At 47.7% G+C, this 140852-nt stretch overlaps 10 protein-coding genes, 1 long non-coding RNA gene and 1 pseudogene across 14 annotated transcripts; 7 read left to right on the forward strand and 5 right to left on the reverse strand.

Moving 5' to 3' along the window:
• The first annotated feature begins 19511 nt into the window (after nt 1-19511).
• LOC136538129 (uncharacterized) lies at nt 19512-19813 on the forward strand. The gene is made up of 2 exons (XR_010779208.1): nt 19512-19641; nt 19757-19813. It is a non-coding gene; the product is annotated as an uncharacterized lncRNA (long non-coding RNA).
• Nucleotides 19814-21291: 1478 nt separating this feature from the next.
• On the forward strand, nt 21292-25045 carry LOC136538130 (uncharacterized). Of its 4 annotated transcripts, none has more exons than XR_010779209.1 (6): nt 21293-21711; nt 21812-21939; nt 22038-22150; nt 23266-23451; nt 24207-24310; nt 24812-25045. XR_010779209.1 is itself a non-coding variant. In XM_066530107.1 (6 exons), exons 1-5 carry the CDS (start codon nt 21368-21370, stop codon nt 24234-24236), a joined length of 801 nt encoding a protein of 266 aa, XP_066386204.1. In that variant the 5' UTR covers nt 21293-21367; the 3' UTR covers nt 24237-24252; nt 24812-25044. The 4 variants fall into 4 exon arrangements, 3 of the variants coding, with proteins under 3 accessions (XP_066386205.1, XP_066386204.1, XP_066386203.1); XM_066530107.1 differs by having other exon boundaries at nt 24207-24252; nt 24812-25044; XM_066530108.1 differs by lacking the exons at nt 24207-24310; nt 24812-25045 and adding an exon at nt 23895-23988 and having other exon boundaries at nt 21292-21711.
• Nucleotides 25046-26381: 1336 nt separating this feature from the next.
• Nucleotides 26382-28737, forward strand: LOC136538131 (probable zinc metalloprotease EGY3, chloroplastic). The gene is made up of 4 exons (XM_066530109.1): nt 26382-27072; nt 27172-27594; nt 27699-27937; nt 28024-28737. The coding sequence occupies exons 1-4, from the start codon at nt 26473-26475 to the stop codon at nt 28532-28534; spliced, it is 1773 nt and encodes a 590-aa protein (XP_066386206.1). The 5' UTR covers nt 26382-26472; the 3' UTR covers nt 28535-28737.
• A 17813-nt stretch (nt 28738-46550) lies between these two features.
• LOC136538133 (transcription factor bHLH49-like) lies at nt 46551-49588 on the forward strand. Its single transcript, XM_066530110.1, has 7 exons — nt 46551-47860; nt 47946-48036; nt 48145-48337; nt 48424-48618; nt 48715-48786; nt 48870-49040; nt 49127-49588. Exons 2-7 carry the CDS (start codon nt 47969-47971, stop codon nt 49346-49348), a joined length of 921 nt encoding a protein of 306 aa, XP_066386207.1. The 5' UTR covers nt 46551-47860; nt 47946-47968; the 3' UTR covers nt 49349-49588.
• Nucleotides 49589-53627: 4039 nt separating this feature from the next.
• On the forward strand, nt 53628-54134 carry LOC136536181 (uncharacterized). The gene has a single exon (XM_066528560.1). It carries the CDS (start codon nt 53628-53630, stop codon nt 54132-54134), a length of 507 nt encoding a protein of 168 aa, XP_066384657.1.
• A 3604-nt stretch (nt 54135-57738) lies between these two features.
• LOC136536182 (uncharacterized) lies at nt 57739-60308 on the reverse strand. The gene is made up of 4 exons (XM_066528561.1): nt 59935-60308; nt 59426-59852; nt 58668-58839; nt 57739-57962 (listed from the first exon to the last, which is right to left on the reverse strand). Exons 1-4 carry the CDS (start codon nt 60306-60308, stop codon nt 57739-57741), a joined length of 1197 nt encoding a protein of 398 aa, XP_066384658.1.
• Nucleotides 60309-65479: 5171 nt separating this feature from the next.
• Nucleotides 65480-70611, reverse strand: LOC136538134 (ER membrane protein complex subunit 8/9 homolog). The gene is made up of 4 exons (XM_066530111.1): nt 70138-70611; nt 69987-70046; nt 66462-66628; nt 65480-65835 (listed from the first exon to the last, which is right to left on the reverse strand). Exons 1-4 carry the CDS (start codon nt 70510-70512, stop codon nt 65805-65807), a joined length of 633 nt encoding a protein of 210 aa, XP_066386208.1. The 5' UTR covers nt 70513-70611; the 3' UTR covers nt 65480-65804.
• A 433-nt stretch (nt 70612-71044) lies between these two features.
• Nucleotides 71045-80279, reverse strand: LOC136519179 (DEAD-box ATP-dependent RNA helicase 16-like). Its single transcript, XM_066512787.1, has 15 exons — nt 79934-80279; nt 79235-79399; nt 78612-78701; nt 78371-78499; nt 76997-77097; nt 76492-76606; nt 76077-76208; nt 75264-75329; nt 74469-74702; nt 73924-74019; nt 73663-73800; nt 72883-72965; nt 72542-72579; nt 72232-72452; nt 71045-71915 (listed from the first exon to the last, which is right to left on the reverse strand). The coding sequence occupies exons 1-15, from the start codon at nt 80156-80158 to the stop codon at nt 71838-71840; spliced, it is 1911 nt and encodes a 636-aa protein (XP_066368884.1). The 5' UTR covers nt 80159-80279; the 3' UTR covers nt 71045-71837.
• Nucleotides 80280-80449: 170 nt separating this feature from the next.
• LOC136538135 (uncharacterized) lies at nt 80450-83091 on the forward strand. The gene is made up of 4 exons (XM_066530112.1): nt 80450-80829; nt 80984-81179; nt 81258-81344; nt 82680-83091. The coding sequence occupies exons 1-4, from the start codon at nt 80600-80602 to the stop codon at nt 82815-82817; spliced, it is 651 nt and encodes a 216-aa protein (XP_066386209.1). The 5' UTR covers nt 80450-80599; the 3' UTR covers nt 82818-83091.
• A 17472-nt stretch (nt 83092-100563) lies between these two features.
• LOC136519211 (pentatricopeptide repeat-containing protein At3g49730-like) lies at nt 100564-103293 on the reverse strand (annotated as a pseudogene).
• Nucleotides 103294-103831: 538 nt separating this feature from the next.
• LOC136538136 (uncharacterized) lies at nt 103832-107846 on the reverse strand. Its single transcript, XM_066530114.1, has 7 exons — nt 107386-107846; nt 106892-106933; nt 106216-106350; nt 105787-106022; nt 105104-105140; nt 104365-104422; nt 103832-104257 (listed from the first exon to the last, which is right to left on the reverse strand). Exons 1-7 carry the CDS (start codon nt 107530-107532, stop codon nt 104184-104186), a joined length of 729 nt encoding a protein of 242 aa, XP_066386211.1. The 5' UTR covers nt 107533-107846; the 3' UTR covers nt 103832-104183.
• A 1486-nt stretch (nt 107847-109332) lies between these two features.
• Nucleotides 109333-111138, forward strand: LOC136538137 (F-box protein SKIP23-like). The gene has a single exon (XM_066530115.1). The coding sequence runs from the start codon at nt 109447-109449 to the stop codon at nt 110836-110838; it is 1392 nt and encodes a 463-aa protein (XP_066386212.1). The 5' UTR covers nt 109333-109446; the 3' UTR covers nt 110839-111138.
• The last annotated feature ends 29714 nt before the right edge of the window (nt 111139-140852 follow it).

Consider the following 140852-nt stretch of genomic DNA (forward strand, 5'->3'; position numbering starts at 1 on the left):
CGAGTAGCACAACCTTGTGTGCACACCCATAGGAGGCTCTCGGTTTCGTCACGGCACCGTAGATCGCTAATTATGGCACCATTACTGAACATACAACCCATAAGAAATCTCACGTGGCACTAATTGGGTTGCATAGGAGCAAGCACTATGCGAAGGAGGGATAGCAACAAAGGTAGTCACAAGGTTAGGAGTCAACAAGCAGGGGATCCGAAGATCAAAACACAACGCAAGAGAGCATAGCTTAATTGCCAAGACAACTGAGCAGGGGACTTCTTGTCGGATTTCCATATACGTCTTGTGTCCACCCAAGTGATTATCAGATAAAGATTAACATGAGATTTGGTCTTGTCGAGTAGCAACATGAGATCAAGACTGATAAATATTCAGAGACTTGAAAAGGATGGAGACAAAACAAATGAGATTCAAGGGATAGAGCCATTGCACTGACTAGGGATTCAGTTGATAAAACAACGATAGGATCTGCGAGGATAAAGTTCCAAAGCCAGGGTAGATAGCGATTAGCGTTGCACCAGATCATCTGTAGGAGAAGGAGCAATGAAGTCCGACAAGGATTTCGGAGCAAGGTCCTTCCACACAAGAGTGGGACAACCACGACACATGCAAGCATTCAAGGGAACTAAACTTGGGCCTAAGGTTAAGCAAAGGCATGGATAAAGGTCTTCATAGCACAACGTTCAATGGCTAGCAACCACATGTACAGGCTCAGGCTGCTAAGAGAGAACTTAATTAAAAACGATAACCATGAGATTACCAAAACTTAGACGTTGTTCCAGGATAGCGCTCTTCCACACTCATATGCTTTCCGAGGACAAAAGGAGTGACAGCTACGGCACTACCTAGATTACGAGCATCCACACCTATGTCATGGTCTTAAGCAAGCACTTCAAAACACTCAATCTAATTAGCTTAAGCGACTATTACTAAGCACAAAGCTCGCACCTAACAAGTAGTCACCTACAACAACATTGCTACACATAAACATGCGAACCTGGTGGTAAGGTACTGTTATCTTTTATTTCCTTTTTACCGAGTAGGTGGATATCTCTACAAAACAAGTCTTATATTTAGCAATTTAGTCTTCGAAGGGGTGAAGTTTTGCTAATTAATAACTTGTCATCTATTTCCTTTGGACGCAGACATACAAGACGAGCTAATCACACACTATCTTCAAGCATAGCTATTCAAGCAGCATGGGACAAGACATTTTGTCTAGCTTCACACAAGGAAGATAGTAGCATCACATTGATCACAAGTTACTTAGTATTAGAACAAGGTGAGGGAAGTATATTTATGCACAAGCACAATCATGATGCATGCTCGTCCTATTCGTCCTCATGAAATTGCCAGCCTAAGGTGGCAATCACGTTTTATGTCGGTGGCATAACACGTACTCTCTCGATATATAGCTAGTCGTCAGCTACATTCAATCTACGCATTCATGGTTAGCGTACCTGCAAGCAAATTCATTGCAGCCCATTCCCACAAGAGATAAATAAGCACACAATGAAAGCAGTAAACTAAGATACTTTCCATATATACATCCCTAGATATATATACTTCGGTATCCATAGCTACTCGACAGATATACCCACAATTAAGTACCTTCATATATACATGTGTGTAACATGTAAATATTCCAGCAACCACAGCTAACTCTCCCCTAGACCGATAGTTGGATAGTCATGCTCTCACAACTCACACTTACCTGGGTGTAGAGGCAATTGATCCATACATTACCATTCAAGTGAACGGCTTCCATACAATAGCACGCCATATGGACGACGAAAGTAAAAATTGCAAGAAGTAAACCCCCACAGTTAGTACTTAGATAGCCACCTAATGGTCCTTAACTAGGCATAAAAGAGGATGTCGCTAGCATAGTTTTGCAAATAAGTTTTGACAAATTTGCCTGTAGCTAAAGTTTTAGTTAAAATAAACTTTTTAAAACCAAAACTTCGCTTTTAAAACTATGTACCTGACAGTATTATGCTTAATCTCGCTCTGATACCAGCTGTGACAGAACCACCCAATTTATACAAGATCAAGTACGGCTGTCCCCGCTTAACACGTTGACCCGCGCATACTCTCACTTATATAAACCCGGTAGTCCACCGAGTGTCACGCAGGACCTCGGTAAATCAACATCACAACCAAGATCGCGTGATTAAGCAAATACACATCACATACATAGAGTTGCAGCGGAAATAATATTACAATGAGTTCACAATTAATAGTACAAGTTTGGGGTTTCAAAATCGATTGGTGAAAACAAGATAGCTTTCAAATGATTACATTAATATAAGTTCCAAATACATTGCTAGCATAAGTGACATCCTCAGATAAAAGCATGTAGATGAGAAGTGAATATAGAGTCACCGAGCCCACCGGTGGTTAGCCACCATCTTCAGCAGGCCAAAACCTCACCTGCAACATGGTGGGATAAACCCTGAGTATTCGAATGTACTCAGCTAGACTTACCCGTCATAAACCAGAAATAAAACTGACTCCAAGGAGTATGCAAGGCTTTATAAGTGGAGGTAGCTTGACAACATTTTGCATAAAAAGCGATTAACTCAATTATACAATTATAATTCTGTCATCAAGTTAATTAGAACTATCCATCTCTAGATTAGCAACTATCATGTGCCAAACATGTGGTATATCATTTTAGAGCATACAATAGTAACCATAGCAGGTATTGTAATTCCATATTCATTCGAACCATCATATTCCATAACAAAGTTACTACGATGTTGGAGCTAGCCAAGTTTCTCACTATCTGGGAGAGACGGCAATTCGAATCGATTTCAACCAGCTGGGAATTTATTCCTAACACAAACCCAGGCAGACCAGATCAACGGTCACCTTAGGTCACCTTTGGTACAACTTAGGTACACATTTCACGGGTCCGTACCACGCCGCATAGTCTAGGACACCAGATGCTAGGACGTTCAGGCCTAGCCTGCCCTTGGGCTCAGTCTGATCGCCCCCCGTAAGGAGCGCACAACAGAACGGGTCCCGGCCTGAGTTGAGCTACTCGGCTTCGCGGTCGAAACGAGTTATCCAGCCAGCTAAGTGATAGGCATGCGTTCAATCTTGTCAGAAGTTCCAACAACGGTATGGTCCTTGATCGGCACAGACGGAATCACATGAGTCATCCTACGCATAGACTCCGCCCAGCCTCGATTTTCTTTTACCCCATGGTTCTATTCCACGATAGCAAATATAGCCAACCGTGCTCCGGTATCGACCTATATCTCACAGGTGACAGGATATCACCCGACTTCTACCGGTCTAAGCATGGCTAAGCATATATTCGATCTTGGACCTATATCGGTTAAAGGTGTAATATCTGGACAAGGAATTTATATGCATCAAGTGGTTCCATTCAACTCTTATAACCTAATGCATCAATCATAAGTACTTAAGTAATCATTTGTAAAATACTGGGAGACTTAAAATGCTCCAAGGCTTGCCTGGGATCCGACATAAGTCAGTTCAGTTAGCTTGCACCGACTTGGTGACATCTCCGATCCTAGCACTTGCTTAGTCCTTCCATCTTTGGGATAGATCCACCAAACCCAATCTTCGAGTTTGGCACCACATCACATCCTTCACGTGGTTCATCTAGCGTACCTAAATGAGATGCAAGATGCATGTGTATGAATGTGATGAATGGTAACACAAGATGCCTCACATAAGCATTCAAGACCAACACAAGATTATGCAAGACATAGACACCAAAAGCTATTTAACTAACATCACACAACTAACCATAGAGAGCAAGCACATCAAGCATGACACAAGTTTAACAAGGTCACAAGTATCATAACTTGACCATCAACAAGGGCATAAGCCAAACTTAGCAACACATGGAGTAAACAACCACAACTAGCATATGTCTATTTCTGGACTGGAAACAACAGCTTCATGTTTGGATCATAACTAGAGTTATACAAATCCAATAGCCATGCAACAAGACATTCTAGAAAGATTATGAAATTTTATACAATTCATCTTTAATCATCTTAGCATGATTCTCAAGTTAACTAAGTCAAATATACCTATTTACAGAAACTGGTCTAAACAAGACAGAGAGTAATCAATTCTATAACCCAACTTTAAACAGGCATAACTCACAAACTACTTGGCCAAATAACACCAAATTTTAACAGCCGATAGATACATGAATTATATACAACTTTCTTATTATCATCTAGGTGTGATTCAAATCCTAACTAGATCAAACACTAGCATCTTTCAGATCTGCTCTGAATACAATCAAAACTTGACCGAAGACTTAAAAGTCATGTAACTCCTAAACTATCAGGCCTATGGTCTTACAATTTGAACACAAGCAAGATTATGAAATTTTCTACAACTTTTGTATTCACTACAACCATAGCAAACATCATTTACACCACGAAAATGATTGCACAAGCAAAACTGCAAATGCAACCCAACAGCAGTGGTACAGAAAACTGATAGAAACTTCAGAGAAGCATAACTGGAGTTCTAGACCTCCAACAAATATGAACCATAACTTTTTGAAAAGATTAGGAAGTTACCTACAACTTTCTTATTCTCATATTAAGATGATTCTATAGTTAGAAGGGTCAATTAACCCAATAATTGCATCTCTGTCCAAAACATAGACAGAAACTGACATGCCACTTTAAACAGCTATAAATGGAGTTATGCATGTCCAATAAATGTGGTTCTAGACTTTTTAGAAAGCTTAGCAAATTGTAAACAACTTTGTTGTAAACACCTAAAGCTAATTCTACTACTAAGAAGGCCCCACAATAAGAACAAGGAAACCCTCTCTGGTTTTGGGCAGAAACAGCCACAGAGATCTAAGCAAGTATAACTCAAGATCTACTTAACCAAAAATCATGATATTTAGCTTTTTGAAAAGCTTAATAAAAGTACTACAACTCATGTATTTTCATAAAGTCATGATTCATAACTTAACTAAGTCAATTAATTCAAACATGCAGTCCTATTCAGAATAGGAGCAAATCAAAACAGGGCATTTGTTATTTTTATAACTCTTAAACTATCAAGCCTAAAATATTGAATTTTTTTACCAGACATCAAGAATAACCTTAGTAGCACTCCACAAAAATTTCACAATTATTTGAGCACAACAACTGCAGTTATAAAAAAACAAATAAGACTAGCATTCAAACCCTAACTGCACAAATCCATTTTTATAGCTAAAACTTTAAACTAAAACCTGACATATTATAGATCTAGTGCATATAGAATTTCACAAGGATTCCAAAAAGTCCTCATTTACTATTTTATGAATTTTCTACGATTTACTATGAATTTCCAAAGTTCCTACAAAATAATTATAAACCAGTCCTTACGGCACTATTCACATGAGTCACAGGTTCTGCAGAAAGGCCCTCTCCTTTTGTCGAATTGCTGCGCGAGGTCCTTGACGGGATTTGGAGCAGAGGATGCGCCGGAGCTTGTCGTCGCCGGCCGGAGAAGGCACGTCGTCGGCGTAGGAATGGCGGGGGAGAACCAGGGGGTCCACGCACACCCGCTGGTCTGTCCAACTTGGCCCGAGGCGGCTTGTGGCGGCACGGCCACTGCAGCAAGCGGCGACGATGGCAGCAGCTCCGATGGCCGGGCTGTTCCGGCGGTTCCCGGCTCAGACGAGGGGCGCCGGTCGTAGAGGAGGAAGAGGCGGAGGCGATGGTTCATACGGTGGGTCGCGAGAGGGCTCGGAGGCAGCAGGGATGCAGCGGGGGCAAGCTTGGCCCGCCGGCCATGGTGGACGCGGCCGCGCTCGGCGTTACAGAGGGGCAGAGCGAGAAGGGGCGAGTGAGGGAGAGTGCTGAGCGAGCATGGAGGGCGTCGGGCTTCACCAAATGTGAGAGGGAGCGGCAGGGACGCATGGCGCGGAGTTCGGACGCATGTCGGCCATGGGGGGGCGAGCTCTGGTGCATGGCAGCCACGTAGGCAAAACGTCGAGCATGTGGCGAGCGTCGGTGAGGGCAAGGTGGGGAGCCAATTTGGGCCACTTCCAGGCCGAATCAGTCCTTGGGCCAAAAATGAAGTTTGTTCACCTCAGTCTGCTCTACATTTTTCATTAAGGCACTCCAATCATTTGAGCAACATAACATTGGGTAATTTAATCTCCAAAGTGGCATTGTCAATGCATTGACGGCGATTAACAAACTCCAAAAATCGATGGTCAAGACAAGGTCCAACGAGTGCCATCTTTATACATGCTCTTCGCCATCATGTACACTCCAACTTTTATCTTTGGACCAAATCGAGTTGCTTAACAAAATTTGGAGAACGCGAGACGTCAATGCCGATGTCGATGAATTTCTAGACTTAGAATATTTCTAAGTGCTGAAATCAGCAGCAGGTTCCAACTTTGAGCCACTGCTAGACTTGGTTCCGAGCCGATCCATGGTATACTCCAAAAACAAAGTTTCTTCTACATAACATGAGCTTCAACTTTTATTTAATGTCCAACTTTAAAACAGGTGCAGAAGCTATAGTTCTACTTTGACCAAAGTAGGATCACGATAAAGCTTAAATTATCCTTGGTGATCCATTGGAGCATTTTCTTGGCATTTGCTCAACATGAACCTTTTATGACTTTTGTTGTAGAGTTCATCTAGAGTCATTTGGGCATGGTTGCAAGATTTGGTTGACGATCGAGAATTCCATTCACTTTATAAAATAATTTAAGCAATGACATAACTCGTCATTTCATGTGACTTCTTGATTCCAAACTTCACGAAACTTTTCCATGGATCAATATAGATGGGTATTTATGTGAGACACATGAAGGTATTCCAATAACACCAGCCAAGCATATATCTCGAAAAGGGCCTATATGTAAAGCAAGGGTGCAATATCCAAGTTTAGGTTGGGGCTCATTTCCATAGGTTTGACCTTGACATCTTCATCATCACTTAATATGCCATGTTTGAGCTCAAACCCATTGCTTAACTGGTGGCAAACACCTGGGGTGTTACAGCCCTCCCCCCTTAAAAGAATCGCGTCCCGAGATTCAGGACGAAAGACTTTTATGGAAGAGAGACATGCTACCAGTTTCCAATATCAGCGATAGCTTTAGGCTACATAGCTTCAAGCATAAGAGAGGCTAATTTGGTCAAGACACTTTCTGATACTTGTCCTTTGTAGTATGTTTTGTCTGAAGAATTTCCTTCATTGGCCTTCATGAAGTATTGTTACTTTGGGAGAAATCCAAGATAGCAATGTCCTACGTACTTCATCCTCGATGTACGAAGAGTGATACAAGTGTATACTAAATACTTGTAACATCTACTTCCCTAGTGGATATAGCACGGACCTTATGGACTTTGCACTAGACCGCAGTCTGTTGACTGATATTCCTTGCAACGGTGCTATATTTGTTCCCAAGGTTTGAAAAGCAGTTCTCTACAAAAGTGGCTTGAGCACAATTTTTCGTAAAGGATGTGATCATAGACAGGGTAAACATCCTTTGAGGGTATGAGAAGCTAGTTAACCAATATCCAAACTGGATGTGTAACGTCCCGCCTCTACGAGGCCGGGCCCGCTTGCATTTGACAGCTTCTCTAGGATATAGACTGCCCTCACAGACCAACACAGGTCTTTTCTGCGCACTTTGTCCTCACTCGTGCGCACCCAGGAAGAACTTCCCGGTCGGTCACCCATCGCTCCAGGCCAAGCACGCTTAACCTCGGAGTTATTTGCAGATGGGCTTCCAGAAAAGAAGTTACAACTTATTGGTATGAGTATCCTATTAATCCTGTTAAGCCCTGGGCCAGGATGTTACATCCTCACCCCCTTAAGAGATCGACGTCCTCGTCGATCAATCCCAAGTCAGGAGCGTCCTCTCTTGGCCACGTCCATGTGTCCAGAGCCAGCGCATGTGCCATGCTGTGTGACCACGCCGGATCCACACCAGCCACGCGCACCATGCCTGCGCAACTGCGACACACGCGCCCGTGAAACCGCGAGAGTCGGCTCTGATACCATTCTGTAACGTCCCGCCTCTCCGAGGCCGGGCCCGCTTGCATTTGACAGCTTCTCTAGGATATAGACTGCCCTCACAGACCAACACAGGTCTTTTCTGCGCACTTTGTCCTCACTCGTGCGCACCCGGGAAGAACTTCCCGGTCGGTCACCCATCGCTCCAGGCCAAGCACGCTTAACCTTGGAGTTATTTGCAGATGGGCTTCCAGAAAAGAAGTTACAACTTATTGGTATGAGTATCCTATTAATCCAGTTAAGCCCTGGGCCAGGATGTTACAGGATGTAGCGGTGCAATCACTCAGGTGTCAACTGATGGAAAGCTACATAATGTTCCATGTGTGCAGTGCTCTTTCTCTGATAACAATATTGTATGGTCTGAGTCTGCTGAGTGAGTGGTAAACGTAGTAGCTGACTCTATCGGCTCAACGTCCTCGATGATCATTCCTTAGGGAGCCTTTGGATCCAAGTTGCAATAGTGATCTGGGTTGAATCTGATGCAACCTCTTGGGTAAAAACACATATAAGGTACCAAAGGCATGTCAGCATTGGAGAACCATTGACGTAGAAGGATGTTAGCGAGGCTTGGAGGACAACACAAGTTGTAAGTAATCACAAAACTAGGGACTAGTTCACTACTAAGCAGGTTGAGCACAATTTGCCTTCGTGGTGCAGTTGCACAGCAAGTTGGGTTGACTTGCATCGTAGCAAAACCAGCTTTCTTGAACTATATTTGACATCGAGGCTTCCATTCTTAGGCCAATCAATATCTTGAAAACCATAATCCAAGAAAAATATATGGTTAGACACCTTTCCAATTGCTTTTGAATTGCGAGGGCACAATTTTGACTTCTAGAACACCTTGACTGCGTTGCTAATCTTGACGTCAATTGCAAACACAACTTTCTAAAGTAAAGGATGATCACAGTCAACAGAGAAATTGTAGATTCTATACCCTTTTGTTTGCTGTTCATAACTCACAATCTACAGCTCCATTATGCATGAATTTTGGTAGGCATACAGATCCATGAGTCTTCTAAATACTCACCAAAATTCAACTCAAACGGACACCGTTTGACCATCCAAACAATTCATCTACCAAAACTGTTGTGTTCTGAAATGGCAGCAAACCGAGCCGACAAGATATCTCTCAAATCCAATGTTTTACTCAACCAATACTCCAACAAACTTGAGGCATCGACCTATCCTAAGTGAGGAATGAGGTCACCAAAATTTGAGGCCATTCCAACCACGTTTGAGTCACTAATTGCCTGGATTGAAGAAAACCGGTTTAGTGCCACCAAATCTGGACAGATTTCTTGTTCTTCCTTTATAACCGCGGTAGCTTTCTCGCTGAGGATGGAGGCTAGAGTTTTCCTTACATGCCTCTTAGGAAACAACCTCAACCGTTGATTTAGATACCAACTCGACGATGCACAAACATTGGACTTGTGGGCTATTTTCATAGGGCACAAAGCATTACTCCACATGGAGGGCATCCCTATATAGATAAGGAAACATTGGACGACTTCAAAAGGAAGTCCTATTGCATCTAATTCGACATATAGATCTCTTGACATGATAAGGAGAGATAACCAAGGAAGAGCTCACGTGAAAATAACACATCGGTGCAGTTTTGCAATAGATCATGACTAGAAACCTCGATACCAGCGCGTGCCGAGTAGCACAACCTTGTGTGCACACCCATAGGAGGCTCTCGGTTTCGTCACGGCACCGTAGATCGCTAATTATGGCACCATTACTGAACATACAACCCATAAGAAATCTCACGTGGCACTAATTGGGTTGCATAGGAGCAAGCACTATGCGAAGGAGGGATAGCAACAAAGGTAGTCACAAGGTTAGGAGTCAACAAGCAGGGGATCCGAAGATCAAAACACAACGCAAGAGAGCATAGCTTAATTGCCAAGACAACTGAGCAGGGGACTTCTTGTCGGATTTCCATATACGTCTTGTGTCCACCCAAGTGATTATCAGATAAAGATTAACATGAGATTTGGTCTTGTCGAGTAGCAACATGAGATCAAGACTGATAAATATTCAGAGACTTGAAAAGGATGGAGACAAAACAAATGAGATTCAAGGGATAGAGCCATTGCACTGACTAGGGATTCAGTTGATAAAACAACGATAGGATCTGCGAGGATAAAGTTCCAAAGCCAGGGTAGATAGCGATTAGCGTTGCACCAGATCATCTGTAGGAGAAGGAGCAATGAAGTCCGACAAGGATTTCGGAGCAAGGTCCTTCCACACAAGAGTGGGACAACCACGACACATGCAAGCATTCAAGGGAACTAAACTTGGGCCTAAGGTTAAGCAAAGGCATGGATAAAGGTCTTCATAGCACAACGTTCAATGGCTAGCAACCACATGTACAGGCTCAGGCTGCTAAGAGAGAACTTAATTAAAAACGATAACCATGAGATTACCAAAACTTAGACGTTGTTCCAGGATAGCGCTCTTCCACACTCATATGCTTTCCGAGGACAAAAGGAGTGACAGCTACGGCACTACCTAGATTACGAGCATCCACACCTATGTCATGGTCTTAAGCAAGCACTTCAAAACACTCAATCTAATTAGCTTAAGTGACTATTACTAAGCACAAAGCTCGCACCTAACAAGTAGTCACCTACAACAACATTGCTACACATAAACATGCGAACCTGGTGGTAAGGTACTATTATCTTTTATTTCCTTTTTACCGAGTAGGTGGATATCTCTACAAAACAAGTCTTATATTTAGCAATTTAGTCTTCGAAGGGGTGAAGTTTTGCTAATTAATAACTTGTCATCTATTTCCTTTGGACGCAGACATACAAGACGAGCTAATCACACACTATCTTCAAGCATAGCTATTCAAGCAGCATGGGACAAGACATTTTGTCTAGCTTCACACAAGGAAGATAGTAGCATCACATTGATCACAAGTTACTTAGTATTAGAACAAGGTGAGGGAAGTATATTTATGCACAAGCACAATCATGATGCATGCTTGTCCTATTCGTCCTCATGAAATTGCCAGCCTAAGGTGGCAATCACGTTCTATGTCGGTGGCATAACACGTACTCTCTCGATATATAGCTAGTCGTCAGCTACATTCAATCTACGCATTCGTGGTTAGCGTACCTGCAGGCAAATTCATTGCAGCCCATTCCCACAAGAGATAAATAAGCACACAATGAAAGCAGTAAACTAAGATACTTTCCATATATACATCCCTAGATATATATACTTCGGTATCCATAGCTACTCGACAGATATACCCACAATTAAGTACCTTCATATGTACATGTGTGTAACATGTAAATATTCCAGCAACCACAGCTAACTCTCCCCTAGACCGATAGTTGGATGGTCATGCTCTCACAACTCACACTTACCTGGGTGTAGAGGCAATTGATCCATACATTACCATTCAAGTGAACGGCTTCCATACAATAGCACGCCGTATGGACGATGAAAGTAAAAATTGCAAGAAGTAAACCCCCACAGTTAGTACTTAGATAGCCACCTAATGGTCCTTAACTAGGCATAAAAGAGGATGTCGCTAGCATAGTTTTGCAAATAAGTTTTGACAAATTTGCCTGTAGCTAAAGTTTTAGTTAAAATAAACTTTTTAAAACCAAAACTTAGAAGGGTCAATTAACCCAATAATTGCATCTCTGTCCAAAACATAGACAGAAACTGACATGCCACTTTAAACAGCTATAAATGGAGTTATGCATGTCCAATAAATGTGGTTCTAGACTTTTTAGAAAGCTTAGCAAATTGTAAACAACTTTATTGTAAACACCTAAAGCTAATTCTACTACTAAGAAGGCCCCACAATAAGAACAAGGAAACCCTCTCTGGTTTTGGGCAGAAACAGCCACAGAGATCTAAGCAAGTATAACTCAAGATCTACTTAACCAAAAATCATGATATTTAGCTTTTTGAAAAGCTTAATAAAAGTACTACAACTCATGTATTTTCATAAAGTCATGATTCATAACTTAACTAAGTCAATTAATTCAAACATGCAGTCCTATTCAGAATAGGAGCAAATCAAAACAGGGCATTTGTTATTTTTATAACTCTTAAACTATCAAGCCTAAAATATTGAATTTTTTTACCAGACATCAAGAATAACCTTAGTAGCACTCCACAAAAATTTCACAATTATTTGAGCACAACAACTGCAGTTATAAAAAAACAAATAAGACTAGCATTCAAACCCTAACTGCACAAATCCATTTTTACAGCTAAAACTTTAAACTAAAACCTAACATATTATAGATCTAGTGCATATAGAATTTCACAAGGATTCTAAAAAGTCCTCATTTACTATTTTACGAATTTTCTACGATTTACTATGAATTTCCAAAGTTCCTACAAAATAATTATAAACCAGTCCTTACGGCACTATTCACATGAGTCACAGGTTCTGCAGAAAGGCCCTCTCCTTTTGTCGAATTGCTGCGTGAGGTCCTTGACGGGATTTGGAGCAGAGGATGCGCCGGAGCTTGTCGTCGCCGGCCGGAGAAGGCACGTCGTCGGCGTAGGAATGGCGGGGGAGAACCAGGGGGTCCACGCGCACCCGCTGGTCTATCCAGCTTGGCCCGAGGCGGCTTGTGGCGGCACGGCCACTGCAGCAAGCGGCGGCGATGGCAGCGGCTCCGATGGCCGGGCTGTTCCGGCGGTTCCCGGCTCAGACGAGGGGCGCCGGTCGTAGAGGAGGAAGAGGCAGAGGCGATGGTTCATGCGGTGGGTCGCGAGAGGGCTCGGAGGCAGCAGGGATGCAGCGGGGGCAAGCTCGGCCCGCCGGCCATGGTGGACGCGGCCGCGCTCGGCGTTACAGAGGGGCAGAGCGAGAAGGGGCGAGTGAGGGAGAGTGCTGAGCGAGCATGGAGGGCGCCGGGCTTCACCAAATGTGAGAGGGAGCGGCAGGGATGCATGGCGCAGAGTTCGGACGCGCGTCGGCCATGGGGGGCGAGCTCTAGTGCATGGCAGCCACGCAGGCAAAACGTCGAGCACGTGGCGAGCGTCGGTGAGGGCAAGGTGGGGAGCCGATTTGGGCCACTTCCAGGCCGAATCAGTCCTTGGGCCAAAAATGAAGTTTGTTCACCTCAGCCTGCTCTACATTTTTCATTAAGGCACTCCAGTCATTTGAGCAACATAACATTGGGTAATTTAATCTCCAAAGTGGCATTGTCAATGCATTGACGGCGATTAACAAACTCCAAAAATCGATGGTCAAGACAAGGTCCAACGAGTGCCATCTTTATACATGCTCTTCGCCATCATGTACACTCCAACTTTTATCTTTGGACCAAATCGAGTTGCTTAACAAAATTTGGAGAACACGAGACGTCAATGCCGATGTCGATGAATTTCTAGACTTAGAATATTTCTAAGTGCTGAAATTAGCAGCAGGTTCCAACTTTGAGCCACTGCTAGACTTGGTTCCGAGCCAATCCATGGTATACTCCAAAAACAAAGTTTCTTCTACATAACATGAGCTTCAACTTTTATTTAATGTCCAACTTTAAAACAGGTGCAGAAGCTATAGTTCTACTTTGACCAAAGTAGGATCACGATAAAGCTTAAATTATCCTTGGTGATCCATTGGAGCATTTTCTTGGCATTTGCTCAACATGAACCTTTCATGACTTTTGTTGTAGAGTTCATCTAGAGTCATTTGGGCATGGTTGCAAGATTTGGTTGACGATCGAGAATTCCATTCACTTTATAAAATAATTTAAGCAAGGACATAACTCGTCATTTCATGTGACTTCTTGATTCCAAACTTCACGAAACTTTTCCATGGATCAATATAGATGGGTATTGATGTGAGACACATGAAGGTATTCTAATAACACCAGCCAAGCATATATCTTGAAAAGGGCCTATATGTAAAGCAAGGGTGCAATATCCAAGTTTAGGTTGAGGCTCATTTTCATAGGTTTGACCTTGACATCTTCATCATCACTTAATATGCCATGTTTGAGCTCAAACCCATTGCTTAACTGGTGGCAAACACCTGAGGTGTTACAGTGGAGTTTGACACTCATGGGCAAAGTGGCCTTCTTGTCCACACTCAAAACACCTCTTTGGCTTTGGCTTTGACTTATGTTGTTGTTGTTGTTGAGCTTGAGCCTTCTTCTCTTGGTTTGCCAAATACCCAATGCCACTTCTATCCATCTTCATGACGATGTTCATTAGTAGCTCACTTTGAAGATGCTTGCCTCTTGTGAACTTGCTCAATCCAATCTTGAGATGCTCTTTCTCCAACTTGAGCTTCTTGTTCTCTTTCTTGAGTGCATCATTATTTTCTCTTCCTTGATTTTTTTGTTTTCTTCTTTAAGTTTCTCATTCTCAAGAATCAAATCACCATCAAGATCAAGAGTTTTTAGCACTATAGTGTTGGTGGTTTTGAGCCCTTCAAGATCTTTCTTGAGCTTTTTATTATCATGCTTGAGCTTGACATACTCATCATAGTTGTCGGTTTCAACCACTTACTTGCCTTTGCTACTAGATCCTTGCTCAATGCTCTCAACAATTAAATCATCACATGATATAGCTATATCAATCTTAACAACATCGTTAGTAGCATCATGTGGCTCATTGGATAAAATTTCTTGAGCAATAACAAGATTATCATGATTTATCTTGAGAGTTGTATATTCATCTTTTAGCATATTATGGCTAGTGATGAGCTTATTATGTATCATCTCAATTTTATCATGTTTTTCTTTAAGCTCTTTCTTAGAAGATTTGAGCTCCTTGAGTTTGGAAGACATAGCATCATTTGATTCTCTAAGCTCAACACTAGCCTTTTCCGCTATGTCACATTTAACTAAAACAGAATCATTCTTAGCTTCTAGCTTGTCATTCTTAGCTCTAGTCTTTCTAATGATCTTAGTGTATTGATTTAACAATTTAACAAGATCATCATAAGAAGGTGTTTCATATTCATCATCATCACTATCACTATCACTATCATCATCATTAGCATGATCATCACCACTACTATCATCATCATTTGATACCTTTCGTTCACCCTTGGTCATAAGGCATAGGTGTGTAGAGGATGATGGAGGTGGTGTCGGTGAAGATGATGAAGAGTCAATCACAATGGTGGCCACCTTCTCATTATCACTATCATCATCGGATGAGCAACTTGATGAATCAATATCTGTGAGCCAATCACCGACGATGTATGCCTTCCCATTTTTCTTCTTCTTGTGGAAGTCCTTCTTCTTGCCATCTTTCTTCTCATATGGCTTGTTTTTCTTCTTTTCATCTTCATCACTTGAGTCATCTTTCTTGCCCTTGTTCTTATTCTTATACTTTTCTTTCTTGGGCTTTGTGCATTGATATGCTAGATGACCAAGTTCTCCATAATTGTAGCAATCCATCTCCAAGATTGGCTTCCTTCTAGAGCTAGTGAAGAACTTTTTCTTGCCATTGAACATGATGCCACTCTTGTTGAGCTTCTTTAGCATCTTGGCGGTTCTTCTCACCATGAGAGCAAGACTTGCATCATCAATTTCATCATCACTTGAGCTCTCATACTCAAGTCTTGCTTTGCCCTTCTCTTGGCTAGCCTTGAATGTCAAGTCTTTGTCTTTCTTCTTGTTAGAGGATGAGCCATCTTGTGGTGTGATGTGCATGTACATCTCATGAACATTGATCTTTCCTAAGATTTATGTTGGTGTAGCGGTGGAAAGATCACCTTGATGAAGCACGGTCACATATGCCCATATTTGTCAATGGGGAGGACACTCAACATTTTTCTTACAACATCGGATAGTTGCATTTGAGTAAGTCCAAGCCTATTGACTTCCTCTACAAGAATATTCAAGCGTGAGTACATTTCATTAGCACTCTCTTTAGGAAGCATCTCAAATGAATTTAGCTTTTTCATGACAAGATGATAGCGTTCCTCATGCTCGCTCTTTGTTCCCTCATGGAGTGCACCAATATCCGACCATAGTGCATGGGCGTCTTTATGGTTCCTCACCCGATTAAACACATCTTTGCAAAGGCCTCTAAAGATGGCGTTTCTAGCCTTTGCATTCCATTTTTTGTAGTTGACCTCATCGCCTTGTAGGTGTGTGGCATCCTAAGGTTTTAGGAAACCTTGTGAGGCGGCTCTAAGTATTTCAACATCTAGAGCTTCTAAATACGCCTCCATTCGGATTTTCCAATATGGAAAATCATCCCTCTCAAAGATAGGAGGAGGACCATCCCCGTGAGACATCTTTTTCTAGATGGTTAAGTCTAAATACATGAGCACGAGGCTCTGATACCAATTGAAAGGATCAAGATGCCCAAAAGGGGAGGATGAATTGGGCTAATTCTAGATTTCTTTGCAATAATTAAAACCCTACGATTAGCCCACTTCACCCCTTGTGCCTAAAAAGTGTTTCTATTGTTCTAACGCACAAAAGTTTAGCAACCTATGTCCCAATCCTACTCCAGCATGGCAATCTATGAATGTAAAGACAAGAATTGAATTGCTCAAAGTAAATACTTGAAGTAAAGAGAGAAGGAGGAACGCGGCGATGTTTTGCCGAGGTATCGGAGAGTCGTCACTCCCCACTAGTCCTCGTTGGAGCACCCGTGCAAGGGTGTATCTCCCCCTTGATCCGCGCAAGGATCAAGTGCTCTCTACGGGTTGATTTTTTGACACTCCGTCATGGTGAATCACCCACAACCGCTCACAACATGAGTTGGGTCATCCATAAGCTCCGCTGGATGATCACCAAGCTCCCAATCACCACCAAGCCATCTAGGTGATGGCGATCACTAAGAGTAACAAGCATGAACTCTCACTTGACCACGATAAGCCTAATGAGAAGGGTGGATGCACACTTTGCTACTCTTGCTTTCACTAATGAGGCCTCTCTTCTCAAATCTCAATCACCTCACTAAGACCTTGCTCTTCTTGGCACTCTCAAGGGTGTTTCTCAGCTATTAGAATGAGCAAAAGTAATCCCTTGAGTGAATAGAGGAATTATTTATAACCCCTCATTCAAAACGAACCATTATGTGCCTCTATGGGGTGACCGGACGCTCCGGTCAGTGCTGACCGAACGCTGGCCAGTGAGCGTTCGGTCACAAAAACTACCCTCTGGAACCTTACTGATGTTGATCGGACTCTAGCACCCAGCGTTCGGTCACTTTGCTGCTCAGTGTCTGGTCAGTAGCTGGAACCTGACCAGCGTCTGGTCAGCACTGACTGAACACGTCCGATCAGGATTCTCCCTCTCTGGAACCTTACTGGAGTTGATCAGACTCTGGCACCTAGCGTCCGGTCACTCACCTCTCAGCGTTCGGTCGCATCCAGACAATTTCACCTTGATCAAATGAACTGACCGGACTCTGCGCCAGTGTCCGGTCACACCGGAACCAATGTCCGGTCAGCATTTGACCCTCCATTCACTTCAAACTCGCAATCATATGTAAATGAAGTTTGCTCCAATTGATCTAAGGGCTTTTTAGGAGCTACCTAGTGCTAGATTTGACAAGTGTGCACCACACCTAACCCACTAGACTTACCTAGGTCAAGCTACCCATCCATACCCCCCTTAATAGTACGGCCAAAGGAAAAACAAAGTCATAAACTACTCTAAGTGTCTCCTCAACACCAAACAACACTTAGAACTAGTCTATCCTTAACCTTGTCGTCCATCCTTTGAAAACCAAAATGATTTCCATCATAGGGCATGACAACCATGATTGCCCAATCAATTGTCATTACCGTGACCTAACTTAATTGCCTATGCAAAACACACGTTAGCCACAGTAATCTCGTATTGTCATTAATCACCGAAACCCAACTATGGGCCTAGATGCTTTCAATGGTGTCAACAATAAGCAGGCTCAACCTCAACTCAACAATGAAGAAAGAAGTGAAGACAACCCTCTAATCGATCATGACCATGATGACGAAGATGATGGCCCCATTCAAAGATCAACTCAAGTGCCACATCCTAGAGTGCATCAATCCATTCAACGGGATCATCCAGTTGATAACATATTGGGGATCATCCGACGAGGGGAAAGACACATTCTCGTTTAGCAAGTTTTTGTGAACATTACTCGTTTGTTTCTCCTTTAGAATCTCATAGGGTGGAAGAGGCATTTGATGATCTGGATTGGATGATAGCCACCGCAAGAGGAGTTGAACAACTTCACTCGGAATGAAGTCTGGTCCTTAGTGGAAAGGCCCAAGCAAAATATGATTTGAACCAAGTGAGTATTTCGCAACAAGTAAGATGAGCATGGCGTGGTGACAAGGAACAAGGCAAGGTTGGTGGCTCAAGGATTCACTCAAATTGAAGGCTTGGATTTTGGGAAGACCTATGCACCGGTGGCTAGGCTAGAATCAATTCATATTCTACTTGCCTACGCCGCTTATCATGATTTCAAGCTATATCAGGACATAGGAGACTTCGACCTTGGTCGTCACCTTAACAACAAGGATGTAGGAGCTCCTTTGTGGAGTTGCCGAACCTCAGGATAAATTCTTGTGTCCCACGTGCTTGTTGTTGTTGAAATTTGTGCTATCATATTTGTTCTTGTTGGTTTGTCTTCCTCCCTAACTCTTCTCTTAGGGTTTGGACTCAATCTACGAAGTGATGACCTTCCGGCGTCAAATAAGCAACCCCAACACTTCACCTTACCACTAGAGAGTGGGGTTGTAAAATATCTTTCACTCAAAGTTCGTTCTACACTTGTAGTGCAATTCTCGTAGGTGCCGGAACTCTCGGTTGTTTGCGTCGGAACTTTCGGGTGCCGAAAGTCCCGGCTTAAACTGTCGGGACTTTCGACTATCACTGATATTTGATTTTGAGATTACGTAAAAAATTTTAGATATGCCTATTCACCCCGCATTGTTTAGATCCTTTCAACAGATCGAACTACGGCCTAGAGCGCTCGCGGCGTTCACGACGGCGATGGCGAACAGGGGCGCGCACGCGACGGTACGTGACCACGGCCGCTAGGCGTAGGACGATGCTCTGTCGTGGATCTTTCTGCGTAAATTCTCAAGGCCTGTGTTGCATGGTACTGTGTTCCTTCATCTGCTGCTAGCTCGTGTTGAGGGCCGGCGGCCAGCAGCTTTGTTTGTATTGGTGTGCTTGCCTGCTGCATGGTACTATGCAGTGCCTGGTGGTCGGCTGGGATGTACCTGCGGGGAGAAGGGAGCCGGCCGTGGCTGGCTGCCACCGGTTACTGTGGGCTGGTGATCGGCAGGACCGAGAAGGGAAGCGGCGGCGACTCGCGACGGAAAAAATAGAAACCTCATAGAAAAAAGAGTGTGGGGCCACAATCTTAATATTTTGAAAGTCAAATATGGGATACTCTAGGAGATGACCTCTTTTTTTCCTCTCTATACTTATTATGAGAGTTGGCAAACACCTGGTTTGGGAAACAAAATATGGAGAACCTTGGAGATGCTCTTATGAGTTACTTCTGTACAGTTGGAAAGCATTTTCGGTGTCTTTGATTCCCGAACTTGCAAGATTGTCTGCTGCAAGTGTCTTCTCCATCAATATGCACCTGTGAGATACTATTGTGCCAAGCTTCATGTATACTGTATGTTGAGATGTTTGGCTTACTTTGATATCTTGATGGTTATCGATTGTGAATTGTTGCATTGTGAATCGTGCATTGTAAGTATCCAAGTTGATGGTTTACTTTGGTTGTGTAGTTCTTGAGGTACGCTGCACATCTGGATATTATACAGCTAGTACAATTTGAAAGCAAAGTTCGAAGTCCTGGCTCTTCCTTCGAAATGGAAGTTTGGAACTTCCAGAAATATCGGTAACATAAAATCCATGCTATCTTTTGTGCCTTTCAAAATTTGGATCATTGGTCCCAACGTTATTCAGGAAATCTGCTCGAGTTTTATTGGCATCAGAATTCAGAAATCGTATTGCCTGTTATTCAGCTTCTGAGTGGAGCTATAAATTTTGTATTATCATTGATGGTGTGTTTTATTGTGTCATATTGCAGTACAGCAATTAAAAATAGTTCAAATTCAGATGTCAAATTCCTGCAGAATCCAAGCAGCAAATGGTATAGCCTTTCTATAGTGTTAGCTGGCTCCCTTTCCATCCTAAATAAAAAAACAGCTATTTTGTATTGGATCCAGATCTACACAAACCAATGGCATGAACAAATGTGGGCCCTGTTCGCTTGAACTTATCAGTCATGTAATAATATTTTTCTCTCACAATAAAATCAACTTTAGACGGCTTATCAGCTGCACAAACCATCAGCCGAACAGCTAGATTATTTCATTTAGAAGGTACCTAGCCTTTTCCGCTAAAGCTCATCTTCGCCGAAGCCAAAGAAAAATTAGAAGAAAACTGATTAGAGTCAAATTATTTTGGAAATCTGTCCTGAGATGAAAGAATAATAAAACAACATGGCCACCTACCAAAGGTTTCCAAGAGAGGAGGTGGGGATGAAACCGGATCGGATGCAGATGGATATCCTGTATTTCCCATATATCCCGTGTTATCTCATAGTTTTTCTCGGATGTTAGAACCGGATACATCATTCGGATATTGATATCTATCTCGTATACGTATCAGAAATCCGATTTTGAGTATCCAGATTTCGATACGGTTGGACATTAAATATTCAGATTGAGATATGGACTATCCATATAGTTTTTTTTACTTTTCAGGACGGATAGATTTTAGGACACACAAGCTCCCCTCCCATTCCTCACTCACTGGGTGTGTTGAGTTTGAGAAATGAGGTGGTCCATCATCTTCTCACTCCTCATTTTTTTATTTAGTTTGTAGAATAAAATGAATTGATTTATCACCATATTATTCCTCATAAGCTATTAATTAGTATATACACGAGGAATGAATTGATTCCCTTAAAATTCATGTGCATGTGATAAACACATGATGCATCACAATTTCATTCCACGGACCAAACACACCTCCGTGTCACATCGTCGGCTCCGGATCAAACGACTCCGTGTCACATCGTCGGCTCCGGATCAAACGACTTCCACGGACCAAACACACCTCCGTGTCACATCGTCGGCTCCGGATCAAACGACTCCGTGTCACATCGTCGGCTCCGGATCAAACGACTGCCCGGGCCCGCCGCGGCCGCCGCCTCGTCCACACCATCGTGGTTCGTTCCGACTTCCGACCTCTTCGCCTCCCCCTGCTGCCTTCTCCCAATTTTAAGACCGTCACAAAGCAAAATTTAGACCACCCAAACCCGGTGCAAATCCCACCCTCCCTCCCTGGCTCCCTCCCCACCTCCAGGCACCACCTCCTCACCTGCGAGGATGCTGCTCGTCAGCCAGGCCGCGAACGGCTCCCTCTCCGCGCGGCGGCTGCCGTCGAAGCCGCCGGGGCCCTCCACCACCAACCCCTACCCGCTCTTCGCCAACCCTCGCCTCGTGCGCCGCCGCCTCGCGCTGTCCGGCGCTGGCGCCGACCAAGCCCCGCGCCGCCTCGCGTCGACCCCAGGCGCCGCGGGCGAGGGCCCCTCCGGCTCCGCCCCCGCGGCAGCTGCCACCGAGGACCCGGTCCTCGTCCGCGTCGCCGACGACGGCGTGCCGCTCGAGGGCGTCATCCAGATTGAGAAGCCCGGGGATGCGGGCACCGAGTCCAAGCTCGTCTCCTACGCGTACCTACCTTATCCTGTCACACGCCACGCGCCCTTCCCATTCTCGTGGCCTCATTGCTTCGACCCTGTTCGCTGATTCCTGCTCCGCGTTCGTTCGCAGGAAGCTGGGTCTTCTGGCCGGCGGGGACGTGTTCTGCCTGCTGCTGTTCTCCGCGATTGGGAGGTTCAGCCATGGCCTTCCCGTTCTCGACGCCGAGACGTTCAAGACGGCTGACCCCTTCATTGCTGGTTAGGGAAAATCCGAAATGGGGCCTTTTCATGGTTGCTGTACATCTGGCGCGCGAATGGATGGTTATGGTTTGCTCAGGGATTTGGGTCTTCTGCAGGGTGGCTGCTGAGCGCCTACCTCCTTGGTGGATTTGGCGATGATGCGAAAGGGCGCAATGGCGTGGGAAATGCTGTTATCACTGCAGCTAAATCATGGGCTCTTGGGATACCGGTAATTATCAATTCTGTAATTCTACGGTTCCAAGCATGTGCCATGATGAAATGCTATCTTGATGCTTGTTTTTTTTTTTTATCCAAGGTCAATAATGTTTTTGTAAGCTGAGCCTTTCTGAAGTTTTCCACCCGTGTAACACCATCTGCTGTCATCCGTCATTGTTGTCTGTTGCTTGCATGAGTGCATTTGTCTTTGAGTTGTACATTACAAACTACAGTTATTTCTGCGTCTCATATATTCGTGCAATTATTTGATCTAGGTATTTGGCTATTTGGTTCTCTTGTCTGTTTCCACCACATATGAATCTCTTGGGGGATGGCCAACTAAGTTTTCGACATGCTTGAATGCCTTATTGATAAGAAACCTCCTCTTAATAAGGTTTTGTAGGCATCACTAAGGGCCCGTTTGGCATAGCTCCAGCTTTGGATGTTGGATCTGCAATTTGTAGACTAAATTAAAGTGGTTTGAATATTTATATTTAGTCCAAACTATAAACGAAACGAGTCATCTGTCATGTAATTGCAACCAACATGCCTCCTGCTCCAGATCCAAGGTTTTCTGAAGCTACAAATACCCAGCTCTAGGAAATGTGTGAATTTCGTAGACAAATCTTGCCAAACAAATCTAGATGCTTTTAATTAGTTGAACAAGTGATCCAAACAGACTATTGCCTGTCTCCTAGCTACACTACTAGGTGATTTAGTCTAGTATTTGGAGCAAAGTCATTTTTCCATGATAATTAGACAGGAGCAAATCCATTACTCAAGGCCTAACCAGTGGTTGTTTCATTTGTGTAGTGTCGGACATACAATACTGTTAAATTGCAATTAACATGCTTCAGCCCTTCAACATAGTGATTTGAGTAGCAAGAAAAACTATGCTTTTCTTGGAGATCTTGCATAAAAGTTAAAGTGATTAACTGTCGCAGTTTTTTTTTATTAAAAGCAGGCACCACTGTTTTTCCCATGTGGTCTTGTACATTCATCTAAATGTACCACTGCATTTACTTATGTTCTGAACTTTACAACATTTTCATATCTCATTAACTAGAGTTGGTGTGTTTTCTTATGTATAATGTCTGATGTTTACAATGATTCTCTTTCTCGTGTTAGTTGGGACTTGCCATCCGAGCAGTGACGTCTGGTCATCTTCCACCAACTCCTTTTATCTTGGTAACCATGGGAAGTACAGGGGTCTTGTTAACTGCATGGCGTGCCTTGGTATCCCAACTTCTTTCCAACCAGCAAAAGCAGCAGGATGATGTCTACCGGCGTGGAAGTCCTTTTGAGCTTTTTGAGGTCAGTAGTTTCACGAACTGAAAAAGATTCACTGAAAATTTTGCCACTGTAATATTCTGAATCTGTAATGAAACATCAAACATAGGCACTGTTGGCACATATATGATATATTTGACCAACAGTATCTAGTTTTAGCTTAAAGAAAGTTTGAGATCTCTTTTGTTGTGCTGTAAACCTGTAACTAGATACAATTCCAGACATGGCAGGCAATTACAAATGTATGCAGTTGCATGTTGTTTTTAAGGTTTATGTGCTATCATTGTTCAAACAATAAAATGACATGGAAATTGCAATTTATTTATTTCATCATTATAACACAAATTTTTTTGTACCGAACTCTTAGACTATTAGCTGCTTGCCATTTGGATCATTGGATGCCCTTCTCTTTCCCTCAACCCATCCCAACATTATTATCAAAACTTCGAAGCTCATATTTGCAATAGGGTCAGGACTAGGAGAAGATGATAGGCTGGATTGTATTCCTTATCATTTATTACAAAATGAGTTGACATTATATGCAAGAGAAACCATTGATAGATTATGATTCATATGTGATATGAATGGAGAACTCATGTTTGCCACAAGGCAGGAACTTGGAACAGCTCTTAAACTAATAGGATAAAAACTGAACAATGTTGGTTATTGTTTATGACCTAATTAAATGTGTTATGTACAGGCTTTGTGTTTCTTTGTTCTTCAGTAAGCAGTTTTCCTCGTTCCTGTGATCTGTTTCTCATTTAGCTGGTGTCTTGCAGTTACTCACATCACTGGTGCGGAGGTGGTGACGTCTGAAGACTGAAGGTACAAAAGGGCATTGTTCCTATCCGGTATCTGCATCACCAGGTTCATCCACCTGTGTGTAAGTACAATTTTGAAGGTGAAGAAGAGCAGACTAAAACCTAGTTTGGAGCATTTGCCAAACCAAAAAAATGTTTGGCAATAACACGCCTGCGATGCTGGCTTAGTATCTTATTCATAAGACGTACTCATATACCTGATCCACTTGTAAAATTGTATCTGTAGCTTAACTTATCCAAATCAATAAAACCGTTGCCTCTTGCCAGCACTTTGCATTGCTATCGACTCAACTAGAAAATAGCGTGTGTTGCCGTGCCATTGAGCCCGGTCCATTGGCCGTATTGAGCTGATCGGCAGTTGGTTTCTGTGGCTGAAAAGCTGACTGATGCTGATTTGTTGTGAGAGAAAATCATTGTACCATGGTTGATAGGCAAATTGAGCCTAAATCAAATGGTTAGGTTCTTTTATCTTTATGGCAGAGCTTGCCCACTCAGTTCTTTATTCGATTTTGGGTTCTTGTATTTTTCTGGATTTATTTGAATATTTAATGGTTTTTTTGTAGGCCACGTGTCAATCAATAGCAAGACGTCTACGGTGATTTTGTCAATCTCGAAATCTATCGATTTGAACCGTTTGTACGTATAAGTGTATATGTCCGTACGCCTGTGGTTGTATTGTATATTTCAGAAAAAAACAAAGATGGGGCAACAGGTAGAGAGGCGAATTAACACTATATTGCTAGTGTTTAATTGTAACTGTTATTAACACCCACATTAATTATACTATTGACTATATACCCTTTTTTGTTTTGAAGTTAAATAAAAATTGAACGGAACACGTCGGATTTGGCATGAAAAAAGAGTGGATTAGAGTTGACTGCATTGCAAGGTGGATAATCAAGAACCGCATGTTATGAATAACAATCTTATTAATACTAACTCTAGTTTCTAAAGGAGCCTCAACATTGATCATCACGAGATGCACTAGGGAAAAAAGGTAAATTTTAAAAATTCCCACAATAATCATAAAATATATCCTTTAATCTTATAGACTCTAATCATCAATGCTAGTATATTGGATGTATTATGTTTTATAGAAAAATGAAAGGATCAATAAGCTTTAGAGAGGGGAAGGTGTTTGAATAGGCTAAGGGCACAAAATTTGTCATGCCAAAGATTTGGCAAACCAAAATTAGGTAAAAAATTTGCTATGAATTTGGTAAGCTAAATGTGAGAGGTTGGCAAGATTTGGTAGCAAATCAATCAATAGCTAAAATTATGGCTTGCCAAATCCTTGGCTTCATATTTTGGAAGTTAACCAATCAAGCCCTAAGATATGAAATTTCTTTCAATCTTCTAAGCATCAGATTAGCAAAGTCCAAAGGTTACGATTTCTAGAGGTGTTCGGAAGTTCCAAAAAAAATTCTAGAAGTTCTGGAGTTCACAAAAAAACTAATGAAATTATAGTAATTTTTCAAAAAAATAAATTGATGAATTATCACACTTCCTTGAGTTGTACAGTAGGTTTTAAAAATCAACATCTAAAGGGTTGTCATGACAATATCAAAATTTATTACTCCCTTGGGTCTAAATTATAAGATGTTTTAAATTTTTCTAAATACATAGTTTTTGCTACGTACTTAAATATACGCTATATCTAAATCTATATTAAAACTAATATATCTAGAAAAGCCAACGCATATCATAATTTAGAACGAATGGAGTATTTGGCAGAAGTAGTCGGAATACATTTTGCTGCTGTTTCTCCACCCCAAGGATGGGTCAAAAAATGGGGGAGCACTCGATAGGAGCTGATGACATGAAACTGAGGAAGCCTTTCAGGCTGGCAGGACCCACACACAGTAAGCTCCAAGGCAGCGTGCCCAGCTGCCGCCAAGTGTACATCTTCCCCGGGCAGAGCCGGGGCCTCACCTTGGTCTCAACTCCGTCGTCGCCACTCGCCACTCCGACACTACACGCAGCACAGAATCACAGATCAGCCACCTCCGACCGTCGCATTCTTCACGACTCCTCCGGCCCAGCGCGCGCCTTCTCAAACCTTCTAGAACCCTCACCTTCCTTCTTCACTCCACTCCACCGTTCCATACCAAACCTTTTTAAGCTCTCCCATGGGGTCTGACTCTGACCTCATAGCTCATAGCAAAACAATAGAAGTAGAACAAGCACAGAACCGTCAAGCTCCGCAGGCTGCAGCTCGCCCCCAATGGCGTCTGTCTCTCTTGCATCTTCTCTCTTGTGCAGCAGCAGTGCTTCTACTAGTAGAAGCGCAGCCATGCCAAGAGTAATCAGGATCCCTCTTTTCTCCAAGAACCAGTACAGACCACCTCTTCGACCTCTTAGGAGTAATTCAGTAGTTAGGCGATCGTTGCAGCAGGAGCAAGAGGAGAGGGCGGACACGGCGTCCTCCGTCTCCGTGGCCTCCAGCGAGCAACAGGAGGAGGCGATGGCGTCGCATCATGTCGGAGGAGTGGATGAGGCCAAGGCGTCGGGTCATGTTGGAGAGGCAGATAAGAGAGGCCAGGGAGAAGGCGACGGCGAGGAGAAGAGGAGCACGGACGAGCAGCAGGAGGTGGACTGGAAGTCAGACGAGGAGTTCAAGAAGTTCATGGGCAATCCCTCCATCGAGGCCGCCATCAAATTGGAGAAGAAGCGCGCCGACAGGAAGCTCCGCGAGCTGGACCGCGAGCCCGACGCCAACCCCGTCGCCGGCCTGTTCCGGGGCTTGGTAAAGGACCAGCTGGCCCGGGAGAAGCAGAGGCTGGAGCTGGCGGAGCAGACCTTCAAGGCGCTCGACCTCAACAAGGTAATTGCTTACCCTCCTGAATTCGGTCTGCTTGATTTTGATTATCAGATGGGAGAAAGATCTGAGCTTGGGCGATTGGTACTGCCGTGCCGCGTGCAGCTGAAGAGCTGTTTCGGGTACGACACGTTCTTCGCGGTGGACGTCCGGAGATTCGGCGACGGCGGGATCTTCATCGGGAACCTGCGTAAACCCGTTGAGGAGGTGCGCCTTAAGCTGGAGAAGAAGATCTCCGAGGCCGCCGGAACAGAGGTCACCCTCTGGTTCATGGAGGAGAAGAACGACGACATCACAAAGCAGGCGTGTATGGTCCAGCCCAAGGCAGAGATCGACCTCCAGCTCGAGATCGCCAAGCTGAGCACGCCGTGGGGATACCTCAGCGCCGTGGCGTTGGCGGTCACGACCTTCGGGACGATTGCACTCATGAGCGGTTTCTTTCTCAAGCCCGGCGCCACGTTCGACGACTACGTCTCTGACGTGCTTCCTCTGTTCAGCGGCTTCCTCACTATACTCGGCGTCTCTGAGGTACGAGCGGCGGCGCAACAATCTCCGGCCTACTGTGCACTGCTGCTTGTGAATGTTTTCGCTGCGTTTGTGGTGCTCTGCTGATGATGATCATGTGATGGCAGATCGCGACGAGGCTGACGGCGGCGAAGTACGGCGTGAAGCTGAGCCCGTCGTTCCTCGTGCCGTCCAACTGGACAGGGTGCCTCGGCGTGATGAACAACTACGAGTCGTTGCTGCCCAACAAGAAGGCCCTGTTCGACATACCAGTCGCGCGCACGGCCAGTGCGTACATCACGTCGGTGGTGCTGGCCGTCTCGGCGTTCATCGCCGACGGCAGCTTCAACGGCGGCGAGAACGCCCTGTGAGTTCCTGCATGCAACCATCATCTCTCGTATCTTCTGTTCGTTCGTGACAGCCGTTCTGACTGACACTGACACTGGCGTTCAGGTTCGTGCGGCCGGAATTCTTCTACAACAACCCGCTGTTGTCGTTCGTGCAGCTGGTGATCGGGCCCTACGCCGACGAGCTCGGGAACGTGCTCCCGAACGCGGTGGAGGGCGTGGGCGTGCCCGTGGACCCGCTGGCGTTCGCGGGGCTCCTGGGCATCGTGGTGACGTCGCTGAACCTGCTCCCGATCGGGCGGCTGGAGGGCGGGCGCATCGCGCAGGCGCTGTTCGGGCGCGGCACGGCGGCGCTGCTGTCGTTTGGCACGTCCGTCCTGCTGGGCGTGGGCGCCATCAGCGGCAGCGTGCTGTGCCTGGCGTGGGGCCTCTTCGCCACCTTCATCCGCGGCGGGGAGGAGATCCCAGCGCAGGACGAGATCACGCCGCTCGGCAACGACCGCTTCGCGTGGGGGTTCGTGCTCGCCCTGGTCTGCCTCCTCACGCTCTTCCCCAACGGCGGCGGCACCTACTCCGCCTCCTTCCTCGGCGACCCGTTCTTCAGAGGCGGCATCTAGACGGACTGAATTGATCTCCTTCCGTGTATTTATAAAGTTAAAGTACTCTAGGCTAATAGCCACTCACCACTCTGCAGTTTTCACGGTTAAAATCTTTCTTGCGAGGTAGGAGTAGATCTCTTCACGTATTGTGTAATATAATGAGCACTATATAAATAAACAGTTTTTAATCTATATAAATAAAATAGTTAGCTGGTTCGGCACATCTCAATCCTCAAGAAGACAAACTTTTTTAGTTTAGACAAATATATAAAAACTATTAGCATTTATCATCAGATTAGATTGATCAAAGAATATAGCCTTATAATAAATTTATTTAAAGATACAAATATTGATACTATTTTTTATATCTAATTAGCTCTAAAAAAATGATTCCTCAAAAGAAAAGCGAGATGTGAACTTATTTTAGACAAAGGAAGTAACTATATACTCCCTCCGGTTCTATAAAACAAGTTGTTTTGGACATCGACATGGTCTTTAAGAAACGACTTTGACTGTAACTTTTTGCTATAAAATATTTATAAAATATAGTCAATATATACTTTTATGAAACTACATTTCAAGATGAGTCTACTTACATCACTTTTATATTTTCAAACTCAACCCAAAAGAAGTTATTTGTAATCAAAGTTTAAAATGTTTGACTTAAGACAACCTCAAAACGACTTGCTTTAGAGAACCGAAGGGAATATATATATATATATATATATATATATATATATATATATATATATATATATATATATATATATATATATATGTATGTATGTATGTATCCGAAGTCTAATATCCTCCCGTGACACTGTCTGCTCACTTGCTTAGTATCGGCCTCGGAACAGAACTACATAGCCGTGGGATGTGTCTTCACTAGGGCAACCAAATAGTTCACATCTCACTTCCTTTGTCCAAAATAAGTTCACATCTCGCTTTTCTTTTGAGGAATCATTTTTTTAGAGCTAATAGCTGTTTCGGAGAACTTTTGTGCTTTGTCTTACTATTTGGTTGCCCTAGTGAAGACACATCCCACGGCTATGTAGTTCTGTTCCGAGGCCGATACTAAGCAAGTGAGCAGACAGTGTCACGGGAGGATATTGGACTTCGGATACATAGCTTCTTTAGAGCTTGTTGGGCTGTATTTGTATTGACATTAATTTACTTCAACATTTGTTGATTTTGGTGAATACGTGTCGGTGCAGAAAGTGACCAACACGTAAATATTTGTAGTTTTACCGTACGTTGTGATCGAATGTGGTCTAGCACTCAATGACACAGGGTTTATACTGGTTCAGGTAACGTGCCCTACGTCCAGTTTGAGTCGGTCGGTGACTTTATTCCTGAGCCCAGGTGCTTGAAGTTTGCAGTGGTGTTACAAACGGGAAGGAGAAAGATGGGGGTACAAGAGGTCCGATCGGACTCTGGTCCGAAGGGCCGACAGTGACGGGAGCTCCGCTATGTGCGAAGTGTTCGAGCATGTGCTCTGTATAACTTTAGAGTGTCTAAAGTTACACAGGGTGAATTAATGTAGGTGAACTGAGTCGTTTGGGAGAGAGTGCATCTCCTTTTATAGATGAAGGGGATAGCCTTACAGAGTGAGGGGGAAAGAGTGTACGTATGCTAAGTCTTGTTGCCCATGCTGACGGGTACAAGATGATGGTAGACGTCCACAATACTGTTCAATGTTAGGTGCACGTGGGAGGTTGCGTCGTCTTCTTCTGGTATGACAGACATCGGTGCCTGCCACACTGTTGATATCCAGAGGCATGCAAGGTGTTTTATCATGTTTGTCCGGTACGGTAAATGCCGACGCCCACAACACTGTTGATGCCCAGAGGCACGTGGGGGGAGCCTTACCGTATTTGTCCGGTATAAGAGTTAATGACGCCCACAACACTGTAGGAGAAAATATCGGCACCTACAATACTGCTTGGGTTCTGTCGTGCCAGGAGGGTCGCAGGGTACTGCCTGGCAGGTGCACAGGGCACCGTCCCTGTTATTGCGGTTTGACTTGTGCGCCCTGCCTTACTTTCTCCGTCCGTTTCCTGGTCCTTACCGAGCGGGCGTCCCTAGTCGGTTGGTCCCAGTCGGCTCTAGTTGCGCCAGTCGGAGAGGAGTTGTAAGCAGGGGTTTGGCGTTTTCCCGGTCGGAGAAGCGGGTCGGAGTCGGAAGTAGTGTTTTGGCCAGACCTTCCGGTCGGAGAGGCTGTCCGGAGGTGGGCTGGAGACCGAAGCGAGCGCTCCGGTCGGAGAGGCGGGCTGGAGTCAGAAGCGGGCGCCGTTCTTCCTCGACCAGGCCTTACGGTCAGAGATTGGATCGCCCTTCTGGCCTGTCGTTTTATATACTTAGACCGGCCCAAGGGTTGCGCGTTGGTTCGCAACGTTGTCTGCTGGGCCGAGCCCTTGCTGGAAAGCCAGTTTATGAGAGAACCCAGGTTTATGAACCCGACGATGCGAGTGCAGGCTTTACAAACACGGGTACAAGATTGCACTTATCTCAATGTTGACATCCTGTTGTGTGGTGTGTAAGGTGAATGATTTCAATCTCCCCTGTATTGGCAGAGGAGGCCTCATTTCCTAGGAAAAACAGAATAGAATAGTAAATTTACTAAAATATTGCTATAAGAGTAAACTTACTAAAATAGAGATGTAGGTTACGATATAAGTCAGACATTAGTTTTTGTACTATAATTGTGTAAAATGAATAGAAGGATTTACTAGAATAGGGAGTACCATTCAACAATTTACCATAAGTCAACCAAGATTACGGGAAGATTTATATAAGACTTACTAGAAGGCAAACTTACTAGAATTCAATGATCGCTATAAGTGTAAATTACTACATTTGTTTGCACACTAGAATATTGTAACATGAACATAAAGATTTACTAGAATAGGGAGGCGTCATTCATGAAATTGATTAATCATACATAGTTAATGTAAAGATTAATTTATAAAACTTACTAGAACGAAGAATTACGAGAATTGGACGGTGGCTGTAATAGTAAATTACTGCAGTAGCTCACTAGCTTATGATATAACCGAGTCACATATTTGATAGCGTAAGAAATAGAACTTTAGACTGATTTAGAAAATAAAAAATATGATAAATAATTAACAAGAAACATGTAGCTTATTAAAAAATGTTTCCAGGTTATAATATGATTAAAAAATACAGTATAAAATACTACTAAATCCCAGAGGAAACTTAAACAGTGGTACACATAACAGAAAACAAAATTATCTTGATAAACTAACAACTCTAGTATTCTGTAAGACCGAACTTAATTAACACATGGAAACAATGAAACAAAGCAAGTATTCTCAGAGATGGTCACGCCTGACTAGATCAAGAAAAAAACAAAAAAAGGTGCACAGTGAAACTACAGGAACATTGAAAGGGAATCGGATTTAAAAAAAACTGTGATGGCCGGGTGCTACCAAGTTGAATGGGGATTGAGCGGGGATGGATGAGATGCAGTAATCAAATAAACTGTGATTTAAAGGGGATTTAACAGGGATGGATGAGATGCAGGCACGAAAGACCTCAGGGATTGGCTTAGCGCTGGAGACTACCTTGGCAATCTGGATGGATATGATTGGGTCGCCGCTGCACTGCACAGTATGCTTGCGCCGGCTGCATGTAACTCGATTGGGTCCAGCGAGGTGTTCTTTTCAACGGAAAGGATTCGGGGATGGGCATTGCGTCGGGGGCGGTGATTTTGGCGGCGTACACGGTAGCTGTGGCAATCAGGGGATAGGGGAGGCGGGATGTAGCATCGGAGGCGACGATTTTTGCGGCGGAGGCGGAGCTACGGCACTAGGAGGGTGGGATCCGGCTGGATTGGGAGCCAATGAAAGAGCCCAGGTGAGCATGAACAATAATCGGCTAATATGAGCCGATCTAAATGCCGGGTGGAAAGACCTACGGTGGGTGCGAGCGTCGGTGGGTCCGGACACAGAATTGGGTATTCTATGGCCAGCCATAGAATATATATATATATATATATATATATATATATATATATATATATATATATATATATATATATATATATATATATATATATATATATAGCTGTTTCGGAGAACTTTTGTGCTTTGTCTTACTATTTGGTTGCCCTAGTGAAGACACATCCCACGGCTATGTAGTTCTGTTCCGAGGCCGATACTGAGCAGACAGTGTCACGGGAGGATATTAGACTTCGGATACATAGCTTCTGTAGAGCTTGTTGGGCTGTATTTGTATTGACATTAATTTACTTCAACATTTGTTGATTTCGGTGAATACGTGTCGGTGCAGAAAGTGATCAATACGTAAATATTTGTAGTTTTGCCGTACGTTGTGATCGGATGCGGCCTAGCACTCAATGACACAGGGTTTATACTGGTTCAGGTAACGTGCACTACGTCCAGTTTGAGTCGGTCGGTAACTTTATTCCTGAGCCTAGATGCTTGAAGTTTGCAGTGGGATTACAAACGAGAAGGAAAAAGATGGGGGTACAAGAGGTCCGGTCGGACTCTAGTCCGAAGGGCCGAGAGTGACGGGAGCCCCGCTATGTGCGAAGTGTTCGAGCGTGTGCTCGGTATAACTTTAGGGTGTCTAAAGTTACACAGGATGAATTAATGTAGGTGAACTGATCGATCTCAATGAACTGAGTCGTTTGGGAGAGAGTGCATCCCCTTTTACAGATGAAGGGGATAGCCTTACAAAGTGAGAGGGGGAAAGAGTGTACGTATGCTAAGTCTTGTTGCCCATGCCGACGTGTACAAGATGATGGTAGACGTCCACAATACTGTTCAATGTTAGATGCACGTGGGTGGTTTGCGTCGTCTTCTTCTGGTATGGCAGACATCGGTGACTGCCACACTGTTGATACCCAGAGGTATGCAAGGTGTTTTACCATGTTCGCCCGGTACAGTAAATGTCGACGCCCACAACACTGTTGATGCCCAGAGGCATGTGGGGGGAGCCTTACCGTATTTGTCTGGTATAAGAGTTAATGACGCCCACAACACTGTAGGAGAAAATGTCGGCACCTACAATACTGCTTGGGTTCTGTCGTGCGAGGAGTGTCGCAGGGTATGCCTGGCAGGTGCACAGGGCACAGTCCCTGCTATTGCGGTTTGACTTGTGCGCCCAGCCTTACTTTCTCCGTTCGTTTCCTAGTTCTTACTGAGCGGGCGTCCCCGGTCGGTTGGTCCCAGTCGACTCTAATTGCGCCAGTTGGAGAGGAGCTGTAAGCAGGGGTTCGGCGTTTTCCCGGTCAGAGAAGCGGGTCGGAGTCGGAAGTGGTGTTTTGGCCAGACCTTCCGGTCGGAGAGGCCGTCCGGAGGCGGGCTAGAGACCAAAGCGAGCGCTCCGATCGGAGAGGCGGACCGGAGTCGGAAGCGGGCGCTGTTCTTCCTCGACCAGGCCTTACGGTCGGAGATTGGATCGCCCTTCTGGTCTGTCGTTTTAGGTACTTGGACCGGCCCAAGGGTTACGCGTTGGTTCGCAACGTTGTCTGCTGGACCAAGCCCTTGCTGGAAAGCCGGTTTATGAGGGAACCCGGGTTTATGAACCCGACGATGCGAGTGCAGGCTTTACAAACACGGGTACAAGGGCATTCGCAATGGCGTTACTAGGCTGTTCTTATGTAATAAATGTGATGACAGAATCAGTTCCTTTACACCATGAGCCTGATTCTATGGAGAAGTCGTTCTCTTTACACTGTTAGCCTGATTCTATGAAAACTATCAACTCCTCTTAACTTTAGAAACAGGGTAAACTCTACCTTCGTTTTAAACAAAGCATGAACAAAATCGAAAAGCTAAATAAAATTAAAATAAAATAATAATTATACTTTTAAGCAGGGTGGGTAAGAATATAACCATAATATTTTAGGTTTTCCTAGGGACATATTTCCGGTTCTTTTAGGTGTGGTTTAAAGGTCATGAATGGACCCAACGAAATAAAATAGCAAAGGCTTACTTCTGCGAACTGGGCCGGCCTTTTATTTAAGCCTCAAATACCCAGCCTTTACGCTTCGCCCCGGGTTACTGTTGGATGCTGCTGAGTGCTGACACAGTTCAGCTGAAGGCTGAAGCACAGTACGTAGTAGAGATCTGTACGACCAACACCCACACACATACAAAAAGAAAGTACATTCAGACGCTAAGAATACATTCGCAAATTATCTACAACGAAAGCACACCCCCTAAACCTCACGAGTGCATTTGTGACTTGTGTTAGGCCAGGGCTCTGTTCAGCTGGCTGGAAAAATGATTGATACTGATGTTGATGTTGATTTGTTATAAGAGAAAAACATTGAACAAGGCTTAAGGATCTATTTGATTCATCATCTAGCCGGTAAGCTTCTCTGCTAGACAGTAATCTTGATCACTTTACCCTTGGTTTAGATATATTGCTGCCGGGTAAATAGATAACAGTGGTGCTAGCGTCCGGACGTCCAGGCGGACGTCAGTGCTCGTATTCCCGCGCTTGCGCCTGCACTCCACGCCCGTGTTCGCAGCAGCACGCCGCCGCCTGCGCTTGCGTTTCACGCATCCACGTGGGGCCCACGTCGTCCGGACGTCACTCGCGTCCCCTCCGCTTCTCACGCGCATTGCAGCATGTGCAACACTCGATCTACTTTTATAACATTCAGATGAAACACTTGCAACATACGTCTGAAACACTTGTAAAACACCTAAAAACACTTAAAAGCCATTGCAAGCATGTGCAACATCAAGATGAAACATTTGCAAACATATGTGTGAAACATATGCAACAACCAGATAAATACACTTGCAATTTACTTCTGAAAAAACTGATGAAACATATGGAACAAACATTTGTAACATACGTGTATAGCCATTGCAACATAGAGTATGCAACATCCTGATCTACTTTTGCAATATCCATATGAAACACTTGCAGCATACCTCTGAACATCTGAAACACTTGAAACATACTCTTACAACATGTCATGCGCAACACTCTAGTGGGTGACGAACATCATGCCAGGCGCGTTGAGGAACTCGATAACTGCCTCGATGGGAAGATCGGGGCTGGCAAGTGGCGGAGTGAAGAGCACCATGGACTTAGCCGTCGTGAGCTTCTTTCGCTGGGGCACCTTGGCGCGAGGAGCCTCAAGGCTGGCGCGAAGTACGACACGACCGTGACGCCCTCGCCGTCTCCAGCTGCAGGAGGAGGTGACGAGGAGGACGCCGGCTCCAGCTCCGACGATGAGAGCAGAGGCGGGCGGCAGGCACGACTCCAACAGAGGAGCCTAGCGTTGCGGAGGCGGGCGAAGGTCCCGGGGTGGAGGAAGTGGAGGTGGTCGCGGCCAAAGAAGGCGAGCGGGGGGCGAGTGGTGGGGAATGCCGCGACAACCGTGCGAGTTGGAAAATGCCGCTGTCTTTTTTTTTTTGAGAAACCATAAAAGAATGAAGGTAGAGAGGAGCATTTCAACGCCCGCATCACAGCATTTCCGAGTAGACAATCTTGCCTAAACAAGCCGCCAAACATACCCTAAATCAGATTGATAGGACTAAAAATTAACAAAACCACCATTGGTATGCTATTATTGATGAGCAAATCACCTATCATTAAAGAAATAATTAGCTGACACACAAGTACCTACATTGAGTAGGAGAACCAAATCCGAACTAACTAACGCAGCCCTTGTTTAGTTGGAACCCAAATTTCAAAAAATTGCTACAGTACCTGTCACATCGAATGTTTGCGGGCCGTGCATGGAGCATTAAATGTAGACGAAAAGAAAAACCAATTGCACAGTTTGGTGGGAAATTGCGAGACGAACGTTTTGAGCCTAATTAGTCCATGTTTGAACACTATTTGCCAAATAAAAACGAACGTGCTACAGTAGCCCAAAAATCCAAATTCCTACAACTAAACAAGGGCGCAGTCTCATATCATTTCATTTGTACATTAATGCACGCAAGTACTTTACAGGATACGATGGGCCCTGTTTAGTTCATCCAAAATACCAACTTTGACACTATGCAAAAAGAAGATTCTCCGTCACAACAAACTTGTGGTACATGCATGGAGTACTAAATATTGACGAAATAAAAAACTAATTACACAGTTTGGTTGTACTTTACGAGACGAACGTTTTGAGCCTAATTAGTCAATGTTTGGACAATTATTACCAAATAAAAACGAATAAGTTACTGTACCTACAGTGCTTCGCGAAATCAGTCGGCGCCAACTTGGTGACCAACTAAACGTGGCCCATTACTATTTTACTGTTAGTACTCCCTGTCCTTCAAATGACAGGAGTTCGTAAGGTGTTGCCGCTGTCACACACTTAACACTCCCCTGTCCCTGCTCCCACCATCAACCTCCGGTTTCAGCTCTCACAAACCGTCCTCTTGTTAATTACTTTGTTTTTCTTTTTATGTGCCTGCTGCTGGTTCGGCGTTCACCTCGGCCATGCTCCCAAGTCCCAAGCGGTTCGAGTGCAATACGCTGGATTATTTGGCTGAGTAGAAAATAATGTGTACTTAATAGAAAATATTTTTATATCCAAATATTTTTACCAGCTTCGCTTTTTTACCATTATGAAGTGTGCATGGATACGTTGAAAAAGGTGGCCATGGACATTTTCACCAATCAGGGGCGATTTTCTTTTAAAAGGTTTCGTGCTTAGCTTTTGCTACATAGGTGGTGTTTAAATTCATTGAGTAAAATTTAGGGATGTCACATCACATCAGGTGTCACATCGGAGTGTCATATGAGAGTGTTTGGATAGTAATAATAAAATAAATTACAGTAGTCCCAGTCATCCGCGAGACGAATTTATTAAGCCTAATTAATCCGTCATTAGCATATGTTAATGTAGCACCACATTGTCAAATCATAGACTAATTAGGCTTAAAAAATTTGTCTCACAAATTAATCGCAATATGTGCTATTAATTATTTTTTAGTCTATATTTAATACTTTATGTATGTGTCCAAACATCCGATGTGATAGGGAGTAAACTTTAGGGGGAGAAACTAAACATGGTCTAAATGCAGGTAGTAAAGTTTAGGGATGTCACATCGGGACGTCATATGTGAGTGTTCGGATAGTAATAATAAAAAAAATTACAGAAGTCCTGAGTAATCCGTGAAACGAATTTATTAAGCCTAATTAATCTGTCATTAGCACATGTTTACTATAGCACCACATTGTCAAATCATGGATTACTTAGGCTTAAAAAAATTTGTCTCGCAAATTAGTTGCAATCTGTATAATTAGTTATTTTTTTAGTCTATATTTAATACTCTAGGTATGTGTCAAACATCAAATGTGATAGGGAATAAACTTTAGAGGAGGAACTAACCAGGCCCTGTGCTTCGTGCTCAAAAACATGTTTTTGCTATTTGGTAGTTTTTATTTTGTAACCAGAGCCTAAAACTTGCAATTTTGTTTAATTGGGTGAGCATGAGAGGCTGAAATAAAGACTATTCTTTTTAAAAAAAATTAAACAAAATGGTCCGGCACTAAGAACATATTTAGATAGTCTGTGCCTGAAGGGAGAGTTTGCTAAGAGATTTGAACATACACAAACTTTTAGTAAAATAAAAAAGTGTGGTTGGTCTTTATAGTCCAGCAGCTACTTTTATGTTTAAAAAAAAACTTGCTATGTAAATTTTGCATAATTCGATTAGTAAATGAAACACAACTATTTTGACACATTGTTTATGTTGTCGATCGTCATATATAAAGCATAGTGTTCGAAAATGCATATTAGCTTAGGCTTCGATGCATATCTTTAACATTATTACCTCTGGCCAAAAAAAGTACTCACATATTTAACTTGCATAGTTTTCACTCGATGCATATCTTTGACTGTTAATATATCCTAGAACATGTGTTTAAAATCCTCCAAATCTTTAAGACTTTGCAAATGTTTTTCAATATAAATTACATGTAACGTACATGAACTGAATAATTTGAAAGTTATTTATGATTTTGCTTTTTATAAGGTTTGACTAACCTTGATCTAAACGACATGTTTGTATGATCAGATGGAGCTAGTGTATATCTTATACACAGATGACAGACTTTTTAGTTAGTTAGTCTTTTTTAGAATTACGTCCAACACGCACGCACGCTCACCCCTATGAATACACATCGCAAACCTTATTCCTATGAGCACCTCCGAAAGACAAATTCAGAAAAATACGAGCACCCATGTCAAGTCGAGGACTTGAACCCGGATAGACAGGTTCCACCACAAGGAACCAACCAACTAATCTATGACCAGTTCGCAGTTAGGTAGTTAGTTAGTCACTGTTTTACTTCTTGATGAATATAAAGATATGAGGTATTTTTTGTGTCTTTATTCAAAAGAAAACACATACATTTACACAAGTAGTTCTATACACAGGACATATAAGTAGATAGTAAAAGTAGCGCCATCAATTGACTTGGTTCCATCTCGTGGTCGCTAAACCCGACCAGATGATTGTCACACACTAATCTAATGAAAGATCGATGTCCGGCCAGCACTCTTATGTCTCACATTTCTCATTGCAGGGGCAAAGCAGGTCTCCATCGACATCATGCGCATGCGGCATGCATGCTATATAAACACTGGAGATGGAACTTGGCTCGCTGAAACTTGACTGAATTGGCTGAAAAACATTGTTCTAGCTGAATTGTTGTGAGAGAAAAATATGATCCCACTAAAAAAAATAAGCTAAATAGTGCGGAATCTAAGGTAAGCCGAATGAGGCCTATTGCATTGAGCCACACCGGCCGCACTTTCCATTCCTGCGATCTCACCTGATTATCGTGCGCGCGCGCGAGCCGGGACGATCCATCGATGATCGATCGGCGGCCTCGATGAAGAGGCGGCGATGATGACCCCCCCCCCCCCCCCCCCCTGTACGCGTGCCGCGTGCGGGTGCCGTATCATACACTTCACCGTATGGTTAAACACCTAGTTAATCGTGAGTGGTTAATTAGCAGTGTGGTCAATCACTAATGTCTCACCCTGTCCACTGCAAAGAGGGACAATCAGCTTTCTTCCATATATGGCCAACGATGGAGTTTTCTTCTATTTGCGATTTGGAAGGCGAAGGCCTTGGAACTGGATGGCTATTGTAAGTAGAGGCCATGTTTTTTAGCAGCTGTATGGAAGATTATGCTTCTCGAAGCGAAAACGGCTCAACACGTTAGAGAAAATTGACTTTAGAGAAGCAAATGTTCTGCCAAACACAGTGCACACAACAACCATTGTAAACGATTCTAGCAATCTAATGAAAAGAACTTATGTCGGTTCCCTATCTGGAGGCATTGTTGTGGACTTGTGGTGGAACACCTCTATGCTTATTTGACGCTCTGGGTGGGGTGGCGTTAGGTTGCCAATGTTTGGGTGGATATCCGGATGTTATGTTGTGTCTTATTGTTGATGCCATTGTATTGAGGGTTTGAGTTTTTTTTATGGTTTGGTTGTTGTTTTTGTGCACTGTTGCGGCGTCCTCTGAACAGTATTTATCCCCTTTTCTATTGCTTCTTTTGAGTTTAGACTGAAAATTAATATAATTCTGATAAAAATCTTGCCAGGTTTACGTCGTTGCTTTTGTAAGTTGCTCCCCTTTTATTACGAAAAGAGATAATTTTACATGTTTTTTTTTACCAAATCCTTCTATTATATTAAGTATAGCTGATATCATTTTAATATTTTTTTGAATTCTTTTAAAAATGATAGGTTTGATGCTTTTGAATTTACTGTATTAATTCAACTTCCTACTCGCAGTATGCTCTTAATGATTTGGCATTTGATTGGCATGTATATTTAGCTTAAATTTTATGTTTTTATATAATCACAACTTAAAAAGACGGTCAGAATTTCTCATGAAAACTAGCTATAAAATATTTGATCTTAGGCGTATTTCTCTATAGACATGTATTTAAATTAATTCACCTTTATGTCTACTCCTCGCTATAGGAACGTGCCGGTCAAACTTTCTTAAGTTTTACTAGGTTTGTAGAAAATATTATCAACATTTGTATCTCTAAATAAATTTATTATGAAAATAGATTTAATGATCTATCTAATGATACTAATTATGTCTTATAAATATATTTTTTGTATATATTTGGTAAAGTTGACTAGTTGAGTATGTTTGACTTCTCGGTAAGCACAGTTAAAAAGGAATGGAGGAGTACCTGTGAAGCATTCAACCAATCTATGAAGAAAAAAAATAAAGGGAGACGGATAGTTCAAAAGCCTGTAAGAGTAGAAGCAGCACCAATTGCAAGTGTCCTATCCCTTAAAAAAAAAAAAAAGAGAACATAGTCCATCCCAAATAGATAGACCAATAGATCAGTCTTTTACTCAAAGATGGGGCATTGCTAACCAGCAGGTCACACTCACACCCGATCCAGTTTCTTCTCATTCTCTTTGATTCTTCCTAGTGCCCAGGCTTTGGATTGTCGAGTAGTTGCAATCCTCTCAAGTTGGGATCTCCTGTTAACTCAAAGTAAAAGTATTTCTATTTGTTTGTTGAATCAGTCTATGAATCGGTTTCAGCTTAAATGACTTGTTGGAACTACGTCCTCATCATCCCAAAAGATTGTTAAATGCGCTTTAGACAGGTTTTCGGATTAGAGGAAATGATGCTTACTTGGATCCTAAGCTTAAGTATCTCTCTTAAGCTTAGGATCACATAATATTAAGATTAACACATGCTCCGTAAATATCTTGCCGGTTGCTTTTTGGAAAGAAAAAAAATATAATGAAAATTAGATAAATCTAAGGTCTAATAAAAAACAATTGTTCAAGATCTTATCCATCCTCCTCTTCAGTCTTCATGAGTGCAGCATTGTTTTTTCTTGAAAGAACAGGGATACAGGCCCTTACTGAACGAAAAGAGCAACAGATTGGACATGTTCCGAATACAAAAGCCTCATACATAGGTATTTTTAATTGCCTAGTACATGTACTCCCGTGTATAGGAGCACAGAAAAACCTCTGAGTAGACTAGACTGTTGGAACAAGATAATTTCTCTGCTCTACTCTCATCTTATTTCAGCTTATTCTCTCTCACAGAACACTGTTCAATCATCCGAAATCATTCAAAATAAGTCAAATAGTGGAGCAGCCGAACACAAGAGCCTAGCACAAGCATGATGTCACTAACGCCGTGTTTAGTTTCAGAAAGTTGGAATTTTGGGCTATTGTAGCACTTTCGTTTTTATTTGACAAATAGTGTTCAAACATGGACTAATTAGGCTTAAAACGTTCGTCTCGCAATTTCCCACCAAATTGTGCAATTAGTTTTTTTTCGTCTATATTTAATGCTCCATGCACGGGCCGCAAACATTCGATGTGATGACTACTGTAGCATTTTTTAGGATTTTGGGTTGGAACTAAACACGGGTTAAACCTAGTACACTGGCACACTTGGTCCGCGTGAACTGGGACAGTCGCACGTTTGACCTAAGCCTCTGAGTAGGCCATGACTACTTTGCTCACTAAGCCTCTTAGTAAACCATCAGCATGTTCGCTGGTTGGTTTCAGCTAGCCCAAACCAGCCAGCCAACAGTATTTTTCTCTCACAACAAATCAGTATCAGCCAGCCCAAACCAGCTCAGAAACTAACTAGCGAACAGGCCGTGACTACTTTGCTCAGGCCCTATTCTTTTGCTCGTCCACTGGGACAGTCACACGTTTGACCTAATCTATTCGTTTGATAGAGAAATCACTCCATTTTCTCGCTTAATTAGATTTCATGCAAACCCTATCAATGGAAACAGGCATTTCGAACCATCTGTAAACTAAAAAGCAAGCATTTCCAGAAGAAAAAAAAGATATAGAATTGAGAAGGTCAGGGCAAAGCTTGCATCACTCTTTGGTCCTCTGCGAGAACAAAGGAACAGGCTAACAGCAACAGCTAATGCTTCTAATATTAAAAACTGGCAATTTGGACTGGAGTATTGTATTAAGTATATATACCTGCTTAGATTAGTGCAAAGCAAGCACGTAAACAACTAATCACACCGACACATAATACGAGTCCCAGATTCTCTCATTGGGATGCAGAAGCTGAATCTGCGTGAGGGTAATGGGGCTGTTCGGCAGGACTGAAAAATACTGTTCCGGCTGATTGTTGTGAAAGAAAAATACTGTTCTGACGGGACGTAAACAGTGATTTCGTGAGTGACAGAACCAGCTAGCCAGCCGGCAACCAGCCAGCCGAACGGCCTCAATGGCCCCGTTCGCAAATGTTACGAGCCATACTTTTTTAATAAAAAAATAATATTTTTCTCTCATAATAAATTAGCCAATAGTACTTTTCACGCCACCTCATTTCTCTCCCCCAATCTGACAAGTGGAGCAAAATCACTTTTTTTTGTGACATGGAGAGTGATCAAACGTTTGTTTGAATTCTCCTGCTAAAGTTTAGTCCATATCATATCGGATGTTTGACACTAATTTGCCGTATTAAACATAGACTAATTATAAAACTAATTACATAGATTGAGACGAATCTATTAAACCTAATTAGACTCATGTTTAGTCTTTCTAATTAGTAGCCGAATATATAGACACCTACTAAACTTTAGTCCCTGAATCAAATATAACGGGTCTGTGTGTGATTTGATTGATGCTGAAGTCATTCCATCACTTATGTACTAGTAAGTTTTTTTGTACTATAAAGAAAGAGGCAAAGAGAGAAAGATCTTGCGGAGATGGAGACACCTAAGCAAGCAAGCAGCAGGCTGCCTTACAGTGCATGCTTTGACCATATCCCTCAAATCCAGCTAGTGTCCTGCATTTTCAGACTGTAGAGGACAAGAAGGTGAAAAGATTACAAGATTCCTTATGTTTTTGCTCACCTTCTCCCTCTCTCTCTATCGTTCTTTCTTTTTCCTTGCGTGTCGAGAGAGAGGATGTATCGGTACATAAAATTATCAACTAGTGAATATTTATAGTTTTGTTGTATATTGTGATCGGAAGTGGTCTAGCACTCAATAACACAAGATTTATACTGGTTCAGGCAACGTGCCCTACGTCCAGTCAGGGTCGGTCGGTGACTTTATTCCTGAGCCCAGGTGCTCAAAGTTTGCTATGGGGTTACAAACGAGAATGAGAATGATGGGGTGTGCGAGAGGCCTGATTGGCTCCGGTCGGAAGGACCGAGAGCGACGGGGACTCTGTAATGAGCTAAGTGTTCAAGCGGGTGCTTGAGGTCCGAACCTGGCGGTTCTGTGGTTGTGAGCTATTGGACTAATGAATCTAAGGAACTAAGGTTCGATCGATCGGTCTCTTGGAGGGAGCGCATCCCTTTTTATAGATGAAGGGGATGGCTTTATATGTGAGAGGGAGATGGTACGGATGCTTTTAAGTCTGGTTACCCACGTCGATGAGGATTGGATAATGGTAGGCGCCCACAGTACTGTTGATGTCACTGTAGAATGTTAGGTGCACGTAGGAGGTTGCGCTATCTTCTTCAAGAAGGGTTGACGTCGGTACCTATAAAATACTGCTGGATGCCTAGAGGGCATGTGAGGAGTCTTACCACGTTTACCAGGTATGGTGAATCCCGGCGCCTACAACACTATTGATGCCCAGAGGCATGTGAGGGGCTTTTTGCCATACGGGAGTCCAGCGGCGCCTACAATACTGTAGAGATAAATGTCGGCGCCTACAATACTGTTTGTGTCAGGATGGTTGTGGAACACTGTTCTCGCAGGTGTACAGGGTATGGTCCCTGTGCCGTGGTTTGACTCGTGTGTTGCTTTCTCCGTTCGTCCCTGGTCCCTTCCGAGCGGACGTCCCCGGTCGGATGGCCCCAGTTGGCTTTAGTTGCGCCGGTCGGAGAAGAGCAGCGAGGAGGGTTCTTACGTACCCCGGTGGGAGAGACGCGGGGTCGGGGTCGGAAGTAGGGCTTGGGGCAGGCCTTTTGATCGGAGAGACCGTTCAGAGACGGCTGGAGCCCGAATCGAGCGCTCCGGTCGGATAGGTGGGCCGAAGTAGCTGACGAGCGGGCGTTGCTCTTCTTGGGCCTGGCCTTCCGGTCGGTTGATGGACCGCCCTTTTGTCCTGTTGTTTTTAGACTCTTGGGCCGAGCCTTGGCGCAGAAGCCGGCCCTCAAGGGACCCCGGGTTTATAAACCCGATAGGATGGTTGTAGGTAAGTTGGCAGAGATGAGAAAAAAGACTAAGGCCCCGTTCGGCTTACCCAGAAAATAGCACTATTTAGTTTATTTTTTCAGTCGGAACAATGTTTTTCTCTCACAAGAATTCAGCCAGAACAGTATTTTCAGCCACAATTCATGAGCCGAATTTGGCCCAAGTGTACAAATAGATGGCAGCATGTCAGTTAGAAAGAGAGAGATGGCTCATTCAAAGCTTTGTGTGGAAGAGAAGCACCCCCCTGCATACCCTTATAAACAAAGCCATAATTTTCAGTTGAAACAGTGTTTTTCTCTCACACCAAATCAGTCGGAACAATATTTTGATTTATTTTTTCAACGAAGCGAACGGGGCCAATTTATTCCTTGTAAAGTAGTAGTAGTACTGGCAACAGTTCTGCTGTGCTACACCTACAAATTCAAGCATACCATAAAGCTTAAAATAAACTCTATAAAGCAATTCAATGATCTGACTCACATTTGTGGACTTTTTCCTCAAATGCTGTTTATAGTCGCCTAGCCTTGCTACCTGGTGATAAATCATTTTCTTTTGGTGGGGCCTGTTCGTTTGAACTTATCAGCCAGCTTATCAGCTAGAATCTATAGTATTTTTCTCTCACAATAAAATAGTTTCAGTTGGCTTATCAGCCGGCTTTAATATTAATCGAACATGCCCTTACTGCTATGTATCCATTGGATAAAGAATAAAATAACAAGCTAATATAATTTTCAATGCTCGGAGAAACGCCATTACTATTCGTCTATTTTGAAGCATGCCATTATAATTCTTTATTTTCCACAAAAATACCACTAAATACGTATGGACACAGTCTGGGCCGAACTGCAGACATATACGAAGACGTATACTTCATCTCCCCTGTCACTGACACGCAGGTCCCACATGCCATCTTCTTCTTCCTCTCCTCCTCATCTCTCTCTCCATCCCGACGCGGCCACGGCGGGCGTTGCCGGCGGCGGCGGCTGCGGGCTTGCGGGCGAGCCGACGAGCCGCTGTCGTGACCCCGCGGATTTCGTAGAGTGGGCATTGTGGGACTCCGATTTCGCCTCCCCTTCCCATCTTCTGTTCCTGATGGGCGCATCGAAGGGGTATGGGCGAGAGCCGCCATTGGCATTGTGCTCGACGGGAGGAGTGGAGGGATGGGGGCGACTAGAGGAGGAGGCCGCTGCTCGCCCGCGTGGCCGCGTGGTCTCGGCAGCGGCTGCCCGCATGGCCATGGCGGACCGGACCTTCTCCGCCTCGAGCCCCGGCGCGGCCATGACGGGCGGAGCTGCTGTGCGGCCATGGTGGGTGGAGCTCGCGCGCCTCGAGCTCCGCTGGCGCCACCAGGAATGGGCAAGCAGCAGCAGCTCGTGGAGCATGACGACTTGACGAGGTGGAGCTTCTTCTCGCGGTGGCCGGAGCCGGAGGCGGGCGCGCCATCGTCCCCGTCCGCGGAGCCGACTCTCCGGCGGTTGGAGCTTCGCCCCTGGGGCTGTTGCTACTGCTGCTCTAGGCGGTGGAGCTCTGGCCCGCCAGCTCCGCCTGCCATGGCGTGCGCCATGGCCGCGTGGGAGCTCTGTCCGCCATGGCAGCGCGGGAGCTCGAGGCGGAGGAGCTCCGGCCCACCATGGGTGCGTGTGCTGCTGCCGGCGTGCTGCTGCTGCTCGGTCGCGTGCTGCTGCTCGCGGGCTGTCGGCGTGCTGCCGTGGCCACGTCGGGATGGAGAGAGAGAGGAGGAGAGGAGGAAGAAGAAGATGACCTGTGAGGCCCACATGTCAGTGATAGGGGTGATGAAGTATATGTCTTCGTATACGCCTGCAGCTGGGCCCAGGCTGTGTCCATACGTATTCAGTGACATTTTTGTGGAAACGAAGAATTATAATGACATGCTTCAAAATAGATAAATAGTAATAGCGTTTCTCCGAACATCGAATATTATAATGGCATGAATCCAATTAACCCTAATTATTTCTTGCAGATCCTACTCCTGCCATCTACGCATTCAAATAGCCTCACGCTCTCACCAGTTCAGCTTGCCTTCTTGCCCCCTTCCTTCTGTGAGCTTTGGTGATGCGAAAGTATTTCTCCAAGCTTTCATTTCACATTTTCTGTTCTTTCCAAGATTATGAAGAAATTATGAAGTGATCGATGGCCCTTGGAGGCAGCTTCATGTTTTCCGTGCGCTCCTGAAGATGCTAGTCCTGTGATTTTACTCATCCAAGTAGGTCCCTTAGTTTAAATTCCCGGCAGCATTACTAGAGCTCTTTTAGCTTCTTATTAGGGGCAACTGCCTAGCCATATCCTAAAGGAGACCACACTTCTTGGTTGGTTCCAAACTTGTTTGCGTGTTCTTCATCTGGTGAAACATAACCCTTTTCTTTGAAGCTCCATGGTACTAGTGTGGTACATGCCTGGTTCTTGAAGATTTGGTAGTTTTGCATGTTCCCAATTAGCTTTGGTGTTTTTAGTCTTTTAGGAAGAGCCGGCTCTCCTCCCATCTCATACACTTTGCTCCAAAAGACTCAGTTAGCGAGTGTTGTTTGCTTAATGATGGGGTTATTTCTCCTGTGTCTCCTCCTCCTTTATGCCCTGGGTTTGAAGTTTCACTTTCTGGACTGTGTGCTTCTTTAGACTGTTGCAGATTTGGTTTGTTCCCAAAGGCTATGGATGAAGCATGTCTTCTCCAGCTGTAATGCAGTTCCAGCAGGCCTTTGCCTGGACGGTGGGTGGTTCTTTTGCCCGTCTTTTTATCTGTAGTTTGGGATAGCGTGGTTATTCTTGAAGGGACTAGTTGCTTTTCAACTTTGTTAGGGTTACCAGTTGAGGTGATACTGTTTTCCCTCAACCTCAAACAAACCAGTTGATCAATATTTACGCCCTGTGCAAGGCGCTATTTGAATTTATGTGTCCTTTTGAGGCAATGTAGTGGTAGTTTCATTCATAGTGTTTACCTTCTATTTATCTCGAATAGGTGATTGAGGAACTTTGGTGTTTCTGGACAATTGGAGATGTACTCAGGCCAGCAATCTGATCAAGGTCCTAGTGCAAATGGTGGCAGAGAATTCTCCGAGGCAAATTGGAATTCTTTCACAATGCATCAAAAGATGGCTTATAGTGGACAGTATGGGTTTGGATCTTACGGAATGGGCTTAGAAGATAGACCGGGGTTGTATCAATCTTCATCTGGTTAGTTTTTTTTATCATGTTGCCAGGTAGATCTTTCTGAAGGCGACAATTCTGCAGTTAATAGAAACAATACTTATTCCCGCAGGTACATTGAGTCAGGACATCTAAATGAGTGATGAGCATAGCGGAGGTGTGAAGAAGAGGAAAGGAATGGAGGACCGTGTCATGTTGTTCATGTAAGATTTCTTGTTGAGCTCACTTCCTCTTCTAATCTAGATGTGTGAAATTGTATGTTGATGGTTTCTTATGGTAATGACCAACTGTCCTGTTATGGTTGGCTATAGAATGCAGGTGATCAACAAACAGAAGGTTCATCTCAGCCAGAAAGGAATTCAATGGAAGAGGGGGAACAGAAAGATTTCGCCCAAAATGCAAAGCAAGGAAGATTCTTCTGATGGTGATGGTACTAAAGAGGACTATGTTCATGTCCGGGCAAAGCGAGGTCAAGCCACTAACAGCCACAGCCTTGCAGAAAGAGTAAATTTCGCTCTTGTAGCAAGTAACTACCAGTTCAGTTTGCTTTATTATCTTTACTCACATTTGAAGTTAATGAAACTCCGCAGCTGAGGAGAATGAAGCTTCTTCAAGATCTTGTTCCTGGATGCAATAAGGTAACCTCTCCTTTGTTTGGTGCGAGCAACTTCTCAAAGACTCCTGTAGTCCACACATTACAAATTTCTTTCGAACAGATCACTGGCAAGGCAATCATGCTCGATGAGATTATCAACTATGTGCAGTCATTGCAACGACAAGTCGAGGTAGTGTTAGTGCATTTGTAGTTGAATTGTTTTGAAATATGTGTGGCATCTTGTTAGTATATAATCCAGTATTCTAATACAATTTCGAACTTGCAGTTCTTGTCAATGAAACTTGCAACTGTTAACCCCGAGCTTGGCTTTGACATTGTGCAGATCATATCCAAACAAGTAAATCCACCCACTCGATCGTTATGTCTCACTCTAGGTGTTATTTTTGATATGCTTTGTTAAATTTAAATTGTTGTTTGCAGATGATGCTTTCACAAGACAGATATCTTGCTTTCTATGGAGTCGATCCAGGATCAAGCAGCCTTGCTGCTCCATTCAACCAAGGAATCATGCAGCCAGAAATGATGTGCAACATTTCCAATCCTGTCGATGTTTTGCACGGAACTATTCACGACGTGTCAACAATGAACCAGGTATTTTCAGTTTATTTCATGATATTCGGGTTCACATATATTATCTGATTGAAGAGGTGATGGGCTTCTGTGAACCTTGAATCCAGATACCTTATATGTGGGAAGGACTTCAGAATATGCCTCAGATGAACTTCAACCCTGGCGTGGCAGCCGATAGCGGCACCAACAACTCTGGTATCTATATGATCCTCTCTATTCTCTCCCTGAAAAATACAAATGTTCCTAGTACATTTCCTCAAAAAACAAATGTTCCTAGTAATCCATCCATCTTACAGAAATGTTCCTTCTGTGCTCTACAGGCTCCATGAAGATCGAACAGTGAGCTGCTGTCTATAGCTCCGAAATTGTTCTTGAATCACTAAATCATCGTAAAGCGCTTGCGGGATGAAGTTTTTTGCATAGCTGGAGGCCTAACCATTCATGCAGGTTTCCTTCTGTTGCTCCCATAATGTACGGCACATTGTTTATGGTATGGCATATGAAGGATCATGTACAGCTGGAGCTGAAAAACTGGTTCCACTGTAAATTTCTGTTGTGCTTTGGCCTGTGGAAATTGGGATGGAAACCTAGTTGTCGGGTACCATAAAACGGGGTACCCCGAACGTTTACCAAAAGAATCACTTAAGCCCTATCAAAGACAAAGCCAAAAGGTAAACCATCGGTTGACCTCCGACATTGTCCGAGCCCACCGGCTCTCCGCCTCGCACGAGGCCTTGCACGGGAGGCCTCGACGGCCTGCCAAGTCTCCGCCTCGCGCGAGGCCTCGCACGGCAGGCCTCGACGAGGAACCAATTCTCCGTCTCGCCTAAGGCCCCGCGTGTAAAGCCTCGAACGAGACAGCGATTATCCGTATCGTTCGAGGCCGGCTCGGCAATAACCCGTCGCTTCTGCCTCGACCGGGCTCCCCGACAGAGCATCACGTCCCACTAATGCGTCAACCACTCCCGCAATCTCAGCCGGACGACGGCTCGACACCGCAGAGTGGCCGATGGGACAAGAAGTCGCATAAACGCCATACCGACCAGGACAGGGCGTGGCTGGGATTACCGGCCACTGTGTTCTGGTGCTGTGCCCACGATCAGCGCCTGCACTACACTGTGCCACGTAACCCCCGCCCCGGAGACAACGCGGCATGGGGAGTCTAGTCCGGGTCACCATAGCCTCGGAATCAGCATACGAGACCAACTGTTCCCTCCAAGCCTCGGCAATCCACTTCAGGGTCTCGGCAACCCCGGGATTCACGTCTGCCGAGCCTCCCACGATGGCTCGGCCTCGGGACCAACTACGCCTCGGCTTCTCGCGCAGTCAACACACAGTGACCAGCACGCCGACCGCCACGCCCGCTTCGAGATAACACTGGAGCTCCCACGACGCACAGGATCAGATGTGACCATCGCGTCGCCCCAGTACTTCAAGGACGAGACCACTCCGTCGCCCACGCCGCCACAGTAACAGGCTACAGGGCTCGGACATGCCGCCTCCGTCCGCACGACGCCGTGTAGCTAGTGAATGTATCACCCTTGTCCCCCCTTCAACTATAAAAGGGAGGGACCTGGGCCGTTCCTAGGATCAGACACGGACGATTAGGCCTATGCCCACGCAACGAACTCACGCATAAACACATAGACGAACGCTCGAGCTTCCCCGCTGCCTGAGATCAACATCTCAAGCAATCCATGTCGCTCCACATAGAGACCTGGGACTAGCTCCCTCTCTCGCCCTGCTTGTAACCCCCTACTACGAGCATTTCGGTGCAAGGAATACAAGATCGATCTCTCAAACTGGACGTAGGGTACTCATCACCCGAACCAGTATAAACCTTGTGTCTCTTTGCATCACCATCCGGGATTGGGAACACGCAGTACAAATTTACTAGTAGGTTGAGGGCCCGCCGGTCTGAAACACCGACTGTTGGTGCGCCAGGTAGGGGCCTCTGCGTGTCAGCTTCGTCGTCCCAACAAGTTCCGGATGGCAAACCCCGTACGACCACTATGTCTCGGCACGGTGATCTAGTTTGGAAGCCTAGAGTTCATGTCTCTAGGATGTGAGTACGATATGGTACTTCTCACACCCCGAGCCCCGCCGACCGATGACGACGTCATGCACCCACAGCCTAGGCGCAGGCGGCGCCCGGGCGGCCACTCTCATCGCGCTCGCCAGGCACAACGCGAGCAGGGCCACGCCGACACCACGCGAACCTAGGGCGACACGCCGCGCTACGCCGGTATCCCAGGCCTGGCTGTTGGCACAAGGTCCCTGGTTGGGGACCTGTCTAGCCTGAGCTTGGACAAGGGAAAGACGCTGGTGGCGTGCGGCAACGCCCCGTCATCAAGCTCTGCCCCGCCACCTCCTGAGGAGCCAGCTCCGGTGAAGCAGAACCCGGCGATGGCACCATCTCCGTACCCCTTCGGGTTGAGAAATGTCGCCGCCTCCTATGCTTATGCCTATGCTTCTACTCACGTGGAGCCCTCGGGACACCACCAACGTTTTGCCCTCGACTTCGGTACCGCGACTTCAACTCACTCCCACGCCGACTCCTCGAAGGAGGACGAGGCGTGGGCTGGAGCGGATTTCTTCGGGCTTCGCGACCCTGAAGCCATGCGCCGCTTCCTGGCCGTGAGTAACTATTGCTTCGGCTACTCTGACTCTGACGATGAAGGTACTTACGATCCCACTCGCGAGTGCTTCCACGTCGGACTCGGGATGCCGAGCACGGGCGATGAGGACGAGGGGGCAGGCAACCGTACTCCGCTTCACCAGGGAACGGGCGATGCCACGCCCTCACGCATTGTCCCACCAGCAGCACGGAACGAGAACCTTGCCCTCGGACAATTTCAACGCCTAGACCTGGAGCAGCTCCGTGAGCTTCAGGCCAAGGTTGAGCAAGATCGACTCCTTCTGCAACAGCTTCGAGACACTCTCGAGCAGGAGAAGCAGGGTCGCGGTGACGGCGAAGGAGCCCGGCGGTGGGCTCGCGATGTCCACCACCGCATCAACGACGACGAAGGGGGCGAGCATCCCCCAATCTTCAATCACGCTAGCCAGAATGTCGTGGCTACGGTGATGCTAGTCCACACGATGTCCGAGCCCTCTACCATGGAGGGGCGATGGGTCCACGGCGAGCTTCGGGATCTCCTCGAGACCGCCGCGGTGCAGCAGGCCGAGAGTTTCGCCTCTCGACGGCGTGGAGCCACCTTGGACCTCCCCTCGGCACCGCATTGGTAGGATAGGGAGGCCTCGATTCATCCCAAGCCCGCTCGGGCGTCGACAATCAACAGGGTCCCCTTGCTGCGCGACTGCCTCGACAACCGACGCGAGGCACGGGACGACCATGAGGTGGTCACCAGGCGACGACGCCACGACAATGAGGGGCCCGCCCGCGGCTACCATCCACACCGAGGTGGCCGCTACGATAGTGCGGAGGACCGTAGCCCCTCTCCTGAACCGCCTGGCCCCCGAGTTTTTAGCAGGGCCATCCGCGGCGCTCAGTTTCTAGCCCAGATTCGCCAACCGGCCAACCTCACGAAATACAGCGGCGAAACCAACCCCGAGCTTTGGTTGGCCGATTACCGCCTGGCTTGTCAGCTAGGCAGCGTGGATGATGACCTCCTCATCATCCGCAACCTCCCCTTGCTCTTGTCAGACTCGGCACGAGCCTGGCTCGAACACCTTCCTTCCTCACAGATCCACGACTAGCGTGACTTTGTTAGGATCTTCGTTGGGAACTTCCAGGGCACATACGTGTGCCCTGGAAACTCCAAGGACCTTAAGAGTTGTCGCTAGAAACCGGACGAGTCTCTCCGAGACTTCATCCGGCGCTTTTCCAAACAGTGCACCGAGTTGCAAATTGTCGGCGACTCGGAAATCGTCCAGGCTTTCCTCTCCGGCACCACCTGTCGAGACTTGGTCCGAGAGTTAGGCCGAAACGTGCCGTGCTCAGCTGCCGCGCTCCTCGACATCGCCACCAACTTCGCCTCGGGCGAAGAGGCAGTTGGAGCCATCTTCCCCGACAATGACGCCAAGGGGAAGCGGAGGGACGAGGCCACCGAGGCCTCGTCTCCCCGCCTCCCTAGGAAAAAGAAAAAGGGTCGCCAGGGGAAGCAGGAGATCCTCGAGGCTGATCTAGTCATGGCCGCGGAGCGCAAGAATCCCCGAGGCCCTAGGGGCCCCGGGCTCTTTGACAACATGCTGAAGAAGCCCTGCCCTTATCACCAGGGCCCGGTGAGGCATGCCCTCTAGGATTGCACCATGCTCCGATGTTATTATGCCAAGCTCGGGCTCCCCGACGATGATGCCAAGAAGAGGGGCGCCGGCGACCGGGACGACGACAAGGACGAAGGGTTCCCTGAGGTGCACAACGCCTTCATGATCTTTGGCGGACCCTCGGCGTGCCTTACGGCGCGCCAGCGAAAGAGGAAACGCCGAGAGGTCTTCTCGGTTAAGGTGGCCACTCCCCGATACCTCGACTGGTCTCGAGAGGTGATCACCTTTGATCGGGATGACCACCCCGACCATGTCCCAAATCCCTGGCAGTACCCACTCGTTGTCGACCTGATCATCGGCAACACCCGACTCACCAAGGTGTTGATGGATGGAGGCAGCGGCCTCAACATCCTCTACGCCAACACCCTGGAGCTCCTAGAGATCGACCGGTCGTGGCTTCGGGGTGACGCCGCGCCTTTCCACGACATCGTGCCGGGGAAACGCACGCGACCCCTCGGGCGCATTGACCTTCCCGTTTGCTTCGGCACCCCCTCCAACTACCGCAAGGAGGTTCTTACCTTCAAGGTGGTTGGGTTCAAGGGATCCTACCATGTCGTCCTAGGGTGGCCGTGCTACGCCAAGTTCATGGCGGTCCCCAACTACACCTACCTCAAGCTCAAGATGCTGGGTCCCCATGGCGTCATCACGATTGAATCCATGTACGAGCATGCATACGACTGCAACCTCGACCGACTCGGCAGCCAGCTACCCAAGCCCAAGCGTCGAGCTAGGACTTTCGAGCCTGCGGAGGCTGTCAAACTCATCCCAGTCGACCCCGCCTGCCCCGACGACCGGGCGCTGAGGATCAGCGCCACTCTCGACATCAAATAAGAAGCCGTGCTCGTCGACTTTCTCCGCGTGAATGCTGATATGTTTGCATGGAGTCCCTCGGACATGCCGGGCATACCGAGGGAGGTCGCCGAGCATGCCTTGGACATCTGGGCCGGCTCTAGACCGGTGAAGCAGCGCCTACGCTGATTGTTGACTCCACTACGGGATGCGAGACCCTGTCTTTCCTTGATGCGTATTCCGGTTACCATCAAATCAAGATGAAAGAGTCCGACCAGCTCATGACTTCTTTTATCACACCATTCGGCATGTACTGCTATGTGACTATGCCTTTCGGCCTTGGAAACGCAGGGGCCACATACCAGCGGTGCATGACCCAGGTCTTTGGCGAGCACATCAGGCGAACCGTCGAGGCCTATGTGGATGACATCATGGTCAAGTCTAGAAAGGCTAGGGATCCCATTGATGACCTGAAGATAGCCTTCAAATGCCTTAGAGAGAAGGGCATCAAGCTCAACCTTGAGAAGTGTGTGTTCGGGGTCCCCCGAGGCATGCTCTTGGGATTTATAGTCTCGGAACGCGGCATCGAGGCCAACCCAAAGAAGGTCTCGGCCGTAACCAGCATGGGACCAATTCGAGACCTCAAGGGAGTGCAGAGGGTCATAGGATGCCTTGCGGCCCTGAGCTGCTTCATCTCGTGCCTTGGCGAAAAAGGCTTTCCTCTGTACCGCCTCTTGAGAAAATCCAAACACTTTTCTTAGACCCCCGAGGCCGAAGAAGCCCTCGCCAAGCTCAAGGCACTGCTCACCAATCCTCCCGTCCTGGTACCTCCAGCCAGGGACGAGGCCCTCTTACTCTACGTCGCCGCAATGGCCCAAGTGGTCAGCGCGGCCATGGTAGTGGAGAGGCAGGAAGAGGGGCATGCTCTACCCATCCAATGACTTGTTTACTTCATCAGCGAAGTGCTCTCTGAGACCAAAATGCGTTACCCCCACATCCAGAAGCTGGTCTACGCCGTAGTCCTGGCCCGACACAAGCTACGTCACTATTTCAAGTCCCACCCAGTAACCATGGTGTCGTCTTTCCTCTTGGGAGAGATAATCCATAACCGGGAGGCCTCGGGTAGGATAGCCAAGTGGGCCGTCGAGCTTACAGGGGAAGCCTTGACTTTTGCGCCTCGAAAAGCGATTAAGTCTCAGGTCTTGGCCGATTTTGTGGCTGAGTGGACCGACACCCAACTGTCACCTGCTTAAATTCAGACGGAAAGCTAGACCATGTACTTCAATGGGTCCCTAATGAAGACCGGAGCAGGCGCGGGTCTGCTCTTCATCTCACCCCTCGGGGTACACATGCGCTACATGGTTCGGCTCCACTTCGCCGCCTCCAACAATGCAGCTGAGTACGAAGCCCTCATCAACGGCTTGCAAATTGCCATCGAACTTGGAGTACGGTGTCTCAACATCTGGGGCAACTCGCAGCTCGTCGTCGATCAAGTCATGAAGGAGTCAAACTACCTCGACCCCAAAATGGAGGCGTACTGCAAGTTGTTACGTCGCCTAGAAGACAAGTTCGACAGCCTCAAACTCAACCACATCGCGCGGAAATACAACGAGGCCGCGGATGAACTGGCAAAGATGGCGTCGTCACGGGCTCCGGTCCCCCCAAACATATTTGCCAGAGACCTCCACAAGCCTTCCATTGACTACGCCTCGGCAGCGGAAGAGGGCCCACCGGCCGAACCCACCACAGGGCTCGACGCCCCCTCTGCCATTGAGACTCCTTCAGCCGAGTCCGAGGTCATGGAAGTCAACATGAAGCCTCCCCAGACCGACCAGGACATGGACTGGCGAGTCCCATTCCTTGATTGGCTCGCTCGGGGAGAGCTTCCTACTGACAGGACCAAAGCCCGGCGGCTTGCGCGACAAGCCAAAACTTACATCCTCTGCAACGGTGAGTTATACCGGTGAAGTCCATCTGGCGTCCTCCAATGATGCATCACCACCGAGGCAGGCCAGGCTCTACTTTGGGACTTGCACGCAGGGGCTTGCGGGCACCATGCGGCGCCTCGTACGCTCGTCGGAAATGCCTTCCGCCAAGGGTTCTACTGGCCGACGGCGGTTGTTGACGCCACCAAGTTAGTACGCTCCTGCGAAGGATGCCAGTACTACACGCGGCAGACGCACCTCCCGGCCTAGGCCCTCCAAACCATCCCCATTACATGGCCGTTTGCCGTGTGGGGGCTCGACATGGTCGGGCCTCTGCAGAAGGCCCCCGGGGGCTACACCCATCTGCTGGTAGCAATCGATAAGTTCTCCAAATGGATCGAGCCTCATCCGATTAATCAAATTAAATCCGAGCAAGCGGTGCTATTCTTCACGGACATCATCCATAGGTTCGGGGTTCCAAACACCATCATCACCGATAATAGGACACAGTTCACTGGCCAAAAATTCTTGACATTCTGCAATGACCACCACATCCATGTGGCCTGGTCGGCCGTAGGACACCCAAGGATAAATGGCCAAGTAGAACATGCTAACGGCATGATCCTACAAGGCCTCAAGCCAAGAATTTACAACCGGTTGAAGAAGTTTGGCAAGAAATGGCTCGCTGAACTCTCGTCGGTCATCTGGAGCCTGAGGAACACTCCAAGCCGAGCCACGGGGTTCACACCTTTCTTCCTGGTCTATGGAGCCGAGGTTGTCCTCCCCACTGACTTGGAATATGGTTCCTCGAGGCTACAGGCCTACAACGAGCAAAGCAACCGCACCACCCGCGAAGACACCCTCGACCAACTGGAGGAAGCCCAAGATGTGGCGCTACTACATTCGGCCAAGTACCAGCAAGCCCTACGGCGCTATCAGGCCCGATGCATTCGAAGCCGAGACCTAAAGGTAGGCGACCTAGTGTTGAGGCTAAGGCAGAGCAATAAGGGCCACCACAAGTTGACCCCGCCGTGGGAAGGACCATACATTGTCGCCCAAGTGCTAAAGCCCGGGACCTACAAGCTAGCCACCAAGGAGGGCGAAATTCTCAACAACGCTTGGAACATAGAACAGCTACGTCGCTTTTACCCTTAAATTTCCAAGCATTGTATACATTGTTTCTCAAAATACAATTAAGAAGCGTTCTTCAGTTGTTCTAATTCTTCGAGAAACCCCACGAGCCCATCAAAGGCCTCGGCATTATGATAACGTCACAAGGGAGACATGGCTCTGCTTCTGTAGAACTGAGCCTCCCTCGGGGGCTAGATAGGGGATTCCCCCCTAAGTCCCACGCACCATTGTTTAGTCGTTTTTCGAAAAAAATCCTACGCCAAAACTTTCTAGCATGCTCTGACGAATCGGTTGTAAAAAACCCAAGGACCAAAAGTCTGTCTCAGGGCCAGAAGGCCAGTAGAGTTGTGAGACGGCCTACGCCTCTGGGCTATGACACTCCCTCACCACCTTTCACCTAAGGGGCGGCTTAGGTTCCAAGGGGGCTTTTTTTGCAAAAGACATCTGATCAGAGACAACAGAGGGCAGAGGCTTGAAAACACAAGAAAACGATTAAGATGCATGAGTACTTTAAAAAAGGCCTCGACGGCCACAAGCGTTATGAAACAAAGTTAATCCCTATTCTATTTACATGGCCTCTTGGGCCCAGGTCAAGGCTCAGGGCCTCCAGCATTGGCGGACAGCGGGGGAGGGACCACCTCCTCTTCAAACAGCTTAGCCAGCGTCGTGCCGAGGCCCTCCATCGCCTCTATCAGCTTCACGACCGCCTCGTCGGCCTCCTCGTCATCGTCGGGCAGGACGTAGCCATCGCTAATGGCCTGGAGGTCAACGTCGATGTAGTGCGAGGCGATGACGGCCAGCGCGCGCTTGACACCTGTGTGCAGCGCTCCTCGGAGCCGCTCGCGCACTTGGCCGCTCAACGCAATTAGACAGCTCCCAAGGGAGCTGCCTGACTGAACCCCCTTGACCTCCAGGGCCTCGTAGGCGGTATGGGCGGCACCTTTCAGCGCGTCGTGCTCCCCGATCTCGGTCTCGAGCACCGCCTACACCGCGATGGAAGCCTCGGCTGCCCGGGTGACCTCCGCCTCCAACTCTGCGCCAAAGGAAACGGAGTGGGGTTGAGCGCAAAGGAAAACAAGCCAAATAGGGATGGAAGCCTGTGGGACTCACCCTTGGCCTTCTGCTCCCAACATCGGGCCTCGACCCGAGAGGTCTCAGCTTTCTCTCCCCAGTGCTGGGCCTCGACACGGGAAGCCTCGGCCTTCTCCTTTAGGCGCTGGGCCTCGACCCGAGAAGCCTCGACCGCCCTGGAAGCCTCTCTCCCCAGCTCTGCATCACACCGGGGAGTTAGGGGGGCGAACACAAGAAAAGCGAATAAAACGAGGGGAATAGGACTCACCCTCGGCCTTTCCCCTCTAGACCATAGCCTCGGTCCGGGAGGCCTCAGCCACCATAAGGGCCTCATCCAAGGCGCCTTTCGTCAGCTGGTGCGCACTCTGCTCCGCCCCTAGCTGCCCAGCAAGGACCTTGCCTGAGGCCATCGCTTCTTCAGCCTAGGACCTAAAGGCATCCCAATCACCAGCGACGCGGGTCAGCTCCTCCTCCAACTCCTTGACCTGCGCCGCTAAAGGGGTGACCTGCTCCTGGGCCGTGGTCGCCTCGACCTTCACATCGGCACAACGAAGATGGAGGTCCTCCACCTCCGCGCTCCACGCCGCCAGAAGCTCGTTGGCGTCGGCAAGCAGGCCCTTCTACCACTGGAGTTGGTCCCAGACGTCCATCTCCCGCTGGAGAAAGACTGACTTCCCAAGGGACCGGGTCTCGAGCTCCTAGGAAAGCAGATAGGGGTCATTCACTGCAAGAAAACTCAGAAAAAGACAACACCGCATGAGAAAAGAAAGCGTGAACCTGGGCGACTCTGGGCAGATCGTCGGCCACCACGGACAGCGTCGTCCGTAGTGACGGCTCCGCCAGCTAGCGGTATTGCTCGAAGGTGTCCCAGCGCCCGCCCTCAGCTGTGTCCTCGAGGGCGAACAGAGGCTCCCCCTCAGGGTCATCCCGGCTCTGCCACAGGACATGTGGGTGATTCCACCCGCGGGGCTCGGGTCGTACCCGCACGAGGGCCGAGTTTCCCTCACCCGGGGTCGAAACCGGCCGTTCCACGGCGTCGGCCACCTTGGTGTTGACCACCTCCTGCACCCGGGAAGTATCATCGGTGGAGATCGGATGGACCTCCACCTCCCGGGCGCTCTCCCGCAACGACGGCGGGCCTTGAACCAAGGGTGCCACCGAGGCCTCCATCGCCTTCATCTCCACTTCCTAGGCTGATGGCCTCACCACGATCACGTCGGCCTCGGTGGTCCCAGGGGTTCTGGCCTCCGCCATCATGGCCTCGGTGGTCGCGGGGGCTTCGACGCCCGCCGCTGCGGCCTCGGCGGTCCTAGGCGCCCCGACCTCCGTCGCCTTAGCCTCGGAGACTCTGGGGGCCTCGACCTCGGTGGCCTCGGCAACTGAGGGCACCTCGGCCCCATCCGACTCATGAGCCTCGCCCTCGTGGGGCGGAGGTGCTCCATCCCCCGTCTGTGTCAGGATCGCCTCGGCAGCCCCTCCTTGGGTGGCCGGCTCTTTCGGGTTGGCCCTCGCCAACGCCGCGCCACGTTGTATGGCGGCTTGCGCCTCCGCCACCCAGTGGGCGGTGGAGCCAAGGTTCACCTTGAGCGCCTTAAGGGGCGCCAAGGTAGGCACCTCCACAGGTCGCTTCCGGCTAAGGACAAAACACTTATAGGGTCAGCACGAGACTAAAGAACAAACAGAAAACGCTGCCACTCTGCCAAAAATACGCTTACCTCGAGTGGGGCTGCAATCGCTTTGGCACGGCGACCCTCGTCTGCAAAGGCGGTGGCGGCGGTAGAGGCACAGCCTCTATATCTGCTGGCGCCGGCCGATCCTCGATGGACCCCAGCGCCCCCTCGGTCCTCTGCGGGGGCAGTTGCGTCGCCCCCGCCGCCACCTGCTCCATCGCTGCCGTCGAGCCCACTGGGCTGACGGCACGCTTTCCCAGCGCCCACATCTTAGGCGTGTCGGCCTCGGCCCCGAGGCGAGCGATTGCCGACCCCGGGGTAGCTCCTCCTCCTCCCCCTAGGAGCGTCGTGCTACTTGTCGATGCCCCGGGAACTATCTCCCCGATGTCAGGGAGATGGTCCAGGGGACCCCACCCCATCTCGCCCTCATCATCTCCGTCCGAGGAGTCTGTCGATAGCGACGGTGATGGGGACGCCTCCAACGGGAGACCGTCCTTCCTTTGCTATCGGCGGTGCTTCTCTAGTTCCTCACGCGCAAGGATCTTCTTTGTGCGCTTCACCACCTTAGCATCCTTCCGCCTTTTCTGCGCCTCGGCGTGCGCCCGGTTGGCCGCCTGCCGCCTTGCGTCCTCGGGAATGGGCGGCGGGGAGGCTCGCACATCTCTCATCCCCTGTAGGAATGGCGAACACGGATAAGGGAACAAGAAACAATGAGAAACGGGGAGGCCTCAGGGGCTGCAGCGGCACGTGACTTACCAGCGAGAGGAACCCCCACGACGGGCGCATCGCGAAGGGGGTCAGGCCACCGCTCCTCAACTTCGCCTCCACCGTCTCCCTCACTCGGTGAAGAATTTCCTCGTTGGAAAGGGCGGAGGCAGACATCCAGATGCCCTCGATTGGCTCATCCGGCCTCATCTCGAACAGGCGCCGCCGTCGAGCCATCAGCGGCAGCACCCTCCGGCGGTGGAAGGCGGCCACGACCACAGCCGCAGAAAGGCCGCGGTCCCACAGCCTCTCTAGCCCCTCCAGGAGCGGCTACAACCTGGGCTGATCCTCCCTTGGGACGCCATACTTCCACCTCTCCGGGCAGCTCCCCACGATCCGCCCGGTGTAGGGAGGAAGTCCACCGTCATCGTTACGAAGATAGAACCAGCTCGTGTACCATCGGCGATTGGTTGACGCGAGCTGGGCTGGGATGTAGAGGTGTTGACAGTCCTGGCGCACTTGGAGAGTGCAGCCGCCGGCCCTCACCGCCTTCCTCATGCCCGACGTACCCGTCGGCTTGGTGGTATGCCCCACCCGGAAGAGGTGGAGCCATAGCTCCCAATGGGGAGCAATCCCCAGATACCCCTTGCAGACAGCGACGAAGATGGCCGCCTGCGCGATGGAATTAGGGTTGAAGTTGTGGAGCTCCACGCCATAGTAGTGCGGGAGCGCCTGCATGAACCGGTCTGCCAGAAGGCCGAGGCCGTGCTTGTGAAAAGACATGAAGCTCACGACGTAACCGTCGCGAGGTCTCGGCTCCGGCTCACCCGATGGAGCGATCCACTCTGGCCTATTGGGGTCGGTAACCGGACGAAGAAGTCCGCTGTCGATGAGCGACTGAAACATCTCCACGGTGACGTTGGATGGACCCTAAGGGTCCGCCTCGATGACAACAATGTCGCCGGCCATGAGTGCGATGGAGGGTTCGACTACGGCGGTGAGTCTCTCTCACCCTCTCTCTCTCCGCTCGCCTCTCTCCCTTCTTCCTCCCGGGGCTCTCTGCTCTAGCGATGGCTCAAAGGCGGCAAAGCTAATGTAGGCAAGGTAAGGAGGGGAGGGGCGAGGCTCGTTGCGTATTTATGCAGGATGAAGGCGAAATAGACGGGCGACGAAATCGGGGAAGTTTCCCTCAGATCCGGCGTGGTTAATCCCAATCCGATTTTACCGCCCACGAGCCCACCTTTTCCTTGTTAATCGCAGGAACAGTTACATCCCATCCACTGACACCACGTCGTGTCCGACTGCTGCAGCAGCAGGCATCGTTCCACCTCCCCAAGAAAATTGCCTCAAAAGGCGCGCCAGCCGTTGTCGAGCCGACAGGGGAGATATCCCCCCACCCTATTCCTTTCAGACGAAGGAACTAGGCACCGAGCCCATTACGGTCCAGGGGTTCGAAGGCTGGGTCCCTAAGGGTTTCGACAGCCGCCCCAGGGCAACAAAGTCAGGGACGACCGTGGGCGAGCCCACACGGGGCCGAGGCCCAAGCAAGCAAAACACTTGGGACGCCCTAAGTCGTGTCCGAGACCAGCAGGGAGGTCTCCTAATGGGATCCCACCGTAGGGAGGCACCGAGCCACTGGGGCCCAGCGAACGGCCCTGGCACCCACTAGAGAAACTCTCTGGTACTCTTGGAGTGCGTCTCTAGACCGCTAGCCGACCCCCAGTGAACAAGGCACGGGCCTCCACTTGGACTCACCCGATAACAGCTCACCGGAAGTGCCACCACTCGCGCCCATCGAGGGTAGCTTGGCATATTCCATCCCTTCTTCCAAATGAAAAGGAAGTGCGAGGGTCGTACGAAAAGCCAGAGGAACCCCTGACGGCCCTCTTGCTCCATGCAGAGGCTAAGGGGCTCTTCCTGCAACCTTACCGAGACCCAGCGACCCAGGCTCGCATTCGAGGGGGCTCGGCAAAACAACCCCTCCTTCCGAGCAAAAAGGACACGCGAGGGTCGTTCAAAAAGCTAGGAGAACTCCCGACGACCCTCTCGCTCCGTGCAGAGGCTAGGGAGCTCTTCCTGCAGATATGCCGAGACCTCGTGACCCAGGCTCGCACCCGAGGGGGGCTCGGTAAACAAACCCTCACGCGCGAGGGGCGTATAGAAAAGCCAGGGGAACTCCTGACCGCCCTCTCGCTCCGTGCAGAGGCTCGGGGGCTCTTCCTGTAGCTTTGCTGAGACCTAGTGACCCAGGCTCGCACACGAGTGGGCTCGGCAAACAACCCCTCCGTCCGAACAAAAAGGATGTGCGAGGGTCGAATAAAAAAGTTAGGGGGACCCTCAACTGCCCTCTCGCTCCGTGCGGAGGCTCGGGGGCTTCTCCTGCACCCAAGACAAAGACAAGCGACCCAAGCCTGCACTTGAAGACTCAAAAAGACGTGATAAAGGGCATCGAGCCCGTTACGGTCTAGGGGTTCGAAGGCTGGGCCCCTAAGGGTTTCGACAGCTGCCCTATGGCAACAGAGTTAGGGACGACCGCGGGCGAGCCCACATGGGGCCAAGGCCTAAGCAAGCAAAACGCTTGGGATGCCCTAAGTCATGTCCGAGACCAGCAGGGAGGTCTCTGAATGGGATCCCACCGTAGGGAGGCACCGAGCCACCGGGGCCCAGCGAATGGCCCCGGCACCCACTAGAGAAACCCCCTAGTACTCTTGGAGTGCGTCTCTAGACCGCTAGCCGACCCCCAGTGAACGGGGCACGGGCCTCCACTCGGACTTACCCGATAACAGCTCACCAGAAGTGTCACCGCTCGCGCCCACCGAGGGTAGCCTGGCATATTCCACCCCTCCTTCCGAGCGAAAAGGAAGCGCGAGGGTCGCACAAAAAGTCAGGAGGACTCCTGATCGCCCTCTCGCTCTGTGCAGAGGCTCGGGGGGTTCTTCCTGCGATCTTGCCGAGACCCCGCGACCCGAACTCGCACTTGTGGGCTCAGCAAATACGATAACATCCCTCGGTCAACGTGAGAAAAAGACCCTAGAGGAACGAATCCATGGCCTCGGGGGCTACACCCGGCGGGTGCGCTCGCGCGCACCCACCGAGGCCTCGAAGTACGAAACACTAGTCCGCCAGGAGCAGCCGCAAGTCAAGCCTCGTCAAAACCTCAAGAAGAGCGCTCACGCTCTCCCTGAGGCTCGGGGGCTACTGTCGGGTACCATAAAACGGGGTACCCCGAACGTTTACCGAAAGAATCACTTAAGCCCTATCAAAGACAAAGCCAAAAGGTAAACCATCGGTTGACCTCCGGCATTGTCCGAGCCCACCGGCTCTCCGCCTCGCACGGCAGGCCTCGACAAGGAACCAATTCTCCGTCTCGCCCAAGGCCCCGCGCGTAAAGCCTCGAACGAGACAACGATTCTCCGTATCGTTCGAGGCCGGCTCGGCAATAACCCGTCGCTTCTGCCTCGATCGGGCTCCCCGATAGAGCGTCACGTCCCATTAATGCGTCAACCACTCCCGCAATCTCAGCCGGACGACGGCTCGACACCGCAGAGTGGCCGACGGGACAAGAAGTCGTATCAACGCCATACCGACCAGGACAGGGCGTGGCTGGGATTACTGGCCACTGTGTTCTGGTGCTGTGCCCACGATCAGCGCCTGCACTACACTGTGCCACGTAACCCCCGCCCCGGAGACAACGCGGCATGGGGAGTCTAGTCCGGGTCACCATAGCCTCGGAATCAGCATACGAGACCAACTGTTCCCTCCAAGCCTCGGCAATCCACTTTAGGGTCTCGGCAACCCTGGGATTCACGTCTGCTGAGCCTCCCACGATGGCTCGGCCTCGGCACCAACTACGCCTCGGCTTCTCGCGCAGTCAACACACAGTGACCAGCACGCCGACCGCCACGCCCACTTCGAGATAACACTGGAGCTCCCACGACGCACAGGATCGGATGTGACCGGCGCGTCGCCCCAGTACTTCAAGGACGAGACCACTCCGTCGCCCACGCCGCCACAATAACAGGCTACAGGGCTCGGACATGCCGCCTCCGTCCGCACGACGCCGTGTAGCTAGCGAATGTATCACCCTTGTCCCCCCTTCAACTATAAAAAGGAGGGACCTGGGCCGTTCCTAGGATCAGACACGAACGATTAGGCCTATGCCCACGCAACGAACTCACGCATAAACACACAGACGAACGCTCGAGCTTCCCCGCTGCCTGAGATCAACATCTCAAGCAATCCATGCCGCTCCACGTAGAGACCTGGGACTAGCTCCCTCTCTCGCCCTGCTTGTAACCCCCTACTACGAGCATTTCGGTGCAAGAAATACAAGATTGATCTCTCAAACTGGACGTAGAGTACTCATCACCCGAACCAGTATAAACCTTGTGTCTCTTTACATCACCATCCGGGATTGAGAACACGCAGTACAAATTTACTAGTTGGTTGAGGGCCCGCCGGTCCGAAACAACGACACTAGTATCATCTATGAAATCCAAGGACAGAAGCTTGTTGGGACTTGAGACCAGGTGCTGAATGCTGATGGGCCTAAATGAGTACTAATAGAATGGAATCGTAGGTACAAAAAATGCAGAGTTTGAAGCCAGTGGCTTTGTCAGAAATTCCATGGAACATGCAATGTATCGCAACAGGTTTCATCATGCAATGGAAGGAGACTCATTATTGTTAATACTTCTTTTTTCAAACGTGTGGTCATAATTTTAGTAGAAATGGTAGGAGATTGCTATATTTATGTTATCATCGAAACAGTAAAACTGTTGCGAAATCAACTAGTGCGAGCAGCCGCTGCACTGGGCGGCAACCCAATCCTGTTCTTTCCCTTTCTTTTTCTGAAGATTTGATTCCAATTGCTTCAAAATGAAAGGATCCAAACAGCCTCTTAAATTTATATATTATGAAGTTTCCTTTGACAAGTCATAATAATTGTCATGATCGTTGAACAATCTCGAGGCCTTTGCATAATTAATATGCCGCAGGGATGAATCCACTCAAATATATCATCTCAACGTCAATTTTAGCATTTTGAACTGTAACTGTTACAAAATCACTGGTTTACATTAAATTGAAATATATGCTTATAACTCATTGCGACTGAGCAAAGTACAGACTCCAGAGTACAGCAGAACGAGCTTCACCACCTCATTTCTAGCAAAGTTCCAATACAGTATAGAGAGATCAATCGTGAAAATTCAGTCAAGGAGGCCTGGGTTCAACCAATCCCTGCAAAACGTATTTTTTTATTGTAGGAAACGTCAGCAAAACTTCACGCACACAAAAAAGAAACTGCGTGAAAGTCAGGTATGTTATGGTTCACTTATTTACGTGTTAATGTCCCGTTTTTTGTCTTTTCCATGTGACAACACAACTGAAGTAATGATGCTATAATGCTCGTCTCATTTTCCCACTAATTTCCTCCAAGTTTCTTATGGTAACGTCACTCTTTGATGCCAATTTGTATCACACATATGGAAAGATTGGTCTCATGTATTCAAAGTAAAAGTGCAAATGATGGTTAAAAGCTAGATTGACATGCAATTTGTAGTCTCATGCCCATGATACGACTTCTCAGCCTATGCTGCTCGACCACAAATGCTGCTAAAGGATATGTGGACAAACGTCCCCTCCTGTGGCTAGAAATGACTATAAACTGCTTGGCCAAAAGTGCTGTCCATCAAATGGTTGAAAACCATTACACATGACAGCGAATGGAATTTTATTCAGTTTTAAATGTAATACAACCCCCCACCCCCACCCCAAAGATTCTCCTAGATGTTATCCAATATTTTCTCTCTTTTTCATTTTTTGGGCATAATCTCCAAGTGCTGTTAAGGAAGCATTTTACTTACTTGCTAATATCATCAAGGTGGTCGTCGAAATCAACAATTTTCTCCCATTTCTTTGTTGTAACATGATCAGCTAGGACAACATTGGTAGAAGGTTCTTTCAGAACCAGCTGACTGCTTCCATCTGATCCAGCCTGACGCCAACTTTTTGATGAATCCCTGGTGTATAACTGCATATGCCATTAACTATGGGTCATGAACCATGCAAGATCAAAACAAGCTAACTACATTATTTCTACAAGAACATTGGATCAATGTGAACCAGCTTTGTAAGTAACTAAGATTGACCACTCTAGCTATTTTCATAAGTAATTTAGGGGCCTGGTCATGCAGCTGATCGTGTAAGAATACTCAATGATATGAAGCCAAGTATATTCTATCACGTTAAGTCTTGAACAACAAACATAAAGTCCCAACGAAGTACGTCGGGCTCATTAAGGACATGTACAACAATGTTGTGACTAGTGTTCGAACAAGTGATGGAGACACGGATGACTTCCCGATTAGGATAGGACTACATCAAGGGTCAGTTTCGAGCCCTTATCTGTTTGCCTTAGTGATGGATGAGGTCACAAGGGACATACAAGGGGACATCCCTTGGTGTATGCTTTTCGCGGATGATGTAGTGCTAGTTGATGAAAGCCGGACAAGAATGAATCAGAAACTGGAGTTATGGCGGGAGACTTTGGAGTCCAAAGGTTTTAGACTCAGTAGAACTAAAACTGAGTATATGAGATGTGACTTCGGCACTACTACTCGGGAGGAGGAAGATATTAGTTTGGAAGGTCAAGTAGTGCCTAGGAATGATACCTTTCGATATTTAGGATCAATGCTACAGAGAGACGGGGATATTGATGAAGATGTTAGCCATAGAATCAAAGCAGGGTGGATGAAGTGGCGCCAAGCATCTGGTGTCCTATGTGACAAAAGGGTACCACAGAAGCTAAAAGAAAAGTTTTATAGGACGACGTTTCGACCTGCTATGTTGTATGGTGCAGAATGTTGGCCTACGAAAAGACGACATGTTCAACAGATAAGTGTCGCGAAAATGCGTATGTTGCGTTGGATTTGCGGTCATACAAGAAGGGGTCGAGTTCGGAACGATGATATACGTGATAGATTAGGGGTAGCACCAATTGAAGAAAAGCTTGTCCAACACCGGTTGAGATGGTTTGGACATGTCCAACGGAGACCTCCAGAGGCACCGGTGCGTAGTGGGATCCTAAGCCAGGATAGTAACGTGAAGAGAGGCAGCGGAAGACCGAAGTTGACTTGGGTAGAGGCAATAAAAGAAGACTTGAAAGGATGGAATATACCCAAAGACTTAGCCTTAGATAGGAGTGCTCGGAAAACAGCTATTCACGTGCCTAAACCTTAATTGCTTCTGCTGGGTTTCAACTCTAGCCTACCCCAACTTGTTTGGGACTTAAAGGCTTTGTTGTTGTTGTTGTTGTTGTTGTTGTTGTTGTAAGTCTTGAACGACCTTTTTTTTTAGTACTGGTTAACTATGAAACACTAACAAACTTCAGGCCAGAAATCATGCATTATCAAGGTAGACTACAAACATTTATACAGAACATTCATAGTGTCATCGACGAAATATGCAGAACGTAAAAAAGAAGAAAAAAATGGTCTTGATATTTTCACATGGCAATGCTACAAACTAGAATTGATAACTACACTAATCTTTGATATACTTTGCTGTAACTCAGGCATATCAGGATAAACACTTTGTGCTTCATATGAATATCACCTTCCAGAATAATTCATCAAGTCAAGATACAAAATTAGTGCATTTGCGTATTTTGTACAAATACAGCTCAAAATCAAAGCTTAACAAATTAGAGTGACCATATAAAGCTGAATCCAGGACACTTCTTGATCTTATAGTGCATATATATTGCTCAAGATTTGCTTCTTAAGTCATGTCATACAACAATTAAGTGACACTGAAAATCTTTAAGGATATGCAAATAAAAATTATTTTAGTTTATCTTCTAGAAGTTTCTTGCCTTTTAAAGCCTGGTTCTAGCTTCATCCAATATTACATAGGTATGTAAGATCTCATAGCATAATAGCCAAAACATAATCGCTTTAACTGTTGATTCTGCACTAGACAAGATAGCATTTTTCATGTTATTAAAGGGAATATATTGCATCTTGGAAGTTAACTGTGTAAGTTATGTGGATGTACAGCCATTCTTTGCCCTCGATTTTCTTCTATGTTGCTTGTATGCTAGCAGTGGGGTGACATGGTGAAAATAAAGCAAGTGGCCGCTGTGTGGTGAATTCGTTGCGAAATGGAACAAACGATGAACTGGTGGTTAGGTGAAATTCCCATATCACTGTTAATATAAATACCTACCATAGAACACCATCATATACGCGCCATAAATCACCGCCCAATAGTAGTAGGCATATACAAGACAGATTCTAGGCTCAATAACAGATTACTTAAGAGACCTACAGTGACAATATATTATATTACACTCCAATATTCCCAGCAATAAAAAATCTGTCTGCATGTACAGTCTACAATTTTACATGGCTCACCAAAATGCCTGTTGAGGCTGACTAGATGGCATGTAAACACTACAAGCCAGTCAGCTGTTTATGCCTAAATGGCCAATTAGTTGATTAAATGGCCGTTTAGCCCAACTAATGAGCCATGTAGCCCACTTTTCGTCTAAACAACGGATGACCAACTTTTACTTTTTACAGTTCAGTGCATTTTTTACAGCCATCTGTTCAATGTCATGTGGTTTAAGTATAAATGTTCTCTAAATAAAATAGTCCTTTGTTTTAATATGAACAGGAACATTTATATCTCTTATTTCAAAATGATTTTTTCAAACTTGCATAAATCAAGCTTACTACAAGCAAGTCTCCATGGAAGGTTTCCAAACTTTTTGGACCCTCCTGAGTCTGAACTACACAACCTTGATGCGATACCAGTTCAAAGGAAAAATGTTCAGCTATCGCATAATGAACCTGTTGGTAACCATAAAATTAGGGCACGTCTACTTTGCAACCTGATACCCTTGCAATTCTTGTGCATCATAAGCAAAGGACCAGTAAGGCAGTAAAAACCCTGCTAACTAGACTAAAAAATTGCCAATCTGTTGTATCAATACAATATCATGTGGTTTTACTACAACAATTCTGCAACCAACTCTAATATAGTTTCAGTTAAAAAAAATCTGATATCAAAATGATGATCTTCCCAGCTTTGCTCAAATCAACTCTACTCTATGCAAGTCTCTATTTTTTGGAAGGCTTGTCAAGTTTTAACAACAGCCGTGAAGTTGGTTTCAATGGAAAATGGAACAGGCCTGTGGTCCATCCGTCTAAAATAAAATAACAAATTATAGTTTGGCTACCCCTTGCAAGCTCACTGTAAACTCTAACATCTCGATAAACATAGAACACTACTAATATTGGGGTACTGTGTCTGTCTTAGCACTGCTAATCTCCTGGTGCCAATTAAAAAGTCTTGAAGGTATATTTGAGAAAGATTTGGAAACGTACCTGAACCACCGGGTCGCGAGACTTCCCCTTGACAGCCTCCTCCAGCTTCTTGTTATCGACCTAACCAATCAATAAAAGAAAGATGAGATCTGCATCACCCTCCTAAGCCGCGCAGATCGGAGATCAAAAGAACGAAAGAAACGTAGCTCACCAACAACACGGCGGAGCGGGGGAAGTATCGGAAGATATGGTCCCCGACGCGCTTGGCAACTGGCGGGAGATCGGTGTCGTCGCAGCGCGGGTTGGCATGGTAGTATCCGACGACGGCGAGGCCTTCGCCCTGGGTTGCGAAGTGGTCCTCGACGAGGGTGAGCGCGAGCTCGAGCGTGGGGAGCAGCGGCAGGTGGTGCGGGTGGTGAGACAGCGGCACGGCGTCGATAACCGAGACGACGGCCGGTGAGGACGAAGGCTCGACGAGGCGGCCGACGAGGAGGCCGTTGACGGCGGTCGCCGGGTACTTCAGTGCGTGCAGCGCCAGCTTGATGTACGCCGCCTGCGCCAGCTCATACCGGCACTCCGCGCCCATCTCCGCCGCCGCTGATTCGGATCGAAGGATGATTTTTGGCGACTGGCGAGGGCGAGCGTCTGGTCGCGCGTCGTAGGAGCAGAGGAGCTGGACTGCTGGAGCGGCCGAGCGGTGCCGCCTCCCAGGCTGCCTGGCCTGGGCTAGGACGCTGGGCGTCTGTTGGGCCGTTGCAAAGGGCCGCGGACCAGTCTTAGGCGCCAGGCCCAGCTACTTTGTACGCGGCATCACCTGGGCCAGGCCCATGGGGAAAGGGCGAGTTTAATGTGAATATTCTAGCTGGGCGGAATTTACGGTCGTGCTTGGTTGTTTCACCTCGCCGGCGCTGGCACCGAGGACCTTGGACCTTGGATCTCTTCAAGTAACAATCTAAACCTTGCTCGCACAAGTCCCTAGAAAAGCTAGCTTGGCTTCCAAACACACCACTCACCTGATATCCTGGCTTGTCAAGGTCAGTGCAGACCCGAGCAAGAAAACCAAGCACCCGATTTGGTGAATGGAATTTCAACGTAATTGGTACCTCCTAGCAAGGATAGCAGAGGGAAGCGAGTACACTGAAACTAAGAGTTGCTGTCAGGCAATGAAAAATGAGGGAATTCCTTGTGAGCTATTATAAAAGACTGTAATTCCTTATAAGCTACTAAAAAAGTTCGGCGGACTTCAGCACCACTGCTCCAACTTTTTTTTGTCCTCCATGCCTGGACTCTAATGGTGTCAACATGCAGGTGTGAAAAAACGAAAGTACCATTAGGTCTAAATATGTCATTATTTTTTTTAACATTTTCACGACTTCAAATGGAAAAGCTTAAAACTACGAAGTTGTAGAACTCGTAGAACTCATTGAGAACCACATTTTTCATATAAAAATTATCTTCATTTAATTCCGCAAAAAAAGATATGATTTGATATGATTAATATATCTTATAAAAATCATATCTTTTTTGCAGTATTAAATGAAGATAATTTTTATATAAAAATTATAAATCTCGATAAGATTTACAACTTTCTAGTTTTGAGTTTTTCCATTTAAAGTCGTTAAGATACTAAAAAAAATAATGGCATATTTAGACCTAAGGGTATTTTTGACTTTCTACCCCTGCAGTTTGACACCGTTAGAGCCCAATCTGACGACAGTGGCATAGAGGGTAAAAAAATTAGAGCAGTGGCGCTGAAGTCCACTGAATTTTTTCAGTGGCTCACAAGAAATTGCGATGTTTTTTAATGGCTCACAAGGAATTACGAGTGTCACCGATACAACAGTTTGTCATGTGGCTTAAAACAAGAAGCCTACAAAATTGAGCGAGCTTGATAGCAAACTCCTTGCAAAATCAACTTTCCGCCTTCTTACTCCTCTTCCTTCTATCGGGTTCTCCCTCTCTCTCTTTCCTCCGTCTCCTTCGTTTGCCCTGCCAGCAAACAAGAAATCAGAACATGAAAGGATTGAGTTGGAGCATCATTCGATAGATATAGAATAAAAGACCAGATCCAGATGCACTATCAAGATTATTTTAGCTCTATATATGTTTCTCTAGTCGCTTATAGGGCTTGTAGCAAGTTTGAGCAACTGTCAACTCTGGCATCAGTATCTCATGATCAAAGAAGAAACAGCCACAAAACTGAACTTTCAGGGCAGTTCAGGAAAGCATAACAACATGCTTGGTGTCAAGAAATGTCATTAAAGTTTAATCTGAGATTTTGAAGCCATTGAATGGGTAAACGCACCTCAGCAGAGAAAGTCTTAAGAGGGTCTCTGCTTTTCCCTGATCCTCCCTTGAACCCGTGTCTTTTCCGCCTTTGGGGCTTGTCGATGCCCATAGCAGCCCTGGAAAGTTTGACAACATTGCTGGCTTCTTTTGTTTTTGGATCAATTAGGTAGTCAGGGACATCACGCAGGTGTGCAGGAATTTCCTTGTTGCTTAGCAACTTATCGTGCTTGAGCAAATCTGGAAAGGAGAAAAGAAACATCCAGCATGATTGCTTAGACAGGTTACATACAAGCACAACTATTCTGCACAAAACTTGTAAATCTTACCAAGGTCCCTTGGATTCTCTTCAAAGTGAAACTTCAATCTACAAGGTAAAAAGGCATCACTATTAGGGGAAAAAAATATTATTGGAGCAGAAATGGCTTGAAATGAAATGATCTTTTGTTTCATGAAAAAAATGTAAAATTTAATATATTGGATGTTCTCGGTTCTCAGCAAGAAAGTACAATTTATTACTATCTAGCAGTATACCGGCCACAGGTAGAGTTTTTTTCCCTTCTCTTTTTCCGAGAAGAGCCAGTAGGTTGTTTTCAAGATATTAAACTATCATTATGCAATTTGCATTCTACCAACAATTTAGCTGCTTTAGTTGCAACAAGGATCTTACTTCTCAGAATTGAGGATTTCATTCTTTATGTCTTGACGACGCGCTTCCTGTATATCACGTGTTGTCACACTCCTTGCAACATCCTGTAAGAGTAGTGCCAGTTAACAATAGCCATGCAAATCCGTATGGCTGCTTGAGTACACAAAAAAAAATAGCAACCATGCCAGTTGCAAGAATTGTCTAAAAACTTCTGCAAAAATGAACCACATTTGCTAGAAGCTAGCACATTAGCACAAGCTCAAGTACAGATTCAAGAAAACATGCTCTGTACCAACTATTCAGAATATCAGCCTGTTTAGTGATTACTCTAGCTTGCCCAGGCAAAAAGCAACAGTAGTTTTTACCAATCAAATGAACTTCCCTTACCAGGCAAGAAAGGGCCAAGAGCTCAAGACTAACACACAAACAGAGACACCTGAGTAAGGTTTCATATTTAATGAACATGACCACATATCCAGGCTCCAGGCTCTCGGTAGTGCAACGAAGGTTTATATACATAGTATTTACTTGAATAATAAATGAACTAAGAATCAACTGAAAATCGCATTGCCAACTGCATTGGACACTATTACCAAATCAGCTTTTAGCCTTCCAGTAACCACAATATAGTAGATCCTCACTAGGCAACCCATGCCTCACTCAAATACTAGCACATCATCACAAATAATAAGTTCCATACAATCTGTGCTAGCATCAAGTTGCATAGAATGGACAGAAACAGAAATATAGAATATGCTAAAAAAAATCAAATATATAATCCGGAACAAATATATTGCAGACCTGAGCCCTATACCGTAGAGACTCAACAGCATCTTTCGTAAGTAATGGGAAAGGTGAAATGCAGTCCATATCTTTCTTTTCAACATCTTGCAACATATGCTCAATCTCTTTAAAAGTACTATCCTCCCCTGGTGAAACCTAAAGAAGCAATTGCCAAAACATATTGGACATAAACATCAGAACAAATAGGAACTTCGCTACATGTCAGTTATTTCTGATGATAAATTTATATGAATATAAATAATGTAACATTAAACTTACAAGCGATATGGATGCACCAGTCTTATTCGCTCTACCTGTTCGCCCTATTCTGTGAACATACCCAGCAGTATCCAGAGGCATGTCAAAATTGACTACCTAAAAAAAAGGTTAAAGATAAAGGTCAATCCTGCTCTTCAAAACTTAAACCATGAAGTCAAAATTTCATTTTCTGAGTGACTATCCAAATTTCGAGCTATTAAGCCATAAACAAAGATGACAAAATCCAAATTTCTTTATAGATCTTTCTAAAGAGAATAATTGATGAAACATACAGCAGACATTCAAATTGAATCCTTTTTTATTTCGGAGAGAACATAGGACGGCAATTTCTCTACATAAAATCCAGCATCTACTGCTCATGATGAGTGATATAACTGTGAGCTCCAAGATAATATAATAAAACTGCCAACAAAACAGAACACATATTGATCCAGCAGTTAACCTAAGAAATGTTCTCAGCTACTGACTTAATCGCAACAAGGTATGTAATGGTGATACAGTGCCTCTGAATCTCTGACCATTGTTAGATCAATATATTAACTTACTGTAAATACATTTTTGAAGTCGATTCCTCTAACAACTCCAAATTCGGCATCTAAAGTCTGTTGCAAATGTTTGCGGGACACCTTTGGCTCTTTCTGGTTTTCCTTATTGGTTTGCTTCTCCCGTTTGCGGGATATCTTTGGCTCTTTCTTGTTTTCCTTATTGGTTTGCTTCTCCTCCTTTGTTTTAGTGTCATCCGTTGCTATCAGATAATCAAATAACCTCGCATTGAATGCCTAAAAAGAAATACACAAAACAATTTAAATTGTTTATATGGGGCCACCTTGTCAGCACAAGGAAGTAATCTGTGCAAACTTCTAACAAAAGATTCGATATCAAAGTTTCAGATATTGTTTAACTGGTAACCTTCCATATCAATGACTTTTTCTGTTTCTCAACAATAAGGGTCCAAGACTAAACCAGAGCACAGGAAAGATATTGCTATTCACGTAATAGAGGCATATACTGCCAATAGTTAGAAACAAATAGCAATGGCAGAGTTTTAGAGACAAGTGCCTTCACAAAGCACAGGTACATAATTAACAAGCAATCTAAGGAGCTGAAGGGAACCTAACTCAGGAGCCATGCAACGACCAAGTTGTAAAGGGCGTACCCAGTGCAGAGAGCTCCCGCTCTGTGCGGGGTCTGGGGAAGGGTGTCAGTGGCAAGCCTTACCCTCGCCTGTGTAATGCGAGGAGACCGCGACTTGCAACGACCAAGTTGTATGCTTCATTTATCCATTTATTAAGTTCTTTATAGTTACAAATAATTTGATAAAAGCCATGCAAAAATGATACCTCAATAATATGTAGTCGGGAATTTTGTGGCAACTCAGCGTTCAAAACCGCAGATCTTATCCCAAACTGTATAAAGCAGAGCATATTCATCGTAAGTTTGTTAATACTACAAATGAAGTGTACACTAAAAATAGAAACGAGGTAGAAGCAAGAGCAGAACAACATAGTATGTGAACAAAAGCAGTTAAGTGAACAGTATACTCATAGAAACAATCATAGCATAGGCAAAGTTTGTATAGCATTATCCTAAAATGGCAGTACAAGATATAGCATTATCCATAGGCAAAGTTTGTCTTCTTCCCCCCTTTGGTCTTATTCTTAATATAATGATACACAGCTCTCCTGCATGTTCGAGAAAAAAATATGTAGCGCCGATCCTTCAGTTATTTTTTACAAGACTTGCCTAACCTGGTATTATGGTTATCTGAAGAGACAAATGAACTTAATGACATAGCAAAAGAGTCAACTGTGACATGATTGTATGCTCAACTTATGGTTATCTGAAGAGACAAATGAACTTAATGACATAGCAAAAGAGTCAACTGTGACATGATTGTATGCTCAACTTTATAACATCAAATACAGAAGGAACAAAGAAAGTAGTTGGCCCCAAAGTAGGTCACAAGGTCAATAATTGCAACACATAAAGTCCACGCTATGTCAAACAGGAATTCTAAGAATCAATCAATTTCAGGATATGTTGAAGTTTTTTTTTCAGGTGTTGAGTAAATTAAAATACCTTTTTACAGATCTAGATGACCAATCACGTTTTTAGGGTAGCGAGTAGTGATACAAGGCATTGGTATGATTTACCTTTTCCAAGAACAGTCGTAATCTGAATGCCATATCAATTGAGTTCACAAATATAAGAACTTTCTTCTGAATAAGCTCAAACTTTAAAAGTGCAAGGATATGAAGCATTTTATCCTTAGCGTCACATGAGATCTGTGGTTAAAAAATGAATGATATGTAATGAGCAGGACGAAGAAATAGATGTGTAAAAGGCCAAGTAACTTCAGCAAAATGAATACAATTTTTTTTATTTAAAATACATCTATAGCTTAAGAATGGCCCCAGATAAGGGACAGACAGGAAGATGTAACCCTATCAAGCATGAGAACTTTTGGTTTTCCAGTAAAAGTTTTTTGGAACCTCCAAGTTGCAATGGTAATATGAAAAGGAGAACAAGTAAATGATGCGAAAAGAACAGGCAGCAGAAGATACTTACCCAAAACTGCTGAACATTTTTGGGGATCACGTCATCCTTTGCTTGACCAACCTCCGAAAGAGTTAGAATAAATGGGTTATGCAGAAGTAGCTTTGTCAATTTGTCAACATCAGAGCTGCCATACAGTCGAATTTCAGTATCACCAAAAAAATGGGACAAATGCAAGCAAGGGCCCAAGTTTCTAATGTTCTCTCTTACCAAGGGAAAACAATAGCATGGATTCAACCTCCAACACTTACATGTCAGATGCATTTAAACAATTATTAAACTATGAGCAGAGTCCCATTAAGAGAAGCAACAGCACAAACAGGTCTAACAGCAACCACCCACTTAATCAGCATGGTAAAAATTGTAAACAGCAAAAAATTCACAATTTCAAGAGAAAACCATCTGAGCCAAGTATTTATAAAATAATGAAATGCTCAGAGAAATCGTAAATGTAGGGTGGGCAATCAAGATTTAATGGATAGCTGCAGAAAAAGAAGGAACATTGACCAGATTTGACCTTGAAGTTGCAGACATCAGAATGGACTGACAGCTTCGTGGGATATGTGGGATGAGAGCTTTCAAGTCATCTTCACAGCGGTAGGATAGAAGAAGGTCAGCCTGGGAACTAACCATTGGATTAGTAACTTCTTCAAAAGGAACTTGCCTGAACATTATGATTAATACATAAAAGGTGTGGAATCTGATATACATCACTTCAAAGAAGAATGTTATACTCCCTCCCTCAACCTTCTAAGGCATATTTTGATGCAAAAAAGTTTGTAATTTTGACCAACAGTTAGTCAAATTAAATGCATCAACAACAACAACAACAACAAAGCCTTTAAGTCCCAAACAAGTTGGGGTAGGCTAGAGTTGAAACCCAACAGAAGCAATCAAGGTTCAGGCACGTGAATAGCTGTCTTCCAAGCACTCCTATCTAAGGCTAAGTCTTTGGGTATATTCCATCCTTTCAAGTCTCCTTTTATTGCCTCTACCCAAGTCAACTTCGGTCTTCCTCTGCCTCTCTTCACGTTACTATCCTGACTTAGGATTCCACTACGCACCGGTGCATCTAAAGGTCTCCGTTGCACATGTCCAAACCATCTCAACCGGTGTTGGACAAGCTTTTCTTCAATTGGCGCTACCCCTAATCTCTCACGTATATCAACGTTCCGAACTCGATCCCTTTTTGTATGACCGCAAATCCAACGCAACATACGCATTTCCGCGACACTTAGCTGTTGAATATGTCGTCTTTTCGTAGGCCAGCATTCTGCACCATACAACATAGCAGGTCTAATCGCCGTCCTATAAAACTTGCCTTTTAGCTTCTGTGGTACCCTTTTGTCACATAGGACACCAGACGCTTGCCGCCACTTCATCCACCCTGCTTTGATTCTATGGCTAACATCTTCAGTCAAATTAAATGCATGTTTAGAGTTATAAAGTCATATCAATGCATTCATAATTATGAAGTGTTTTTTAGTAACTGAAAATATATTGTGAAAAAAATTCAAAGGTTAAATATGCTTTTGAAGACTTTACATACCAAAGTACACCCTACAATAATAAAGAGAGGACATATATGGAAATGCAGCTTTAAATAAAATGTCACCAGAAATTTGAAGTAGGATCTCTTAGTCTTTAAAATGGCACAAATCAAAACCATCATATGCACAAATACATGGGAAAAAATTAAACTAACTCAATTAACAAAAATGGAATAGCAGCAATTACTTTTTATTATTTTATTATATAGACTGTGAAAGAGAATATAGAATCATAAATTCAACGCTGGCATTCTTCTCTATATTGCAGGGCCCATGAAATATGTAAACGAAATAAAATGAAAGTAAAAATAAATAAATTATGAACGACAACTGAAGTGCACCTCATCAAGAATCATCATTGAAAGTGACTCTTTAACTGAAGGTCCACGGATAATTCCCTTTGATATGCATGTTGCAACACAAGCTGGAGTTGACACAAGAATATTAGGGGGGCCAGACAATGCAACAGTCTGCAAATAACAGGCAAAAGTTAGTTACTTGAGCTAATAGACATAACAATAACAACAATACATGGGCATCAAGTGGAGAAAATAACAGTGGAGCGGAATAGAATTGTCTCACAATATCCTTATCCGACATGCTCGCGGTAACTTGCACAACCCTCAATTTGCATGTACAGAACTCAAGGAGAGATAATGCCTCGTTATAAACCTATATGAAGGAAGTGATGACAGCAGTGTTAGCTTCCTGTCTAGCAAAGATGAAAACAAGGGGAAGGAAAATTATATCATACCCACATGATATTAATAGTTGGCAAATTAAAATATATCAAAATAGTGGATATAAAAAAACATGTGTTTGCACTTCACTTATCCAAAGGGGAATCTCCATCCATGCACCACTTGAGGTGCATTTTTCACCTATACCACTAAACTAATCAATGACATGGAGTCTGGTTCTACATGTTATTGAAATATGCTGACGATATGAAAAGTACATATCAAGTGGTGGTGCAGATGAAAATATTCCATATCCAAATATAATCCAATCAGCTACTACATGCATGTTTCATAGTCCAAGAACTAAACAAACTTTGCCAATGAATAGCATATAATTCATATGAATCCTTATGTATCCAAGTGAGATGCAAAACATAACTATTACAGCTAGCATTGAAACAATTAAACCCAAACTTAGTCATAGAACACTCAACACTCACAGAAAAGTAAGCTAAGGTTCACTACCTGCTGGCATAATTCTCGAGTAGGAACCAGGATGAAGGCATTTGGTGCAGGTTTTCGGATACGCCCTTCTGAGGACAACTTCAGTAGCTCGTGCAGAAGTGGGAGAAGGTAGGCAAAGGTCTTCCCAGAGCCAGTCTTGGCCTTTGCAACCACATCCTTCCCTTCCTGGAACCACAATGTTCAGTTGTTGACCAGAGGCCCAAATTACAGAAAACAAAATCTGTTGCACAAAAACTAGATATCTATCCTGCTGTACAATATACAGGCCACAGCGGTTTTTGCACCAGATCCTTCTTGTGTTGCACTTGGCTAAAACTAAAGTTAGCATAGGATCATCTTTGATGACGAATAAATAGGCCATAGCAGTTTTTGCAACTGACACTAATCCCGGAAGTTCACCAGAGAATGCAGGCTATCCAAATAATGCTACAGTTGCAGTATGCCCATGACCATCACACTTGTCAGAATTGAACTTCTTCCAATGAAAAGGGGCTGAAATTCCATATTTCCTGCATCACTTCCCACTAGTTTCTTACTACACCCTAATAGCATGGCAATCCTACAAGCGGTCATTCGCAAACACCACCAGACCCAAGCCTTGAAGCCGATTGGATGGCAGAGGCCGAACGTCTGGAGTAAATACGCACGAAGCAGAAAAGCAGCACACTAAAAGCAGCATTAAAGCCATAAACCACGCACCAGGATGAGCGGGATGGCTTCCCGCTGTATCGGGGTGGTCTTGGCGATGCCCTTCTTCCTCAAAGCCCTCTTCAGCTGCTCGTCCAGGCCAAGTTCATCGAAGCTCGCCTCCACTTCCTCCTCTTCCTCCTTCCCCTCCTCCCTGCTGCAGGCCACAGCTTCCGGTATCATATCCTTCCCACCAGCGCTGACTGCTTCCTGCCCAGCCTCCTCCGCCGTCTCCATCTCAGTCTCAGGGGTGTCTGTTACGGCCCTAGGCCCTAGCCGGCGGCAGCGATGTGAGGGCGCGGGGCGCCGCAAAAATTGGGGTGGCGGCGGTTGAAGAGGCAACACGAGGGCGCACGAGGAGAAGAAACCCTCTCAACCTCAAGTGGGGCGAGTTTTGCAGCTTTCCGATTTTACCCCTGCATCCAACGGCGGAAATCAGCTGAACAATTCAGCTTGTTTTCTCTGTCACAGAACACTAAATCAGCTGAAACTGGATCAGCCGAACAGGGCTGTATGGGGGAACGGGGAACCCGACCGGTTTTGGTGTTCCGCTTCCGCCTCGCCTAGTCGATGTGAAAGAGCCGCCGGATTCACTTGCAGTCGCAGTTGCTGGTTGCTCCCCACATTTGTCGACGGTCGCCACCTCGCCGGCTCCCCGTGCAACGCGCCGCGCTAACGATGGCCGAGACGGTGGGCTTCGCGAGCGGTGACGCGGCGGCGTGGCGCGCGGCGCTGGCCGCGTACGACCGCCGTCTCGCGGCCCTGGACAAACCCGACCTCGTGGCCGTGGACTCCTTCTACCGCCACGACCTCCCCGCCCTCCTGCGCTGCCGTGACCCGGACCCCTTCCTCGCCAAGCCCGAGCTGGTGCGCCTCCTCCAGTGGAAGCTCTCACGCGGCAAGTGGAGGTCAGTCCGTCTGGCTTTCTTCAACCATCATGCTGTTGCTAGCTTCTTCCGCGCTCCAACTTTTGGATCCTAGGGCGTGGTCCGGGCCTTGTGTTGCTGAAATTTGTTCACAAGTATGCTACCGATTCGATGAAGATTGGGTTATTGTTGCCAGACCGAGGCTAATGGATTTCGTCAAGGGCTTGGACGACGCCGTGGTGGAGTCGGCGTCGCGCAAGGCGTTCGCGGCTTTGCCCGACCTCAGAAGGGCCATCACCGAGCTCACCGTGCTCAAGGGAGTCGGACCTGCCACTGCGTCCGCCGTGCTCGCTGCGTATGCACCTGATGTCGCACCGTTCATGTCTGACGAGGTGAGCCTTGGTGTCTTGTACGTTTCTGCGCGTGGTGACTGCGATGTAGTGCTGTGACCTTGATCGGATCTTGTGTAGGCGCTGCTAGCAGCCTTAGGCAATGCAAAGGAGTACACTCTGAAGCAGTACCTTCCATTTGCTGACAAATTGCAGGCAAAAGCGAAGGTATGGCTTCTGCATTTGAGACGGATGGCAAATTGCTAACAATGTTTGCAAAGCTAGCTACATCTTCTGGTCGTCTGAAGTGTTCAGTGCAACTAAATCTAATCTTACGGTTTTGAGTCAGGTGCTCGGGTGGCTGCAGTTTGCAGCTGATTAATGCTTTGTTTATGTTATACTGCATTCCAAATTATAAGACGTTTTGGCCTTTTCTACATACGTATGTCTAGATGCATAGTAAAAACAATGTATCTACAAAAGTCAAAACGTCTTATAATTTGGAACAAAGAAAGCAGTGATCATTGTTTAGTTTTGCCAAAGCTAAAAAGTATCAGAATCCGTGTACCAAAGTGGAAATTTTTAAGCAGGTTACCTTAAATATAGCTAACTTAGTGCAGAATTTTGTGCAACCCTTTCAGCCTGGACAAATTGGAAGAGCTCATTGTGCTTCTTTAAGGCTTGAAATGTAATTATTGGACTGTTGTAAAACATGGATTTCTACATTAAAGGGCTATTACTAGAAAGGATCCCGATTTCCCTGTATGAATAACAGCACAGTTCTGCAATTTAACAACCCTTCTGCAAATGCTAGCATTAAACTTGAGGTGTATGCTGGTAAATTTGAAGATCATGCACCAAGACACTCTGACAATTTTTCACCTGCTTCTCTTTCCATTCCAGGCTCCAGATGGCACACTAGGGCAACAGTTGTAAAGCATTTTACAGTTTGCATGTTGAAACTTTGCAACCTCTGCAGTGCTAACTTTGGCCTATATGACGCTAGTTCAATTAGAGCATCTCCAAGAGTTCCCAAAACTCACTCCCAATCTTGACCTTTTGGCAAGATTGAACTGTTCTCCAACAACTCCTTATCTGAACTCTCAATCTTTCCGCACTTGAGAAAGTCGATCTAATAGTGCGGAAATATACGGTGCTTATCAATCAGCCAATATGGAGGTGGAAGGACGTGGAGAAAAATAGAGAGTAAGGACAGGGTTCCCAATGCAAATATACTAGAGAGAAACAAAAGTATAAAAGTGGTTGGGAGATTTGAAAATATTCTGGGATTCCTAATGCAAAATTATTTTCTATCTTTTAGGACCGAGATTTTGGAAACGGTTGGAGAAACCTAACAAATGTGCTCCTAACTTTTTTTAGCCACCTTGGAAAACTCATTGATTTTTAGTAACTATTGGAGATGCTCGTAGGTTGCAGGTGCCATTTCAAATATAGATTTCAGGTTCATATAAAAATCAGCCGAGCATTGAATAAAAAGAACAATTTGTATTTGCATACACAGTACTTGATTGCTATTTGGCTGATATTATGTTGATCCTGAAGGAACTGAGCATAGGAGAAGAAAGCTTCACACCCTCAGATGTTGAGAGAGCACTCTGGAGCTCGGCAATTGCACCCAAGTCATCGGCAAGTGATAAACCAAAGAGTGAATCGAAGATGCATGGCAAGAGGAAAAGATGATTTACACCACGCTTCTTTACTAAGGCTAGAAGGTTTTTACTGACTGCAGGTCTTAGGTTCTCAGTCGAACATTTTAGTTTTTGTAATCTGCGTAATGGAATCCTTTGGTGGAGCAGAATGTGAAATGCGTGCTCTCATTGACCAGAACACTTCATTTCATACATGCCCATCAGTGGCCATCACTGCATGAGCTCGGATGCACCATGCATGTGTATTTCAAGAAGATCAATGCACCAGCTGTCCAGCTGTTCCCAGAAAAATAATCGGCAAAGAGTTTGATGTGCTGTCATTTCATTTGTTACCAATGCGTCTGAAGATCTAGTCCACCTTTTATATATTGGATTTGGTGCTGCATATGTTGGGGTGGGGTGGGGTGGGGTGGGGTGGGGGGAGGAGGGGACAGGGTTCAACCTCAAATTCTACAGAGTGCATACTGCACACAAGTAATCAAGGACGACATTACTATAAAATTCTACAGAGCATAAAATTCTTGGAAGTGTGAAACATGATCATCAGATGCACTAGATCATCGTAATGCATCAGAATTTAGAAAATGGTGTATTCCCAACTCCCAAGGTTACATACTTATGTTGGTCTTCTAGGCAAATACAGATAAACTGGTCTAGTGGGAGACTGAACAGTGAACATGCAGGAGAAATTATATTATTGAACCAGTAGCGGAAAGTGGAGAAACCTTGTTCTAACAGGAATCACACATACATATCAGTCACGTGCAAAGACAAATGATGCAATGGCAGTTAAAATTTAATATATTTTATAAAGCTAGTCTGATTGGAAGTTTTATCTGAGTCTCATTGTATTTAATACCCTGACACATGATCAGGTTAATTGCGAAGAAAGATAAAGAGTTTCATCTCGATAAAACATATAATCACAGTTACACTAACACAAAAACTGATGTGACAGTCTTGGTAACAACGCCATAAAACTCACAACTGAGACTAACCTAAGATGCAGAAAAAATACCAAGGGAGAAAAAACATGTGTCGTTAAAAGTTTCCTTAGATGCTATCATAAATCATAATTTCGTTCAAAAAGACTATCAAAAATTGGAATGGCGCCATGCGGTCTAAATAACAAAACACTTCCTCAACCATAAAGGTCAGTGATAATACTCTTAAAAATATGATTCACATATCAGCTACATCGAGAACGTACATGATTTCCATCTACCAGCCAGAGCCTTGAGTGATCTTCAGCATTCTCTTCCACTCAACTTTCGGGTCTTAGCAAAAGTCGTGACAATCTGCTGAAAACAGCATTGTAAGTTTATACTCTCTCAAGCATAATTGAATTAAAACAACACTATTGTCGGTGTTTCGAGTAAACATCAACGAATAAATTTGTATTTATTGCCCGTTGAGCCCGAATGGTGTGCTAAAAGACACAAGGTTTATACTGGTTCGGGCAGAATGTCCCTACGTCCAGTTTATGGCTGTTGCTTGTGTTATTAGCACCGAAAGGTTCGTAGTAGGGGTACACACGGACGAGAGAGGGACAGGTCCCAAGTCTCTAATAGAATGATCGAACGGGTGCTGAGAGCTTTGATGATGCTCAGCTGTGTGTTATGTGATGCGTGGTGTGTTCTCTTGATCGGTCCGTTTAGTGAGGTGTCCTGCCTTCTCTTTTATAGACTAAGGGGAAGCAGGAATTACAGATAGCAGAAAGGAGAAAAAACAGAGGCCAAGAAAGTCTTCGAAGGTGTCGGGTCTTCCTTTTCCTCCGAGCCAGCCCTGCTGACATAGCAGATGGTGCCAGGGATAGCTCCATGCTGAGAGTCTGTCCGTTGATGATGCCATGCTCTGGCTTGATCAACAAGTGGTCACGTCCCGTCCCGCCTCGACGGGCGGCACGACGGACCGGGGTGTCGATCCACAACCCCACGGGGAGCGGGCGGCGCAGTGACTGCATGTTCGTCACTGTAGAGGACGCGAGTCTCCTCTTGGACCGTAGTGGTTGTCATATGGTTCCGTTAGTATCCGCGCCCGAGGGCCAATGGCGACGCCCACAACACTGTAAAATAAATATCGACGCCCACAACACTGTTCAAGCTCTGACATGCCTAGAAGGGCCTTAAAGCACCCGTCTCGTCATATCCTGTCGGTACTTTCCTGCAGACGTGCAATGTATGGTCCTTCGTATTGCGGTTGACTTAGGTGTCCTGTCTTGTCTGAGCACGTAGTTATGAAGGAGCAGCGTGCAGACGTCGGGCGATGCGGAGTATGCTCTCAGACGTCGGGCAAGGCGAAGCCAGCCCCCGGACGTCGGGCGAGGTGGAGCCAACCCCCGGACGTCGGGCGAGGCAGAGTCTACCCCCAGACGTTGGGCGAGGTGGAGTCTGCCCTCAGACGTCGGGCAAGGTGGAGCTAGCCCCCAGACGTCAGGCGAGGCGGAGTCTGCCCTTAGACGTCGGGCGAGATGGAGCTAGCCCCTAGACATCGGGTGAGGTGGAGCCAGCCCCCGGACATCGGGCGAGGCGAAGCCAACCGAGGCAGAGTTTGTCCCCAAACGTCGGGCGAGGCGGAGTTAGCCTCTAGACATCGGGCGAGGCGGAGCCATCCCCCAGATGTCGAGCGAGGTAGAGTCTGCCCCTAGACGTCGGGCAAGGCGGAGCCAGCCTTTGGGGGTCGGACGAGGCGGAGTTAACCCTCGATCGTCGGACAAGAGGTGTAGTCGCGTTCTTGCCTGTTCGAAAGCATCAACGTTTGATGGTTATTAGCTCCTCATCTTTGAGTATCCCAGTATTTGGTCCGTGAAAGTAGCCCTCGAGCCCCCGGGTGATTCGAACAGAATGGCCCAGGGGTGATTTGTCTTACCAGAGGGTGCGCGCGAGCGTAACCGACGGGTGTAGCCCCCAAGCCCCCAGGTGATTCGGACAGAATTGCTCGGGGGTGATTCATCTTGCCAGAGGGTGCGCACGAGCGCACCCGTCGGGTGTAGCCCCCGAGCCCCTGGGTGATTCGGACAGAATCGCCCGAGGGGTGATTCGGACCCTTTGCGGGTATGGCTGTGAGATTTGATGGTTTGTTATCTGAATAATTCAATTAGGATCCTGACATCCCATTCGCGGGGATCCGGTCAGAGTCAGCTCGGCTAAGACTCGATCGTGGACCGAGACTTTCGTGAAGTTTGTGCGCCCAAGTTTTGGCCAATCATGGGCCCATCCTTTTGTCGTAAGGGTGCCTTGGGACGGCCGTTGAAACCGTTGATGGGCCAGCCCTAAAACTCCTAGGGCCAGCCGTGCTGGAGGAACGCTTTTTGACTCGTATCCTTTTACCGATAAAGAGTCCTGGTCTGCCCGGGGAGGCAAAACATCCGGTGTGACTTTGGAGGGAAAGGATAGGGATTGGGGGCGCATATCTCATGTGGTGACGTGGTGGCGAATCGTGGCAGGCGCGGAGATCTAGGCGGACGGTTGCCTTCCTCGTATCCATCGCCCCTATAAAACCAAAGGGTTCGCCCTAGGGTTTCGTACATTGCCTCCTTGCCTTTGCATCTACAACCTCCGTCGTCAATCGCCTAAGCCTCCCGCATCCGCATCTTAGCTGCCGTCAAGTTTGCATCCACCCACCCCAATCGTTTGATGGAGCCGTGGTGTAGATCCAATATCACCCTCCAGCGCCTAGGGGCCTCGTTTACCGCGGCCTTCTTTGCGCGCGGACTACCGCCGAGGAGTGGTGGCTGCCCGACAATGAGGACGCGCCGTCGCCGCCCAAAGGCTACGTTGTGTCCTTCGCTCACTTCCACGAGCGGGGATTCGCTACCCCCGCCCACAAGTTCCTTTGGGGGTTGCTGCATTACTACAAGGTGGAGCTACAGCACCTTAATCCCAATGGGATCCAGCACATTGCGGTGTTTGTTGCCCTATGTGAGGGGTTCCTAGGGATTAGTCCCCTCTTCGACCAGTGGTGGTATTTCTTCGCCGTCACCCTCCTGAAGAAGCGGGAGAAGAGGCAAGAGCTAAACATGCTGATGGGATGCGCCGGAATCCAGCTCCGCAACAACTAGGTCAACAAGTACCCGCCGATGCATCTGTCGACCTCCAACAAGGGGTGGCATTCGCATTGGTTCTACGTTAGGAATGACACAGCTGCCCCCTTGCCGGAGTTCACTGGGCGCCTCATCGAGGAGGTCCTAGAATCTTGGAGGGAGTGGAGAGTCCCGGAGAAGGACAAGAAGAGAATCCATGACCATCTCGCCGCCATCCGGATCCTAAAGGAGAGGGGTGTGAAGGGGTCAAGGATTATCGGCGCCTACCACATGCGAAGAGTGGCACCGTTGATGTGGCGCGTGCTTCCCCTACACATGATGGCGCCTGGGGTGGTGCTCGATGGGATGGCACTCGCTGAGGAAGTGCTCTCCCCCTCCGAAGTGGCGCAGCGCATCAAGGAGGCAATGGAGCCTCCACGGGACGACGCCGGCGCTGTCCTTGATTTTGTGTATTCGGTACTGGGGCACCGCCCCCAATGCGATCGGAACCGGGGTACATCGCCTTCATAAGTTTTCTTTCCTCGTGACTCCTTTTTAATTGAACTCCCGACCCCTTGATGCTGATTTTGAAATAGGGGGACCAGCCGAAGAGACTCATCCTCCAAGACCACCCGGCTCTGCTGCCGAAGGATCCGGCCATGACGGCGGCCAACCACATCATGGCCGAGCGGCAGCGGAAGGTGAAGGAGGACGAGAGGAGGAAGAAACAGCAGAAGCTACATGCGCAGGAGCGTGGGAAGGAAACCGACAGCGACGATGATGATGAGGAGGAAGAAGAGGATGAGGTAGTAGTTGACGCCAAGTGGGATGACCTGGGGAGCGAGGATACGCTGATAGGTACCCATTCGTCTATGCAGGGACCCTTCTCATACCACGCAAGGGAAGGTGTGGCCATGAGGCTAGAGGAGGCGGGCCGGACTGTCAGCCCATCCTTAGAAATATCAGGGGGCGGGTGAATCTGCCGCCACTCCTGAGGTGCCAGGGGGGAGCGGCCCCACCGCCGTGCCTCAAGAATCAGCGGGGGCAGGTGGATCGGCCGCCGCTCCTGAGGTGCTAGCGAGAGTGGGCGGACCCGTCACCGCTCCCTAAGAGCCAGCGAGGGTGGGCGGATCTGCCGCCATGCCCGAGGTGTCGAGGGAGGGGAGTGGCTCCACTGCCGTGCCCCTAGATGCGAGGGAGGCGAGCCCCTCGGCCCAGGAGCAGGGGATGGGCTCAAAACGGTCCTGTCCCGACGAGGTGGAGCAGGGAACTGGGGGTTTGTCCCCCAAACGTCTCCACCACCCAACAGCACCAACGTAAGTCGCCGACTCCTCTGTTTTCATTATGACTTATGCCTTTCATTTCTTGCAGCATCCTTAGACGGGGCCACTCTTTGGCTCTGGCGCCCAAGAAGAGTGTCACCCGTCAGGCAAGACGGTGGCCGTCACCTGACATCGCTCCCATTTCAGGGCGAGAGTGGAGATGGTGTCACAACCTTGTCGCCCAGTCAGGCGCCTCCCATGGTGGTGCCCATGCCTTCGGCGGTCGCCGAGCAACCGGCGACAGAAGAGATTCCGCTGCCGATGTCGAAGCGGGTGGAGCTACCGACCGCGCTCGTTGCGTCGACCACGGTGGGCGCGGCGTAGCCGAACGAGGTCCCACCAATGGAGGCGGAGGCGATGGTGGTTATGACGAATGGGTTGCAGCCGAAAGCTATGGTGGTGGCACCCGAGGCAGCGGCGTGACTCATGCTTCCGACGAGCCAAGAGACGGGCCTGTCCTAAGCAGGATGGAGGGGGTCGCGGTCGAGGGATCCCCGAACACCGTTGTGGTTGCCGAGGGGACCGACGGGGAGTTGTCCCTAGCCCTAACATGGGGGGGTGGCCATCCGCCTGCGCGGGATAAGCCCCTGCTCCGGTGGGTGAGTCCGCAGGACCCGTCGTCGAAACTCTTCACCCTCAACGATGCCGCTGAGGGCATGGAGCAGGAGAGTCTCAATGAGGGGATCATGGCCGTGCTGGCAGCTCTGAACCAAGCTAGGGGCACCCTACGCGATGTCATCATTCCCATCGTCTAGGTATTTACTTAATCTTGCCTCCCACCCTCTTCTTTCTTCATCTATTTTTGTGTTCTGACCACCGTCTTTTTCAGTCTCTTATTGCTCGTAGCCAGGAAAAATCCTGGTTCCTTCATGAACATAAGGAGGACTTGGATCGCCTCGTCAATGAGGCACGGCTGTAGAGGGATGTGACTGCTCAACTCCGATAGAGAGTGGCCGAGTTGACCCCCCTCGTTGCGGAGGCAGACAATCTTCGACAGCCGGAGGCCAAGGCCCACCGGGATGCGGAGGACGCTGAGAAGTCTTTTGAGGAACCGTCGAAAAGGGCACAGCGGGACGAGGAGGAGGCCGCCAGAGACCGGAAGGAGCAGGACGAGCTACTCTAGAGGGACGCCAAGGCTCGCCAGCGGGTCCTCGACCTCCTAGCTGAGGTGAAGAAGGTGCGGGAGCTCAAGCTGGAAGCCAAGGAAAGGTCCATGGCCCTACAGTAGAGGGCGAGCCTGGACGCCAAGGCAATAGACCAACTGTGCAAGGAGCGAGATGAGCTATGTCAGACTATGAAGAGGCTCCACTCGAAGCGTGGCACAGCCCGCGAGGAGCATGACCAAGCCATCCGAGAGCGCGATAAGGCGCGTCACGGGGTCAGCTCCCTCTAGGCCAATCTTGGAACCATGGTAGCCTGAAGGCTGGAGGCCGAGAGCGTCTCCACCGGGCTGGTCACGGAGCTTGTTGAGACGTGGGGGGTCCTTTAGGCAGAGAGTGATGAGCACGATCTCCTGCGTGCCGCCATCGGGGTGGTCTTTGATGACCTAGAGGTGGCACAGTCGGAGGGAACCAGCTTGCTTGCGGCCTCTGTTGCCATAGATATCACGGTGCGGGTGTGCCAGCTCAAGAGGGAAGCTCTTCGTTCTAGGATTACCCAAGCCTTCACCGTTGCCCACTCCCACTATGTCGAGAGTATCGACTTGGAGACGATGAGTCTTAGCTTCGCGCCTGGCTACGAAGCCTCCGAGCTGGACAAAATAGAGAAGGCGGTGGCTCCTATTGTGCGGAACCTGGCGAACAAAGTTGAAGAGATAGTTCTCCCCTAGAGGGGATAGTTAGTCAACTAGGTCTGATGGACATTATCGGTAATCTGTGGACAAGTGTCGGCTCTTTTGTATCTTAAAATAGATTCGTAATTTCATTTCGTTTAAATGAGTTCGTAATTTCATTTTGTTTGATTGAACTTGCTTTCTTCCCTTTTTGCATTAAAAAAAGGGGCACATGCAATCTGACCCTTTTGCTCATTAAGACTGTAGGGCTCGAGGTTTGTAAGAGGGAAACTTCAATTATGCTAGTGAGCAAAGTTACTGTAGCCATCAGGGTGTGGTTTTTTTGCAGTCTGACCAAGCACGCTCGGTTATTCGTTTCCACAATCCTTGCCATTAACCTTAACGTGAGAAAGAGGTTCGACACAACGACTGTTTCAAAAAAGGGTGTTTTATACCTTTATCAGTCCCCGAGTGAGATCCAACCCCTTGTGATTGCTGGGGTCGAATGTTACTGAAGACCGAAGAGAGGATAGCAAAACTACTCTTGCATTCGCACGTACCCCTTCCTTAGGATTTTAGCTATAGTTCTACGACCGTGTGTTCGGTCTCCTTGTAAGTCCAACTTTCCTTGAGTCCTCGTGCGTAGCAGAGGTTTGGTCAAGGGTCGGCTCATTTTGTGATCGTCGCCCCGTCCATGGTTTCCGCAACCGGAGGGGTTAAGTTAGTGTCACTTGCCTCAATGGCTCGAGTGACGTACTCGGTGAGCTCGCTAACGGGGACGTTTAGACATAATCTGGTTCTATCACCTGTGATGGGATCGGCAAAAACCTCGGGGGGCATTCCGTTGCTCCTTAACATGCCTTCCAATAGATTCCCCCTCAATGGGGATTCTATGGGCTCAGCTAGAGGCTAGGATCGAATGAGAAGGTTGAGACGACCTTGTCCGCTTCTAAGCAGGACGGACACAAGCCACTGAGGCACATCTGCTTTTTCCCCCTGGCTCTGTTTGACGCGAGGCGGCCTCAGGTCCTTCATGGGCAGCCTTCGAACCTCGGCCTATCGATCTAGGATCGGGTGGCTCGAGCCCTCGAGCCCCTTGGGGTCTGATAGGGGTCGGCTGTATTTCATGCACCACCCCGTCCTTAGTTTCTGCAACCAGAGGGGCTGACCTAATGACACTTGCCTTGATGGCTCGAGTGTCGCGCTCAATGAGCTCGCTAATGGGCATGTTGAGTGGAATCTAGGTCCGTCATCCGCTGACAGGGTCGGTAGAGCCCTCATGTGGCATTCCACTATTTCTTAACCCTCCCCCCGACAGATGCTCGAGCCATTCGATAGGCTTAGGTGGCCCATTGGCCTCTCCTCGACGGAGATTCTGTGGGTTTGGCTCGAGGTTAGAATCGAACGAGAAAGGTTGAGATGTCCCTGTCCACATCTAAGTAGGGTCAGGCAAGGCTGCTAGGGCTCATCTTGGTTTTTCCCCTTGGCTCTGTTTGACGTGAGGCAGCCTCGAGCTCTTCGCAGACCGGCCTTCGAACCTCAGTCTATCGCTGTTCATATCGAATGAGATGAGTACCACTTCGTGACGCAATGCGAAGCGTTGTGATGCAGCAATCACATGTGCAATGTTTGGATGTACGGGGTGATTGAACGAATGAGCATAAAGAAATAGCGGGGGCCGGGTTCTGGGAGCTCTTACCGAATATGTCCATGTGGGGTTCGGGTTCGGCGTTCATGATGGGGACGGCGTAGACTGCACGCGCATCCCAATTTTCCATTTCCGTCTCTCGATAGCGATCCAAGCCATTCGATCGGTTTAGGCGACTTGATAGCTTTTTCTTGATGGAAATTCTGCAAGTAGGCCCCTCTAAACCCTTCTCGAGAAGGTGGATGCTAAAGCTTGGAGTGCAGGGACAAAGGCTTTGATTATGCTGGTGAACAAAAACGTCATAGCCTCTAGGGCGTAGGGTTCTAGCGGTTCGCCCAATTTTACTCAAAGTTTATGCCCGCACGCCGTGGCTCCAATTTTTCAACGTAAGGAGGGGTCGGGCAAAGAGAAATGTCTAGCGAGTAGACTCTCTTGCCAGCCCCCAAGCGATGTCCGATCCCCTACCGTTGCTAGGGTTGGAGGCTCGGTGATGAATTTAATATGTAATGTAAGCAAGTAAGGGTGCTTATTTCTCGGCGGCGGTTTTGAGCCGTTCGATCGACCCATTTCTCGGCAGTGGCCAAGCTGTTCGGTTGACCTGTTGAGACAAGATTTTGCTGTGGGAGTAGAGGATGAGAGTATCCCGCACGAGAGTTAAGTTGGGCAGATAAGCCAAGCGACAAACTTGTGCGAAAACAGACAAGTTCTTTGTTATAGCAAACAACTTTTTTGTTCTTCTCCCTCTTTTTGCAAAAGGGGTTTAGTGCATTCCAACCCTTCCTATAGTTAAGGTCATAAAAGCTTGGAGTGCGGGTGAGCTAGCTCTAATCACGCTGGTGACCAAAGGCGTCGTAGCCGCTGGGGCATAGGTGCCTCGCAGTCTGCCTAGTTTTACTCAGAGCTTGTTCATGAACTTCTAGCTCTTAGGATTTATCATGAGAAAGAAGGGTAGGCACAGAGAATGTTCGTAGGATGAATGTACTCATACCAGCCCTCGAGTGAGGCCTAACCCCTCGCACTTGCAGGGGCCGGATGTCACAAAAGATCAGGGATTTCAATGACAAAACTGATAAGAGAAAGTATGCGCTTATTTAGGGCTAAAAGCGACGTAGCTGCTCGATGTTCTAGGCATTGGTGAAGACCTCACCGTCGATGGTTTTCAGCTTGTAGGCGCCCGACCAGAGTACTTCCATGACGACGTACGGCCCCTCCTAGGGTGGGGAGAGCTTATGGTGGTCCTTGTTGCTCTGCATGAGGCAGAGACCTAGGTCCCCGACATTGAAGGCTTGGTCCCGCACCCGTTGGCTGTGGTACCGTCACAACGCCTATTGATGCTTGGCCGAGTGGAGGAGGGCGATGTTGTGAGCTTCATCCAGCTGGTCCATGGCATCCTCGTGGGATGCCTCGGCTCCCTGTTCATCATACTCCCTGATCCTTGGCTCTTCATAGTCAAGGTCAGTTGGGAGGATGGCCTCGGAACCATAGACCATGAAGAATGGCGTGTAGCCAGTGGCTCAACTAGGGGTTGTCCTTAGGCTCCAGAGTACCATGGGGAGCTCAGCGACCCACCGTGCACCGAATTTGTTCAACCGGTTGAAGATCCTAGGCTTGAGGCCCTGTAGAATCATGCCATTTGCGCGCTCGACCTACCCATTTGTTTGGGGGTGCGCGACGGTGGCCCAATCGACCCGGATGTGGTATTCATCGCAGAATCGAAGGAACTTTTTTTCCAATGAACTGCGTACCATTGTCCGTGATGATGGAGTTCAGAACTCCAAAGCGATGGACGATGTCAAGGAAGAACAGCATGGCTTGCTCGGATTTGATCGCGGAGATCGGTCGAGCTTCTATCCACTTTGTAAACTTGTCTATGGTGACAAGCAAGTGGGTGTAGCCCTCGGGTGCCTTCTTTATAGGTCCAACCAAATTGAGCCCCCAGATCGCGAACAGCCATGTGATGAGGATCATCTGGAGTGCTTGGGCTGGGAGATGAGTCTACCGAGCGTATTACTGGCACCTTTTGCAGGTACGCACGATCTGCTCGGCGTCGGCTACTGCAGTGGGCTAATAGAAGCCCTGTTGGAACATGTTTTCGACCAGGGTTCTAGGTATAGCATGGTGATCGTAGATCCCACCGTGGATATCGCTCAGCAAACGCTTTCCCTATTCGATGGGGATGCAGCGCTGCAGGATCTCGGTGTGGCTTCGTTTGTAGAGTTTGCCCTCCATAAGAATAAAGGACTTGGCGCGACGTGCGAGCCATCGAGCTTCCATCTTGTCCATCAGTAGCATGTCATAGAGGAGGTAATCGAGGTAGAGTACCCTCTAGTTGACTAGAGGTTCAAGCTCTGTCGCTAGGTCTTCTTTGAGCTCCATGACTTCGGGGGCCAGACGAAGCCGATGGTTGGTCAGCCCCCGAGGCTGAATCAGGGGGACTGTCATCAACCTGTTCTGACCCCTCATAGCGGACCGAGGTCTTATGTTGGTCATTGGCAAAGACACCTGTTGGCATCGGCTCTCGGCCGGATGCTGCCTTCGCAAGCGCATCAGCCGCCTCATTGAGGCGCCTCAGGATGTGATTGAGCTCGAGGTAGTCGAACTTGTCTTCTAGTCATCGGACTTCTCGGCAGTATGCAACCATCTTGGCATCGTGGCAGCTTGACTCCTTCATGACTTGATCGATGACTAGCTAGGAGTCTCCCCGAACGTCGAGACGTCGGACGCCTAACTCGATGGCAATGCGCAGGCCGTTGATGAGCGCCTCATATTCGGCCACATTGTTTGAGGAGGGGAAATGGAGACAAACCATGTACCTCATGTGTACCCTAAGGGGTGACATGAAGACCAGCCCTACGCCGGCGCCCTTCTTCATCAGTAATCCATCGAAGTACATCGTCCAATACTCTTGATCGACGACCGCCGGTGGCATTTGGACCTCGGTCCATTCCACGATGAAATCAACTAACACCTAGGACTTGATGGCCCTCTAAGGGGCATATGTAATGTCTTGATCCATCAGCTTGAGTGCCCATTTCACAGTTCTTCCCGTGGCATCCTAGCTTTGGATGACCTCACCGAGGGGGAAGGATGTCACAACTGTTACTGGGTGTGATTCGAAGTAGTGGTGTAGCTTCCTCTTCGTGATGAGGACGGTGTACAGGAGCTTTTGGATTTGGGGGTAGCGGGTCTTTGAGTCAGATAGTACCTCGCTAATGAAGGACATATGGCATTGTACTTTGAGAGCATGCCCCTCTTCTTCCTGCTCCACTACCAGGGCTGCGCTGACCACTTGTGTGGTGGCCGCTATGTAGAACAGAAGGGATTCTTCCTTGGTGGGAGCAACCAGGATCGGGGCCTTTGTCAGGAGCTGCTTAACCATGTCAAGTGCTTCCTAGGCCTCGGATGTCCATTCGAAGTGATTGGCTTTCTTTAGGAGTCGATAAAGGGGGAGACCTCGTTCGCCGAGGCATGAGATGAAGCGGTTGAGCGCAGTGAGGCACCCCGTAACCCACTGTACCCCCTTTATGTTCTAAATCTGGCCCATCCTCATGATGGCCGAGATTTTCTTCGGGTTGGCTTCGATGCCACACTCGGAGACGATGAAGCCGAGCAGCATGACCCTCGAGACCCCAAAAACGCACTTCTCGGGATTGAGTTTGATGTCATTTGCCTGGAGTTTTGAAAAGGTCTGCTCAAGATCAGCAACAAGATGGTCAACCTATTTGGACTTGACTACGATGTTGTCAACATAGGCCTCAACGGTCCGCCTGATGAGGTCCTTGAAACATTTGAGCATACAACACTGGTATGTAGCCCCAGCGTTCTTTAGATCGAACGACATTGAGATGTAGCAGAACGATCCGAAGGGGGTGATGAAAGATGTCGCGAGCTAGTCGGACTCTTTCATCGTGATTTGATGGTACCCGGAGTATGCATCAAGGAAGCAGAGGGTTTCGCACCTCGAGGTAGAGTTAACTATTTGGTCTATGCGCGGCAAAGGAAATGGATCCTTTGGGCATGCTTTGTTGAGACTCGTATAGTCAACACACATCCTCCATTTCCCACTCTTCTGTCATACAAGAATAGGATTGGCTAACCACTCTGGGTGGTACACTTCCTTGATGAATCCGGCCACCAAAAGCTTTGTGATCTCCTCGTCGATGGTCCTGCATTTCCCCTCGTCGAAGCTACGTAAGCGTTATTTTACTGGCTTGGAGTCTGGGTGGATCTTCAAGGTGTGCTCGGCAACTTCCCTTAGAATGCCTGGCATGTCCGAGGGTTTCCACATGAAGATGTCTCTGTTGGCGCGGAGGAAGCTGACGAGCGCGCTTTCCTATTCAGAGGAGAGCGTGGTACCAATGCGCACCATTTTTCCCTCGGTGTTCTCGAGGTCTATGAGGACTTCTTTAGTGCCCTCCATAGGCTTGAAAGACCCGGTCGACCTCTTGGTGTTGGGCGCTTCTTCGGTGACCTCTTTTTTTATGGCGGCGAGCTCTCCGGAGGCGACGATTGTTGTGGCATGACCACAACACTCGACCTCGCACTCATAGGCATGCTGGAAGGAGGTGCTGATGGTGATGACCCCACCAAGGCCCGGTATTTTTAGCTTGAGGTATGTATAGTTGGGGACGGCCATGAACTTCACGTAGCATGGACGTCCTAGGATAGCGTGGAAGGTTCTAGGGAACTCGACCACCTCGAAGGTGAGGGTTTCCATCCTATAATTAGATGGATCCCTGAAGGTAACGGGCAGATCGATCTGCCCAAGTGGCATGGCCTCCTTTCTGGGCAAGATGTTGTGAAAAGGTGCTTGGGTTGGGCGGACGCGTGTCCGATCGATGCCTATTTCATCGAGCGTCTTGGCATACATGATGTTGAGGCCGCTGCCTCCATCCATCAGTATTTTGGTGAGCCATTTCATGCCGATGATTGGGTCGACCACGAGCGGATATCTCCCTGGATGCGGGACGCTCTCTAGGTGGTCGGTCTGATCGAAGGTTATGGCAGACTCGGACCACCGGAGGAAGGCAGGTGTTGCTGGCTCGGTTGTATAGACCTCACGGCGTGTGACCTTCTGACAGCGTTTGGAGTCATAGGCCACCGATCCTTCGAAGATCATGAGGCAACCGTCCAGTGTCGAAAAGTTGCCATCCTTCCCTTCGATGTCATCCATGGTGGGGTCAAGGTCCTTGCTCTGCTCCCCTTTGTTGAAGCCTCCAGACAAGAATCACCTCATTAGGCTGTAGTCCTTGTATAGATGCTTAACCGAGAAGGCATGGTTCGGACATAGCCCCTCGAGTAGTTTTTCGAAATGGTTCGGAGTGCCCTCCGCGGGCTTCCGACCACCCTTGCGGTCAGCAGTGGCCACGAGCGAGTCCTCGCGCTGTAGCTTCTTGTTCTTCCTTTTGGCAAAACAATTGGAGGCGCCTTCGCTGGCGCCCTTGTCCCGCCTTGCCTTGCCCTCGAGACGATCGAAGATCGCTCCGACCGCTTCTTCTCCCGAGGCACGGCTGGTGGCGATGTCTAGGAGTTCCTTGGTGGTCACGAGCCCTTGCGTCCCAACTTATGAACCAAAGACTCACAGGTAGTCCTGAACAGGAAAGCTCCTATGACGTCAGCGTCGGCGATGTTAGGTAGCTCGTTGCACTATCGGGAGAAGTGCCGGATGTACCCACGGAGGGTTTCACCGGCCTTCTGTTGATAGTTTTTGAGGTCCCATGGGTTCCCAGGACGCTTATATGTGCCCTGGAAGTTCCCCACAAAGATCTCCTTTAGGTTCGCCCAACTCTGGATTCTGTTGGACGACAGGTGTTCCAACCACACTCGTACCGAATCGGCCAAGAACAGTGGAAGGTTGCGGATAATGAAGTCATCATTATTCGCACCACCGGCTTGGCAGACAAGCCGATAGTCTTCGAGCCATAGTCTGGGGTTTGTTTCCCCAGAGTACTTCAGGATGTTGGTTGGTGGCCAGTACCTTGACGGGAAGGCAGCGTTGAGGATGTGCCGACCAAAGGTCTGAGGGCCCGGTAGGCCAGGGCTCGGGCGCCGATCCTCATCGCTGTCATAGCGTCCGCCAAGGCGAGGGTGATAGCCGCGTCTGGCTCCCTCTCTTGGATCGTCATGGGTATGCCTGCAGGCATCGAGAGTGCTGCGTGCGTCGCGGTTACAGCCGAGACACTGATGCACCAGGACCGCAGTGCGCCGCCTGTCGTCCTGTGGTGCCTGGTGGACCAACGCGTCCCTGTCTGGGTGCTCTGAGAGCATGCACTGGCTGGCATCGAGCTCGCATTGCTGAGACAATGAGCTCTCGGCCTGCTACGCCGCCGCACGCTCGAGCAGCGTGCGAATCTCATGGTGGGCCTGATGATCCTCGGGCGTCGTGGCCTTCGAGAGGCCATGGAGCAAGGCCGCCGTGGCGACGATGTTCTGGCTTGCCCGGGCAAAGCGAGGGAGGGCTTCATCATCTACGATGATCCTCTGGTTCACGTCATGGGCCATGGCGCGTGCGCCCCCACCGTCTCCATGGCGTTCGATCTTTCGATCGAGCTCCGCGCATTCCTGTTTGAGCTGGAGTCACGCTTTCTCGATCTCCTCGTGTTGAGCTTTTCAGCTGCTCCACCCTCATGCGAGGTGGGGCCGTTGTCTCCCCCTTGGCCTCATCGCCGAGGTTGTTCGTTGGGGTAGCTTCCTCCTCGGAGACGCTTTCGACGTGTCCCTCGAGGGTACCCATCATGAAGCATTCCTGGGAGGGGTGATGGCTCCCCCTACTGGAGTCAGAGCCAGAGGGCGACCCTGGCTCCTCTACGAGGAGATCGTGGAGAGATTCTATGACGTGTTCGATCACCCCCATGAACTCGTTGTTCGTGGGGAATGGGATCATGCGCTGTGTCATAAGGTGGCTAACGGTCACCGCGGCGTTGCGGAGACCGAACGGAAGCACTGTCGGGGCGCTTCGTGCGGGGTGTTCCAGAGAGAGGGTGAGGCAGCATGGGTCCTCCCTAGACGACTGGGGTCCCAGGGAGACACCGAGCTGGCGCTCAAGCCTCCCGTAGTTGAGTCCGATGGAGGGGAGAGGTTGGATGGCAGCGTGAGCCAACGCCAACTCTTCTCCCACCGTAACGATGAAGTCCAGGTCACCAAAACGCACGTGTGCACTGGGACCCAGCTGATTCTGTGGCTTGCCATCCGTGGCCTGATGTTAATATTGGAACGCGGAAAGGTCCCCTACCTAGCGCGCCAACTGTCGGTGTTTTGAGTAAACACCAACGAGTAAATTTATATTTATTGCGCGTTGGGCCCGGATGGTGTGCTAAAAGACGCAAGGTTTATACTGGTTCGGGCAGAATGTCCCTACATCCATTTTGTGGCTGCTGCTTGTGTTATTAGTACTAAAAGATTCATAGTAGGGGGTACAAACGGACGAGAGAGGGACAGGTCCTAAGTCTCTGATGGAAGGATCGAACGGGTGCTGAGAGCTTGGATGATGCTCAGTTGTGTGTTATGTGATGCATGGTGTGTTCTCTTGATCGGTCCATTTAGTGGGGTGTCCTGCCTTCCCTTTTATAGACCGAGGGGAAGCAGGGATTACAGATGGGAGAAAGGAGAAAAACCAGAGGCCAAGAAAGTCCTTTGAAGGTGCCGGGTCTTCCTTTCCCTCCGAGCTAGCCCTGCTGACACAGTAGACGGTGCCAGGGATAGCTCCATGTTGAGCGTCTGTTCGTTGATGATGCCATGCTCTGGCTTGATCAGCAAGTGGTCACGTCCCGTTCCGCCTCGACGGGTGGCACAACGGACCGGGGTGTCGATCTGCAACCCCACGGGGAGTGGGCGGCGCAGTGACTACACGTCCGTCACTGTAGAGGACGCGAGTCTCCTCTTGGACCGTAGTGGTTGTCGTATGGTTCCGTTAGTATCCACGCCCGAGGGCCAATGGCGGCGTCCACAACACTGTTCGGGCTCTGACATGCCTGGAAAAGCCTTAACACACCCGTCTCGTCATATCCTGTCGGTACTTTCCTGCAGGCGTGCAGGGTATGGTCCTTGGTATTGCGGTTAACTTGGGTATCATGTCTTGTCTGCGCACGTAGTTATGAAAGAGTAGCGTGCAGACGTCGAGCGAGGCGGAGCCAGCCCCCGGACGTCGGGCGAGGCGGAGCCAACCCCCGAACGTCGAGCGATGTAGAATCTGCCCCTAGACGTCGGGCGAGGCGGAGCCAGCCCCAGACGTTGGGCGAGGCGGAGTCTGCCCTCAGACGTCGGGCGAGGCGGAGCCACCCCCAGACGTCGGGCGAGGCGGAGTCTGCCCTCAGACGTCGGGCGAGACGGAGCTAGCCCCCAGACATCGGGCGAGGTGGAGCCGGCCCCCGGACGTCGGGCGAGGCGGAGCCAACCGAGGCGGAGTCTGTCCCCAGACGTCGGGCGAGGCGAAGCCAGCCCCCAGACGTCGGGCGAGACGGAATCTGTCCCCAGACGTCGGGCGAGACAAAATCTGCCCCCAGACGTCGGGCGAGGCGGAGCCAGCCCTCGGACGTCGGGCGAGGCGAAGTCTGTCCCCAGACGTCGGGCGAGGCGGAGTATGCCCCCAGACGTCGGGCGAGGCGGAGCCAGCCCCTGTACATCGGGCGAGGCGGAGCCAACCCCCGGACATCGAGCGAGGCGGAGCCTGCCCCCAGACGTCGGGCGAGGCGGAGCCAGCCTTTAGGGTCGGACGAGGCGGAGTTAACTCTCGGTCATCAGACAAGAGGCGTAGTCACGTTCTTGCCTATTCGAAAGCATCCACGTTCAATGCTTATTAGGATCTCCTTTTGGTTATCAAGTATTTGACCCCGACAACTGTAACCTCATATCATACTAAAAAGGTACGGTCTACTGTCTGCTCGGCAGTGTTATTTCTGTAGCAGCTGCAGCTGTCGGCTGTCTAATTTCTTCTTTCCAGCTGGTGTAAATGTGAAGTCCTTGCTGTGCGGCACGCGCTTCTGATCAGGCTGGTAATCCTTTTTTTTTCACCACGGTCAAAACCAAATTTCATTACCGTCAACCATCGAAATTACAGGAGTTTGATAACATGTATAACGTACAGTAATAAGAACTAATAAAAAACTGCTAACCTCCCTGGACACCCAAGGGTCCAGCCGAAGTGGCATCCAGAAACCACTTAAAAGTCAAGTGACAAAAGTAGACCGCAAGCAAACTGCCAAAGATTAACCGCACAAACGCTGCCCTATCATTCCTTGCTACAAGCCAAGCACACAGGCTGAATCCAAAGAGACCCTCCTAGATAGAGCGCTACATGTTAATTAACTTGCTGATCGTCATATTGCTTTTTCCCTCCTTATGCGCTTGTTGATTGAAGTGCAGGACCACCGACTTCAGGACTGCTGCACCATGTTCCACCTGGGTAGACACCTCTTGCTTTTGAAGACCTGTCCAATAAGTCAGCAACGAGCATATCATACAGATGATCTCGGTTTGGGATTTTACTCTTTTTCCTTCAAAGCAAGCAGAACAGAATTTCTATAACATATGTTTCCCTCTTCTTGTATTTGAATTAAATAACACTACAACCTCGACTTAAAAAGGCCTAAGTGGACTGCTAGATGTCAACTTTTAAAATACAATGTATAAAATGAGGCAGATCAAATAAATCAACCGTCATATTCTTCTACAAAAACGGGCAATAGAACACCTGAATTGAAATTCTAATTTGCGCAGTGTAGGTAGGATGAAAACAGTTACCTCCTCAGGGTCAATAACCCTTGTCACACAACTTCATATGTAATCAAACCACCGCTTGGCTCTTGCCTGAAGACAGCAAACCTGATACATCTTCAGCATAAGAATAATGATGATGGTCAGGCCTTATCACCAGCACTCCTTTATTGCTTAGTAAGTCTATCACTCCCCAAAGCAGTTCAAATAAGCAGAGATGCATTTTCCCTCAATGAATTCTATTTCAAATTAGCCATCCAAAATGTCAGCATTCCTACTAGACTGACCATGACCAGGCTGCCCCCGACGCCTCTGTTTCTGTCCTTTCCTCTTTGCCTTGGGTTTCTTTTCAAGATCCCTCACCCCACGTCTCTTATACATCTTAAAGCTAACATGTCTCTCCTCCGCCATCTTCCTAACCTTCTCAGTGATCTCAGCAGCAATCTGACGGTTGTACAGCTTCTTCAGCCCCTTCATCAACTTTGCAAATGTGTCAGGCTGTGGCATCAGCCCTGCCTCTAGCATGTCCAAGCAATACAGGCAGGCCTCCTTGACATGTTTCTTCGCATACAATGCATGTATCCAAATAGTCCATGCACTCACATTGAGCTCACAGCCTTTGCTCACAATACATTCCCAAACATCCTTCGCAAGCTCAAGTTTCTCATCTCTGACCAACACATTGAGGAGGTCCTTGAGCACCCCATATTGCGGTGCAACAAAGAGCCCCCTCCCAACCATGTCTTTAAAATAACTGCATGCCTCAATCAGCAAACCCTGCCCAACAAGGCCACTCACCATGATAGCAAATGTATCGACCCCAGGGCTGAGCCCACCACTTTCCATCTCATTCCACAATGTCATGGCTTGCTTGGTCTCCCCAAGCCTGCAGGCCAACCGAATCACCACATTGTATATCTTGAGGTCTGGTGGACACCGGCACTCCCGCATCCTCTCCATCAGCTCCAGGCACTCCTCAAGCTGCTCCTTCTTCTCGTGTGCAACAAAGAACCCATGGTACACAGCAGCGTCCACCCGCAGGCCATCCCTTGACATGGCGTCCAAGAACTCGTACCCCTGGGATATCTTGCCAGCCTTGCAAAACGTGCTAACCAGGGTGCCGTACGTGACAGCATCAGGCGCGCACCCCTTCCTTCGCATTTCCACAAACACCCGCATGGCCTCATCAACTCTCCCCCTCGAGCCAAGCCCCAGAATGAGGGTGGTGTACGACACCGCGTTCGGCGGGCAGCCACGCAGCTCCATCTGCCCCGCCAGCTCGAACGCGTCCTCGAACCTCCCGTCCGCGACGAAGCCAGCGAGCAGGGTGTTGAAGGCAACGACGTCAAGGGCGACATCCGCAGCCTTCATGCGAGCGAGCACGTGCTTGGCCTCGTCGAGCTAGCCCTGGCGGCACCATCCGTAGAGCAGGGCCGTGTAGTGGCGGAGCGAAAGCGGGAACCGGGGCTGGAGCTCCTCGACAAGCTGCTCGGCGGTGACGACGTGGCCGGCCTTGGAGAGGGACTCGAGGAGGGAAAGAAAGAGGGCGGGCTGGTCGTGGTCGGGGCGGGCGGAGAGCAGTGAGAGCGCGAACGGCAGGAGGCGCGGTTGCGGGAGGCGGCGCAGGACGGGGCACAGGAGGGAGCGGCCGAGGAGTTGAGAGGGGAGCGGCGCGAGGAGGGACGGGGACGGCGCGGAGGAGGCGCGGGAGAAGGACTTGGCGAGGAGAGCTAGGGAGGACGGGAGCGGCGAGGGCAACGACGGGGAGCACCAGTGGAAGAAGTGCAGCGCAAGGGAGGAGGCGGCGCCGCAGCGGCGCAGGACGGCGTCGAGGAGGCGTCGAGACCCGACGCGGACAGCGCGGCGGCGAGCCTCTGCTGGTCGGAGTGGTGGCGGCGGAGGAGCCGGTACGCGTGCTCCGCGGAGGAGGCTAGGCTTGGATCGTCGGCGGCGGCGGTGGAGAGGCCGCGGCGGAGAGGGGTGGAGAGGAGGCACCGCATGGTCGCGGACTGGCGGGGTGAGTCCGGCTGTGGCCCGTGGCGGACGAGATACACGAAAACTGCTGTATCGACAGCAGACAGACAAATTTTCGTATTCGACCGTATGCTATTTTTTTTTCCTCTTATCTGGTTAAGACTGTAGCATCTGCTTATGTACAAACATACATCAACCCTATAACACCACACTCACACCACACGTACACAAACAAACCTACAACTATATACTCAGATCCTCACCGGGTCCGTAAACCTGTAAACAACGCATATCGCATTCTCTTTGTAGCTTCACGTGAGAGGCAAGACAAACCCCGGTGAGAGACGCGAGTACGGTTCACAGGAATCGAACTCGCGCCGGCTGCCTGTCCACCGACAGAGGCTAGCCACCCGAGCTTGGGTAATTTTCAGCTGCAAATTGCTCGACTTCTAACTATAACCTACACCGTATGAATTGCACACTCTATCCCCCACTTAAGTTCAACGGTGTTCTAGATCTGCTGAACTATGGTACCGTATTAGATATCTTGGCAAAATATAAATGAACACAATACAGCAGAAGCAGGAAGATATATCATCTATGCTATGCACTGTTTTTATTTTTCGGATCAGGTATCAATTTCCACCAAATGAAATCACCAGGCACCAGGTATAGAGCAGTGAACACAACACAACTCCCAGCTTTAAGTGGCAAGTTTATGGCATTTATGCACGTGAGCACGTCAAGCTAGTGGCTAAACGAACAAAAACACATCTTTTGAACCTATCCTAGTCTACATCGCACAAGCTAATAAATGGAACTCGTGCTACAGCAACAGCAGATACCATTTCATCAAGCTGCCGGCAACAGCTGATTACATATACAAGGCAAGTTACAACTGATCCCAGTCTTTCCCGCATGATCCGATCACGTTGGAAGTTTGCATCAACTTAACCGTTTTTTCTCTCCAATTTAATTGCTTCGTAAGACTTGACAACCTCCTTGAACTTCTCTTCTGCAGCCTCTGCACCAGTCCAAACATTCGTGGTGTTAGTGAATAATGACTGTCAGGAAGCAACTACGTTGGAATTAGAAGAACCACAGTGTCCATGGAGAAAAGAAGATGTTTACCTCTATCATCTTGATTTTGATCAGGATGGACTTCCATTGCTTTTGTTCTAAAAGCAGTCTGCAGCAGGTGAACTCTGAAAGTCAGATAACAAGAGCACAAGACCATAGATCAAGTATGATATACATAGCCCTAAGTCCTGCCAATTTTTTTGGACCTTCCTACAAACATAACTCACTCTTATGAATCTACCCAGTCTATCTCCCCAACTAACCACAACTCCAATAGGCCCAAGGAATTTCCAGTAGAATGGTTATGGAATGAAAATGTCTAGATAAAATAGAGTGAGTGCATATTTGGGCCATAAACTGTCTCTTGCTTAAGAAGACACAAGAGAAGTGTTCAGCCTCTTTATAAAATACAAAATTCTCAGTCATCATCCTCATAATCAGCTCCGTTAAACTAAAAAGAAATTAAAACATGGAAGATTTGATTATAGTAAACTCAAAGGAGATAGTGAAAGGCAATAACCTTGACAAATATAACCATCCCGTATTTGTGACATATATAACTCTAAACATGAAGCCATGGAAACCCTCACTATCCAAGATACCAATACCAATCAAATTTAAATGAAAAAAAAAGCAGATAGCTAGGTTGGGAATCTTATAGTTGGCTTTTTTTGTTTGTATAATGATCAACATGAGTGTTATCATTAATGTTAGGAGAGAGAACATGTTCTCCAGACATATGAAAATGCAGGGCACAAGGAACAATAGCATGACAGATAAATTGCATTACCTTCACTTCTGCATCTGTATATGGTGTTGCTCGTGATCTACAAAGGAAGAAATATGTTTTACCAGGAAAACAACTGTATGAGATTTGGCATTTGGAATGCAGTACACAGATTTTCAAAGTTCAAGAAAAGGCAGTGGAATCACAGGAAACAGGGATGACAAAATCATTTTGTCCAATAAAACAATATTCAATACCAGTTTACAGTTTCTTCTTTTAAAACAAGAGCAGTAAAATGACAATGAAAATAGCAAAATGTACTTTAAAAAAAGTATGGGAAAATCATTATGCAACAAGAAAGTGCTTGTCAATACCATACTATAAAGGGCGTACCCAGTGCAGAGAGCTCCCACTCTGTGCGGGGTCTGGGGAAGGGTGGCACTGGCAAGCCTTACCCTCGCCTGTGCAATGCGAGGAGATCGCGACTCGAACCCGGGACCTTCCGGTCACAGACAGTAAGACTCTACCGCTTGCACTAGGCTACTATAAAAAGATAAATAGGGAGTTTGTTGTGCAACAGGGAAATATTGATTTGATTTGAGAAAAGCACAAAGCAAATCAATTGGCTCAGCTCATAAATACGGATTTAAAGGCCAAGGACTGAATATTAGTCCAAGACAGTCTACCATGTCACAACTAGATCAAAAGATGAGCAGAAATTCACAGCAAGAGGTTTGAATAAAGACCTGTCAAGACCCAGAACTGCATAGTGATGCGACATAGGATAAACCCTAGGTCCTGCCGGTGTGTATGTCCGTCTATTTTTATGTTCCGAGTGAGAAGTATCAGTCTGCCAATACCAATCATCCCGAGGGATGTAATTGTAGCCACCAGGAGGGCCATTCTCCCTCCAGCTTTCATAACCTCGTCTAAATTTATTCCTCTCTCTGTTGAAAACACTTTGCATATGCCTTATTCTTTGCTGGAAAATTTTAAGCAGACAAAAGGTCAGCATACACACGGATTAAAAGTGATATTTCAATGCACAGTGAAAATATATGTGGTAGCGATACATGTAATCGAAAATTTCCATCTGTGCATTGAAGATAAGTGTACCATACTTGTGTTGATTGTTGAATACAGAAAAAAAAAATTATGAATATATGTAAACTCACAACTCTCTCTTGTTCCTCTTCATATTCCTGCTGCATTCGCTGATAATATCTTTTCTTAGCTTCCTCACTGAAACTTCCACGACTTGAGCTATTACTTGTATACCTCCAAGACGATGTTGTCTGCACTTTATTCAACTTTTGAAGGAAAGGAGCATATAAGTTTATTTTCAAAGAGTTTAACCAAGTATAAGCAAGCATAGGGCAGAAACATATGATCATAAATCAAAAACAGGAAAGTTTAGTCGACTCCATGACTTCGACTAGGCAGCATTTTCCCTGAGCAAACCCTTCGACTAAGTGGAATTGACAGGGGACAAGGTCACAAGGCCTGATGCGGAGGGTCACCCTACTGCCCTATTGCAGTGCAATATTAGGCATAGAAGGGTGATACATAGAGGGAAAAACTAGCAATTATCCTGGGAGATCATATTGACCTAGAAACCCTTCTCTGCTGGTTTTACCTAAAGATACCACCTAATGTCATAACCACATATCCAAGGCTTGAGAGATTTTGGGACTTAAATTCATTACATTAGATTTGTCTTGTCAGGCTAAAACTTGTCAACAAAGGATCTATAATGTTGTCCTCCTTGGCTAAGGAGGACACGCTTAAAGAACAGTACGAGTCTGCACTAAGAAATTTAACAAATTAATAACCCATAGCTAATTATATTACCTGAGTGTAGAACCAGTCCACGCTTCTGCGAACTTGAGTAATCTGGAGTTCCACAGGAACACAAATGAAAGGTCAAATATGAAATCTTCGCAACAACTAGATAGCACAACAAATAAAAGAATCCAGAGCAAGTACATATCACAAATATGATAGAAACGCAAAATTGCCAATAATCTCACATAGTCACATCAGTAGCAAATATTACAAACCAATTTCATGCGCATGATTAGTAAGCTCTACCTGATTATAAGGTTTCCATACTAGCAAAGTTGTTGTAGGCTTGTGAACGATAAGATTGGATCACTTGATACCCAATTGGCCTACGCAGAGCAAAACCGCAACTAAGCAGTAGGTCGACGCGCAAGCTAGACTAACCACGGAACCTAGCGAAGCAGGCTGGAACTGCCAGACATTAACGACGCGTCATGTGGGATAGCATCCTCAAGAAATTCTAACGAACATAAGCCTAACAAGGGGAGGAGAGGGGCACGCACCGCGAAACTGGCAGTGGTGACGCCGATGAGGCCGAAGATGAGGATTCCCCATGCCTTGGACGGCCGCCGCTCCTGCTCCCTCGACGCGCCGGCGCCGGCGCTCTGGCGGTCTGATTTGTCCTCCTGCGGATGCGGGTGCGGCGCCATCTTCTATGGGGCTCCCCGCAACAGATTTTCTTATCTCCCGGTTCGAGCTCGACGGCGAGGGGCGCCGGAGACCAAGATCATGCTTTCCCGATCGAATTCCTTCTCCTTTACAGCCAGCTCCCTCCCCGCGGCGCTGCTGCGTTGGGCGCGGCGACCTCAAGGGGGAGGACGAATTGGAGTTGGATTGGTGGGGCGAGGGACGCGGCCGGGAAACGGGAGGGAGAGTCGAGTCGCGACTCGCGAGGCCTCAAGCGCACCGTGTGCCGATGCGTAGCCGCGTAGGGCGAGCGAGTCCGTGTGCGGTGTGCCACACCAAACAAGGAGAAAGCAGGATTCCAGTCGAATAGGATCCACTCGAGGACTTTCTCTTGTCAGCCAAACCGTGATCATCCAAATTGGCCCACCGTTATTACGGAAGGGGCAGTTTAACGATCACGGTGATCATTAATGCCTAAAAAATTAAGTTATGGTCAAGAAATTGTTGATATTGATATGTTGCTTAGGGGGCTTAGATCAAAAAGGGCTATAGAACAATCTCTGAAGCTTGACATCTTTTTATTCTCCCTCTTCGTTCTGATTTGGTCACATTTTGGTTATTATTTTGTTCTACTGAAACTGATCCTGTTCTGCAGCACTACTTCGATGGTACTTTTCAGCGAACAAATATTATTTTTTCTCTCATAACAAATCAGTTTGAATTTCAATGCAATAGATTATTAGACTCTGTGGTTCTTACATGATTCATCTTTCTCTCTTTTTCAAGCTTGAGAAAGCCTTGTAACTGCTAAAAGTGGATGATCTTTTGTCATTATAAGGACAGGGAGTCTAAATCTAAATTGTAAGTTCGATCGATTGGTCTATCGTCATTGAATGGAATGTTCTTAATTAGGGGTGACAATCCAATCATGATGCATCTAAGGATGCGTGTACGAGAACAGAATTTCACCCAAGAGGGCTTGCAAATTTCACTTGCAAGCAGTCGGAATATATAGTGCCTGGTTCAATGAATGAGATAATTCATTGTCTACTCATTTTTTTGTTTTACGAGATGGAATAGGTTGATACATCATTCACCTCATTCCTCACAAGATAATAATTAATATTATTATGGGGATTAGAGATATTCCATCAAATTTGAAGAATGGACTCATGATGCGTAGCCTCACCTCGAATGGAGTGATTCCCCAAATTAAACCTAGGATACGACATGAGATATTGTTCTTTTTTATAAACAAACATGGCGTGCTAATTTTGTTCTAAAATTATCAATCCACGATTAGACTTTGGCATTGGTCTGGAAACAATCGTTAAAACATAGTGTAACCCTCAAACCGAGTAAGAAATTGCTTGACAGTGAGTATTACTACGACCTTCTGTCTCGATTTATAGGTCACTTTGACTTTTTCAGTACATATTTTTTACTTTATGTCTAGATATACAATACATCTAGATATATAATAAAAGATGTGTATCTCGAAATGTCAAAACGATCTATAAATTAGAATAAAGGGAGCGTACTATAAAGTACTTGATGTGAAGACGTGATTTTAGTTCACTTGGGGACGTTTTTGACATTTTTAATGAAATAATAAGAATGTAGGACAGGAAAAATGAATAGTGTCGGACATAAATATTGGTATAATTTTCCTTTGAAATAGGATAGGCGGCCCACAAGACAGACACCGAAAGGCAGTCAAGGCTCTTTTAGCAAAAAGAAATTGGCAACTTTTTCCAGGGATAAAACACACACTGCAAATTCTTTTTACCACGATTCAAGCGCTAGCCACTCACAGGGCACAGACGACAGGCCTACAGCCTTCAAGCCAACGCTAGTGCTGTTGCGCGAAGGAGCCGAGGCACTCAGCGCCCGATGCAAGGGCCTCATCTCCACGGGGCTGAGGATCCAAGGCGGCCATGGATCGCGGCACGAGCACAGTAGCCCGTGGACGGAGGCGAGGCCCACCTCTACCCGTCCGCGCCCCACACGGGCGCTGGCGTGACACACCACCGCCGTCGGTGGCTTGGGTGCAGGCAAGGCGTTCGACGGAACGCCCCCCGGCTCCCGAGCCGGCAAGGCCCAGCGCGGGGCGCGAGCCGGAGCTCCTATCGTGGGCGGACCTCCCGGCGGACATCCTGGGACTCGTGGTCGGTCGCCTCCCCCGCGTCGACGACCGCGCCAGGCTGCGCTCTGTCTGCCGGGCGTGGCGCGCCGCGGCGCGCGTTCATGGCCGGCCGCCGCCGCCGCTCCCGCTGCTCGTGCTCTCCGACTTCTCCTTCTCCGCCTTCTGCGCCGACGGGGCTATGGCGGGCGTGCGACGCATCCCTCTGCCCTCACGGGAGATGGCGGCTGGCGTCCGCTGCGTGGGCTCCTTTCACGGGTGGCTCGTCGGCGTGCAGCAGCTCAACAAAGGTCGCTACTTTGGTGATGGCCGGTGCTTCCTGATGAACGCTTTCTACCAGGACGTCGTCCGCCTCCCGCCGCCTTCTGTAAACACCCACTCCCTCGATGCCTATAGTAAATCTCTCCCCATCGCTAATGGCTCTGGTGCAGTGCAATGCACGGTCAATGGCGCCCAGTATGTGATGTCGTTCTGCAAGGTAGTCTTGCCCTCCTCACCGGACCATGATGGCAAGTGCATCGTGGCTGCTGTCTCCGTGCACAGGAGCACAGCTAGCCTTGCCCTCTGGCGGCCTGGGATGACGTCGTGGTGCGTGTGCCAAGGTGGCTGCATCAGTAAGTTCAGTGACATTGCCTTGTACCAGGGAAAGGTCTACATGTTTAGCAAGGTCACCACGAACCTCTTTGTCTTTGACATCTCAGAAGATGAGAGTGGCCTGATGGTTTCTGGTGTCGAGCGCTGTGTGACTGAACTGCCTGAGGTCAAGGATAGCTATGGACAGAGGTGGAACATAGTTGAGTGGCATGGGAAACTATTGCTGGTTGTGATATACTTGGGACTTGAAGGCTGGCACAATATTTGTAAGATTGGGGTATTTGAGGTGGACCTGAGCACAAACCCTTTCAGATTCACTGAGATCAACAGCTTGGATGGCGACTGCATTTTCATCAGCCCCTGCAGCAGCAATTCGTTCCGTGTATGTCTGTATGACGGAGTCGAAGATGATCTCATCTACTTCATTGATGGTGGCCTCAACCACTCTAGAAATGCGTCCCCTTTTGATAAGTTTGTGTACAACATGAGGAATGGTACATTGGCGCCATTTGCTGTGGAAATAACAGAAGACAACCTTCGGGCACCAGATGGCAGCCTGATGAATCCAACATGGTTCTTTCCTTCTGAATGAACAGCTGCAAGTCTGATTGAGCCGAAGCACTGCTGGTACCTGGTGTGAGTCGCCATGCTATTTCATTTCCAAAAACTGGATTCAAGTGTATGCTGTTTGTTTTTATGGATGGTTTCCATTTCCACAGTGCCTATCTGACGAACTTTAATTGGTAGTAAACTGATGCGCACTTTGTTTTAATATTTATATGTAGATTGTTAGTGGTTGCAGCTGTCTGTTTGCTTCATCAATAAGTGTTGTAACGACATGTAAATCCAGCATCGTACTTTAGTATGCAATGTGTTACTTGCCATTCTGTCAGACTAGCTAATTAAGCATCCTAAGTGCTTGGAAGTTGGAACAATCTCTCTGGTGATTGGTTTTCACGCACATGATGACATGAAGAGTGAGAATGCTAGATGCTGCAGGTAAAACTTCTGACTAAAACTTCTAAAAGGTAGACCCTATTATCGACCTCATACGTTCTAATGATGTCAAGACGATGCCTATTGACATTGTGTATGCAGTTCTTGGCTTCACCTGGCCTTATCTTACTTTTGCACGAAAATCACGTATACCTACTTAAATGTGTTTATGCTGAGTAGACTAATGTCGGGACCAATATTAGGGTACCCGAAGAGGAGGAGCTAATGATCATCAACATTGATTCAACCGAGCAGTCAAGAGCGCGTCTACAGCTCCAACCGACCCCAGGTGCGCGGGCTCCGCCTCACCCGACCTTCAGGAGCGGGCTCCGCCTCGCCCAACCCCGAAGCCGCGATCTCTGCCTAGCACGACCCTTGGGTTTGTACTCCGCCTCGCCCGACCCCAATACCGCAGGCTCCGCCTCGCTAGACCCCTTGGGTGCGGGCTCCGTCTCGCCCAACGAGGACCCATACCGCCGTCAACCACTCCAGGTCCAAGCGTATGGGTCTGGGTCAAAACTCTGACACAGGAAGAGACCGGCACACCCCGATTTAGCTTGCGGCCACGACGGGCCATACCTGAGGATTCACATCAAGAACAGCGTTGGGCGTACCGGTGTTGTTCTGTCTAACCCTCGTACGATGTGGCAGAACCGCCTAATCTAATGCCCCCCAGGAGCACTCGTCTTGCATTAGACACTAAGCATTCAAGGGAGAACACCAAATTACTCGGTTCCGTCGGACACACCCCAAGAGAGAACCCGAAAATCCACATTTTTCCATCAGGATCACAAATGAGATAATAAAGCTTACATTATTCTTAACCATTTTTTACACCACTTTTAATACAACATCATAGTACAATATTTATTATTATAACAGCGGGATGTAATTATATTATCAGAGTTATGAATAATTTAATTGAACAGCGGAATATAAACATGTGATCAGAATTATAGCGGAAATAAATATTTATTCATGATGAAGTATTGATATAGATAAAGTAGGGGTTATGCACCGGGGCTTGCCTGAGTAAGATATATATTAAAAAGTTAGTGTCTGCATCTTCATATCATCCACCATCTGAATAGAAAGCCCATCGCATCATCTCTTGGGGAGAATACCATCACACCGTCTTCGGATTCCCAATCATCCTTCAATTGATCCATTGATCCATTGATCAATCATCGTACCTATATAATATGTATTGATGCAAATGCATAGATGTAAATAATTAACGATAGCCGAAATGCTTAGAAATCCGATTACATCTCACAAGCTAACGAGATAGTTCTAACGCGCTAGTCTACGTATCCATGTTGTCAAATACGACGTTACTTCCCAACTAAAGTTTTAGTTATCCAAACCAAATGTGTTTCTATATTTCATTTATTTGATTTACTATATTCGAAATAGGACATCATTGTCTATCTAGCAAACTAATTATTCTAGAGCTACAAAAATTACAGTGAGTACCTAATATTGCTAGGAGCCTACTGTAAAAATTTCAGATCCAATAATATTACCAATTTATCACAACAATTTCTACAAATTTATATTTTTACCATATTAAATACCTTAAATTAATTATATAGCTTCCAAGAATATTATCAAACTATATAAACAAAATATACTAACAAGTAGATCATAATTTTAGGAGACTAACAAAATTAGTTTCATCATTTTTGGACCCCTATACTATTTTATATTGATTTTATAAGTTAATTTAGAAACCTATATTAGAAAAGCATTTATATAACGTAAAGGACCGAAGGCAACCCATTTTGGCCCAGCAGATGTGTGGGCATGCGCATGGGCCCTCGCGGCGCGGCGGTAGCCCAGTAGTGCGGCGTGGCCCACCGACCAGGCGCGGCGTAGCCAGGGCGCACGGCGCGCGCGGCCCATAGAGGCGCGAGGCCCAGCGCACAGCGCGACACTAGGCGGACGTGCGGCCAGCGGCCCAGCGGATGAGCGGCCAGCCCACGCGTGGGAGCAGGCCGGCCCAGCGCATGACGCAAGTGGCCCAGGCACGGTGGCCTGCCCAAATCGGCCTGACTGTTTTTGCAAAAACGACCCTGCATTTTTCTCTATTCAACCCAAGGTTTAGAGTCCTATTTCAATGAGTCACGTATTTCACAGTAAAGACCCTATATAAAAATTCTGCTTGGATCCATACCCTTCTCACCTTTACTTCTCTCCCTCCATACACCGAGCAGAGGAGGCACGGCGGCGGCGGGAAATCCGCCGGCGAGGCGAGATGGCTCCACGGCTTGACGCGCTCGCGCGCGGTAGGGGCGGTGGAAGCGGCCATGGCACTACGGAAAGAGGCAACGCTGAGGAGACAGAGGCCCGACGTGACCATGGGATGCGCGCGCTCGCCCGCACATGAGACGGTAGAGGGAGGTGCGACAACGGCGTGGTGCTCTGCGGTGGACCAGCGCAGGTCCCAGGCGAGGCACGACAGTCTTGAGTGACCGTGGGGACTCACGCGGGGGAGGGACGACACTAGCGCGGGTGAGAAGGGCGAGCAGGACATGGGGCGTGGGCGGTCGGATGCGGCAGGGCAGCCCAGCGGCGATGGTGCAGCGCACAACTGTGAGCAGCAGCGGGACCGAGGTGCGCGAGTGAAAGCTCTAGTTTGGTTTTGGTTAATTGATGAAACCTTAAGTGCTAACCTAGTTTATCAAGATGATTATGAGATAGATAGCACTACTCCAAGTAATAAAGCAATGGCGAAGATCATGACAATGGTGATGGCATGGTGATGGTCAAATGCTTGAACTTGGAAAAGAAGAAAGAGAAAAAACAAAAGACTCAAGGCAAAGGTATAAAATGTAGGAGCCATTTTGTTTTAGTGATCAAGACACTTAGTGAGTGTGATCATATTTAGGATAGATAGCCGTACTATTTAGAGGAGTGAAACTCATATCAGAATGCGGTTATCAAAGTGCCACTAGATGCTCTAACTCATTGCATATGCATTTAGGATCTAGTGGAGTGCTAACACCCTTGAAAATGTTTGTGAAAATACGCTAACACTTATGCACAAGGTGATACACTTGGTGGTGTTAGCACATCTACAAAGGAGGTGGTGTTTGCAGGGTTGAGATGGGTTTGGGGTCGCTTTCGGGAAAATAAAATGCCTATTTTCTATTGCGCCGGATACAAATTCTTGTGGTTGGCACATTGGATCAAGGGTGAAGAAGTTAGAAGTGAAAACGAGTTTATCGCGAAGACGCTGGTGTCGGTCAACTGACCGGATGCTGGGTCTGAAAGCACCAGACACTGGTTTCTGCGTCCGGTCAAACTGACGGGTCTGCACAGTGCCGAGGGTATTGCACCGGACGCTGGTCTGTGTCCGGTCAAGGTGGACCGGACGCGTCCGGTCGAAAAAATATGCCTCGGGGAGCTTACTGGAAACGACCGGACGCTAGGGCTTCAGCGTCCGGTCAGCTTTGTAGCCGTTGAAATTTGACGAACAGCGTTTGAAGCTGGTGACGCGTGGCGTCCATCGGGCGACCGGACGCTGAGGGCCAGCGTCCGGTCAGTATGACCGGAGCGTCCGGTCAGAGCGCGTTTTGCCCAGTGAAGGGGTATAACTGCTCTATTTGATGGGGGCTCTATTTATAGCCCCATGGCCGGCTCAAGGGAGCACGCTTGCACATTTTCATTGACATAGCAATCTTGTGAGCTTAGCCAAAGCCCTCCCACTCATCTCCATCATTGATCTATCATCATTGTGAGATTGAGAGAGAATCCAAGTGCATTATTTGAGTGATTACATCTAGAGGCACTTGGTATTCGTGTTGCGCTGCGGATTTTGCTTGTTTCTCTTGGTGGTTGCCACCACCTAGACGGTTGGAGCAGCGGTGAAGGATCGGCATGAGTTGGTGATTGTTCGTGGCTGCCTTCGGTGATTGTAAGGGGAGTTGTACCTTCTCCGATGGAGTGCCGAAAGGTAACTCTAGTAAATTGCTCGTGTCATTGAGTTACCTCACTTGTGGGTCGGTTCTTGCGGTGTCCTATCGTGTGGACGAGGTTTGTGAAACACCTCTTAGCCGCCGAATCACCAAGTGTTGGTCGACACAACGGGGACGTAGCGTGTTGGCAAGCATGTGAACCTCGGGAGAAAATCGGTTGTCTCTTGTCATTTGCATTCTCCCGGTGATTGGTTTGATCTTCATCTTGTGATTGGTTCATCCCCTACACGACGGTATAATCACCCTACTTACTTGATTACATTCTTGCAAACTAGTTGATACAAGCTCTTTAGAGTAATTAGAATTGAGAGCTTGCTTTGTTGTTTACATTCATCTAGTTGAGCTCTTGAGAGTAGCAAGTTTGTGTGCCTAAGTAATCATTGCAACTAGAATTGTTGGATAGGTGGCTTACAATCCTTGTAGAGCTAGAGCAAGTTTGCATTACGCTATTTGTCATACTAATCAAATTGCTCTAGTTGATTTGTAGATTTTTAAATAGGCTATTCATCCCCCCTCTAGCCATACTAGGACCTTTCAGCGGGCTAGCGTGGACGACGGCGGGGATGGCCACGCGGTGGTGCAGCACGCTCGCGCGTGGTGCCTGGTGCTCAACGGAGGCAAGGCGGAGCTACGACAGAAGCGGAAGGCGTAGTGATGGTGGCCAGCGACGGCGCTTCTGGGGAGCACGGCGGAAATGGTGGCTCATGGAGCTTGTGTGCGCGGTGGTCGGCGATGGAAGCGCAGCCATGGCGGGCGCTACGGCTTGGTCCAGCGTGGGACCATGGCGGTGCTCCAGGCTTGGGCGGCTACAGGCGCACGGAAGGGGCCCTGGTGCAGGACACGCATGCTCGGGCATGCAGAAGGCCATGCGTCGGCCGAAGGGGTGGCGGTTCAGCATGACCACGGAAGCACGCATGCGCACGCGAATGGCAAAAGGGGACTCGCGCGCACGCTCGAGGTGAGACGGAGCGGCTCAACTGCGGGGCGCTTCGCCAGCTTGGGCGCGCTAAGGAGACGCAGGTCCAGCGTGGCCGAGGGGCACGAACGCGGCGACTGCGGCCTCTAGAGACGGAAGCAAGCAGAGCAAGGTGCGGCCAGAGGCAACGAAACGACAGGCACGAGGAGCAGGCCAGAGCGACGTGAGAGTGTGTGAGCAGGGCGAGAGCAGCTCGGCGCCTCAAGAAGCAGAGGAAGGGGCAGCAGCATGTGCGGCCTGGCATAACGTGGCCGAAAGCGATGCCTGCTCATGCATAGAATGTGACGGGACATGGAGCGGTAGGGACATAACCACATGCTCTGCTAGCAAAGGCAAGGCCGAGTTAATGCGAGGAGGCGACGTGACGAGCAGTGAGGATGAAAAAAGCAAGCAAAACCATACACGGCAGCAGCAAAAAGAACGAGAGCGGAGCCGATGAGGAAGCAAGTGCATGCGGGCGGCCGACAGTGTCGCAGCGGTGCAGGGACCAGGACGTGATGCGAGACGACAGGAGCACAGCGTAGAATAAGACAGTGGCGGTGGCCAGAACGACGTCGCACACGCTTTTAAAAGCAAACCGAAAACAATGTACTTAATGCGACGAAGGCGCAAGTACACACTTTGATGCAACCAATCGTACTAAACACGAAACTAAGATTTAGAAATTTTTGTTAGAATTCAAACGCCAAAAAATAATATTTTATCTACTAAACTTGCACTTCAAACTTTTATCTAAATATAAATTACCAGCTATATTTTATTTGGTTTACAAAATTTGTTTTTCACACTTAATCCCATAGAACAAACCATTCGCTACTCATTTGCTAGAATTGTTGTCATACATCCCTAATTATCTTTACGTGCTGAGTAATTTAACTTGGGCATTTATTTGAGTCCCCAAAGCTGGGTCGCCGGATTCACTTATAACAGCAAGTACGTTTTAAATCCAAAATCTGAGAAAATCTTTTCAAAAATCTGTCTTAGGCCTAAATCGCGGTGCTAAATAAGATCGTAACACCAGAGGTGTGAAAGCATCTAGGCCCCTAGTTGGATTTCGGTGATTAATGTCAATACAAGATTACTATGACTAACGTATGTTTTGCAGAGGCAATTAAGTTAGGTCATGGTAATGGAGATCGATTGGGCAATCGAGATGGTCATGCCCCTACAATGGAAATCGTTTCGGTTTTCAAAGGATAGACGACAAGGTTAAGGATGACTAGTTCTAAGTGTCGATTGGAGTTGGAGTGACACTTAGAGTAGTTTAGTACTTTGTTTTTTCCTTTGGTCGTACTATAAAGGGGTATGGATGGGTAGCTTGACCTAGTTGAGTCTAGTGAGTTAGGTGTGGTGCACACTTGTTATAACTAGCTCTAGGTAGCTCCTATGAATGCCTAAGATCTTTTGGAGAAAACTTCATTCACATATGATCGAAAGTTGGAAGTGAATGGAGGGTCAAATGCTGACCGGACACTGGCTCCAGTGCGACCGGACGCTGGCCGTAGGGTCTGGTCAGTTCATTTGATCAACAGTCAGCGTTCGGTGTGACTAGACGCTGGAGAGGTCGAGTGACCGGACACTGAGAGGCAGCGTCCGGTCGACTCCAGTAAGGTTCCAAAGAAGGGAATCTGTGACCGGATGCGTCCGGTCAGTATTGACCAGACCCTGAGGGTTCAGCGTCCGGTTGAGTCCAGTAAGCATCCAGTGAGGGTTTCATGCGACCGGACGCGTCCGGTCAGTGGTGATCAGACCCTGCCAGCGTCCGGTCAACACATTTCCACTGGTTCGCGGGTTGAACTGACCGGAGCGTCCGGTCAACATGACCGGAGCGTCTGGTCACCCCACAGAAGCTCATAACGGTTCGTTTTTTAGGCTGTCTTATAAATAGAGGCTCCACTCGTGTGTGGAGTCACTTTTGCTCATTCCAACAGCTGAGAAACATGTTTGTGAGTGCCAAGAAGAGCAAGATCCTAGTGAGATGATTGAGATTTGAGAATCCAAGAGAGTAGCCTCATTAGTAAATCAAGAGTAGCAAAGTGTGCATCCATCTTCTCATTAGGCTTTGTGTGGTCAAGTGAGAGTTCGTGCTTGTTACTCTTGGTGATCATCGTCACCTAGATGGCTTGGTGGTGATTGGGAGCTTGGTGATCACCCGGCGGAGCTTGTGGGTGACCCAACTTAAGTTGTGAGAGGCTTTGGGTGATTCGTCGCGACGGAGTGTCGAAGAATCAACCCATAGAGAGCACTTGATCCTTGCGCGGATCAAGGGGGAGCTACACCCTTGCGTGGGTGCTCCAACGAGGACTAGTGGGGAGTAGCGACTCTCCGATACCTCGGTAAAACATCGCCACGTTCCTCTCTCTCTATTTACTTTGAGCATTTACTTTGAGTATTTACTTTGAGCAATTCAATACTTGTTTTTACATCCATAGAATTGCATGCTAGAGTAAGTTTGGAACATAGGTTGCAAGTCCATTGTGCGTTAGTTTGATAGAAACACTTTTCTAGGCATAAGGGGTTAATTGGGCTATCCATAGGATTTGATTATTGCAAGAGAATTTAGAATTAGCCCAATTCACCCCCCCTCTTGGGCATCTTGATCCTTTCAATTGGTATCAGAGCCTCGTGCTCACGTTTTAAGCTTAATCGCTTTGAGCAAGATGTCTCACGGGGATGGACCTCCTCCTATCTTTGAGGGAGATGACTTTCCATATTGAAAAATCTGCATGGAGGCGTACTTAGAAGCTCTAGACGTTGGTATTCTTAGAGCCGCCTCTCAAGGCTTCCCAAAACCTCGGGATGCTACTAACCTACAAGGCGATGAGGTTAACTTTGAAAAATAGAATGCAAAGGCTCGAAACACCATCTTTAGAGGCCTTTGCAAAGATGTGTTTAACCATGTAAGGAACCACAAAGACGCCCATACACTATGGTCGGACGTTTGTGCGCTCCATGAGGGAGCCAAGAGTGAGCGTGAGGAACGCTATCATCTTGTGATTAAAAAGCTAAATTCTTTTGAGATGCTTTCCAAAGAAAGTGCTAATGAGATGTATTCTCGTTTAAATGTTCTTGTAGAGGAAGTCAATGGGCTTGGACTTACTCAAATGTCGCCATTCGACATTGTGAGAAAGATCTTGAGTGTCCTCCCCATTGACAAATATGGGCACATTGTGACCGTGCTACATCAAGGTGATCTTTCCGCCGCTACACCGACACAAATCTTGGGAAAGATCAATGCTCATGAGATGTACATGCACATCACACCACAAGATGGCTCATCCTCTACAAAGAAGAAAGAGAAGGACTTAGCATTCAAAGCTAGCCAAGATAAGGGCAAAGCAAGACTTGAGTATGAGAGCTCAAGTGATGAAGATGATGAAGAAAGTCTTGCTCTTATGGTGAAGAAGACCGCCAAGATGCTAAAATGGCTAAACAAGAGTGGCATCAAGTTTGACAGCAAGAAGAAGAAGTTCTTCACTAGCTCAAGAAGAAAGCCAATCTCCGAGATGGATTGCTACAATTGTGGCAAACTTGGTCATCTAGCTCATCAATGCACAAAGCCCAAGAAAGACAAGTTCAAGAACAAGGGCAAGAAAGATGACTCAAGCAATGAAGATGAAGATAAGAAGAAAAAGAACAAGCCATACAAGAAGAGAGATGGTAAAAAGAGGGACTTCTATAAGAAGAAGAAGAGTGGCAAGGCCTACATTGTCGGTGATTGGCTCACGGACATTGATTCATCAAGTGGATCATCTGATGATGATAGTGACAATGAGAAGGTGGCCGCCATTGCTATTGATCTTGCATCTTCACCGCCACAATCGCCATCATCCTCTACACACCTGTGCCTTATGGCCAAGGGTGAACGCAAGGTAACTAAAAGTGATGATAGTAGTGATGATGAGCAAGCTAGTGATGACGATAGCGATAGCGATGATGATGATTCACCTACATATGATGATCTTGTCAAAATACTAAGAAAATACACTAAGATCATTAGAAAGAGTAGAGCTACAAATGAAAAGCTTAATGCTAAAAATGACTCACTCTTAGCTAAGTGTGATACTTTGGAAAAGGCTAATGATGAGCTTCGAGAAACTAATGATGCTATATCATCCAAACTCAAGGAGCTCAAATCTTCTAAGAAAGAGCTTAAAGATAAACATGATAAACTTGAGTGGGTGCACAATGAGCTCATCACTAGTCATAACAAGCTAAAAGATGAATATACAACTCTAAAGATCAATTATGATACTCTTGTTATTGCTCAAGAATTCTTACCAAATGAGCCACATGATGCTACTAACCATGTTGTCAAGATTGATATAGCTACTTCATGTGATGACTTAATTGATGAGAGCATTGAGCAAGGATCTAGTAGCAAAGGCAAGCAAGTGGTTGAGTGCAATGACTATGATGAGTATGTCAAGCTCAAGAGTAATAATGAGAAGCTCATGAAAGATCTAGAAGTGATGAAAAGCCACAACACCATTGGGCTAGAAATTCTTGATCATGATGAAGAGTTGATCCTTGAGAATGAAAAGCTCAAAGAAGAGAACAAGAAGCTCAAGGAAGAGAAGAACAATGATGTTCTCAAGGAAGAGAACAAGAAGCTCAAGATGGAGAAAGAACATCTCAAGATTGGGTTGAGCAAGTTTGCTAGAGGCAAGCATCTCCAAAGTGAGCTACTCATGAACACTATCATGAAGATGGATAGAAGTGGCATTGGATATGTGGCAAGTATAGAGAAGAAGAAGGCTCAAGTTCAACAACAACAATCAAAGCCAAAGCCAAAGCCAAAGAGATGCTTTGAGTGTGGACAAGAAGGCCACTTTGCTCATGAGTGTCAAACTCCATCGCCACAACCCTTGCCCAAGCATGCTAGACCCTTTGCTTTCAATGCTCACTACATGCTTAGAAAATATTCTAGTGGAAAGATGAAAGTCATGTTCTTATGACCCCCCAACAAGAGTAGGCCTAAGAAGATTTGGGTGGCTAAGTCACTTGTTGAGAAGGTGAAGGGCCCTCAACAAGTTTGGATTCCTAAAGCTTAAATCTCTTGTGTGTAGGTGAACTACAAGACCGGTGGAAGTCATTGGGTTATTGATAGTGGTTGCACTCAACATATGACCGGTGATCCTCATATGTTCACCTCACTTGATGAAGAGGTAGATGGATAAGAGAAAATAACATTTGGAGATAATTCAAAGGGCAAGGTTAAAGGATTAGGCAAAGTTGCAATATCAAATGATCATTCCATCTCCAATGTGCTCTATGTTGCTTCATTGAGCTTCAACTTGCTATCCATTGGGCAATTGTGTGATCTTGGCTTCCAATGCTTGTTCACCGAGAAGGAGGTTGTTGTATCCAAGGTAGATGACAATCAAGTGATATTCAATGGATTTAGATACAACAACTTATATCTAGTTGACTTCACCTCCAAAGATGCAAATTTGAAGACTTGCCTATTCACCAAAACAACACTTGGGTGGCTATGGCATAGAAGACTTGCTCATGTTGGGATGAGCTCACTCAAGAAGCTTATGAAGAATGATTTGGTGAGAGGGTTGAAGGATGTGAAGTTTGAGAAGGACAAGCTTTGTAGTGCATGTCAAGCCGGTAAGCAAGTTGCAAACACTCATCCAACCAAAGCCTTCATGTCAACCACAAGAGTGCTAGAACTCCTATACATGGATTTATTTGGACCAACAACATACAAGAGTTTGGGAGGAAATCTCTAGTCTTGTGATTGTGGATGACTATTCAAGGTATACATGGGTGTTCTTCCTTCATGACAAATCCAAAGTTGCATCTTGCCTCAAGAAGTTTGCCAAGAGAGCTCAAAATGAATTTGATGTGAAGCTCAAGAAGATTAGAAGTGACAATGGCAAAGAATTTGACAACACAAATATTGAAGCCTATTGTGATGAAGTTGGAATCAAACATGAAGTCTCCGCAACTTATACTCCTCAACAAAATGGTGTAGTTGAGAGGAAGAACCAGACTTTGATCACTCTTGCAAGGACAATGCTAGACGAGTACAACACCCCTGAAGCTCTATGGGCGGAAGCAATCAACACCATATGTTATGCATCCAACCGCCTATTCCTTCAAAAGTTCCTTGGCAAGACACCTTATGAGTTGCTCAATGTAAAGAAGCCAGACATCTCCTTCTTTAGGGTGTTTGGTTGCAAATGCTACATCTACAAGAAGCGGCAACACCTAGGGAAGTTCCAAAGATGTTGTGATATTGGTTTTCTTGTTGTTTACTCATTGAAGTCCAAAGCATATAGAGTATTTAATCATGCCACCAGCTTGGTTGAAGAAACATATGATGTGGAATTCGATGAATCTAACGGCTCCCAAGGAGCACATGAGAATCTTGATGATGTAGGTGATGAACCATTGAGGGAGGCCATGAAGAATATTCTGGTAGGAGACATCAAGCCAAAAGATGATGAAGATGATGTACAAGTCATTAACCAACCTTCTTCATCAAGTGTGCCACAAGATAGTGAAAAAGATGGGAGAGTAGAAAATGAAGATACTCATATCTCCCATGAGCAAATGGTGGTACAAGCACAAGATATTGATGCTCCACAACCTCCTCCTTAAGTGGTCAATAGAAGAAATACACATCTCCTACAAGATCATCCACAAGATCTTATCATAGGGAGTCCATCAAAGGATGTAATGCCTCGATCTCAAAAACTTACTTCATTTATTGCTCATCACTCTTTTGTCTCTTGCTATGAGCCTACCAAGGTAGAAGAAGCTCTTAAAGATCCGAATTGGATCAATGCCATGCATGAAGAGTTAAACAACTTCACTCGCAATGAAGTTTGGACTCTTGAAGAGCGACCAAAAGGTGCAAGAGTCATTGGAACAAAGTGGGTGTTCCGCAACAAGCAAGATGATCAAGGTGTTGTTGTGAGGAACAAGGCAAGACTAGTTGCTAAGGGGTTCTCTTAAGTTGAAGGTTTGGATTTTGGAGAGACCTTTGCACCGGTTGCAAGATTAGAAGCCATCCGTATCCTTCTTGCATATGCATCACATCATGAAATGAAACTATATCAAATGGATGTGAAAAGTGCATTTTTAAATGATTTTATCAATGAACTAGTCTATGTTGATCAACCTCCCGGGTTTGAAGACCCTAGCTATCCTAATCATGTTTATAGGTTGTCCAAGGCACTATATGGGCTTAAGCAAGCCCCAAGAGCTTGGTATGAGCGCCTTTGTGACTTCCTCATTGAGAAGGGCTTCACCATTGGGAAGGTCGACACCACACTATTCACCAAGAAGCTTGATGGGCATATCTTCATTTGTCAAGTATATGTTGATGATATCATCTTTGGATCATCAAATGAAGACTCATGCAAAGAATTTGGTGAATTGATGTCGAAGGAGTTTGAGATGTCAATGATTGGTGAACTTACATTCTTTCTTGGTTTCAAGTCAAGCAAATGAAAGAAGGCATCTTCATCTCTCAAGAGAAATACACAAAAGATCTTCTTAAGAGATTCAAGATGGTTGAATGTAAGCCAATCAAGACACCAATGCCTACCAATGGATATCTCGACCTAGATGAGGGAGGTAACCCGATTGATCAAACTCTCTACCGTTCAATGATTGGTAGTTTGTTATATTTGACCGCATCTAGGCCCGACATCATGTTTAGTGTGTGTATGTGTGCTAGATTTCAAGCTAGTCCTAAGAAAACACATTTAATTGCCGTAAAAAGAATCCTTAGGTATCTTAAGCACACACCAAGCATTGGCCTTTGGTATCCCAAAGGAGCTTTATTTGAATTAATTGGCTATTCCGATTCGGATTACGCCGGATGTAAAGTTGATAGAAAAAGCACGTCCGGAGGGTGCCATTTGCTTGGTAGATCACTTGTGTCTTGGTCCTCCAAGAAACAAAATAGTGTGGCTTTGTCCACCACCGAAGCAGAATACATTGCCGCGGGTGCTTGTTGTGCACAAATATTATACGTGAAACAAACTTTGCTAGACTATGGTGTAGTTCTAGAAAAGGTACCTCTTTTGTGCGATAATGAAAGTGTGGTAAAACTTGCAAATAATCCGGTTCAACACTCTTGCACCAAGCACAGAGATATCCGCCATCACTTTCTAAGAGATCATGTTGCTAAAAATGATATATCACTAGAAGGTGTAAGAACCGAAGATCAATTAGCGGATATCTTCACTAAACCGCTAGATGAGGCTACATTTTATAGATTGCGGAATGAGCTCAATGTACTTGACTTTAGCAACTTCACAAAAAATTGAGCTTGTGTTGTCCCTTGCATTCATTGTAATATACAACATGTTTAATCTTTGGCACTGCATATAGGGCTTGTCTAACATGGTTAAGATAACCACCGAAAAGCGTGTGAAGAAGCTTAACCTTAGATCAAACTTGACAAGCAACTAGATCTACTTACAAGTATTGCATATGCATGAATATTGTTTTGTCATTTTGTTCCATTTGCCCTCTTATTGCCTATTTTCTTAAAAAGAATTATAGCCTAAGGCAAAATATTTTAAAAAATATGAGGGTTTGAGAGAGGTCACTCACATCAGTCCCAATTGGTGTTTATTTGTATCTTATTCAAGTTGGGACTTGATTGGGAACAGGCAGCGCGAAGGAACTTTGAAGATTTGCTGGAAAAGGTGCACCGGACGATGCACCGGACGCTGCTGTCCAGCGTCCGGTCAGTTCACAGGAGGTGAACTGCTGCTGAAGGAGTGACCGGATGCTGCGTTTGTGCGTCCGGTCAGGAAGGGATCCAGCATCCGGTCGTTTGGAGAAGGAACAGGCTGTACTGACCGGACCCTGCCTACGTCCGGTCATGGACCACCGGACGCGTCCGGTCCCGATTCCCGAGGAATTGGACCTCTCTGGAATCGACCGAACGTTGGGTGGTAGCGTCCGGTCGCTACCACCGGAGCGTCCGGTCGGTGGTTTTCGCATGACATTGGGACTCTTTCTCTGTTTCCTTATCTATTACGTTTGGGGGACCTATTTATTTCAATCGACCATACCCCTCCTGGCCTATTCCGCCTCTGGCCCATCCCGTGCCCTAACCGCCGATGCCGCCGCAGCTCACCGCGCCGCCGCAGCCGAGCCCACAGCCGAGCACCTTGCGCCAGCCACGCACGCCACCATGCCTCCCCTGCCTACGCTCGCCCCTGCCTCGCTCGCCACTGCGCCGCTGCTAAGGAGCCCGCTGCTGAGCCTCGCCACGCGCCCAAGCCACCACGCGCCTCTCGTGAGTCAGCGACGCCGGAGTCAAGCCCGTGGGTCCGGCGCCTCCAGTCATCCTGCTGCTCAAGCAAGCACCGTTCAAGCCCTAACCCTACCTCCTCGATTGGTAAGGCCCTTTTCTGTCGATTCATCAGATTACCCATCGTTTGTGCAGCAACCCTAACTTCGTCGTTGTCACTGATCCACGGCCAATTCTTCGCGGAATTTCGAAAACCCTAACCCTAGTCGGTTCCAAGGTTCCCCGCACGACGTCTTTTCTTTTTCTCGGATCGCCGGTTCGTCAGGTAGCTTGCCCGTCATCTCAATCTCGTACCTACATTGCTTGCTTCCTAGGTTTTCGCATCTATTAGATATATTGTATTTATTCGTATCTCCATCTATTCTATCGTGCAGCAAGTCAGTGCCGCTGAGGTTCTTATGGCAGTTGGTAGTCAACTCGGAGCCAAGCTCGCGAGTAAGGATCGAGGCCAAGCCTCGGGAGTGTCAGTTTGACAGTTGATCTTCATCAGCGGCAGTTCATCCTCTTGTCAGATCAGATGGCTCGCACCAAGAACGTTGGTGGTGGTCTAGGTGATGATGATCGGAGGCCCCCGCCTCGCTAGCCTGCAGGATCGAAAGGCAAGTCAACAAAGCAGGTGACATCCAAGAAGCGCAAGTACCCCGACGTAGAGACAGCGAGAGTAGCAGCTATTGTAGAGGCCACAGAGCGTGCCGAGAGAGGTGGTGCCCATAGTGGAGTCATCATAGCAGATCAGCTGGCACCAGATGCGCAGGGCAGACTGAGGGAGATTGAGCGACTTCATGGTAGTCCACCTGGGACTGTCATGATGGCAGGTCGTCGACTAGCTATTGAGGAGCCTCGACCTTAGGGGGAGCCCCAGCAGGAGCCACAACAGCAGCCCCCACCAGCAGAGCCTCAGCTAGCTCAGGAGACTCAGGAGGGCCAGTAGGCCGAGGAGACTGAGCCGTCACCCCAGCTTCACCGCTCTGGTCGTACCAGTGCTATAGTTCCAGCGAGGCCAGCTACACAGCACAGGGGTTCACGCCCTCTGCCCAGACCACAGGGTCCACCTCCAGTGGTACACCTTCTCTTGAGGGCCGCCATAGCCAGACAGGTTCGCCAGCTGAGGCTTGTTGAGTTCGATGTGTGGTTCCCTCCGAGGAGGGATGAGAGAGCAGCTGAGGGGTTCTACACACTGCTCCAGGAGGACTTCTACAACGCATATCTAAACAGTGGGGCAGTGTTTAGATCTCAGAGGGTCTGCAGTTTAGAGTCTATTGTGGCAGCAGTCGGAGAGCACATCCACCCCTACTTGTCATATTTGCCGGGGCTCGTAGATCTGATTGGCCGGATAGGAGTATATGTACCATCTTGGGTCCGGCAGTTTTATGCTTCACTCTACGTTGATCCGCATCACAACTTCATTCACTTTGCATTCAATGGCAGAGATTACAGGGTGATGAGCTTTAGGGCCCAGGAGATACTAAGGCTACAGGATCAGCCTGTCAAGTTGCATGAGGTATGCTATGGACAGCAGGAGCCTCCCAGGCGTCCTCATGGAGGAATGGTGCCCCCTACAGATCTGGTGCGACATTGCTTCAAGGAGCCCTTTGGTGAGGGGTTGAGCAGGAACCCCAGTGACCTGACTCCTACTGCTCGTGTGCTAGAGGCCATTATCAGGAGGACACTACTTCCCAGGCTAGGATACAGAGAGGGTTTGACTCGCCTACAGCTCTGGCTCCTCAATGCCCTGATGCAGCAGACCGTGTTCGACATTTGGGATGTCCTTCTATCAGAGATGGAGGATACTATTGCTGAGGGCTTCAAGGGTCACAGACAGCTTCCATATGCACATTGGATTACTTTCCTGATGCTTAAGTGTGTGCAAGTCAGGACCCCAGAGATAGTTGCCGAGTACAAGGCTGCCACCACAGAGTTTCTAGCATATAACATGGCACAGAGGATCAGGCACAACACTCCACAGGCACCTGCTCAGCCTAGCCATTGTCCAGATGTTCCAGAGTCAGCAGCTCAGCAGGACGAGATCATCAGAGGCATAGCCGCTATAGAGGAGGAGTAGCTTGAGGCATAGCAGGGGATGACCGAGTCTAGTGATAGCTCGGATGATGACTATCAGCCGATACCTCAGATGCCTCCACGTAGACATGATGCAGAGGCCGGTAGTTCCAGCTTAGCACCACCAGCACCGTAGACGGACCCCGCATTGATTACCATTCTTGAGCGGATGCAGCGAGAGCAGGCACGACAGGCTCAGGAGATAGCTGCCAACTTTGCACAGTTTCAGGCTTGTCAGGACGAGTTCCAGCGGTAGCAGCAGCTCCTTCAGCACCAGCAGTTACTTATGTAGCAGCGGCTCATGGGGTTTATGCAGCATGTCGTCATAGCACTTGGGGCCCCACAGCCACAGCCTTCGCCCCAGCTTGCTCCGCCTGCCACCACTTCGATGACTCTAGCAATACAGCCTAGTGGGCTTCAGAGTCAGGGACAGCCTCTAGCTCCTTTTGCTTCACCTACAGTTCAGGTGTCCCAGTGGTTGTCCTCACCAGTGGTTGCCCCGTAGTTCACGCCTTTTCAGATAGGCTTCACACCAGAGCAGTCATCCTTGCTTTTTGTGCCTGACACGTTAGTCTCCAGGAGTCTTGGAGCATCCTTCAGCGAGTTGACCGGCATGCCTACACCGCCTCATATGCATACCGCTGGTCCTTCTACAACAACTCCAGCTATCATGACTACTTAGAGGCTCCCCTCGTCTGTCGCCTCGTCAGATCCTATGACAGACATCCTAGCAGCATCACAGGCAGCACCTGCCCCAGCTCAGACCTAGACCACTTCAGTGACACTTCCTGCTATAGAGGGTCAGTCAGTATAGAGCTTAGGGTCAGATGATGATGGCGCTCAGTTCCATCTTGCTCCACGTACTTCAGTGCCCGGCTCATCCGCTGCAGCCCCACCGACTGACCCCTAGGTTTTGGTGTTTGACGCCAAAGGGGGAGAGGGTTCGAGTATGTAGACTCAGGGGGAGCGAGATTTAGGGGGAGCTAGTTATCTAGTATTAGCTTATTATATACATTTGGAGTTTTATTTGTGTGATACACTATTACTTATGCATTCGTGTGTTTACTTTCATGCATACTTTTATATCTATGTGACAGTGCTATCTACATGATTGTGATATATGACATGTGTGTTCTTTACTTTGCAATTATTCATATGTCATATAACTTGTGTTATGCTCATTTGCTTTTGCTTCCGCGTTTATACTTCAAGGCAAATGAGTTTTGTTACTTATACTCTTGCTTAATTCATATCCTTTGAGTACATTGTGTTGGCTTGGGTCATATAAGCTTGCCTAACATCTTTGTTCTTATTGACAAAAGCTTATATGAACCAAGCCCGTCAAAAACCTCACTCTTTTACATACTCGAGGTGGTATTGTCATCAATCACCAAAAAGGGGGAGATTGAAAGCATCTAGGCCCTAGTTGGATTTTGGTGATTAATGTCAATACAAGATTACTATGACTAACGTGTGTTTTGCAGAGGCAATTAAGTTAGGTCATGGTAATGGAGATCGATTGGGCAATCAAGATGGTCATGCCCCTACAATGGAAATCATTTCGGTTTTCAAAGGATAGACGACAAGGTTAAGGATGACTAGTTCTAAGTATCAATTGGAGTTGGAGTGACACTTAGAGTAGTTTAGGACTTTGTTTTTTCCTTTGGCCGTACTATAAAGGGGGGTATGGACAGGTAGCTTGACCTAGTTGAGTCTAGTGAGTTAGGTGTGGTGCACACTTGTTATAACTAGCTCTAGGTAGCTCCTATGAATGCCTAAGATCTTTTGGAGAAAACTTCATTCACATATGATCGAAAGTTGGAAGTGAATGGAGGGTCAAATGCTGACCAGACGTTGGCTTCGGTGCGACCGAACGCTGGCCGTAGGGTCCGGTCAGTTCATTTGATCAACAGTCAGCGTTCGGTGCGACTGGACGCTGGAGAGGTCGAGTGACCGGACACTGAGAGGCAGCGTTTGGTCGACTCCAGTAAGGTTCCAAAGAAGGGAATCTGTGACCGGACGTGTCCGGTCAGTACTGACCAGACCCTGAGGGTTCAGCGTCTGGTCGAGTCCAGTAAGCATCCAGTGAGGGTTTCATGCGACCGGACCCTGCTGGCGTCCGGTCAACACATTTCCACTGGTTCGCGGGTTGAACTGACCGGAGCGTCCGGTCAACACGACCAGAGCATCCGGTCACCCTGCAGAAGCTCATAACGGTTCGTTTTTCAGGCTGTCTTATAAATAGAAGCTCCACTCGTGTGTGGAGTCACTTTTGCTCATTTCAACAGCTGAGAAACATGTTTGTGAGTGCTAAGAAGGGCAAGGTCCTAGTGAGGTGATTGAGATTTGAGAATCGAAGAGAGTAGCCTCATTAGTGAATCAAGAGTAGCCAAGTGTGCATCCATCTTCTCATTAGGCTTTGTGTGGTCAAGTGAGAGTTCGTGCTTGTTACTCTTGGTGATCGCCATCACCTAGATGGCTTGGTGGTGATTGGGAGCTTGGTGATCACCCAACGGAGCTTGTGGGTGACCCAACTCAAGTTGTGAGCGGCTTTGGGTGATTCGCCGCGACGGAGTGTCGAAGAATCAACCCGTAGAGAGCACTTGATCCTTGCGCGGATCAAGGGGGAGCTACACCCTTGCACGGGTGCTCCAACGAGGACTAGTGGGGAGTGGCGACTCTCCGATACCTCGGCAAAACATCGCCGCGTTCCTCTCTCTATTTACTTTGAGCATTTACTTTGAGTATTTACTTTGAGCAATTCAATACTTGTTTTTACATCCATAGAATTACATGCTAGAGTAAGTTTGGAACATAGGTTGCAAGTCCGTTGTGCGTTAGTTTGATAGAAACACTTTTCTAGGCACAAGGGGTTAATTGGGCTATCCATAGGATTTGATTATTTCTAGAGAATTTAGAATTAGCCCAATTCACCCCCCCCCTCTTGGGCATCTTGATCCTTTCAAGGTGTTACATACAAACACTGATAGGCACGTTAGTTCACCACGACGTCTGTCAGGACGGAGTGGAGCTCCGTGACCGGTGGATGACGCCTGCGCATGGCGCCAGTGACGGACAGGACCATGACATGGAGCCATCCCTATTGACATCTATAGGGTTGGCAGGACCCGATGATCCTAGAGGCCTTCCTCTCTCTCGTTCTTCTCCTTTTTCTCCACTATAACATGCGCTTTCCCTTGGCCTATAAAAGAGAAAGCAGGGCGCCCCATGAAGGGAATCTCGAACCGATCGACCCATCAAGATCTGATATAGATCCGCACAAGAGCATGACATGAACGCACAGCTGAGCAGCGATCGAGCTCTCAGCACCCACTCACTCCTTTCACTAGAGGCTTGGGATCCTTTCCCTCTCTCACCTGTTTGTAACCCCTACTATAAACTTTCGGTGCTAGTAACATGAGCAGCAATGACGAACTGGACGTAGGGACTTTCTACCCGAACCAGTATAAACCTCGTGTTCTCTAAGCACACCATCCGAGCCAGACGCGCAATAATACAAATTTACTCGTCGGTGGTAACTCAAAACACCGACAGTTGGCACGCTAGGTAGGGGCCTTTTGTGCGTCTCGACATCCACACCAGGCCTCGGATGGCTATTCACGGTGTCAGCTGGGTCCTAGGCGCGCACGTGCGCTTCAGAAACCTAGACTTCATCATCACAATGGATGAAGGGTTGGTGTAGGCTCCCGCCACCGTCCAACCTGTTCGCTTCACCGGCCTCGATGCGATCGTCGAGGCATTTGAGGAGCTACAGCTACACGCACCGAAGGCCCGTACCCCTAGAGCGACCAGCTCCTCGGCTTCGATTATGGGAGGCTAGAGCGCCAGCTCGGCGCCTTCTTGGGACCCTGACCGTCCTGGGAGGACTTGTGCCACCTCACCTTCTCGTTCGCCAACGTCATGATGCAGCTTGCTGGAGGAGAGCCTCTCTCTCGGGAATACCTAATTCGGAGCGCCCCGACAGCGCTCCTGTCCGATCTCTGCAACACTAGAGACCGTTGGCCACCCTATGGCGCAACGCATGCCTCCATCCCCCATGAATGACGAGTTTGTGGGGATGACTGAATATGTCACAGAATCTTTCCACGACCTCCTCGTAGGAGAATTGGGGTCGCCCTTTGACTCTGACTCTAGCGGGGGGAGCCATCACCCTTCTCATGAATGTTTCGTGGCAGGTACCCCCAAACAACATGTCGAAAGCATCCACAAGGGATGGGCTACCCCAATGAACGACCTCGACGACAAGGTCGAGAGGGATGCAGGGGCCCCACCTTGCCTACGGGTGGAGCAACTGAAGGCCCGGCACCAAGAGCTCGAGGAAGCATGACTCCAGCTCGAGCAGGAACGCGTGGAGCTCGAGCAAGAGGTCGACCGCCATAGAGACAGCAGGCGTGCGCACGCCGTGGTGCGCGACGTGAACTAGAGGATCATCGAGGACGATCAAGCCCTCCCACACTTCACCCGGGTAGGCCAGAATATCGCTGCTACAACAGCTTTGCACCAAGGGCTTCTGGGCCTACGATGCCCGAGGATCGTCGGACCCATCGTGAGATTTGCACACTACTCGAGCGTGCGGCAGCGCAATAGGCTGAGAGCTCGTTGTCCTGACGACCCAACATGGACGTGTTAGCCCACTAGGCGTAGTGAGGCGACAGGCCGTGCACCGTGGTCCCAGTGCATGAGTGTCTCGGTCGCAACCGTGATGTGCGCAACACCCTCGATGCCCATAGGCATGCCTATGACGATGCGAGGGAGGGGCCAGCCATGGCTACAACCCTCATCATAGCGGGCACTACAACAGCGATGAGGACCGAAGCCCAAGCCCCAACTTGCCAGGACCTCAGGCCTTTGGCCGACACATCCTCAACGTCGTCTTTCCACCGCGGTATCAACAGCCGACCAACATCTCGAAATACTCTAGGGAAACAAACCTTGGACTGTGGCTTGAGGATTATCGGCTTGCTTGCTAAGCCGGTGGAGCGGATAATGACAGTTTCATTATCCGCAACCTTCCATTATTCCTGACCGATTTGACGGGAACGTGGTTGGAACATCTTCCGCCCAACAGAATCCAAAGTTGGGCGGACCTAAAAAAGATCTTCGTGGGAAACTTCTAGGGCACATACGTGTGTCCTAGGAACCCATGGGATCTCAAAAACTACCGATAGAAGGCCGGGGAAACACTTTGTGGGTATATCCGTCGCTTCTCCCGGTAGTGCAACGAGCTGCCTAACATCACCGACGCCGACGTCATAGGAGCCTTCCTGTCTGGGACTATCTGTGAGTCCCTAGTCGACAAGCTGGGACATAAGGGTCCGTAAACCACCAAGGAGCTCCTCGACATCACCACCAGCCATGCCTCGGCGAGGAGGCGGTCGGAGCGATCTTCGACCACCTCAAGGGCAAGGCAAAGCGGGACGAGGACACCGACGAAGGCGCCTCTAACCATCCCAGCAAGAAGAAGAACAAGCAGCGGCATGAGGGCTCGCTCATGGCCATCGCTGACTGCAAGGGGGGGTCAGAAGCTCGCTGAAGTCACCCTAGAACACTTTGAGGAGCTGCTCGAAGGACCATGTCCGGACCATGCTTTCCCCGTCAAGCATTTGTACAAGGACTACGGTCTTATGAAGTGGTTTTTGTCCGGAGGCTCCAACAAGGGGGAGCATAGGAAGGACCCCAAGCCATCCGTGGATGACGCCGAGGGGAAGGACGATGGCTTTCTAACGCTGGATGGCTACCTCATGATCTTCGGAGGGTCGGCGGTCTATGACTTCAAGCGCCGCCAGAATCTCACGCGCCATGAGGTCTATACGGCCAAGCTGGCCGCGCCTACCTTCCTCCGATGGTCAGAGTCTGCCATAACCTTTGATCGGACCGACCACCTAGAGAGCATCCCACAATCGGGGAGATATCCGCTCATGGTCGACCTGATCATCAGCATGAAGCGACTCACCAAGGTACTGATGGATGGAGGTAGCGGCCTTAACATCATGAACGCCAAAATGCTTGACGCCATGGGCATCGGCCGATCAGAGCACCTTTCCACGGTATCATGTCTACAAAGCAGGCCATGCCACTTGGGCAGATCGATCTGTCCGTCACCTTTGGGGATCCGACCAATTACAAGATGGAGACCCTTACCTTCGAGGTGGTCGGGTTCCACGGAACCTACAACACCATCCTGGGACGTCCATGTTACGCGAAGTTCATGGCCGTCCCTAACTATACCTATCTGAAGCTGAAGATGCCGAGACCGTGCGGGGTCATCACCATCGGCACCTCCTTCCAGCGCGCCTACGAGTGCGAGGTCGAGTGTTGCGAACACGCCGCGCCAATCGTCGCCTCCAAGGAGCTTGCGGCCATCAGGAAGGAGGTCGCCAAAGAAGCACCCGACCCCAAGCGGTCGGTCAGGTCTTTTGAGTCTATAGAGGGCGCCAAGGAGATCCTCATAGACCCCAGCGGCTCCAAGGGCAAAGTGGTGCGCATTGGCACCACACTTTCCTTCGAATACGAAAGCGCGCTCGTCGACTTTCTCCACCGGTGAAGATTAGGCCAGGCATTCCGAGAGAAGTCACCGAGCATGCCTTGAAGATCAGGCCAGGCTCCACGCCAGTGAAGCAGCGCCTATGTCGCTTCGACGAGGAGAAGCGCCGGGCCATCGGTGAGGAGATTGTGAAGCTTTTGGAGGCCAGGTTCATCAAGGAAGTATACCACCCTGAGTGGTTAGCCAATCCCGTTCTGGTATGAAAAAGAGTGGAAAATGAAGAATGTGTGTCGACTACACATGTCTCAACAACCGCTCACGAGCTGGCCAAGCTAGATTGTGTATTCAGGGAGAGGAGCAAGTCACTAGTTCCATCCCTGAAGTTATCTAATGTAATTGTTGCTAACGATTTGTTAGTTGAGTAATAAAGCTATACCCAGTTTCAAAAAAAGAGAAGGCAGAAAGCTTTTACATGCCACATCTTTTCCAGTCCTGTACATGGCCGAAGCATGGGGTATATGACGCCGAGCCTCGTCCAAGTCGACGCCACATCAAATGTCCACGCTGCCAGCGCCTACAACTTCGGTGTCATGGACCATGACGCTGAGACATGTTACCTCAGCGCGGTGAGCCACCCTAGATCTAAAAACAAAAATAAAACGTTTAAAGGTCTAAATACGAATATTTTTTTTAAAAAGGCTAACAATTAAAAATTCGTCCTATCTATCAATTTTGGTTTCTGTCGTGAGTAAAAAAAAGTTGGAAAACAAACAATTTCGGTTTCCTCTTGATAAACCGTCTCGAGTTCGATTTCTTCTTGAAAGGAAGTTTTTTTTTTCTGAATTCTTTGTAATAGCTGCAGATAGTTGGATCTACCAGTAGCCTCCTTTACCTTCGATTCTTACCGTAGTCACCTCCCTTACCACAGAGCACCGTCGAGCCTAGTTTTCGATGGAGGCTGGCGGGGCGAAGAGATATCGATCCCTCAACTATGATGCCATGAACAAGCGTGTACGACTGGTGCCTGTCGACTTCGACGAGGCCCTCGCGACCCGGCTGGTGGGATTCTGGTTAGTCTAGTGGCTTAATTTGCGTGTTTACTTTGTTTCCCTTGTCTAGTTAGAACTGAATAGGGGGCTATTTGGATGCATGTGTAATTGTTAGCAGCTAATTTTAGCCATAAATTCGTTAAAAATGGCCCTAACTCATCCAAGCAGGGGGCTAATAGGTGTGCTAATTTTTTAGCTAAGTCTAGAATAAGCTGTTAGGCAACTAGCTGGTCAATATCAACTATTTTGGGCTACTAACCCCAGCTGATCTAAACAGGCCCTACGTATGGCCAGGTCTGGTGCAGTATGTCTCAGTAATTATTAGCTTCTTCAGAGAGTAATCTTTAATCTGTGTATGATTTGTTTTGCATTTCACTTTTATCACACTACTCCGTAGTACATGAATTAGCTAGGATGCCTAAAAGACTGAACGTTCGCGTGTTTGTAGGATGAAACTTCTGGCCATGAATTCTATCTTGGCATGGTCGTATAACAACTGCAACACTCTATCATGCAATGCTGACATTGTTTTTATAGTGCTTATTACTATTTGCTTTTTGGATATTACTGGTAAGGAAAGTTCCAAAAAAAATTGATAGTATTTTGAACTACTTGTATTTTGGAAGTGTCACAAAAGGTGATTTAATGTTGGTGGCAATAAGCTTTTCTTATTGCCAACACTTGTTTAAACATATGGAACACTCCCTGCATCACAAAATATACTTGCTGCAGCAAAAAAAAAAGTTTCTTGGGCTATTCCATAATTGCATGAAAATCAGTGACTTTTTAGTCGGGAAGAGGCATGTTCTACTGCATTTGACCCCAATTAACAGTTCCTACTCATGTTTTTCCCCAGTCCCCACCCTATCCCTTGTCCATACCATCACACTGCAGCCTGGAATCCCTGCATCTCTGGAAGTCTCAGGTCGGTAGCAAACCACAGCAGAGACCGTGTAGCCTGATGGCAGCGGCAGGCCGCTGAGCCACAGCAAAAGATGCGATTTTTTTTAATTTTAACCATTTTTAATATAATTTTAAATCTAACACTGGCGGTTTTTTTAAACTAATATTTTTGGCCGCGTCTATTGCCCTGGCGCGGCTGAATGCCTGTGCCGCGCCATGCATGGTGGCGCGGCAGAGGGCTGGCGTGGCGTGGGCTGGCCCAGGGGACCGATGACGTGGCAGGTCCTGCCGCGCCGCGCCCTGTTGCGTGGCGCGGCTGGACCAGATATACCGCACGAGCAGCCACACCACCTGGCCGCTGCGCCTGCCGCCCGCCGGGCTACCTGGATGGTTGAATTGAAACGCGTCGCGCCCATATTTTGTTGAGTTTTTTTCACGGCTGGACCAAATATACCGCACGAGCAGCCACACCACCTGGCCGCTGCGCCTGCCACCCGCCCGGGCTACCTGGTGGTTGAATCAAAACGCGTCGCGCCTGTATTTTGTTGAGTTTTTTTCACGGCCGAATAGAGAATTTGATAAGCCAATGATTAGTTTTTCGTTTTTCATAATACGGTTATGCACCATTTTAACTAATCAATTACGAAAAATTGCCACCGGCGTCCAGATACGCCAGGACTACCGGTTCCCGAACGCAGGGTACTTAATCTCGCCGGCAGTGCTGCCGCGACTCAAAGAAACGAATAAGAAGTAAGTTGACAAGCTGCCACATAACATATTCATTGTTTTGACATAAGTTTGAGATAACATAACCAAATAACCCCGTAAGTTTCGGATGCCAATATTCGTTTGACCTAACAAACTAAGACCCAGAAGTGTAAGGATCCCTCGGACGCCTCTGTCTCTTCGAATTTATTGGCAACACATTGGGAGTGTAGCCAACGTCGGTATGATCGCGTCGACGGTGCGTACGGCTCGTACCCTGCAGGTATATGATACGCACGATTACTTATAATTCTTTATGATCGTTAGTTTATGGAGAATACGTATTTAAATAAACTATCTTTGATAGTACCTGTGAGGCTCCTTGGGTACCAAGCAGGGCACCACCTAGCTGAGACATGCCGATCTCGTGCTGCGGCCAATCGTCCCACTGATCGTGATGTCTGTGGAAGCCCGGGGGGTCGTCGTCATCGTCGTCCTCGTCGTCCTCGGTTGCAGGGTCCTTCCCAGCCCTATGATGTGGTGGTGTACGCACCGCGGATGTGGCACCCGACCGCGCCGACGTCATCGGCTGAGAAGAGCCGGCTGGTGTCCTCAAAGAGGCTAAAGACGTGCCACCCGACCGCGCCGGGAGTGGCGGTTCCTCATAAGGAGTGTCCATGCAGCTCAGCTTCTGAGCTAGCTTCCTGCAGCTCTTCTTCACCTTCTGCATAAATAGACGTAAAAGTTAGTGCATTACCCAAACGCATATACACTAAAGAAACATTTTCGAAACGGACAAGTTTATGTTTATCTCCACAAAAGTCGCGAGAACGCCTGGCCCCTGCCCTCTAGACTCATGAAGCCGGAACGCTGCTTCGTTGGACAGCCTTGACAATTGTGTCGCCTGGGTACAGAAACATGGTTGGACAATTTTAGTACATATACTTAATACCAAAAGGATAACAAATTGTACCATTCAAGTATCTTACCACGTATCTTTGAAGCGGGGCTCTCTGTAGCTGTGTGTCCTCCCTAGTGGTAACGTCGTACACATCCTCGATGACATCATCCTCCGAGTCCTCGTCAATCGCCACGTCAGTGTACGGGGGCTTGATATGTGTCCTCGTAGACCTGTGAAGCCACCACAGGTACTCGTCGAAGGTGTGTTGGTCGTATGGAGGACCCACAAGGACCACATGTGGTACCCTGATCTGCCACAAATGGATGTACGAGTTGTGTGTCATGCGTCAATCCTTGGTCTTATACCTCTTCCTGCGGTCAAACCTACAACAAAACGATGTTAGTTGTACCAAACAGACCTCTGAATTGTAGCATTGTTATTAATCGATAACGCACCCGTGCAATTCTTGATTGATGGAGTAAAGCGGTGGTGGGTAGCCTGTCATTCTTCCAAACTGTCTGCAGACCCGGATGGGCAAGTGAATCTCGACCACATGGAAGAAAATAAGAGGGACGTCGCAGCGATACTCGTGTGACTTGTCCCTAGTGACAGGACTCAGATAGCCCTGGAGCTCCGAAGAATCCCAAGGACACCAAAACACCTGAAATTTCAAAATTATGTTAGGTTGTGATATAGTGTACATCGAAGAAGACACTACAATGATAGTATAGAGAGCGTAACCCGATGCCGTGTTAGGACGTCGAGACCGTCTGTATACTCCCTGTACTTGTGCCACGCATTCCCTCTAACTAACTATGCTTCTGTCTAGATATACAGAGCTATAGGGAGTGTATCATGCTCGTTCTATCGCTGCATTGAACATGATAATGAATTAGCAACAAATAATCTCATCATATCTAACTGCCTGGAAGAATATAATGAACTGAAGTACTTACCGGTAAACCATTATTAAGGGGCCTCCCAACGGGCAATCGTTCCCAACACCAAACCTGGAGTAGGTAGGAGCAACCCCCAAGGTTCGCATGTCCTGAGGTGCGACGACAGGCAACGCATAGCTATCGATACGTCCATGCTAGGACTGCGCTGCCCCAGCTGTACCCCGCTATGTTCTCCCACGGCTGGCGAAGTATGTCAAGGAAGATCCAGCTGATGGTGTTGCCCGAGGTGTCTAGGAAGAGGAAAGCACCAAGAAAGTGCCAGAGCCACACTCGAGCGAACATGTCGATCTGTGCCTCCTCAGCTTATGGGTCCAAGTACTCAAAGTGCTCTGTGATCCAGGACGACGAAACACCGAAACTTTTCTTGTAATTGATCAAACAAAATGAGACCCGATGCCAGCTGTAAAGCAATGCAAGTATTAAATAGGCCTGAATTACTCACTTATTTTTCTTGGAAGCATCATCGTCCAGTGGAAGAAAGTCAGTAAACTGAGCCACCAGCTCCCTCCAGTGATCGTTGTCAACTATCCCTGTCACTAGAAGTCCCCCCAACCGAAGGCCTAAAATAGCCTTCATGTCCTGCAACGTCAAGGTCATCTCGCCACAAGGTAGGTGGAACATGTGGGTCTCAGGCCTCCACCTGTTATAAGAATAGAACGACTGTTAGTTGCCTCTAATTTGTTACAAGAAAGTTTACGTACAAAGAATGCACTCACACCTGTCTACAGCTATAGTAAGCAGTGCTGGGTCAAGGGACGGAAGACCGTTGTTGACAACACGGACAAGCTCGAGGAAGCCGGTATGCTGTATGTATGGCGTATAACGCTCGTCCCACTGATGCGCCCTGGTGTGAGTGCGAGGCCTCAAAGGAGGCAAGGACACCTCTACGTCGTTGTCACTTAAGATGTGTGCTCGGTGCTGGTCGTCGTACTCCACCTCAAAAATATGGTACAACGGGTGCTGCGTGGGAGGGGCCATCCTGTTACAAATTGATAAACAAAGTGTTAGAGTATTCAAATTAACAAAATTCAAGTTAACATTAGTAAGTTCACAAACAAATCACAAATAAATTCACTAACCTAACTAGCCTAAATCACTAAACCCAAAGTCCTAACTATACTAGATAATAAATACATAATCAATCCATATAAAACTTTGGTTCCAAAATTACAAGTAATCCCTCCGTCTCAAAATAAATACACATCTTGCTTCCCGAGTAGTCAAATATGTTTAAGTTTGATCAAAACTAAAAAACACGGTATCAATATTTGTATCTCGTAATAAGTTTATTATGAAAGTATACTCCATGCTTAATGTAATAGTACCTATTATGTATCATAAATATTAGTACTCTATTATATAAATTTGGTCAATTTTTAAAAAAAATTAACTTCAGGAAGCGAGATGTGCGTTTATTTAGGACGGAAGGGGTACTTCCTCCATCACATAACAATAGTCGTTCTAAGATATCGCAAAGACACTAATACTCAATGAAAATAGCATCGATTCCCCTACATGCTCCTAGAAATGCTAGCACTAGCAGACCATCATCAACTCTTTTGCTTCTACGCCGGCCGCTCGAGGATTGCGAGGGCACGTGGGGGTACCATATGGATATAAAAAATACTAACTATACTAGATAATCATAAAAAATATGAAATCAAGAGGGTGGTACCTTAGGAGTGGGTGGCCTTGATGCGCCGGCGTTCGTGGCGCGACCGACAAGGGCGCTGCACGGCGGGAGTGGCCGGGCGCGGCGTGGGCGAGCGGCCGAGGCCGGGCCATGCGGGCGCGGGCGGGGCAAGGCGAGGCTGGGCGGGCATGTGCGGCCACAGGCAGGGCGCGTGCGGCTGGCGGCGGTGGCGGCGGTGTTCGGGCGGGCGGGCAGGGCAGGGGTGCGTGCGGGCGGGCAGGCTCGCACTTGGTATATATCTGGTCCAGCCACGCCATGGATCAGGGCGCGGCACTGTCGTGCCAAGGTCGGTCCCCCAGGCCAGCCCACGCCACGTCAGCCCTGTGCCACACCACCATGCATGGCGCGGCACAGGCATTTGGCCACGTTAGGGCAATAGGCGCGGCCAAAAGTGTTAGTTTTAAAAAAAATCTGACAATGTTAGACTTAAAATTATATTCAAAAAAGGGTTAAAATTAAAAAAATCAAAGATGCCCGGTGGTGGGGCAGTAATTAGAGACAAAACAACAGGTTGTGGCAGGAATCGTGGAGTGCGGTTGAGGTGTCGAGGATTGCAGCAATAGGTTTTTGTTTGGTAAGCCACGATTGT

This window comes from Miscanthus floridulus, chromosome 2 (assembly GCF_019320115.1).
Source record: "Miscanthus floridulus cultivar M001 chromosome 2, ASM1932011v1, whole genome shotgun sequence".
NCBI lineage: Eukaryota > Viridiplantae > Streptophyta > Magnoliopsida > Poales > Poaceae > Miscanthus > Miscanthus floridulus.

Excerpts from the sequence above, each read along its gene's own strand:
- LOC136538133 (XM_066530110.1), top strand. The coding sequence starts at position 47,969 with ATGAGTGATGAGCATAGCGGAGGTGTGAAGAAGAGGAAAGGAATGGAG. Across the intron at positions 48,338-48,423 it reads GCCACAGCCTTGCAGAAAGA|CTGAGGAGAATGAAGCTTCT; the intron begins GTAAATTTCGCT and ends GAAACTCCGCAG. Across the intron at positions 49,041-49,126 it reads ACGTGTCAACAATGAACCAG|ATACCTTATATGTGGGAAGG; the intron begins GTATTTTCAGTT and ends CCTTGAATCCAG.
- LOC136538131 (XM_066530109.1), top strand. The coding sequence starts at position 26,473 with ATGGCGTCTGTCTCTCTTGCATCTTCTCTCTTGTGCAGCAGCAGTGCT. Across the intron at positions 27,595-27,698 it reads CTATACTCGGCGTCTCTGAG|ATCGCGACGAGGCTGACGGC; the intron begins GTACGAGCGGCG and ends ATGTGATGGCAG. Across the intron at positions 27,938-28,023 it reads AACGGCGGCGAGAACGCCCT|GTTCGTGCGGCCGGAATTCT; the intron begins GTGAGTTCCTGC and ends ACTGGCGTTCAG.
- LOC136538134 (XM_066530111.1), bottom strand. The coding sequence starts at position 70,512 with ATGGGCGCGGAGTGCCGGTATGAGCTGGCGCAGGCGGCGTACATCAAG. Across the intron at positions 66,629-69,986 it reads CTCGCGACCCGGTGGTTCAG|TTATACACCAGGGATTCATC; the intron begins GTACGTTTCCAA and ends TGGCATATGCAG. Across the intron at positions 65,836-66,461 it reads CACCTTGATGATATTAGCAA|GGATTGGTTGAACCCAGGCC; the intron begins GTAAGTAAAATG and ends TACGTTTTGCAG.
- LOC136538130 (XM_066530107.1), top strand. The coding sequence starts at position 21,368 with ATGCTGCTCGTCAGCCAGGCCGCGAACGGCTCCCTCTCCGCGCGGCGG. Across the intron at positions 22,151-23,265 it reads CATGGGCTCTTGGGATACCG|TTGGGACTTGCCATCCGAGC; the intron begins GTAATTATCAAT and ends TTCTCGTGTTAG. Across the intron at positions 23,452-24,206 it reads GTCCTTTTGAGCTTTTTGAG|TTACTCACATCACTGGTGCG; the intron begins GTCAGTAGTTTC and ends GGTGTCTTGCAG.
- LOC136536182 (XM_066528561.1), bottom strand. The coding sequence starts at position 60,308 with ATGGGGTGGGGTCCCCTGGACCATCTCCCTGACATCGGGGAGATAGTT. Across the intron at positions 58,840-59,425 it reads CCGAGGCCGACGTGATCGTG|AAGGGCCTGCTTGCCGACGC; the intron begins GTGAGGCCATCA and ends CTCCAGTGGTAG. Across the intron at positions 57,963-58,667 it reads GGAGCTGACCCGCGTCGCTG|GTGTCAAGCGCGCGCTGGCC; the intron begins GTGATTGGGATG and ends CGCTGCACACAG.
- LOC136538135 (XM_066530112.1), top strand. The coding sequence starts at position 80,600 with ATGGCCGAGACGGTGGGCTTCGCGAGCGGTGACGCGGCGGCGTGGCGC. Across the intron at positions 81,180-81,257 it reads CACCGTTCATGTCTGACGAG|GCGCTGCTAGCAGCCTTAGG; the intron begins GTGAGCCTTGGT and ends GATCTTGTGTAG. Across the intron at positions 81,345-82,679 it reads AATTGCAGGCAAAAGCGAAG|GAACTGAGCATAGGAGAAGA; the intron begins GTATGGCTTCTG and ends TTGATCCTGAAG.
- LOC136536181 (XM_066528560.1), top strand. The coding sequence starts at position 53,628 with ATGGATGGAGGCAGCGGCCTCAACATCCTCTACGCCAACACCCTGGAG.
- LOC136519179 (XM_066512787.1), bottom strand. The coding sequence starts at position 80,158 with ATGGAGACGGCGGAGGAGGCTGGGCAGGAAGCAGTCAGCGCTGGTGGG. Across the intron at positions 78,500-78,611 it reads GCATGTCGGATAAGGATATT|ACTGTTGCATTGTCTGGCCC; the intron begins GTGAGACAATTC and ends TGTTATTTGCAG. Across the intron at positions 73,801-73,923 it reads CTGGTGCATCCATATCGCTT|GTTTCACCAGGGGAGGATAG; the intron begins GTAAGTTTAATG and ends TTGCTTCTTTAG.
- LOC136538136 (XM_066530114.1), bottom strand. The coding sequence starts at position 107,532 with ATGGCGCCGCACCCGCATCCGCAGGAGGACAAATCAGACCGCCAGAGC. Across the intron at positions 106,934-107,385 it reads TCACCACTGCCAGTTTCGCG|ATTACTCAAGTTCGCAGAAG; the intron begins GTGCGTGCCCCT and ends GTGGAACTCCAG. Across the intron at positions 104,258-104,364 it reads TCAAAATCAAGATGATAGAG|AGGCTGCAGAAGAGAAGTTC; the intron begins GTAAACATCTTC and ends GGACTGGTGCAG.
- LOC136538137 (XM_066530115.1), top strand. The coding sequence starts at position 109,447 with ATGGATCGCGGCACGAGCACAGTAGCCCGTGGACGGAGGCGAGGCCCA.